Source organism: Epinephelus lanceolatus, chromosome 16 (genome assembly GCF_041903045.1).
Source record: "Epinephelus lanceolatus isolate andai-2023 chromosome 16, ASM4190304v1, whole genome shotgun sequence".
In the NCBI taxonomy this organism is placed as follows: domain Eukaryota; kingdom Metazoa; phylum Chordata; class Actinopteri; order Perciformes; family Serranidae; genus Epinephelus; species Epinephelus lanceolatus.
The window spans coordinates 37,725,273-37,869,451 of record NC_135749.1 but is presented as its reverse complement, the minus strand read 5'-3'; the positions used below and the strand labels follow the sequence as shown (position 1 = coordinate 37,869,451).

At 42.7% G+C, this 144,179-nt stretch overlaps 4 protein-coding genes and 1 long non-coding RNA gene across 7 annotated transcripts in view; 3 read left to right on the top strand and 2 right to left on the bottom strand.

Annotated features, from left to right (window-relative positions):
- gabpb2a (GA binding protein transcription factor subunit beta 2a) overlaps positions 1-9,238 on the top strand; it is a 17,412-nt gene extending 8,174 nt beyond the window's left edge. Inside the window, exons 5-8 of the mRNA XM_033637343.2 lie at positions 1,419-1,587; positions 4,484-4,660; positions 4,751-4,869; positions 5,076-9,238. Of these exons, the coding sequence (XP_033493234.1) occupies positions 1,419-1,587; positions 4,484-4,660; positions 4,751-4,869; positions 5,076-5,429 (819 nt within the window). The 3' untranslated portion in view covers positions 5,430-9,238. The remainder of the gene's footprint in view (positions 1-1,418; positions 1,588-4,483; positions 4,661-4,750; positions 4,870-5,075) is intronic.
- Positions 9,239-12,745: 3,507 nt separating this feature from the next.
- Positions 12,746-32,295, top strand: anp32e (acidic (leucine-rich) nuclear phosphoprotein 32 family, member E). 3 transcript variants are annotated; one of them, XM_033637354.2, is made up of 7 exons: positions 12,746-12,945; positions 17,338-17,487; positions 18,605-18,727; positions 24,146-24,308; positions 24,733-24,860; positions 30,865-30,910; positions 30,996-32,295. In XM_033637354.2, exons 1-7 carry the CDS (start codon positions 12,892-12,894, stop codon positions 31,079-31,081), a joined length of 750 nt encoding a protein of 249 aa, XP_033493245.1. In that variant the 5' UTR covers positions 12,746-12,891; the 3' UTR covers positions 31,082-32,295. The 3 variants fall into 3 exon arrangements, with proteins under 3 accessions (XP_033493245.1, XP_033493247.1, XP_078032198.1); XM_033637356.2 differs by having other exon boundaries at positions 12,747-12,945; positions 24,733-24,824; XM_078176072.1 differs by having other exon boundaries at positions 12,747-12,945; positions 24,733-24,842.
- A 46,680-nt stretch (positions 32,296-78,975) lies between these two features.
- On the bottom strand, positions 78,976-118,433 carry plekho1a (pleckstrin homology domain containing, family O member 1a). Its single transcript, XM_033637328.2, has 10 exons — positions 118,112-118,433; positions 110,210-110,356; positions 96,342-96,482; positions 92,747-92,851; positions 92,419-92,520; positions 91,966-92,286; positions 91,707-91,804; positions 89,523-89,685; positions 89,250-89,362; positions 78,976-81,466 (listed from the first exon to the last, which is right to left on the bottom strand). The coding sequence occupies exons 1-10, from the start codon at positions 118,136-118,138 to the stop codon at positions 80,641-80,643; spliced, it is 2,043 nt and encodes a 680-aa protein (XP_033493219.2). The 5' UTR covers positions 118,139-118,433; the 3' UTR covers positions 78,976-80,640.
- LOC144467446 (uncharacterized) lies at positions 86,510-87,862 on the top strand. The gene is made up of 4 exons (XR_013493645.1): positions 86,510-86,556; positions 86,632-86,691; positions 86,758-86,839; positions 86,917-87,862. It is a non-coding gene; the product is annotated as an uncharacterized LOC144467446 (long non-coding RNA).
- Positions 118,434-118,933: 500 nt separating the features above from the next.
- Positions 118,934-138,026, bottom strand: LOC117263738 (saxitoxin and tetrodotoxin-binding protein 1-like). Its single transcript, XM_033637358.2, has 6 exons — positions 137,768-138,026; positions 132,015-132,154; positions 131,823-131,908; positions 131,037-131,174; positions 120,696-120,815; positions 118,934-119,337 (listed from the first exon to the last, which is right to left on the bottom strand). The coding sequence occupies exons 1-6, from the start codon at positions 137,858-137,860 to the stop codon at positions 119,312-119,314; spliced, it is 603 nt and encodes a 200-aa protein (XP_033493249.2). The 5' UTR covers positions 137,861-138,026; the 3' UTR covers positions 118,934-119,311.
- Between the last annotated feature and the right edge of the window lie 6,153 nt (positions 138,027-144,179).

The window sequence follows — 144,179 nt, the reverse complement described above, 5'->3', positions numbered from 1 at the left end:
TTCATTAATATAGGCCTATATTTTATCTACAAGTGCACATCACACACTGAGCGAGCCGCCTGTTAATGACGCTGTCGGCAAAGCAGTCATGACTGTGCTAAGTGGCTAATGGGCATGTAGCTACTTCCATGTTTCAGATGATACGTCATGTTTGTAGTCGACAAATGAAGGTGAGTTTACATATCATCTTGGGTTCGTCCTTCACCTTCTCAAAATGATCCCACACTTTGGATTTCCTGCCTGACGTGTTATTAATCAGCCTGTGGAATAACAGCAGGTACCAGCCCTGTAAATTAGGGGCTGTACACATGCTGTGTCTTTAACCGTCTGGAAAACGCGAGGTCGGGTACTAGGTGGTACTCTTGTGCCTTTTCTGTGCCAGCGTTCAAGAGTGCAGCGGCAGGTTGCTTCTGAGGTTGCTAAGCAACCTTAACAAGCACCGTATAGCCTATTTTGCTGAAATCCTGAGTGCAGAGCTGATCTTCTTCCAGGTGCTGTTTATAAGTGTGTAGGCCTGTTGTCCATGGGACAGATGTAAAGCTCTGAATAGCCCTGCATGAAAATTAACTTTTCCATATTTAGGGCCAGGGCCTCTTCCTGTGTCTGTCCCTTCAAAAACATAGGTTTTAATTTATTTTGACAAGGTGCAGCTCCTAACAGAGTTTCACGTTAATCTATTTATTTATTTATTTATTTATTTATTTTTTCTGCAACTAAGTGACAAATGAAATCTTGCCGACTAATGACCTTTCTGGTTCGACTAACGTTTGGTCAACTAGTAGGGGGCAGCCCTACTACTTACATTAAAACACCGACTGGGCAGCCCTAAGGTCTTCATCAGGGTGCAAAAGGATGGATAAAAGTCGAGCAAACACTTTATAAACTTGGTAGGGGGTGTCCACCAGTCCTGATTGATAAGTTAATGCAGGTGGATGACAGCAATGGAACACAATGAGAGGCCATTTTGAAGATGAACCAGTCTCTGTTTTTGCCATGTTTTTTGAATAAAGGCTTTTTAACTTAATTGAGTGCATTTTTTCCTGCTCCACACGAGTGCCCGAAGTTCATCTTTTCTCCCCATGTGTTGACCCTTTTTTGAGTTTCATATGATAAAGACAGACCTCAAGCACACTGTTGTTTTGTTCTCCTAAGTTTTACACTATTTTTTATCTTGGTTCAAATATTGATTCTTGAAGGAAGAAAAAAATCAATATAAGAGCTGATTCTGAACTTTTGAACCATAGTGTAAATATATTATCAAAACTTCTGTTCAGATGATCACAAACAGTTAAAAAACTGTCTTAAATGTGTCTTGAAGTCTGATTCTGACTCACACCAAGAGGCTCAAAACATATCATTTAAAGAAGACATTTCCACCTCAGGTTTTCTTGACATTTGTACTCGGTGTGTGTTTGCAGGAGGGCATGCAGAACCAGGTGAACATGAACCAGGTGAACATGAACCAGGTGAGTATGAATGTAGAGACCAGCACTACTACCAACCAGCCGCAGTTCATCATCCAGGGAATACCTGCCATCCAGGGGGGAGTGGTAAACCTGGCCGAGTTGCTCAACAAGGCCAACGCAGGTACCAGCACTCACACAGAAACACACAAAAACACACTAACACTAAACTCTGATTGGGCCCAAAAAAATCTGTCAAAGCCCGACCCGAGCCCGAACCATGGCAGTAGTTTTGGGCCTGAGCCCGATTGAAAACCCAAATTTCAAAATCAGTCCCTCCAGGATTTCGCAGGCTTTTTCGGGATTGTTGCGGCCTAAAATGCCTGATTTCGTGCCAGCTTTTCTAAAAAAAAATTGAGATGAATGTTGCAATGTTGTAAGCATATTTTTTTGCGATGAAATTGCTAGAAATAGTGAAAATTATAATAGACATTTAATTTTTGATTTTGTTTTGCTTTGTCTTATATACATCATTAAAAACCAAAGGTAACTTGTTCCAAGCGGAATAAACCTGAACTCTGGTGTTTGTGAACATGCAAGCACACCTCTCTTACTTTGCATTTATAATAAACCAACGTTACTTCCAACCACATGTATTTAATCTAACGTACCATCATTCTTTCAGCGCTTGCAACAGATTTGGATGCAGCAGCCTCTGTCACTGTGATTTGTCTGGTCTGTGGTTTGCTAGTTTCAGCCATTCTCCGAAAATGTATTGCGGTAGAAAGTGTCTGTCAATTGATGTTTTTCATTTGTGCTCCACCACAATATTGCACAGGATGCAAAACACTTTACCTCTTCTTTTGTGAAGAACATCAGGGAATTGTTTTGCATGGTCTTTAGCAGTAATTTTTATGGTAAATTGAGACATTAGAATCGCACGTCTGCATCTTCATACCGTAAACAAGGAAGTGAATTCGGTGACGTATGTCCATTATGTTTATGCGGGGGACTGCTATGATATGTGGAACTCACAGGAGGCTGGTCAAAGTTGCGGTGATTGGACAAAATTGCACGGTTGGGCAGAATTCACTGGGGCTGGTTGAATTTGCATTAATTGTTGCGATTGCAACATTGCAAAGTCCTTTAGTGACTGTATAATATTTTATATATCAGGCCTATGAGATATGTATTTCTTAATATTAAAACATATATTACAAGCTAAGGGCTGACGTGTTTCCTTGCACCACTTGCCCTTCTCCTCTTCCTTCTGCTATTTCACTAGTCTGTCGTCTCATGCACGACAGGTTCAGCAGAGTGGGTTGTGCCCCTTGGTGCGTCTTGTGCACACAGCAGTCTATGGTGATGCGGCACGCAAGTGGTGATGACCGCTCTTCACTGCATGTCACCACATCTCTCCCACTGCTGGGGAAGCAGAAGCAACTACTGCCAACTAAGTGGCCTTAAAGCCTTTTGCTCTTCCCCAGTTCTCCATTGTATCACTCCATTGTTTCATCACTTTCCCAAGCTCAGTCGCAGTCCCAGTCTCTTTCTCTCTTTTTTCATCTTGATTCAGTCATAATAACTCCCGCTGTTTATGCACTACAACTTCTGGTTTCATTAAAAAAAAAACCCACCGGTAAATTGTTGAGAACCCAACCCGATTCAAGCCTGAGGGAGTAATGAGAAATTACAGCCAGGTGTAGGGCTTCCCTTTAATAGCTGACCAAACGTTAGTCGACAAGAAAGGTCATTAGTCAGCAAGATTTCATTGGAAGCTTACTTGCAGAAACAAAAACAAAAATAAAACAAACATGAAACTCTATTAGGAGCTGCGCCTTGTCAAAATAAATCCAAACCTATATAATGGGCCATGTAGGAATTTAATTTGAAAGGACAGACACAGGAAGAGGCCACGCTCAGCAGTCAGACAGGAGTCACGTTACAAACCAATCACAGCCGACAGATATCTTTCCCTTGTAAATATTCAGTCTGACAAATATGGAAAAGTTGATCATTTTAGTGCAGGGCTATGCACAGCTTTACATCTGTCCCACAGTCGATAAGCCTACACATTTATAAACAGTGCCTGGAAGAAGATCAGCTCTGCTCTCAGGATTTCAGGAAAATAGGCTATATGATGCCTGTTAAGGTTGCTTAGCAACCTCAGACGCAATCTGCCGCCATGCTCTTGAAAGCTGGCACAGAAAAGGTACAAGAGTAGGGCCCCGCACCCAACCTTGTGTTTTCCAGGCGGTAGGGATGGGAATTGATAAGAATTTAGCGATTCTCATTCCCTTATCGATATCACTTATCCTTATCAGTTCTCTTATCAATTCTCATTGGGTTAGGGAATAAATAGTACAGATGGGTTTGTTTGCATTAACTCTTTAATGTAAAGCATGCACTAACATTTTGCATTTGATTCGAACAAAATTAAAACTGGAATGAAAAAATAAGAATTCCTCTGTAGAAATGACCATGTTAACATAAAATACACCTGCATGTTGTTGCCTGTGTGTGTTGTTTGCCTACGAGATCCTTTTTTTTTTTTAAAGATATTTTTTGGGGCATTTTGCCTTTAATGGACAGGACAGGTAAGCATGAAGGGGGAGAGAGGGGGATGACATGCAGCAAAGGGCCACAGGCTGGATTCAAACCTGGCTGCTTAGGCAACAGCCTTGAACATGGGGCGCCTGCTCTACCCACTAAGCCACCGACACCCTAGGATACGAGATCTTTCTGGACTTAAAGTGTCTCCAGCTGTAATGTAGCAGTGTTGACAATGTTATTGATACTATTCTTTCTCACACCTTCAACTCAAACCATTGTGTTGCCCCGCCCAAAATATATCATTTAATAATTAAATTAATATTGTAAACATGCAGGTGACTAGTCGACTAATGGCCCTAAATGATTACTATTGGTCGACTAGGAAAATTCTTAGTTGGGGGGGGGGCCCTAGCCAGGTCGCGCACCACTGGGCTCGGGCAGGGAATCACAGCTCCATCTAACACTCACACAGAAACACAGGAACCTTTCATCCTGTGCTGTGATGGTATAACGTTTGTGTCTCTCAGGTGACTCAGAGGAAGCGATGGCCGCCAGCGCTCTGGACTCCAACATCCAGCACGCCACAGTTGTCAACGAGGGGGGTCAGAGGGTCATCACCATAGTGACAGACCAGCACGGCAACCTGCAGACCACAGGAGGGATGGCGCCGCCGTTCTTTGTCACCATGCAGCACGGACAGCAGAGTAAGACAACCTCCTGTCAGCTCAGCGCTCCCTGATCAGAACAATATATTGGTAATCAATATGTTTGTTTGTTTGTTTGTTTGTGTACAGTGCTGGCGGTGCCGGCCAACACCGTGACAGAAGAGGTGGTGACGGAGGACCCTCAGCCTCCACCATCCAGGAAGAGGAAGCTGGAGGTGACCAACAACCACAACGACACAGGAGAGACAGTGAGTGGAGAACACTTAGTATTGCAGTAGTACAAGTAGTAACAGTTGTAGTACATGTAGTAACAGAAATAGAAGTTCTGTGAGTTGATCTATATTAACATGATCTTCTTGTTCTTCTTGTTCTTGTTCTTGTTGTTGTTGTTGTTGTTGTTCTTCTTCTTCTTCTTCTTCTTCTTCTTCTTCTTCTTCTTCTTCTTTTTCTACAGGAGTTGTTGCAGAGGCAACTGCAGGAGGCCAACAGGAAGGCACAGGAGTACCGGCAGCAGCTGCTGCGTAAGGAGCAGGAGGCCGAGGAGTACCGCATCAAGCTGGAGGCCATGTCCCAAAGTCAGGCCAACAGCACCAATGCCAACACTGCCACTGCCAATGCCGCTGCCAACGCAGCCAGCCCTGAGGAGGTGGTTGGAGGGGAGGAGGACGAGGAGGAGGCTGCGGCCGGCATGGTGGAAGAGGAGGGGGAGATGGTGGTGCTGCAGGAGGGAGGCATCATCATGGAGGGGGAGGAGGGTCAGGTGACACTGGTGGAGACAGGGGGAGAGACGACGGAGGTCAGCTCCTAACAGAGAGGAGGAGGTGAGGTTGAGAAGCGGGGGTAACACCGTCAGAAAGACATATCATAACTGGAGGTGTTGGTTTCACAGCCGGATGATTTCAAGTGTGCACCAATTTGAATCCCCAAAAGACAATGGAGAGGAGACACAAAATGGCTTTTCAAAAACATTAGGAGCAGGAAACGATTGAAAACTGACTAAACAAAGAAGACAGACGAGTTTGATCCTGCACCATTTTGAATCCTTCAATGATTCAATATCACCACTTCAGAGAGGAAAACAAAATGGCGATACAGAGGATAAAGACAGATTGATAAAAATCTAAACAAGCATGATGGAGGAGTTTAGCCATGCCCTATTTTGAATCCTGGAAAAATTTGATGATGACACTTCAGAGAGGGAAATGAAATAGCTTCCCCAAAAGGACAAAACAGTGGGAAGAGACAGGTGAAAACAGACTAAACAAACATGACTGAGGAGTTATGACTGAGTTCCTATTTACACTCTAACTGAATGCCTTCTTAATTGGGATGCAAAATAGCTGCTGCAGAAAGGAATGAGACTGGATGAATTGATAAAAGAGATGGAGATCAACTGAGGGGGAAGAAAGCGACAGTGTACTAACTTCTTTTGTTTTAGCTGCAGTCAGTGATCCCAAATCAAATTAACAACATGAGGGAAAGACGGTCCTCCTTAAACACAGCCATGTCTGTTTCCTGAACATTGCTTTAACGCTGACTCTGAGAGTTTTAGTTTTTCAATTTAACATTTTTGTCCTTTTTTGTTAACACAGTTGGTTGTCCCGTTATAGCCCATTTTTGTCCCTGTATTTCTGTCATGATCAGTTTTTATCAGCAGATTGTTCATCTGATGCTTTCATAACTTCAAATTTTGATAAATTGGGACCACATTAAACCTTTATGAAACTAGCTACTCACACCTCACTGCAGCTTGCACCATTTTGCTTCCCTGAAAGAGTACAGACAAAACAAGGCCACAACTGTGAAGGTGAAGAAAAGGCACCTTTTTCAGGATTCTTTGGACACTAAAATAACTCTGAACTGCTTCCTACTTTTTTCATATTGTGTTACTGTTGTTCTTTATAATCAGTTTTGTTTTGGGATGTGACGTCATCACGTTTAAGAACTCACTTCACTAAAAAAACAAGAATTAGAATTTGCCTCCATACAAATGTATCCCAAAGTGAGCGGGGAAGCCCAGAGGTTTCAGTGGATCTCTTTTTGAAGCAAAGGGAACCTTTTTGTGATAAAATGCTAATGTTCTCAGCTTTTCTGCTTCTGGTCGCTCCTCAATGAGCTTGTTAATGTTTCAGTACAGAAAAAGTCGTCTTTTTTCCTGGATTGACTTTGAGTGTCATAGATCCAAGAGCTGAACCAGATCCATCACAGAAATGTTTGATTTTCTCAGATTATTATCAAAACCAGCTGTTTCCTGTTATCAGGTGGTTGTAAGCTTGTTGCTGCAGCTCATGATTGTTTTCATTATCAGTTATTTTACAGATTCTCAAAAAGTTTCCTATCAGTTTCTTCAAATGTCCAAAACTGTCAATTGTCAAACTGTCATAGAAGAGTTTAAAAAAACAAGAGATTCACATTTAAGAACCTGTAACTCATTTAATTTTTTGCATTTTTGATTAAAAGAATTATTGCCATTTAACAACTTTTTCCTGTGAACAATCATCAGCTGTGGAACTCTATAAATTCATGTGAACGTATTGATTTTCAGGACGTCCTTCTGGTCTCATGGTCCTTTTAAAGGTTATTCTGCATATTTTTATCCCTTTAAATACATATTTACATTCCTGTTGAACATCAGGTTTTAGGCTTGACTTCCTTCCCTCCAGGCTGTTGTCAGTTTTTGTTTATTTTTGTAAATTTTGCAGTGATTTAGTCATCTTTATTTTTTGGTCAGAGTTAATGGTGTAGTGATGCAATTGAAAACTAGTGTGCAAACTGTCTGTGTTGGTGAGTTCAGTGATGCTCCGATAACTGAAATACGGAAGTTGACTGCTGAACAGCCACTTTTTAAAGCTCCACTGTGTTAGGGGGATGTATTGGCCAAAATGGAGTATGAAGTATGTTTCCTTTAGTGTATAATCACATGAAAATAAGAACTGTTGTGTTTTTGCTACCTTAGAATGAGCCATTTATATCGGCATAGGGAGCAGGTCCTCGCGGAGATCACATGTTGCACCACCATGTTTCTACAGTAGCCTAGAACAGACAATCTGATCACTGGCTCTAGGGACATTTGCATTTTTGCGTACATAGTAAGAAGCCAAACTGCAATAAGCAGCACCAGAGGTACACTGATTTGTAACATGAAACTGCTTTATTCAGTGTTTCTACCATTTTAAATCAACTGGTCTGTTTGAGAAGAGACCCCCAGAGATAATTAAGCTCCTGGTAGAAACCTCCTGAACAATGAAAACTGAAGAAATTCTAACCAGGAGAAGTTTCAGCTAGTTGCAAGATCCCACCAAATCCCCCTAAATCTTACACACTTCACCTTTAAATCCCTCCAAAAATGACCAAACTGGCACCTCAGAGGTGCAGTGTGTAGGATTTAGTGGCATCCAGTGGTGATGCCATTAAATCTATGTGTGCAGGAGAATTATGGTGGCCCATGTGAAATCGTGCCCTAAATAGAGCCAGTGTTTGGTATGTTTGTTCTGAGTTACTGTAGAACAACATAGTGGACTAAATGGAAAAGGACCCGCTCCCTATGTAGATACAAAGGGCTCATTCTAAGGTGATGCTAACACTACGATTTTTTAGTTTCAGGTGATTATAAATGAATTAAAACATGGCTATGTATATTATATTCAGTTTCTGCAAATAGATGCCCCTAAATTCAACACACTGGACCTTAAAGTTCGGTCATGTCCACGCTCCAAGTCCTGTCATGTATACAGAAGACTGTATCAGCCACCTGTGTGTCAGTGCTTGTGGTAATTTGATAAAAAAAAACAAACCTTAAAATGTGTTAATGTGCAGCACATAAGCCAGTGTAATCTGACATAATTTAGGAGTTATTAGTAGAAGTGAGGCCACTCTACAAGGATAGAATTAACTCATAATGGAGGACTCCTCTTAGTTGTTGTTGTTGTACTTGATTGGTGCAAATAAGCATTTGTCATATCAACAAAACAAATGTGGATGCAGGTGAATATTTGTAGGCAGTAAATGCCCCATGCCTTTTGTCTGTGTGTGTAGACAAGGTGGTGTTTCTAGATGATGATAACAAGCTTTTCAAATTCAGTACTTTCTTTTGCTATATAATGTAACTTTAACAGAAAAAAAGTTGTTCATCTAAACATTAGCCATGAGGAATCATCTGTCTGCAGCTGGCTGAGGAAAGAAATCCAGATAAAATCTGTTGGATGTTTTCTAAAATATAAAATCAGTCTGTAGTTGGAGATGAAACTTCTTAAGTCGTCAGTGTTGTCTTTAAAAAGCTTCTCCCGGCTCTGGTTTTATTGTGTTTCCTGTCCTAGTTCAGTCCCACAGTATAAAATCAGTTATTGATTACCACCTATCAGCCGATAGGCTCACCTGTATGGGCTCAGCAGCCCGTCATGTTCCTTCCTGTCACTGATTGGTGATTGATTTGAGTTGAGTATGATAGTTATTTTTATAAGCTCAGCAAAGCCAACCTTTTTCTATGTACATATAAAGTTGTATTTTTTTAACTGTACCCGAATGCTTCACCGTGATGACGACAATGATGATGATGATGATATTGATGATGGCTGTCTGCTTTGGTAATCTGAAATATAAACACTTGTTTTTTTTTAACTTCTCAGTTGTATTTTTGATGCTTTCACACAGCGACACCTGAAGTTTGCATGAGGCGTTTAGGTGCTGAGCTGGCTGCTACAATCACACCTGAAACTATTTCATTTGAAAGCTTAAAATGGACTAAAATTGCACTGTTCTGCTGATGAAAATTGAGCTATGTCTACTTCAGTGTAACAGTGTGGCTCACTGATGTGTTTTTAAATTTTTAACATCAACAACTATTATATTCAGTATGATTCAGTGTATGATATACAGATATCATAGACATAGATGGCTTTATAGAGCAGCTACGAAGTCTTTTTCTTCAGGCCACCTTTGCATTTTTACACAGAACCAAACAACAGCGGCATCATGCTGCTCCAGTGTGTGATTTTAGACAGCATGCCAGCATCATCAAAGCAATAGAAGCGTGACGGACCTGACATGTAACACAACAGCATCAGCCTCATGTGTGACATATAACATACACATCTGCAGCCTTTTATAAACAATATCAAGGTGTGAGTTACTTATTTGGCTTGTCCGCTTGAAAACTTTTTATTTGTATTATTTTATTTTTCAGAAAATGTTTTTTGCCATTAAAAGTAACATAACAAAAGTGAAGACATTGCCAATAGAATACATTTAACAAAAATATTTTCAAGAAGTAAAAAAAATCTGCAAGCAGCTGGCTTATTTAAGTGTCAACAAGTGTTTTGTTCAAAGACAAACTTGTTCGAATTTCCATTTTCTTAAACTTAACTTTGACCTTGTAGGCAAAAATAAATAAAATAAATAAAGATTGGTTCCATAGTCAAGAATAAACTTTAATCATTCATTTATTTTTTTTACTTACAAACACAGCAAATTAATGTTTGCTTCTGACAGATTCTGATTAATGCATTTACCTTGAATCAGACATAAACCAAGAAAAAATCTCCATGTTTCCATAATGTCACTTAAAGAAATGTGACTACAGAGATTATAATCACAGTTTATAATCTGATAAATTAGGATATTTACCTTTAAAAATTGTATCTCCAGAGCCTTCGGTTAGAGCCTTCTTTGTTAGTGGATGGAGCTCGTGTCGTCGTCACTAAGAAACTTCTATCCTCTATATTCAGTATTAAGATAAAACTACTAATCCCACATCAGGGAAATCTCATGTTACAGCAGCTCAAGGGTCAGGAGGAAAATACAAAAAGCAAAAGCAACTGATTGCCCGAAAGGATGTAAATGTCACAAAAACAAAAATGAGATAAAATAATATAAAATCTATCTGCACTTTTCACCACACACTGAACATCCATGATTGATATTTGCACAGGATAACTGTAATACACATGGTGTGTAGTAAATTTACTGTAAATATACACATATATAGCCTTCAAATATTATTGCACAGTAAGTGGTAAAATATTGCACAGTGGGAAATTGCACAGGCTTGTATCATACTGCATATATATATATATATATATAGAGAGAGAGAGAGAGAGAGAGAATATGGATAGGTACATATATACACTGCTCAAAAAAAAAGGAGGGAAACACTTAACGGTCAAAGTCTAACACCAAGTCAGTTAAACTTCAGGGATATCAATCTGTCCATTTAGGAAGCACACGTGATTGTGAATCAGTTTCAGCTGCTTTGGTTCAAATCAAAGTAACAACAGGTGCAATAGAGACGCAAAAGCAAGACAACCCCCAAAAAGGGAATGGTTTTACATGTAGGGGCCACAGACAGTTGCTCTCTGCTTCTTCTTCCTGACTGATTCTTCTCTAGTTTGGTGTTCTGCTTGTGTCCTTGCCACTACTTATAGCATGAGGCGGTACCTGTACACCAATCAGGTTGCACAGGTAGTCCAGCTCATCCAGGATGGCAAATCCATGGGTGCAGTCTTGGGAAGGTTTGCTGTGTCTCCCAGCACAGTCTCAAGAAGAGCATGGAGGAGATACCAGGAGACCGGCTGTTACATGAGGAGAGCTGGACAGGGCCATAGAAGGGCATCAACCCAGCAGCAGGACCGGTATCTGCTCATTTGTATGAGGGGGAACAGGAGGAGCACTGTCAGAGCCCTATAAAATGACCTCCAGCAGATACTGGTGTGCATGTTTCTGACCAAATTGTCAGAAACAGACTCCATGAGAGTGGCATGAGAGCCTGATGTCCTCTACTGGAACCTGTGCTCACAGCCCAGCACCGTGCAGCTTGATTGACATTCGCCAGAGAACACCAGAATCAGCAGGTCCGCCACTGGCACCCTGTTGTCTTCACAGATGAGAGCAGGTTCACACTGAGCACATGTGACAGACACGAAAGAGACTGGAGACGCTGTGGTTAACGTTACGCTGCCTGTGACATCATCCAGCATGACCTTTTTGGTGGTGGGTCAGTGGTGGTCTGGGGAGGCATATACTAGGAGGGCCGCACAGACCTCCATGTCATAGCCAACGGTACCCTGACTGCTGAAGCAGCCAGAGCTACAGGCTACAGTGAGGCTTAAAACAGAGTTCATATGATGTTTTTCGAAACAACTTTTTATGTCGGGGCTTCAGGACACTTGGATCACTACGGATGAGCAGTATGGAGATACTTTGTGGATTCAATTTTGTGTTCTTGGATGTTAGTCTGGGGCGCCGTCAGCCATTAGGTGTGCTAGCCGCTCCCCCCGCCGATATCCGTAAGGGATGTGAGGACTCTAAAACTTCACCAGGGCCTCCGTCAGCATGAGGGTGAGTAGATAATGGCTGAATTTTCATTTTTGGGTGCACTATCCCTTTAAAGTACCAAATGTAAAAGTACTAATTTTGCAGAATAATATATAGGCTATTATATTATTGATTATGATGCAGAATATTTAATTTCAGAATAATATATATTGTATTATAACTATTGATGCATTAAGGTGTTCTCCACTTTAATGTTACAGCTGGTAAAGATGGAACTCATTTAATGACTTTATGTACTGCTGGGTAGATTGTGAATTCCCCTTGGGGATTTAAAAAAGTGTTGATATAAAAGCATAATTTATTTTAAAAAATAAAATGTAAAAATCAAAGTAAAAAACTAATTAAAAATTAATTTATTGATTATATTTTGTATTAGCAGTCTGTAAAGTTACTAAAATCCAATAAATAAATAAATTTAGTCCCATAAAAAGTACAATATTTCGCTCTGACATGTAGTGGAGTGAAAGTATGAAGCAGCTAAAAATATCTATATTCCAATATAGTACCTCACAATTGTACTTAAGTGCTTTTTGCGTCTGTAATAGCTGAGTATCTCACGCTGTTACTGACGGTAAAGTCGTGAGATTTTGTCATTTAAATGAATAAATAAGGATTAATTTGTGGTATTTAACTACAGCTCCCATGAGGCGTTCACAGGCGGCCACTGGTTTTTGGGATATTCCCGCCCAGCTCGTGGATTATCGCTGATCAATGCTGATTGACGTGCCCACCGTTCAATCAGAGGCGGCAGAGAGGCGCGCGGCCAACCCTGAGTGGTGGGGGGCGGGGCCGCAAAGGGAGGGGGCAGGGCGCGAGGTATCATGGAGGATCAGTAGGCAAACTGTGGCCATCAGAGGAAAGCAGCTACCGCTCTGATCCCAGGGAGTTTCTCAACTGTCCATAGCCCGTTATCCTAATCAGCGCACACCGGATACTTCAACATGGACATGAAGAAGAGGATCAACCTGGAGCTGCGGAACCGGAGCCCGGCGGAGGTGAGCCGCTTTTATTTTAATAACATTTTAATTGTTGCCTGAAATAGCCCGGGAGGTGATGTGCGACCAGAGCCTGGTTGCTCCCCCCTCGCTATATCACATGGAGGTTACCGAAAACACTACGACCGAAGAAAGTTTCGGATCATTCGATCCGTTAAACGTGTTATCGATCCGGTTATAGTTTGATCGACTACCGGCTGAGAGCCCTGATGGATGTGGAAGCATCTCAGCGGCTCCGTCCGCCCGCCCCCTCCTCCTCTCCGGTGAAATCCCGACTCTCAGGGTGGCTCCACGGACAAGAATTACACCGTCAAACTGCTTCAGCTTCGGTTTTTACCGGTAAACGTTTAGCAGCCCAAACACTTCTCCGTTAAACTGTGTATCGTCTAAAACACCTTCACGCACTAATGTCGTGGAAGTTTCACCTTTTTAATCAGTCACCGGCCGCCCAGAGGACTCAAACGGATAAAACGACACGACTATAAATAAACCTTAACATGCCGGTGGTTGTTTGTTATCAGCACGGTTATTTACCGGGGTGATTTCGGAGCTCGCGGCGGGATTTCGTCCCGGAAAAACAACAACGACATCGGTGCTGGTGCTTTGTCGTTCTCTGAAGAGCGGACATTTTAAGTCGCCAGCGGCTTAAACTTCGACGGAAACCCCCAATCTCCCGCCGTTATTAGGAACTTATCTCCGTTAAATTGAACTCAAACGTACATTTTACGTCTATTTTGAGGTTTTGGTCGACATTTCCCGTGCGACCGTGGTCGGTGGCGGACGCGGGGCGCACTGAGGTCGGTCACAGAGACATTTTGAGTGGGAGAGCTCGTGCTCGGCAGTAACGCGTTACCGACTTACCGTTACAGAAAGCGGATTAGCGGCTGTTTCGACAGGGAATTGTGTTTATACAAATCGACGAATGTTTACATAACACGGCAGTTTAAAGGAAGCGAGAAAAGGCGTGGTACACTACGATCTGTTACCGTACCGCGTTGACTGTATAACGGGCAGTGTCGGTGTTTGGAGAACAGCGTCGTAACCAATCAAAATGGCGTTACTCAACGAGGCTTTTAAGTACAAGAGATTACTGCCCTGATGGATTACTGATGTCGATTCTGTTAAACTAAACATAACCGACCATTGATGGTTAGTGTGATGTCATATCTATTAAATACAAATTTATTATAAAACACTTTTATTCGGATTGTCCCGTTTTATAAAGCAGTCAGTGCTCTGTGTGTGTATGTGTGTGAATAAGTTACATAACCGGACTGCCAACCGATCAGCTTCAGTTAAATAACACACACACACACACACACACACACTTGTGCTCGTGGTTCAGAGTTAATTCACTTCAGACTGAGAAATACAAACTCAACTTGCTGGTGTCATGTTTTATGAATTGGGGGGATGCCTGCAGATGGTGTATGTGTTGTGGAGGCTCAGCAGACAACCCCCACCACGCGCACACGATAAATGTAGATTATAGTAGGTTAACCCCCCTCCACACACACAGTGCACAGTGTAATGGTGGTGTCTTCATTGATGTCTATTGGCCTGCAGGCTGAAGCTCTGCTCTGTTCCACTGAAACACTTAAGAGTCTCTGCTCGTTACATAAGCAGAAGAACCAGAGAGGAAAGGCAGCCGCCAGTCTGAACAAAGTCCTCCATGAGCTGGGAGCTCATACTGACACACTCTTAGTACCTGTACCCTCAAGATTTTAATTATTCTGCGAAGCAAAAGCAATATCACAATATTTATCCTACATCAGGGGTGTCAAACTCATTTTAGTTCATGGGCCACATACAGCCTAGTTTGATCTCCAGTAGGCTGGACCAGGAAAACCATTGCACAAAACCTGTAAATAATGACACCTCCAATTATTTCCTTTTTCTTTTAGTGTAAAGAGGTACAAGTATATTCTGAAAACTGTCAATCATTTACAAAACAGGTGATGAGCAGCCTTAGAGAAAAAATGCAATATCAATATGGTTTTCTGCAATCAGTCAATCTACTTCTTGCTGTCATTACATGTGCATTTTTTACATACATGTCCACTCCTGTGTAGTAATGCTGACATCACCACAACAAACTAAGGTGGCAGCTATTAAGGAAGCAGGTTAAGTTATCCCTGCTTTACAAACCGTTTACATTTCAAAGGTTTTGGTAGAGACTTTGTAGTATGGGTTCCAATAATATTGTTTTGAGATAGAAGTCTGATACAGAGTCTTTCTGATACAGATTCCTATGTAGCCTACTGAAGCTGCTTATTGAAAACATTCCGCACAGTGTTATTTCAGAGAGTAGGAGCACCCCTGAAGCAGCATTTTACATGAAGTAGGCCACTTGGTGTTTAACTTGCTCCTAAAACTTGGCACCTCTTAGCCTATACAAATGCATCAATATTAGGTGCATTAAGTCATCCACTGAGCCACATTGGAGCCTTTGGTGGGCCAGTTTTGAGCGTACGTTTGACACCACTGTTCTAAAGTGTTTTTTAGATGTCTGAGTCATTGATTCTCCAATGTAGGCTAGTTGGTGGGGTTTTTTCTCGCAGGTCATTTCTTTATTGAGCTGTAGCATGGTTCTGGCTCCTGATTATTTGTCTGATATGTTGGTCAAATACGGTCTCTCAAGATCCCTAAGATCCTCTACCTCTGGTCTATTAAATGTCCCCCAGAGTAGAACTAAAAAGTACGGTGATGCTGCGTTCTGTGTCATTTGCCGTCGTCTCTGGAACAGCTTTCCAGAGGATGCCAGACTCAGATTGAGGAGACAGCTTTTCTTTTTAGACTTGCATTTACATAACTTTTATTTAATTAATTGGTATCAAACCTAAATTATATTTTTTATGTTTGTATGTATGTGTCTGTGTGAGTGTGTTGTGTATTTGAATCTTATTTACTCTGTCTTATCTTGTCTTTTATGTGTATTTTCCCATTGTTATTTTAATAATAACCACAATGATAATAATAATTATTATTATTGTTATTATGAAATGCACATTTTAATTTGAAATTACCAATGAAAACTAAAAAAAAAAAAAAAAGATAATAATAACAATAATTCACTTTGCTTTGCTTACGGACAGCCAGTCAGCTGCGTAAACGTGGAAATATAGTGCCCACTGCCCACCCTTAAGTCCGCACTGGTCAGCTAGTCTTGGTGGTTCTTTAAAGAAGAAGAAATATTTTATTAACCCCTGAGGGGAAATTCATCCCTTTTCTTCACTCTGTTGTCATATACACACTGGCCCGAAATACACACACCTGAACAAACAGGACCTGTACATACATTAAATGAAGAAATGTCAGAGTGAGGGGGCTGCCCATGGACAGACGCCTGAGACGTTGGGGGTTTAGTGCCTTGTTCAAGGGCTCCATATTTGGTCCACACAGTGACTTGAATTGACGAACCTCTGGTTCCCAAGCCAAGGGTTACGAGTTACTGCCACCAGGGTGGGAGCTAGCTAGTGGTGCCGCTCATTCTCGATTACTGATGGTAACGCCATCCTGGTGGCAGGACAGCTTTGCTGTGGATACATGGTGGCCAACCCGCAGTCTCCAGATAGTGGTATTTGAGAGTTTGAAAAGTCTGATAGTGATACATCAGTTGATTGTAATTTTTAATCCCTCAAACAATCTTTGATGTTTTACTTTAAGAATTGTGATTAAGATGCATACTGATGTATCTGCAATAATAGCAAACAATATATGGAGCAGAGGCAGGATGGTGATTGTGTTCCATCTGTCAATCAAAGGCAGTGTCCCAAAACATCCTAATATTTAAGGCTTAACATCACTTCAATGAGACCTCTGTACAAACAAGTGCCCAGGGTGCAGAGTTCAGTCCACAATTCCCTTAATAATGTATTATTACCTCTAGCTCCTGATTGGCTGAGGAGCACTCCTTCATTAGAACAGACCAGTAGTATCATACTGAGCACAGGAGCCTTCCCTGGGTAGTTTGATTTCTGATCTCAGAGCCAGTTGTGTGGACTCTGTGTAGAACCGAGTAATAAGTTCTTGAGTTGTTTCCTTTGGTGTGACTCCTTGAAGATAGAGTGAGACACCTATCTCTCATATTACATCGTTCATGTTATGAGTTCCGTCTGTAGAATAAGTTCAGCGATCTGCTGCTGAGAGCTGAACTTGGTGTGTAAAAAAATACCATTCACTTCAATGAAGGCTGCAGCTAACACTTATTCCAGTTAGCGATTTATTCACTGTTACACTCTTGATGAATCAGTAATGTTTTGTCTATAAAATTGTAATAAATCTACTTTATAAACGCTCAACTGACACTTTATTGTGTCTTGAGTTTGGTATGGTGCAGTCCTATATACTGCAGTAATAAAGACCATGTCTGTGTGTATGTCTGTGTGTCAGATAGCAGAGCTGGTGGTTGATAACAGTCGCTCTGCAGATGGGGAGGTTGAAGGTCTGACGGACGCGTTCACAGAGCTCGAGTTCCTCAGTATGGTCAATGTGGGTCTAAGCTCGCTGGCTAAACTGCCCTCACTGCCCAAACTACGCAAGGTAACACACACACACACAGAGACATGACACACATGTTGACATCATTCAGTGTTACTGACACTTCCTGAGCCTGGTGTCCATCCAGAATAAACATCCACAAATCTACTAAAATATCACAGACAAAAGAAGGTGCATGGGTTCCCTGAGATGTTTTGAAGTTTTCTTCAGTGTCACAGTGATCCAGTAATAGTAATTAGGTTGAAATCCTGAGAGCAGAGCTTATCTTCTTCCAGGTGCTGTTTATAAGTGTGTAGGCCTATCGACTGTGGGACAGATGTAAAGCTCTGGGTAGCCCTGCACTAAAAGCATCAACTTTTCTGTATTTATCAGACTGAATATTTACAGAAGAAGGGAAAGATATCTGTCCACTGTGATTGGTTTGTAACGTGACTCCTGTCTGACTGCTGAGCGTGGTCTCTTCCTGTGTCTGTCCTTTCAAATTAAATTCCCACATGGTCCAGTCATATATGATTTGATTTATTTTGACACGGCGCAGCTTTCATGTTGTTTTTTTTCCCCGCAACTAAGCAACCAATGAAGTCTTGCCAGCTAATGACCTTTCTGGTCAACCAACATTTGGTCGACTATTCGGGGGCAGCTTTACTAAAATACAAGGAAAGTATTTTATAATAATAATAATAGTAGCAATGGCTTGATATTTTATAGCATTTTCAAGGGACTGAAGTATGCTTTACTTACATGTAGGCAGAACAGTAACACACAAACAAAACATAGTGGTAGCAGTGTTTGCCAGAGATAACGGGATTAACTGAGTCCATGACAGGAGGAGCAAAACGTTCACAGCAACACACTGTGGCTGTGATTATTACACATAATGATGTATATAATGATCTGGATGCCTCATATAGTAACAGTCTGGCATCTGGCACACCTGTAATCTGCTAAAATCTGGAAAATGGAAGTGCTTCTATCTGCTGGCAGCTAATCATACATTTACGATCCCAGATCTTAGAATGGAAACAGTCCCAACAGCTGCAGGAAAAACCTCACCTCCTCAGATATCTGTAAGTGTGTAGATTAGGTAGGTTAGCTGTTTTTCCTGTGGTGATAAACCTTGTGTGTGTGTGTGTGTGTGTGTGTGTGTGTGTGTGGTCAGTTGGAGCTGAGTGACAACAATCTGTCTGGTTCTCTGGAGACTCTGTCGGAGAAATGTCCCAACCTGACCTACCTCAACCTGAGCGGGAACAAGATCAAAGAACTGAGCAATGTGGAGGCACTGGTCAGAGAACACATGCACACACATGCACACACCCATATGCATGCATATGCCTTCGTTTTCTGTCTGTACATTATTTTATGTAGCAAAAAAAGATTTTTAATGAGTTTTTCCTTTTTCTTTCAGAGTTTTATTTATTTTTTTATAGTTTTAAAAACAAACTCTTTTCTTGTTAACTTTTTACTTTTGAAAAGTGCTATACATACAGAAATAAAGGATATTAATGAATAATACAGTTAAGATCAAAACTACAGAGCCCTTAATGTCTGAAAGGGGATATTTTTATCATGCCTCCGCACTGGCGATAGGCGGGGCTGTAGGCATTATGTTTTCAGGTAGTCTGTACGTCTGTCCCATGTCCCATTCTTTTGAACACAATATCTCAAGAACACCTTGAGGGAATTTCTTCAGATATGGCACAAACGTTCACTTGGATTGAAGAATAAACTGATTATAATATTGTGGTCAGATGTCAAGGTCAAATATGTTTTTGGTCATAACTCAAGTATTCATATGCTAATTGTGACTAAACTTCACACTACTGTCTAATATGATAGCATGATGAAGTGATAACATTTTAAATCCAAAAGGTCAAAGGTCTGCTTCACTGTGACATCATAATCTTCTGCTTAAGACACTTTCTGTCCATTACTCAACGTCATATCTCAGGAACAGAAGGGGACACATTTGGTCAGATACTGAATTGGTGACACTAATCCTTGTGCTGATTGTATAGATCTTCTGTGTGTGAAGTATTCATGTTGTCATAGACATGTATGTAAACTGAGAGAGAAACGGAAAAACTTGACTGGTTCACAGAGACATATAACCGCAGGGCAGTAATTCTAGTTTATGTATCATGATGTAACATCAGCCGTCTTGGACCAAACAGGGGCTTGAAACAGATCTTTGATCTATTTGGAGACCTTTATAACAAAGAAAATAATAAAAACGTACAGTTAGACACAACATAATGTGTGTTTTTTAATCTGGTGGAAGGATTTTTAAGTTAAAGTTGAAACAACAAAGATATGATTGGTTACGATGATGGCTTATTAACTCCTTGATCATAATAGAATATCGTAACTATCACCACTGCTCATTTTAGAAAGGACACCACAAGAAAACATGTTCTTTGAGTGTGCTCGAGGACCGTCTTTATCATATTATACTCAAGAAAAAACAGGTGCTCTTGAAGAAAAGGGTCAGCACATCGGAAGAAAAAAGGAACTTCAGGCACTCGTGCGTTGAGCAGGAACAGATGCATTTGAATTAAGTTAAAAAGTCTTTATTTCAAATACATGGCTGCTTACATTAAAACACCGACCGATTTTGCCTCATTGGTCTTCGTCAGGGTGCAAAAGCGTGGACAGCAGTCATGCAAACATTTTATAAGCTTGGTAGGGGGTGTCACCCAGTCTTGATTAACAAGAGAGCACAGGTGGTTGACAGCAATGGATTATAATGAGAAGCCATTTTGAAAGTGACACGCATTCATAAGTGTAAAAAATCAACCCTGAGGAGTGATTAGCATAGTGGATAGTGCCAGCGCCTCATGTACGAAGGCAGGTGCACTGGATTCATTTCAGAAGTGGGGGGGCCAAAAAGTGCTGTGCGTCTGGGGCTTGTCACCGTGTGGGTGTGGCTACCTGTGTAATGTCCAGTTAATAATAGGGACTAGTTAAAAGTGCGTAGTGATCAGGGATTGAAGTACAGCCTGAGTTGAGTGTGAGCTTGCGCAACAGCAGCAACAGTGTGTTTTAGTGAAAGCAGCAGTATCTTGCAGCAAGTTACACGCTTGTCCTCTCTCATTAAAAAGATGGTGAAGAAAGACAAAGAGTCAGTCATTTAATCACAAACTTTATCTTGGGAGGAAAAAATCAAAGTTTATTTCATAACAGTGTTTGCGTGAAATCTGAACACTTTGAACCTTGTAGGGATAGGGCTGTACCCAAATATTCGGATATTTGTTTCTATGGGTAAGTATTCATTATGAAAATGTGGTATTTGATATTCTTTTTTTTTTTTTTTTTTAACATATTTTTATATTGCTATTTTTTCGTTATCTTTTGAATTTAATATGAATTATGGAACCGTTTTTGTCAACGTTTGTTTCCCCCATTTTGTAGGGGGTTTCTGGAGTGCTGACACAAGTGTGTTTTGAAAACGACCACGGACTGTCACCTGCTCAATGCAGTGACAGTAATAGCCTAATGATTATAATAATAATAATAATGATGTCAAACTATCATTTACAGACCGATTGAACAGACGATCACTGCTGCCCGACCCGCAGGTCCATTTGCGGGTCCCACGGGTTACGGGTCGACCCGCACATCACTACTCAGCTCAGTCTGTCAGGCTGTACACAACACTAAGGCTATAGACATTATATTCTATTCAGGCCGGCAGAACCAGCAGCGCATCGGCTCTACAGTGCACGGCACTGCTGATTAACCATTTTATTGCAGCACAGAGTGTCTGCCAGCAACCAATTAGCCTACTTGCAGAGGCTTCCTACAACTTGTTTCAACGGTTCCGATTTAATCAGAAGACAAATTGAACAGGATGACTAGCCAATGTGAAAATTAAAAGAAAGCATAGAATAATGTACTGAAGGAGACTGTTGTGCCATCACATTTTTTTGTGGTTTGAGAGCAAAGATCCGGTCGCCGCTGTGCAAAACTCCACAATACAATTCTCAAACCGCCTCAAGAACTGCCTGCTCTCGCTCTGCAGCTACGCGGAGTCCCTCCTGATCAAAACGCCGCTCCACCTCTGAGCACAGCAGGTCCAGGGCCTCTGTAGTCTATGTTGTCAGGCTGGCTGGTTATCACATCAAAAGCATAGATCTATGCATTCATGATATGAAAGAGATAAATGTAAGTCAGACAAACTGAGTTTAAATTCAGTTCACTTTATTTTTTGTTTGTATACTATGGAGCCGCTATTTTTTATAACTGGGGAGTTCTTACAATACGGTGCCAGGGATAGTGGGGATTACTGCTAGGTGCTGTTGGATAGAGCCAGACGGCTGAGAGTCTACCCGGAGCCTGCCAGGGATGCTCGAGGCTTTACTGGGCTGGTGAGGCAGTAACAGGCAGGAAGGAGTCCGTGCGCACAATTGAGTGCCTGCTGGAGGCTGTATCTTTCTCTCTATGGCCCCTCTCTGTATTTTACCTAAGGTATGAGTGGAAGTGAAGAGTGAAAGTCTTTTTTACCGTAAGTAATGTAATATAGGGACCTGCAGGCAGGTAAAAGTGCTTCGCAGGTTCGACTCTGACTTGCAACCCTTTGCTGCATGTCATTCCCCCGCTCTCTCTCTATCCCCATTTCACGCTGTCCTGTCCACTAAAGGCAAAAAAGCCCAAAAAAATAAACTTAAAAAAACAACAACAATCCTGTACTAAAATGAAAAATACTACTAACCAAATATAAGAATATGAGAAATATGCATGTAAAAAAGGAAAATTAAAGGGAAGGAAAGATTACTTAATTCATATCCCCAAACCCTAACTAAGGTGTAATGTTTTTGTCCTATGATGTTCAGTGATCTAAAAAAACAACACAAAAAACAAACAAAAAATATATGTACAGTACAGGCCAAAAGTTTGGACACACCTTCTCATTCAATGCGTTTTCTTTATTTTCATGACTATTTACATTGTAGATTCTCACTGAAGGCATCAAAACTATGAATGAACACATGTGGAGTTATGTACTTAACAAAAAAAGGTGAAATAACTGAAAACATGTTTTATATTCTAGTTTCTTCAAAATAGCCACCCTTTGCTCTGATTACTGCTTTGCACACTCTTGGCATTCTCTCCATGAGCTTCAAGAGGTAGTCACCTGAAATGGTTTCCACTTCACAGGTGTGCCTTATCAGGGTTAATTAGTGGAATTTCTTGCTTTATCAATGGGGTTGGGACCATCAGTTGTGTTGTGCAGAAGTCAGGTTAATACACAGCCGACAGCCCTATTGGACAACTGTTAAAATTCATATTATGGCAAGAACCAATCAGCTAACTAAAGAAAAACGAGTGGCCATCATTACTTTAAGAAATGAAGGTCAGTCAGTCCGGAAAATTGCAAAAACTTTAAATGTGTCCCCAAGTGGAGTCGCAAAAACCATCAAGCGCTACAACGAAACTGGCACACATGAGGACCGACCCAGGAAAGGAAGACCAAGAGTCACCTCTGCTTCTGAGGATAAGTTCATCCGAGTCACCAGCCTCAGAAATCGCAAGTTAACAGCAGCTCAGATCAGAGGCCAGATGAATGCCACACAGAGTTCTAGCAGCAGACCCATCTCTAGAACAACTGTTAAGAGGAGACTGCGCGAATCAGGCCTTCATGGTCAAATAGCTGCTAGGAAACCACTGCTAAGGAGAGGCAACAAGCAGAAGAGATTTGTTTGGGCCAAGAAACACAAGGAATGGACATCAGACCAGTGGAAATCTGTGCTTTGGTCTGATGAGTCCAAATTTGAGATCTTTGGTTCCAACCACCGTGTCTTTGTGAGACGCAGAAAAGGTGAACGGATGGATTCTACATGCCTGGTTCCCACTGTGAAGCATGGAGGAGGAGGTGTGATGGTGTGGGGGTGTTTTGCTGGTGACACTGTTGGGGATTTATTCAAAATTGAAGGCACACTGAACCAGCATGGCTACCACAGCATCCTGCAGCGACATGCCATCCCATCCGGTTTGCGTTTAGTTGGACGATCATTTATTTTTCAACAGGACAATGACCCCAAACACACCTCCAGGCTGTGTAAGGGCTATTTGACCAAGAAGGAGAGTGATGGAGTGCTGCGGCAGATGACCTGGCCTCCACAGTCACCGGACCTGAACCCAATCGAGATGGTTTGGGGTGAGCTGGACCGCAGAGTGAAGGCAAAGGGGCCAACAAGTGCTAAACACCTCTGGGAACTCCTTCAAGACTGTTGGAAAACCATTTCAGGTGACTACCTCTTGAAGCTCATGGAGAGAATGCCAAGAGTGTGCAAAGCAGTAATCAGAGCAAAGGGTGGCTATTTTGAAGAAACTAGAATATAAAACATGTTTTCAGTTATTTCACCTTTTTTTGTTAAGTACATAACTCCACATGTGTTCAATCATAGTTTTGATGCCTTCAGTGAGAATCTACAATGTAAATAGTCATGAAAATAAAGAAAACGCATTGAATGAGAAGGTGTGTCCAAACTTTTGGCCTGTACTGTATGTTTTATTGTTTATATGAAATTTATGACAATTATGAGTCATCAGTCTAAATGTGTTTTAAATCCACCCTCAATCTTTTATTTCACTGACACTAAAAGCAGACCTTAATATGTTCAGCTTCACATTAACATCAGTCTCTCCTGTCTGTGTGCTGTTTTTAGCTGCTAACATGCTAACACCATGTTTCCCACTGCAGCAAAACCTGAAGAGCCTTCAGAGTCTGGACCTGTTCAACTGTGAGATAACATCTCTGGAGGACTACAGGGAGAGTGTGTTTGAGCTGCTGCCTCAGGTCACCTACCTGGACGGTTTCGACCAGGAGGACAATGAGGCGCCTGACTCCGAGGCTGAAGACGAAGGTGGGACACCCTGTGTGTGTGTGTGTGTGTGTGTGTGTGTGTGTGTGTGTGTGTTCAGTGGTGAGACCAGTATAACTGGTAGGGGTGGGGGAAAATATTGATACAGTATAGTATCGTGATTTTGTCTGGCAATATTGAGGGGTTTTTTTAAGCATATAAATTATTAATATTGCAAATTCAAAGCCTACTGGAATAATAAAATCAGTAGATACAATTTGGTGCTATAAAAATGCTGGAAGTGAGATGAACAGAATGAAAACATATCACGATACTCAGCGTATCACACAATAAGTAAAATTGCAGTAATACTGTATTGTGTCTTAAGTATTGAGATAATGTTGTATCACTGGACCTTTGGTGATGCCTACCACTAATAACCAGTACTCTCCTGTTCTCTGTCTGAATGTGGTCTCTGTATTTACAGATGAGGACGGCGAGGACGGGGCAGGGCCCACTGGAGAGTACGACGAGGAAGACGATGAAGAGGAGGACGAGGACGGCTCAGAGGGAGGAGAGGTGGGACTGAGCTTTCAGGTGAACCGGGCCGATCAGGTGGGCAACTCAGGCTTCAGCCTACAGGTCGATCCATAGCTGGCTCAGACACAGGTCTGTTCCCATGATGCACCTGTCCAGACCAGGCAGAGAACACCAAAACAATCGCAGTCGCACTTTACTTCCTGTTTCACTGATTGTGCTTCAGGTTTAATAATACAGAAATGAGCTCAGAGTGAACGACACTTAAAAACAAAGTGTCCTGAGAGGCAGCTTTGAGCTGATGATGTGGTTCTGCCGCTGAATGTTTGTTGCTAAAATTTAAAAGAAAATTTGAAGCTCTGACAGACGTGGCCGTGGACGTGGAAGAGTCTGGTAAATAATTCCACTAACACAAACGAAATGAGCAGATGACAATGCTGCGGGCAAAACAACTGTGTAATGCACGTGCAAGCGTGAACCACTTGTTTTCATTTGGATGATGTGCTGCAAAGATCATAGAGCGCTATGTGTAGGGCTCAGGGTTGCCAGGTCCGCTTATTAGCCACGACTTTGGGCTTGTTTCTGAAGTGGAGTTGCTTATTTGGGCTTGCTCTCTAAATGTCGCCTTTCTCTAAATTAGATGGATACATCTAATAAGTTATTTAAATGCATGATAGTATGTCGGACTGCAGAATGTTTCCACAGCTCCGCTCCCTCCGCCCCTCTCCTTCTCCGCATACACACAGGTGACAGTCAGTCAGTGAGACTTTTCACATTTAAATTGCGCGATTAATGGAGGTTCTTTAATTATTTCACTAACAAGTGGGCGAAATATGGAAAGAATACACACAAGATTTGTAGAAAGAGAGAGGATTAAAAGATTCGACTTCAAGAGGGGGACGATTCAAAGGCAGTGTGCAGATCCAGATTCTGTGTGAAATATGAACTCATCATTCAGATCTTGTTCAGCATACCAGCACTGTTACAGTGAAAGTAAAATCATTCAGATCTTGTTCAGCATACCAGCACTGTTACAGTGAAAGTAAAATGGCTCATTATATGCAGCTTCTTTACTTTCAGTTTTCATTCATTCATTTATTCTTTCCACGTTTTTGGTCGGCTAGTTGGTTTGGTAGAGTTCAAAGGTAGTAAATATAATGTATTTGTAAAGTAATTTTTAAACGGTTGCTTATGAAATGCTGATAAGTCCATGCATATACTACATCCTATATATAGACAGATTAACTAATACAGTGGCCTCTGACTATTTTTAAGGTTGTCATTTTCATGCCAAACAACGCAAACATTCCATAAACATTCCGCGTTTTATATCAATTCCAGAGTGAGCAAGGACCTTGTAGCTGTTATAAACAAAGAAATTGTGGAAAGAGGTAGGTTGAACTGCACTCTGTTTTGGTAGTTTTGCTGAAACATTCAACTTTGTTCTTTTTTTATCATACAGTCCAGATGTAAAAACTATTATCCAGCACTTAAGGGCACTTGCCCCAGGATATTCAGATGTCTTAGTTTGAAACTCACATGTTATTTGTAGTAGGCCAGTCTACCCGCTTTGTTCAATGTAAAGAGCATGAAGAAATGTATAAAGATTTGGACCTCTAGCAAGATCATGATGGCTTAATGGATTTGTTCTGTTTTGGAATACACAATATTCTTCCAAATTAGTGTTTGTGTATTTCAATATTCAGAATTTCGCTTTGACAAGCTCTCTCTTTTTTGACCATATACCTGTTTGCATCCCTGGATATACAACTAATGAAACAGCCAATACTTTTTGAGGGAAACATGAATTAATATTTCTATTAAAATAATGTTGCTAATAGGGGTGTAAATCACCAGTTTCATCACAATATGATATTATTTCCATTCGTTGGACAATGACAAGATATTAGCCGATATTGTGAAGTCTGCAACATTACAATTTTGATTCGATGTGATTCAGGGGCCTGCAACTGATATGAGACTTTATTATATGCCCATTTAACACAGTCTGTTACAGAAGAAGCTGCCACCCTTTTCTTTTTCACTTTTGGCCATAAAAGATAAAAACAACACATAAATAAGTGCAGTGAAGTTTACTTTAAACTGACTCCACTAAGTATCAAATTCAGCTCAGTAATAACTGTCACAATTCACAGACAAAACAACTGTTTTTTTTTGCTAGTGACCCATGATTAGCTTTAGCATGTTTACATTGCATAAATTTGTGACTGTTTTTCCTCTTCTCATAGCTTAACAAATTACATGTACTGTTATTATTTTTCTCACTTACTGTTGGTTTAAGTCTCTGTATCTCCTGACAGAACAGCTTGGTTGAGTTTCAGCCCGCATGCACGTTTAGCTCAGCATTGTTGAAACAACAGCTAATGTTGCTTTAGTGAGAAGTTAGTGGAGTGAGATGTCCGGCCATGCGGGTAACGTTACGTCGTGTTTTATCTCCTAATGACATTGTTCACATACAGCATGTGCTCTGTCTGTTGACCTGTAATTTCTCCGATATCCAAATTATTTCCACACTGCTGATTTATTCTTGAGTTAAATAACGTTATCCTCATCCTCTTTCTCTTGGCTGCTTGTTGTCTGCCTGCTGCTGTTTGATGGTGACACAGACTTTCAAAATAAAAGTGTAACCTAAAGATGATGACGTGGGTCGATGTTTTTACTTTGCATCGATGATACTGGATTATTGATCATTGAATCGATATATCACTCCAGATCGTTACACCCCAGTTGCTAATTAACACACCTGGCAAGTCACAAAAATGTTGAAACTAAATTAATCGTCAAAATGTTCACTGACAATGTATTTCAGTTGTTTTACGCCAAAATATACAAACTTGCAATACACTATCCAGTCGTAGTGATCGCAACACCTTCTTATTAACAGTAACAGTTACACTCAACCAAAGTGCTTCGGAGCTACTAACATATTGATGGATGCTGAAGTACGCGTACATTTTCTTCTGCCAACAGTTTACACACAAATTCGTTCTGCTCACGTTTCATGAATCAGACCCACTGAGTGTACACAATAAATTTTGTGACATTTGAACTATTTCAGAGACACTGATTATATCAGCATTAATTGTTGCATTTGCACTAAATCTGTCTCGATAGAACTGGATGTCATTCCAGGGTTTGGAATTTGATTTAAAATGTTAGTGAGATCCTACGTCGGACTGAAGCTGCAAACACAAGAAATATGAAATATTAAAAATATAAGACATCTGTTTGACTCTGTTCATCGCACTGAATCCAAAAACAAAAGACTCAATTCTAAGTTCCATAATTTATAAAACTGCACGACTGAATGGGCTCGACTTTCTTCTATGATTTAAACCGTTTGAACATAGGACATTAAGACATGAAACACAAGGTGAAGTTTGATGAGATAAATTTGAAATTAAGTTTGGTTCTCTGCCTGATCTGAACTGAGCTGCTCTGATGGATCGACCTCAGCTGTGACTTCAGGTGTGACCGTGTTCTTGACCAGGTTAAGCACCAAAATGGCCGCCTCTGAGGACAAATGTTGGTAAACATGAAGGACACTGTTGTCTCCTAAAAAAACTTTTTTGGGGGGGGGGGGCATTATGTTTCTCTAAACACAACAATCACACCTGAATATAAGAAAAATATTTTTTTCCTAAATTATATAATAAAATTTGATTTTGTATTTTTAGAATTATTTTGAAGACAAATGTGATTTCCAGACAATACAAGAAATTTGTCTTGTATAGTTCATCTTTATAAAAATGATATTTGGTTCTGTTTATATTATGTATATGTTTTGAGGTTTTTTTGCAAAAGGGAAAACATTTTAATCACAAATTCTTGAATGATTTTATAATTTCTAATGTTTTATTTACAGCCAAAAAATGACGATAACAAACAGCATAAATCTGTGTGATTTTCTAAATTGACATTGTACACTTATATCAGTATATTTAAGAACCACAGCCTAACAGAGTCGGTCTGATGGAGGTCAGCCTGGTCACATGACATAGACGTGATGAACAGATTTAGAGCTTTGTTAGTTTCATCCAATCAGAAACAAGCTGCTTCTGTTTTAGACCCTTTTCGGGCTGATGTCATGATGGCGTCACTTTATTAGCTGGAGGTAAACCTGCCTCTCCACCACAGTGCTGTAGGCTACATAGAAAAATAAAAAAAAAATAAATAAAATGTGGTCTTGTTGTGTTATTGGGAGCCAGAATAGAAGGAGTCATGGTTCAAAACCAGCCGCCACTGGCCGTCAACAAAAACAAAGACAACTATGGTGTGTGATAACACAAAAGGACTGGATGGAGGTCATCATCAAAAATGGTAACGTGTGCAGCGCACACTTCATATCAGGTTAGGGAGAAAGTATTTCTTGTTGCAGGGATAATAACCATATGTGTATTAAGGGCAGGGGTCGCGTTAACCGGATATTCTCAGTCATTGACCGGTTTTTTATAACAATGACTGGAAAATCTGAAGGCCGTCGGTCATTTGACCTGTTGCAATTACCACCCCTGCCCACTTGGCGACGGAGTGCACAGTCAGTGGTTTAAGTGTCTGCCGTTTTCACACTGCAGAGAAAAAGTCATTCATCTGCTTCATGTAGCGTTGTTTACATAACGGCTTGGACACACCAGGTGCGTTAGTGCCGCAGAGGTCCTGCAAGTATACTCGCAGGCGCTTGACTGTCCACACAGGCAACGCATTTCTCCTGCGCTCTCCGCGCCAGTTAAACATCGACTCCACTCGTCTGTTCCCGTCAGTACTCGTTTTTTCACTTCAACAGGTCATTTTAAACATGGGTAAGGCCATATTTTCATCGTTTTTTATAACGTAATAAGTTAATGACAATTTGTCATTGCATGTCCATGTATTGAGTGTGTTGGATTAACACTGAATGAATTGGGCATATTGTTCTGACCATTTTATTTATGTAGTCTGAAGGCTCGGTGACACAAAATTAAAATTGTAATAAAGTGATTAGGGTATTGAAAAATGTGTTCGATTATGCACTGTTGTGTTATTTTAAATTATAAACATGGTATTCCCTCACGTTCCTCAGTGCATGCTGTTGGTATTTTATTTTGAAAATTGGCTGGATTCTCTTGTCTATTCTGTGTCTGTGACTTCCTGTTTGGTAATATTACAATCCGCTCTATCCAGCTTGACAGAAGCGCTCGCGGCTCGCGTGTAGACCAGACGCCGAACTGAAGCACAGCGGTGTGTTGATGTCTGTTCATCTTTTCGTTCATGCCCTTATTAATGTACACTTTATAACTTGCTTGTTGGATTTATTAAAAACAAACGAATGAAAACGAAACGTCTTTGAATATCTTTATCATTTAAAAACGAAAATTAAAATGACTGGTAAAAATAGATTATGACCGGATTTTTACAACCTTGTCGGTCAAAATGACCTTCTCCTTTGTAAGATTGGAATAGTAATCAACCACAAGCTTCCTGTGACATTATCTATCAACGAGTGAGAGCATATGGGTCGGCCAGTCTGGTCCCATCGGTCAGTGTTATTTATTCAAGTCATACTTACGGTCCCAGAGAGTAAGTGACCTGACATGGTGCGTTGGTAAATTCAATCTGATGCTCTACACTAAAATGAGAGCCCTGTTGGACCAAGAAAACAGATTTCTACATGAATTAACACACGGTTAAGTTAACCACACATTCACTCTGCTCGGAGCTCTGCTGCTCTGTCTCCGCTAACGCAGTGCGCTCTGCCACTCCAAGAGTGCGGTGCTCTGGATAACCGAACGGTACATTCAGAGAACACTCTGAATTTATGAATGGTCAGTTTGTGCCAGAGTGTGCTCCAACACTCAGAATGAGTATTTCTGAATGTACCACTCACTCTTCCTCCATTGTCTAAAACAAGTCAACAGAACTTGCTAGCTAGCGTTAGCTAATGTCTGTGGAGAATTGTTTTGCCTCCAGCTAAGTCCCGCCCACCCAAAAACATCTTACTATGTACTCACAGTAAAAGGGTCTGTGTCTTTTATTGTGGAAGTTGTGACTCACTGAAGCTTCTTCTGTCACTGCATCCTGTCAGGACGAGGAAGACGATGAGGATGACTATGCAGAGGAGGAGGAGGAAGGTGAGTAAAGCATTAGTATGCACTTAAATAAGTCAGAATCCCGTCGCTCTCTTCTGATAGGTCAGTTTTCTCTCTCACTGTACAGAGGACCAGGCGGGCGTTCAGGGACAGAAGAGGAAGAGAGACGCGGACGACGAAGGCGAGGATGATGACGACGATGAAGACGACTAGTCCTCCAGCTGATGTGTCGTCTGTGTGTCGTCCCGTCCTGTTTCTGTCCGTCTCAGTCCACCTCTGGACGTGTCCTTCGCCACACAAAAAACAACAAACAAACAAACAACAACCGGCAACAGAGACAGCGGCAACAGGAACTGTGTGATCTGCGATAGTTTGTTTCAGTTTGTAATAGAATCTCACTTCTTTATTTTTAGATAATATATAAGAAGATTTTATCAGAACTTCACCTGTTGATACCCGATTGAAGAGTCCACGTGTTTCCCTTTAAACCTGGTTCAGCGTCACAGTCTGTCCCCTGTCCACATCCTGAACTCTGACTCATCTAAACGCCTCACTGGATGACTGAAGTCTGGCAGCAAACCTACCGGCCAAAAACAAATCTACAAGTCCCGCCCTGCTGCGAACAGACTTCCTGTTAGCAGAGATGTTTGAGAAAAGGTGTGACTACAGAATGATGTCACTTCCTCTCCTCTGTCAGGCTAGATTTGGGTGTTGCGTCTCGGTGGTCGGCTTGGCTATAGCTCCTGCTTGTATCAAGAAGCCGTCGGGTGTGTTTTCTACTTCAGGGACCGGATGCTCACTCTGGGAAAAACAAAACTTGTGTCCAACATCAGGTGGTGGAATAAAGAGCCTCCTGACGAAGCTTCCTGCTGTAGTCCAGTTCAGACTGCAAGACCTCTGAGATGTTGCTGGTCTAATACACAATCACATCACACAGCTGGTTTTAAAGCCTACATGCTCCAGTTTCTGATTAATCAGGGAAAAGCACGGCTGCTGCAAACGTGTTACCATAGTTACTAAATGATCTCGGGTAAATACAGGCTAAACATCACTGATACAGATCAGGAGATCCAGACTGAACCAGACTGAGACGTAGTTTCTCTTACTCCTTTTCTGCCAACATGGAACGGGTTCCATTCGGGTTCCTGCACCTAATTTTGAACCATTCAGAGCATTTTGACCAAAAATAAATTCACTCAGAAACTGAAAAGTTGGTTCTCAACTGACACACACAAAAAAAATTAGCAGGTTGTTGTTTACCTGAGGTACCAACCATGATGTCATCAGTGGGTGTGTCATATTCTAGAGGTTGGAAGGAGAGGATGGAGAAGGCAACAATATCATGGAAAAAACGACATGCAGTAGTCTCAGTAATAGTTGGCTTGTTTTTGGATAAAATAAGCATAAATTGTAATAACAGAACAAAAGTTTGCAGGTAATCAATGTGATCCGTCATCTTGCCAATACTGTTTAATTCTCTTTTGCAATTCACAGCAACTTTCATTGGTGACGCATCTTTGATTACAATGGTTCAGATCAAAACTGGTTCCAAGAATCCTAACGTAACCGGTACCAGAACGACAGGGAATTTGTCGGAAAAGCCGTATCTGTCTGGTTGTTTAAGAGTTTGATTGGCAGCTTTCACACAAGGCTGAAAGAACTGAACCGGATAGGTTCCTGAAATCACGTGAAAACCTGTCATCAAAATGTAACACCCATGCCGCCCATGATCTCGTCCCACTGGCTATCCTGTTTATACAGACTGTTTCTGTGCTGTTACTACCTCCACTGCCAGCTTTGAGGTGAGACAACTCTTGTTCCCCCATTCCACGATTGTACTTTTTACACAGCCGGGTGAGGCGGGATAGCGGCGTGAAATTCCTGCATCATAGAGGCGGTGTAAAAGGTGCTTACAACACTTGTAGGTGTATATGCCGTGCCATCCGGGCCCTATTTCAGAAAGTAGAATTAGTGATAACTCTGAGAATGTTAAGCCTGAGATGAGGGAAACTCTGAGTTTTCTGTTTCACAAAGCCAGTTCAGCAAAACCCTGAGTCAGTTATGGCAACATACTCCGTGAAGCAAACCTGCTGGCTCGCAGGTTTGCTTCATCTAAGCCTGAGGCTGATCACCCACTGAGTGTGTAGCAGGAAGTAGAAACACGGCGTGTCCCTGTGAATAAAGTTGTGGACGTTGAGGCAGTTTATTCAGAGGCTGTTGCGTAAGGAGATGGTCATTAGACCCCGTTTGGATGTCTCTCTGTGAAGTGTCTGTATGAAAGACACAATTTCACCTCACAGTCTATCATTTATCTAACAATCTGTTCCACCCAGATATATCAAATTACACATCGCGGATTTGCATTATCATCGGAGCAAATTTTATGCATTGCCCTTCATCATGGGGCATCAGTGGCTCCGTGGATGTAGCGGGGCACCATGATCCCACGCCCAGCCCCTGATGCAGCAGCTCCGGATTCAAGTCCAGCCTGCAGATTTTTGCTGTGTGTCGTTCCGTCTCTCTCCCCTAAACGTTATGCTGTTTTGCCATTACAGGCAAAAAAAAAAAATCATTAAAAAAAAGGTGGAATTCTACAGAACTGCAGGTTTGTCAGTGTTAATAAGAAATTCATCCACGTGGACACATTATGCAATGATTCATGAACACTATTCATATATTCAAAGATTCTGCCGTGTAATTGGCTCATTTATGGGACTCACATCCCATCATAGCTCCATCTGAAAATAAAGGAGATTACATGAAGACGTCATTTCTCAGCAATTCAGTTAACCTCAGCCTAATATTGATATCTTTGTGCTTGATTTTGAGTTGCTGCCCAGTGTGTTTGGGCCCCATCATCACTGAGAATCATGTTATCTGTACTCCATTAATGATGTCTGTTGGTGTTCACTGTGAATGCGCTTCCCTCAGGCTGAACATACTCAGAGTTGATTAAGGTAATTCTGCTCAACTGTTCTGGAACCGAAAACTCAAAGTTTGCCAGCTCAGGCTCAGTCAACTCGGAGATTGGGATCAGGCTCAGAGTTTGTTGAGCCTGCTTTCTGAAATAGGGCCCAGCTCAGGAAAAATTGAATCCCTGGTACCTACAGTACTGGAGAAAAACAAACACAACAGGTTTGGCTTTGACTTGGTACCGAAGACAGCCCTGATTTGATCTAGTTTAGGAGTTGTCTTGTAAACTGGTTCTGAGATCAGTTGTGTAGTTTGGGTTTATCACCATGACACTAATCTGGGATTGAAAACTCAGAGCTCTTGAAGGTCTTGTACTCTGCTCTGGACTTAATTTGATTTGTACAAGCTGGACCTGCTGTCCTGAAACGTCTCCCACCAAAGTCTTGATTCATCGCGAATGTCTCAACGAGGAGTTTTATCTGCAGGTGAAACATAAACCTCTGAACACAGAAATGATTCTGCACAAACAGGAAGTGAAGAGCCAGCTTGTTTCATATCATCTGTCTGTCTTCTTGGGCTTCAAACTGGACAGCCAGACCACATCCGATCTGATCTTTGAAAATCATCCTTCAGGTTTTTGCAGAGGACCAGAACCCGGTTCTTCCTGCAGCCATATCTGATTCTGGACTCTAACAGGAGAGGAGAGCGCCCCTTCAGGATATCAGTGTGTCTAACACCCAATCAGGGACATCACATGTTTCAGGATCTTCATCGACCATCGTGTTTTAACCCTTTAGTCCCTGAACTCAATAGCGATCACATTGACTCTGCTGTCTCTGCCCCGTTAGAAACATGCAGACCTGCTGTAGCTCAGGTCCACATAGGAGATGATGTTCCCAGTGTGTATTTGATTCATTGTAGGGATTTTCCAGGGAAGATTAGGGGGTGGGTGGGAGGAAATATTTGTTCTGATGTGTTTGGTTTTTTTTGTTTTGTTTCGTCTCTGAACAGCAGCTACTGTTGTTTTTTAGTTTGGCTTGTCCTCAAACTGCCCGTCCTCTCGTGATGTTCAGACCACCGCAATGTCTCACTTTAGGCCCCGCCTCCTGAAAATAGCCCCGAACCTCACTGCAGCTCCTCCTCAGAGGAAACGCTTAATTTTCACATAGACCAAAACCTGCGGTGCGTTCAGGTACTTCTTGAGTCAGAAAACTTACCTGCAGGTGGAAATTAAATTTTCCGGAATTCAAAGCAGCTAAAGTAAAACTGAGAAAGAAGACACTTAACTCTTAATAAAGTCGTCTGAGTGGCGCCAATCAGACCTTTATACAATCATGTTACACCCTATTGGTCATGTGACCCACTTAAACCCAACTTAAATTGTAACTGAACAAACTGTCAGAGATCACCTGAACGCACCGTTGAAGTGGATTATGGGATACTGAGGGCTCATTGACCCATTACGATGGAGGTGGAGCCTGAAACGGACACACCTGTTGCGTCTGATTCAGGTGTCACTGCTCTGCGTTGAATTCTGAAGCCATGCAGGCAGCAACTTTTTACGCTCTACTTTCTCTGTGTCTGTTTCAAACAGGACCAAACCTGAGCTGACAGGAAGTAATTGGTAATCACATAAATTGTTTATTGAAAATATGATTATCATACAGAAAAAAAGTAGTGTCCTTAAAAGTATATTTCTGCATTTCATTCGTTTATCTCCTGATGAGTGAGTTTTTCTTGTCCTGATGATGCAGAACTTTGAACTAAACTGCTTTTGAGTTTTAGCTTTTTTCTCGTTTACACTCTTAAAAACCGACGCACCACTTTTCAGAGCTTTCATGTGTCCAGTACTTAGGTGGAGAGTTTGTCCTGTGCAACTCTGTGAGGAGAACAATCATGGGAATTAAAGACAGGAGGTTTTTGCCCTGCTTTTACGTTGTTGAACGACTGAAGAAGTCTACAGACTCACTTGTGTGATGGTTTAAATACAGTGAAGTGAGGATGTTACACGTTATACATTAAATCACCTTTAACAGCAGAATTTAGCTGACACGTCCATGTTTGTTTTGTGTCCAGGCAGTTTCGTATCAGTCCGATATTTATCAGAGCTTTTGTAATTAAAACTTGGATGTCATCATGGATGCTTTTAGGTGTGTCGCAATATACCAGATAATCATGATATTTAAAAATGACTGTTAATGTTAATAATACAGACATGATAATATCATGTAAATTGACACTTCTAAAATCATTTTTGTTTATTTCAGTCTGACTATGACTTAGCCTCTGGGTCAACGGCAAGCCCCCAGGTGGGCTTTGCTTTGAAGCCGATCTCTGTAGTGGCCAAACAGTGCAATTACAACAGCCGGGTCCGTCACGTGATGCCACACGGGACTTTTCCCCGCAGACTTACATTGGTAAAGAGATGTCTGTAAATCAGTGGATACTTTTTTTTTTTTTTGTTAACGTGACAACCCTCAACCCTTCAAACTTCACACTTTTTGAGGCCTAAAACGTTTAATGAAGACATCACCACATTGCAGCGTCCTGCAGAAGACACAGGGCTGCTGTTAAGTGTTGTGTTGTTGTTTTTAAGAGTATAAAAGGTCAAAGGTCGCGTCTCAGACCTGCTGAGGTCAGTTTTAACTGGTTTTTAAGGCAATACTGTAAATAGACTCTCAGCTCAGTTTCAGGTTTGTTTTTATTTTTTAATGACTTAAAATAATTTTACAGATGTTTTGTTTTTCTGCAGCGAGGTGATAGTTGACCTCCAACTTTGACCTTTGACCCTGGCTCACTCCTCTGTCAGCTGATACTATCCTCTATCATCGTCCTGTCTGTGGGGAAAACTGTGTTTGACTTTTAGTGTGCTGTAACAAAAACATATTGAAGGGTTTTGAATAAAAAATTAAAAGGAAAACAAAGTTGTGTTTTGGAGAGAACTTTGATGATATGTGTTCATACCCAAATGTTTCTCTTTGGATTAAATGCTGCAGATTTTACATTGGCAGACAGGATTTAAACTGAACTGTTATTTTCCAGGAGTTACTGAGAGTCCACCCACAGAATTAAATCAAAATAAACTGCAAATTAAACCTGCAGTGCTTCCTAGAGACCTGAGGGAGGAGCTGTCAGTGGGCACCTGGAGAACCTGATAAGGTTTGGCCCCGAAAACTATCACCATGTGAGCCTGTGAGGCGAGGAGCAGGGCTTGAGTCCACAGTATCTGCAGCCTGATCACCTCAGCACGTGAGTCCATCCTGAAATCTGAGTCAGATCCAGCTGGAGTGTGATATTAAACAGGCCCAGCCAACACTTTTCTGTTGAAAAGGCATTTAAAAAAATTACTATAGTCACCTATGTTAAGTTCAGACCTGGTTCAGTTAAACTTCTGTCACTGGGTATTTTTAGACGTCAACTGAAAGTGTTCATTTAGACCATATTCTACCGGGACTTACAATAGTGAGGTTTTTCATCCTCCCAGTGAGCATCAACTGGGATTTTAATGTTGAATTCCAGTTGAAAACAGTGATTTTTGGTCTGAACGTCCAAGACCTCTTTTCAGCCAGCTAAAATATAGTTTCAGCATTGTGTCAAATTTACAAAGAAGCTTTCAGGACATTTTCAGTCTCTGTACAGTCATTCATTCATGTCAAATAACATGCGCTTACTTCTGTAATGTGCATACGCAAGTACTGAGATCGGCTTCAAAGCCCAGCGGTGTTGCTGGGGGCCTGCTGTTGACCCAGAGGCTAAATCATCGTCAGACTGATAGCCAAGCCATTTATTTTTTTGTCTTGTAAAAAGCATCCAGGGCTAGCATATCATATTTGCACTACACCAGAAGAGCTCACGTCACAATTACGACATTATTGCGATATCTATATAAAATTTGAAAAAAGACAAAGCTTTCAGTCATGTTGATCTTTAACTTTATCGTGCCTTTTGTTTTTTGGCAAATGAATGACTTTAAGTGTCAGGAGGTGAAAAGAGTCTGTAACTGTACAAAAAGAGTAATTACCTAACTAAAACATGAAAAGTTAGTGTTACAGCAGACAAAATAAATGGCAAGTCTTCACACTCATGGGTGCAGATCCCGGGGGGGAATTTCTGAAAAACACAAATTGTCCCCCCAATTCTAAATAGCCTAAATGATTGAAATTGAACAAATGTATACAGTAGTCCCATATACTGGGAGAAAGGGAAGATGAGGAGAATTGGGAATCTGTGAGAGGCGAGAGATGAGAGCGTGAGTGGGCATAACATGCCTGAGACCCTGAAACAAGAAGTAGCATTAACTAACAGCGAAGCAGTGAAAAGGAGGGTGATGGCTGGCTCTGTGTACTATTGGCTGTTTAAGAGAAATAAACAGTAAAGGTAAGCATATGATTCTCTGTGTAGTGCTTTTTGAATGACTTGGTAATTGTGATGAGCCTCTATGAAATCGTGAAATATGCTGGCAATCTCAAGTGCTCTGTGGGCATGATTTGCACATGTGCAATTATCTGTCATCAGCTCTGCACCCATGTTCACACTACCTTCATACTCAGTAAGTACCTGTGCTGCTGTATTTCAATAAAGCAAATCAGAAATCAGCACCATTAGTTTTATTTTATGCCACTCAGGATGCAGCCTACAAACAGTGGAGGGTCAAAACATTTGGCTAACAGCAACAAACAATGAATGGTAATGGTACTGTGTAATAAATGCTTTACCCTTAGTCAAGTATTACATACTGCAATTATAGAAATTACAGTTATTTTCAAAGATATACAGTATCTCACATAAGTGAGTACACCCCTCCCATTTCTGCAAATATTTCATTATATCTTTTCATGGGACAATACTACTACTATACTATACTTGTATAGTAGTATAGATTTACCTTCCTCTGAAAATTACTCAAAACACAGCCATCAACATGTAAACAGCTGGCAACATAAGTGAGTACACCCCACAGTGAACATGTCCAAATTGTGCCTAAAGTGTCAATATTTTGTGTGCCAACCATTATTATCTAGCACTGCCTTAACCCTTTTGGGCATGGAATTCACCAGAGCTCACAGGTTGCTTCAGGAATCCTCTCCCACTCCTCCATGATGACATCATGGAGCAGATGGATGTGAAGACACCTTGCACTACCCCACCTACAGCTTGAGGATGGCCCACAGGTGCACAGGTGAGTTTAGGGCTGGATACATACTTGGCCAGTCCATCACCTTCACCTTCATCTTCCTCAGCAAGGCAGTTGTCATCTACTAGGTGTGTTTTGGGTCATTATCATGTTGGAAAACTGCATTGCAGCTCAGTTTCCGAAGAGGGGCGATCATGCTCTGCTCTGAATTCATGTTTCCCTAAATGAACCGAGCTCCCCAGAGCCGGCAGCACTCATGCAGCCCCAAACCATGATGCTGCCACCACTATACTTGACTGTAGGCATGGGACAGTTGTCTTGGTGCTCTTCACCAAGGTGCCACACATGCTGAAAGAGCACCAAGACAACTGTCCCTTGTCTCCAACATAATGACCCAAAACACACCTAGTAGATGACAACTGCCTTGCTGAGGAAGATGAAGGTAAAGGTGATGGACTGGCCAAATATGTATCCAGCCCTAAACTCACCTGTGCACCTGTGGGCCATCCTCAAGCTGTAGGTGGGGTAGTGCAAGGTGTCTTCACATCCATCTGCTCCATGATGTCATCATGGAGGAGTGGGAGAGGATTCCTGAAGCAACCTGTGAGCTCTGGTGAATTCCATGCCCAAAAGGGTTAAGGCAGTGCTAGATAATAATGGTTGGCACACAAAATATTGACACTTTAGGCACAATTTGGACATTTGTTCACTGTGGGGTGTACTCACTTATGTTGCCAGCTGTGTAGATGTTGATGGCTGTGTTTTGAGTAATTTTCAGAGGAAGGTAAATCTATACTACTATACAAGCTGTACACTGACTACTTTAAGTTATATCAAAGTGTCATTTCTATACTGTTGTCCCATAACAAGATATAATAAAATATTTCTAAAAATGGGAAGGGTGTACTCACTTATGTGAGATACTGTATATCAGACCCTTGATGTAGCCTACATTCACCCTTGTCTCAGTGAAAATAAATTTCTTTTAAATCCTTGTTTTACTTATAGGTTTCCACCTTATCAAACTTCTTCCTCCAACCAGAGGGAGCCTGCATCAATTATGTATTTTTTCTGTTTCACTGTAATTGTATTCAAAGAGTATTTTTCCTGTTATATTTAATCTTTTGCTCAATAAATACAAATGTATTGTAGTATGTGTCACATGGTCTTTATCTTTTAAGTGGAAGCTGTAAATATGTTAGTTTGACTCAGTATGTAACTTGTATGCTGCCTTACTTGTCATCCGAAAACCAGAACCACTTGTTCAGTTAAATATTACAGTGAGCATTTGAGTATTAAAACACGTTTAAAGCAGTAATGGTGAAAAGATGTATAGAGGAGATTCAAAAGTGAAAGTTTTTTTCACCATCTATTTGACTATCAATAGCCTATCATCATTTTGGAGCCCAACTAAGTAATCACAACGGAATTTGTAAGTTTAAAGTCAATATTGCAAATCCTGGTGAAATGTGGTGTAATTGTAACCATTCAATCAACGTGTACAAATAGTCAATGAAAAACACTTTTACTTTTGAACCTTCTCTGAATATCTTTTCAACATAACAGCTTTAAATGCCTTTTAAACCTCAAAATGGTTACAGTAATTAACTGAACAAGTGGTTCTCACTCCAGGATGACAACTATAGCAGCATATAAGTTATACTTAGTCACAGTAACACTTTTACAGTTTCCACTTACAAGACAAAGGAGACTATGTGACACATGCTACAATGCATTTGTATTTATTAAGCAACAATTACAATATAACAGGAAAAATTCTCTTTGAATACAATTACAATGAAATAGAAAAATACATAATTGATGCAGCGTCCCTCTGGATGTAGGAAGAAGTTTGATGTGGGGGAAACCTGTAAATATTACAAGTATTAAAAAGAAATATTTTCTCACTGAGTTAAGGGTGAATGGCCATTGCATTTGATATGTATTTTTGAGCATAACTATCATTTCTGTAATTACAGTATGAAATAGCCCGCATCATGAGCAGCATAAAATAAAACTAATGTTGCTAATTTCTGTTTTGCTTTATTGAAATACAGTAGCACAGGTACTTACAAAGTATGTAGGTAGCGTGAAGAGTCACAGTTATTTCATCAACAAGGGAAAGACCATGTGACCGCTTGGAAAGACAGCTGACAGGAGGGAAAAGACCCCAAAGGTGCTGGCATGGGCTAGCAACCCATGGTAGCAGTAGTGAGGCCTAGCAGCCTTGCTACAACCAAATTAGCTACAGCCAACATAAGGAAAATACCCCAAGAGTCAGCGAGAGCAGGGGTGGAAGATGACTCACAGGTGGATTACATGGTAACATTGGAACGGACACGACTGTGCATTGGATCTGTGACTCAGTGAAGGATGGGGGCACGGACCTATCCACCAGGGCTAGAACTAGCAGCACTCGGGGCAAAAGTAGCACAATCGAGAACAAGATGCTCCAGGTTTGTCCTTGCAGCTGGCAGAAAGTAACATCAATTAAAGGCCTCAGAACTCATCAGGGAAAGAAGTGTGTGGCAAAGAAAGGGCAAGAAGGAATATGCAAGGACAGCTATTTCAGGGACCCTTTTAAGTTTGTTAAAGCGATTGTTTAGCCAGGAAAAGGGAGGGCAGCTTAAAGCAGAAAGGCTAGAGGTTGAAGAATATTTGAGAAATACATATTCAGATTTAGAGAAGAATAGGATAGTAGGTTTTCCACCGGATATCCAGGAGGTGTCCTCATCCCCAAGGCAAAGGAGTCTGTGGACCTTAGCCAATTCCAGATGATTTCTCTCTTGAATGTAGAGGGGAAGATTTTCTTTAATGTAGTAGTGCAGAGCTAGCTACTTGGAAAGGAATAGCTTAATAGATACTATGGTGCAGAAGGCAGGAATACCAGGTTTTGCAGGCTGTTTAGAGCATACTAGTATTATCTGGCAACCGATTCAGGCAGCGAAGATTAAAAAAAGGGACCTGCATGTGATATATTTAGATCTTGCAAATGTGTTTAGTTCAGTACCACATAGCATCATTTGGAGTGCATTTGACTACTTAAAAGTGCCACAGGTAGTTTTTAACTTAGTAAAAGCATATTTTCAGGATATTAGATTGTGTCTTAGTACGACAGGTTTCCACAACAGGTTGGCAGAGGCTAGAAATAGGTATTATGGCAGGGTGTACAATTTCTCCATTAGCATTTACTATGGCGATGGAAGTAATCATCAGGGCTTCCAAGTGGGTAGCAGGTGGGGAGGGATGGCAGAACGGGGTGCATCTTCCACCAGTTAGGGCTTACATGGATGACATGACACTGGTGACCACAACAATGCCATGTACAAAGAGGCTACTAGAGAAGGTAAATAAGAACCTCAAGTGGGCCAGCATGAAGATCAAGCCAAGTAAGTCTAGAAGCATCTCAATACAGGGAAGTTAAGTGATAGGAAGTTTGTCATAGATGATGAGGAAATCGTAACAATTAGGGAAAAGTCAGTAAAGAGCTTAGGTAGGTGTTACAATGTGGAGTTGAATGATGAGGAACAGGTGGTGAAATTTAGAAAAGATGTGGCTGAAGGATTGGATAGAATAAATAAATCAGAACTTCCAGGAAAGCTGAAGTTGTGGTGTTTGCAGTTTGGGCTATATCCTAGGTTAATGTGGCCACTGTCAGTTTATGAAATTCCAATATCCGTTGTGGAGAGAATTGAAAGGTCGGTTAGCTCCTGTATTAGGAAGTGGTTGGGCGCTCCTAGGTGCCTGAGTAGTGTTGCATTGTATGGAAAAGGGATACTTCAGCTGCCAGTATCTAGTTTAACAGAGGAATTTAAATGTACCAAGGTCAGGACAGAGCTCTTGTTATCTGGGAGTAAGGACGTGGTAGTTAGGAGTGTGCTTCCAAATCCAACCAAGGGAAGGAAGTGGAAGCCGAGATCGGCAGTTCAGGAGGCAGAGGCAGCTCTTAGGCATGCAGAGATCGTAGGTAATGTTCAGTTTGGCCGGGGAGGCCTGGGGCTTGGCTCAGGCAAACCGGTATGGAATAAAGCAGGTCCCAAAGGTAAAAGAAAGCTAGTTCTGAAACAGTTACGTAGACAGGAGGAGATATTAAGGGGTGCAAAGGTAGTGGCCCAGGCTAACCAGGGACAGTGGTTGAATTGGGAAAGAAGGAAAGGGAAGGGAAATGAAGACAGGCAAACTCAGAAGGTTTTAAGAATAGGAGTTTAGCAATTCAGTTTGTCTGTGAGGGGGAGAAATACAGAAGTGATAAGTTAGTAAGGAGGCAAGGGTGTGGGCGCCTAGAAGGTGCTTGTGATTGGGAAATGCAAGTAGATTTAGGGGGAAAGCTTGTTGTTCCACAGGAAATAGTTTGTACCAATCAGAGGCCTGACATAGTGTTGTGGTCAGTGAGTCAACAGATAGTTAATTTCATTGAGCTGACAGTTCCTTGGAAAGCCTCAGTGGAAGAAGCCTATGAAAGAAAAAAGCTTAGGTATGCAGACTTAGGAGCAGAAGCTGAGCAGCGAGGGTGGAAAACTAGGATTTGTCCAGTGGAAGTGGGGTGTAGGGGATTCATAGCAAGATCAGCTGTCTTGCTTCTGGAGGAACTCAGAGTGTGGGGACAGAGTTTGAGGAAGACAGTGAAGGAAATGTCAGATGAAGCAGCTAGATATAGTCAGTGGATTTGGATGAAGCGGAATAATGTCAGTTGGGGGCCAGCAGTGGGAACTACTAAGCAGGGTACATAACTCCTTGAGATCAGGTGGAGAGATCCACCAATCAGTTGTCTCAGGAGAAAATCCAGGAAGAGGAAGATTATTTAAGTGTGGGAGTGGCCTATTTGAATCCCTTTTGTTTGAGACCATGCTGCAAGGTGAGTGCGTTTGCTGATTCTGTCAGTTAATCTTTTCTATCTCCTTTAACTAGTTTATATTGTAGTTATGATATGTAGCGTGTGAAATAGGGTATGGTGAATGTATCACATTCATTCAACGGAGCCTGGGTTTGTTGAAGGTGGCAGTGCTGTCATGGGCTGAGAAAGCCATGTGTAATGTAAGGTAAAGGGGGTTGTTGGGTTGGTGCGGGGAGCAGTGAGAGCTGGCATTAGGGGAGTCTCTGGGATGCCAGAGATCACTGTCTAGCCTCCTGGAGGTGTTGTGGGACCAACAAGATGAAACACTGGTGAAAGGAGGTTCCCACCTGATGACCCCAAAGACATTTTAGTTATCACAGCTCACTGGTCTCTATAGTTAAGCCTTGCCATAATAGCTTATCATAGGGCAGATCCTTTATTTAGAGCACAAATTTCTTGTGTTTATTTGAACTCAGCCCCTTTTCCTTAGTTCGAGAGACCCGGTGGGTTGCAAGAAGTCTGTACATTTGAACTAGTCGAAGCTGTAAAGGCAGTGACATTTTACTGATTTTACTAACATACCTTTACTAAAGGAACCTTGTCAATGCATAACCTGAACTGTAACAGAGTATTTTTACTGTGTGGAATTAGTACTTTTACTGCAGTTAAGGATCTGAGTGCATCATGGCTAAAACTGGAAGACTCAAAACAACAAACTGAAATGTGACACACACACACACACACACACACACACACACACACACACACACACACACACTGAGAGGACTTGGCTTCCATCTGCTGATAAACATCCATAAAACATGAGGGATCTCTAATGGGGGGGAGGAGGAGGAGGAGGAGGAGGACAGAGAGAGGAGGAGGAGAAGGAGGAGGAGGACGAGGACAGAGAGAGGAGGACAGAGAGAGGAGGAGGACAAGGACGAGGACAGAGAGAGAGAGGAGGACAGAGAGAGGAGGAGGAGGAGGAGGAGGAGGAGGAGGAGGACGGAGGAGGAGGAGGAGGAGGAGGAGGAGGAGGAGGACAGAGAGAGGAGGAGGAGGACAGAGAGAGGAGGAGGAGGAGGAAGAGGACGAGGACAGAAAGAGGAGAGTCGAGGGAGGAAGAAATGAAAGATGGAGTACAGGAGGAAAGATAAGAAGAAGGGTTAAAGCAACACAATGGAGGATTACGCTTTTTACCTCATGGGGTCCCCCTACAGACAAAAAAAACCCAAACGTTTGTCTGTTACAACTGTCACAAAAATCTGTGTGCGCATGCATTTGTTGACAAGCCAACGATACCGGTGAACTTCCTGAAGCTAGCCATGTAATGCGCAATCAACATGTCTTCAGAACAGGTAGCCTTATAGCATTTTGTACATACCTGAATAGGCCGATTGCTTTATTTATTTATTCATTTTCAAAACTCAGAGATGAGTTGCTCTCTGCATGTCAGGGCTGACCTCCTCCTCACAGCGCACACGTGCACACACACACACACACACACACACACACACACACACACAACAGAGTGAAGTCAGACAACAGCAGAGAGGCCACAATGCAGATGAAGGGAATATAACTTCAAGATTACTCTAGTTGACGACAACTATGCTTGTTACTGTAAGTAAGTATGATTAAACCTCTGCAGCCAAGCCAATACTTTATCAATACATGTGATCAGCATGTAATCCATATTTCAATCCGCTCTATCCGCAGTCTCTCATTCACCGCTATTATGATTTACGATCGCAGTCGACACAAGCACATTGCACTCGCGGTACTAACAGCAAACTGTTAAAGACAAACTAAAATGAAAGCTGTCTGTATGTAGGCTAACACTTTATCTTAAAATGTACCTGAGGCAGCCGACCTGCAGACAGTGAGTCTCCTAAGTAGAGAGCAGGGCTGTTTCAAGACACTCTAGGGTGACCAGGTCCCAATAAACCAAGTGTGGGACAAGGAGTAGGTTTGTGAGGGACAATGTGGGACACCCACCCCCAGCGCGAAGTTTAATCATCAGAGACTTGTCACGGTACCAAAATTGGGACCCACAGTATGATACCAGTGAAAGTATCACGGTTCTGAGTAGTATCACAATACCACAACAAAAATTAGGCAGATGTGCCTTTTGTCATTTATAAAAAGATAAATCACTTTTCTATAGGCCTAATTCATCAACGATATTTCAGTGGAATAAATTACTTATCGACTTATTCATACTTCAAAAACAGCATCAATAAGTGATTAACATAGGGGAGATCAAAATAAAATAAATAAATGAAATAAAAATCAACCAGCCATCCTCCACCCCTGACAAGTAAAGAACAGTCCCTAAAGTGCGGTGAGGTTTGTGGACCGTTACCTGCCACAAAGAGAGAAATGTGAACGGCTTGTTTCTCCTCTGACACATCACATACCTGTGTGCCGCCACGGCTCGGCTGTTCAGGTATTCCTGGGCAGTCGTGAAATCAACAAAGAGGAAATTATTGTACCTGGAGCCGGACTTCTCCGTCGCCGGTAAGCTGTTATCTTGCACCGTATTTGACAGGAATACAGCGTTTGTGAACCCTGTTCAACCCACAACCGGCAGGATTTGCCTTTAGTTTCTGCTGCTGGTTGAAATCTGTACTCGCACACGGTGCTCTGAATGATTTGTTTTGCTTGTGCAAAACTATTTGTAGTCGCAAATGCGAGTAAAATTCTCGCACTGTAGAGCTCTGTGGAAAACAAATCACTGTAGCATATATAAACAGATCTAACCTACAAGTAAAAAGAAATAAATAGTAACTTTCACTGCTTAAAGATACTCAATAGCTCAGCTAATACCTGAAATGTCACTGGATACAAACCACTGCAGCAGCATATTGAGTGCCAGGTGGCCAGCACGCACCGTTATTGGACGGCGCATGGACACTCACCCTCTTGCAATTGGACTTTGAACTTATCCCACAGTAGTGGTACCATGAGGTACCGTAGTACTACATTACTCCAACAATGCTAGTGCGGGTGGCAACCAATCATGCGGGACATGGTCTCAACTTGCGTGATGTGTGAAAAGAGACAGAAATGCTGTGCAGTCCCGCACAATGCGGGACGTCTGGTCACCCTACTTCCACTGCCACTCGCAAGCAGCAGCTAGTAGGGGGCCCCATTAGGGGGGATTCCAGTGTGTTGTCGTTGTTGCAGTGTCTATAGGGGTTCCATCATATGGTCATTGATATGGACCAATGTCAGCCGTCTCTGGGGGCCCCCTTCCAGCTCGGGGCCCTAGACAATTGCCTAGTTTGCCTGTCCGGTTGCGACGGCCCTGGTAGAGAGTAACAGTAGTAACAGCGCCAGGTCACCATCGGTCGGGCATCCCTCCTCCTCTTTCAGCTCTCGCCAGTGTGTGAAAGCTGGGCCAATATTAATCCTTGCTCGAGCTCTTGTTTTATCGCTCTCCTGTTTTCTTTTCTTTGTCTCCTGGGACAACACCTTCACCTTCTTCCTTTTCTTTGTCACTTCAGCCATGACAACCACGTCTAACTTTGTTCACCTCAGTCCAGCTACGCAACTCTAAAGAGAGGAAGGGGATATGACGTATGCCGTAAAGCAGCCATATTTTGTAGTCCTTTTTGTGTCCGGGTTCCTACCCGAACCCCGAACCCCGAAACTGCATAGTGCCAGTGCAAGCGAAACAGACGCTCTCAAGCAATGACGGAGGTGTCATCCAACCTATTGTGAGTTGATGTACCATCACAAGGATCTTGGATATATATATTTTGAGGGCTCTAAAACTCCATTGTGTTGCTTTAATTAAATGAGATTCAAAGCAAATGAAAAGAAAAGGAGGAAGGGGGAGGAAAATGATGGATGTTTGCAGGGGCGAAAATCCCATTTCATAGTTGGGGGGGACAATAAACAGTAAAATTTTAGAGAATAATTCCAGGGGGGGACAAGGAAAAAAAGTTGTAGCCTGTCTTTTATACAGCATCTTTTACCGCAATTTGACACTTTAATCTTCTCTCTATCTCTCCAACAGGCAGAGTGAATGTCTATACTTATGAGAAATGGCTTAACAACTAAACATTTCTTGCAATTAAACTGGTAAACTGGTTTATAAACAGTGTGCTGTGAGATCTGCCGCTGCGCACCTCACAACCGTGCGTAATAGTCGCGCGTAATTACCGCTCCTCGTCAGTTAAACTGCACGTCTTTCATGTTTGTCTCACTGACAGGTGGAGAGTCTACAGACAGGTACCCATTGGCTATGAGCCGCTCCGCCACTGACTGCTCTTGTCCTGTCCTCTCTGACTATCACTAAACTCTGAGCTCAATCATTAGCTTTTAGCTTAGCAGCACTCGTAATTGAGTTGGCTTTTGAACAATGCAGGAGAAATGTTGCAGACAGTTTATATTATCAGCCTGGGCCTGGGGCTTGTTGTAACAGTAAATGAGATGTGTTGTAACTTGTGTAAGTTAAACTGTGTCTGTGTGAGTGTACATCTTACCCCGCAATGCGCATGTGGGCAGTCGGGTCCAGCCACACACGCTGCTACTGCTGCAGTTGCTAGCCCCGCTTGTTGTTAAGAGTGTGGGATATACCACTACTAGGAATGGGAGGGGGGGACTAAATCTTTTAAGATTTAAATAGCACATTATTGCGCGATTATAATGAGAACCGCTTACATTGTGCTTTCAATAAATACTACTGCATTGTTCAAAAATTAATTGTGTCTCAAATTATTCTAGGGGGGGACAGCTTTACTGAAGGGGGAGTCATGTCCCCCCTGTCCCTCCGGGATTTCTGCCCCTGGATGTTAGAAGATCAAAAAGAGCAGTGGTACGGAGGTAAAAACAGCCTGAAACAGCCCTGATATTGCCATCGCCCTTTCCAGCAGATGCCATTTAAATAAACAGCCTTTTTTCACATCTAACTGTAACTGTAAATCAGATTTGGGGATTGTTGGAACAGCAGAAAGACAATCTAAGACGGCTTTTGTGAGTTGTATTTTGTTTCTGTCGACTTTAGATAAAGTGTGTTTTAGGATGATAAATTTGCAGTTAATTTAAATAGAGTCTGGTGGGTTTAGTGATGGTGATTTTGAGGCTGTTTCTGGTTGAACAAAAATAATCTAAGTCTGTAACAAAAAGGTCTATATATGTGTAGGGATCCTATATATATATATATATATGTGTGTGTGTGTATGTATGTACAGTACAGGCCAAAAGTTTGGACACACCTTCTCATTCAATGCGTTTTCTTTATTTTCATGACTATTTACATTGTAGATTCTCACTGAAGGCATCAAAACTATGAATGAACACATGTGGAGTTATGTACTTAACAAAAAAAGGTGAAATAACTGAAAACATGTTTTATATTCTAGTTTCTTCAAAATAGCCACCCTTTGCTCTGATTACTGCTTTGCACACTCTTGGCATTCTCTCAATGAGGTTCAAGAGGTAGTCACCTGAAATGGTTTTCCAACAGTCTTGAAGGAGTTCCCAGAGGTGTTTAGCACTTGTTGGCCCCTTTGCCTTCACTCTGCGGTCCAGCTCACCCCAAACCATCTGGATTGGGTTCAGGTCCAGTGACTGTGGAGGCCAGGTCATCTGCCGCAGCACTCCATCACTCTCCTTCTTGGTCAAATAGCCCTTACACAGCCTGGAGGTGTGTTTGGGGTCATTGTCCTGTTGAAAAATAAATGATCGTCCAACTAAACGCAAACCGGATGGGATGGCATGTCGCTGCAGGATGCTGTGGTAGCCATGCTGGTTCAGTGTGCCTTCAATTTTGAATAAATCCCCAACAGTGTCACCAGCAAAACACCCCCACACCATCACACCTCCTCCTCCATGCTTCACAGTGGGAAATAGGCATGTGGAATCCATCCGTTCACCTTTTCTGCGTCTCACAAAGACACAGCGGTTGGAACCAAAGATCTCAAATTTGGACTCATCAGACCAAAGCACAGATTTCCACTGGTCTAATGTCCATTCCTTGTGTTTCTTGGCCCAAACAAATCTCTTCTGCTTGTTGCCTCTCCTTAGCAGTGATTTCCTAGCAGCTATTTGACCATGAAGGCCTGATTCGCGCAGTCTCCTCTTAACAGTTGTTCTAGAGATGGGTCCGCTGCTAGAACTCTGTGTGGCATTCATCTGGTCTCTGATCTGAGCTGCTGTTAACTTGCCATTTCTGAGGCTGGTGACTTGGATGAACTTATCCTCAGAAGCAGAGGTGACTCTTGGTCTTCCTTTCCTGGGTCGGTCCTCATGTGTGCCAGTTTCGTTGTAGCGCTTGATGGTTTTTGCGACTCCACTTGGGGACACATTTAAAGTTTTTGCAATTTTCTGGACTGACTGACCTTCATTTCTTAAAGTAATGATGGCCACTCGTTTTTCTTTAGTTAGCTGATTGGTTCTTGCCATAATATGAATTTTAACAGTTGTCCAATAGGGCTGTCGGCTGTGTATTAACCTGACTTCTGCACAACACAACTGATGGTCCCAACCCCATTGATAAAGCAAGAAATTCCACTAATTAACCCTGATAAGGCACACCTGTGAAGTGGAAACCATTTCAGGTGACTACCTCTTGAAGTTCATCGAGAGAATGCCAAGAGTGTGCAAAGCAGTAATCAGAGCAAAGGGTGGCTATTTTGAAGAAACTAGAATATAAAACATGTTTTCAGTTATTTCACCTTTTTTTGTTAAGTACATAACTCCACATGTGTTCATTCATAGTTTTGATGCCTTCAGTGAGAATCTACAATGTAAATAGTCATGAAAATAAAGAAAACGCATTGAATGAGAAGGTGTGTCCAAACTTTTGGCCTGTACTGTATGTATGTATGTATGTATATGTATGTATGTATGTATGTATATGTATATATGTATATGTATATATATATATATATATATATATATATATATACAGTGGTGGAAAAAAGTTTTCGGACACCCTTAAAATTTTACACAATCTCAAATATTATCATGAAATATTTGTGGAAAAATCTTTTTTGTGTTTCAAAAGGTGTGGCTGCATTAGACAGATACAAACAAATACAAATTATATTTTTTTGTTTATTGTTTACAAGAAAAACTAACAAAACTAAATTCTTGACAGTTTCAATATGTCATTTCTCAACATTGTCGGTATCAAAGTCAACAAATAACAGAGAATGTGTTCAAAACTGAACAAAAAATAAATAAACCACGTGGCACGTAGTAGAGCTCTAATCCTGGCTGGCATGTTCCCCACGAGCCTTTCACACTGTTGAGGGGTAATCTTGTCCCATTCTTCTTGAATTACTGCTTTTAATTCTTCTAAATTCTTTGGTTTATGCTTTGAAACAGACCTTTTGATAATCCACCACAGATTTTCAATGGGGCTCATGTCCGGGGATTGAGCTGGCCACTCTAAGACCTGGATACTGTGCTCCTGCAGCCAAGTTCTACTGGCCTTGGATGTGTGGCAAGGGGCATTATCTTGTTGAAACATAGAGTTTTTACCTCGACGGAACAGTGCACGCACAGAAGGGAGCATGTGGGTTTTGAGAATGGTACAATACTTGGTAGAGTTCAATGTGCCATCACAGACAGTGAGATGACCAACACCAGCAGCACTCATGCATCCCCAAACCATGATACTGCCTCCACCATGCTTGACAGTAGGTACTGTACATGCTGGAGATAATGCTTCGCCTGGCCTTCTGCATACCCTCACATTAGTAGGAGGAAGATAAAGCTGGAAACTGGACTCATCTGACCACAAAATCTTCTTCCAATTCCTGGCTGTCCAGTTCTTGTGTGCCTGGGCCCAACGACACCGGGCTAACCTCTGTCTCTCATTGATCAGGGGCTTCTTGATAGCCTTGTAGGACCTTAAGCCATGATCTACACCAGTTTGGTTTGACCACTGCTGCTGAAGCTCCTGTGATGTCATTTGGCGGTTTTGCCTGCACATGCGGATCAGGATGCGGTCATTTCTTGCTGAAGAAACCCTTGGACGTCCAGATCTTGGTTTGTCTTCCAAGCTGTTGGTTCGTCTGTATTTCTGCAGAGTGTATGCAACTGCTGAAGGACTGCATCTGCACTTCTTGGCTATCTGGCGGCAGCTGTACCCTTCCTGGCTGAGAATCTTTATCTTCAGGCGTGTTTCCTGCGTTAGGTTCCTTGTTTTAGCCATTTTTGTGTCTGAAGAACTTTGAAATGTGCTGGCTTTATGTAGACACGAAGCTTGGCAACAAAAATTGTGTCTTTTAATAAAAAGAACGACCTTCATCACTGGTACCAAAATGACCCAATACTCAAAATTTCTTATGTATTTTTATGGAACCAATCAATTTTAAGTTTTTAATGGCTTTTTTAGGATTTATTTAGTATTTTGGCTGTGACTGTACTAAAAGAAATTGCACTTGAAGACCTAAGAGTGATTCTTAATGAAATATTTCACAAATGCATGGGTATGTACAGTACACTAACCTTATACTCACATTTTACTTTTCTTATACCCAAAGTATACTCCTCGTACTCAGTGTACTATTATGTTAACCACATACAGAGGTATATACAGTAATTTATGAAAGTATACTTTGTAGAATACTGTAAATATACATACTGTAATACTAGTCCACAAGTTTGATTATTTACCTTGAAGACACTCGAGTAAAACATAGAAAGACATCTCGGACCTTCTCATTATTCAAAACAATAAACTTTATTTTTCTGAACTAAACAACTGAACTTGGGACTTTTTTTTTCATCTGAACATATATACTTTCCCATATCTACAAACACACTTTTGAACAAAAACAACAACTCTAATTCTTTTTTGAGGAATAGTTCATGTTATATAGCTATACAAGTATACACCCACAAGCCAGCTGTAGTACAGTACAAGAACACTTCATTTTAAGTGCACGCATGGCTTCTAGCATATACTTTCTGTACTAAAACCAAAACAACCGGACCGAACCTTCTTGAAGAGGTGGTCTCCGACCGGTTACATATAAACTCTGGTGTGGTTCGTTTGTGGTGAGAATGTGTTCCAACCTCGATCCGAACCAGCTGCAGTCGCATTACACATTGTTTGAGTTAAGCAAGCATGAGCATGTTACAGTCCCAGAGGATTATTTATGTGCACCTCCTCCTGTACTGCTTTAATATGCACAATCGGCACGTCCAATGTGTCAAAACATTGTTTTCTAGTTTGAATTGAGCCGTGCCTCGATTCAAACTGTATGGTTTGCCTAAAATGAACAATGCAGGTAATATATTACACGATGACCAGCGCTAAAATCAACCCACATAGTTGTCCCTCCATTGTGACATTAGAAAGTGTCACATTTATCTTGCGAGTGTACTCTTCTTCAATGTTTTGTTTACTTCCTGGATTTTTCCCACATGGAAATTCTGACCAATCAAGTGCAGCTTTCTTGCGCAAGGCATTTGATCTGGTCCACTTGTAAATGCTGCTGTGAGAACACGAACCAACTCGAGGCAATTATGCAACTTTAGCATCAGGCTTCAGAAACCCCCTGGTGGGGGTCAGGACCCTCAAATTGGGAACCTGTGACATAAATTATATAAATAATCAATGCACAAGAAATCAATAAAACAAAACTAAATGGCATTTGCATTAACTTTTCCATTAGGGATTCTATTGAGAAAATCATTTGCGTCTTCTCTTCCTTTAAAGTATTCTTTCACATTAAATTGTTTCTGTTTTGATATTAATCCTTTATTTTTTATTTATGACGCACTATTGAGTTTACTGAGAGAAAAAAGTAAAGTAAAAAAAAAGTGCAGTTAAAACAAAAAAACCTAAATGAAAACCAAATAAAAACTAATTTAACACAAACATCTTTAAATAAACACAACTTAAAGACAGATGGGGTGTGTGTGTGTGTGTGTGTGTGTGTGTGTGTGTGTGTGTGTGTGTGTGTGTGTGTGTGTGTGTGTTTGAGCACGCACAGTTTTTCCTGTAGATGGTGCTGTTGTCTTTCTGCTGTGGATGTACTTCTCCTACTAACTGCATCTGGGTGCAACTTGCCAAACTCCATCATTTTATTCTATTTTTAGTATTACTCTACTAAAATAAATAAAAATAAAAATAAAAACAAACACACACACACACACACACACACACACATATATATATATATATATATATATATATATATATATAATCAATGAATAAATATATAAGGAGTATCCTGCTGCTTTTACCTTTTTACTACACTTTTGTATTGTCACAGATGAGTGGTTGGACTGAAGCGTCTGACTGATCCTCTGAATAGACTTAAATGAGGATATATAAATGTGTTGAGTCTATGCAGCAAAACTAAGGAGCAGGAACAGCACATACAAAGTAAAATATTATAACTGAATACGTAAACACATAGCAGATGCTACAATTGTGAGGTAAACTAAATATTTCCAGCTCTTAAACATACAGAAATTTAATGGAATCAAATTCTCTGTTATAATTAACTTCATGTATAAATGTAAGTTTTATTAATTCAATCTTTATCATCTTAATTCAACTTAAACAGTTTCATTATTTTTTATATAGAGTCTTTTGACTTTAAAATAATTAACACAACAATTTTTATTTTTAGGTGATTATACACTAAAAAACATGATTATTTTAATATATTTCTGCCAGCATATTCCCCTGAATCCTCCACACTGGAGCTGTAAAAAGAAAAAGAACTCAAGAAGAAACAAGGAGGAAATGGGAAGCCCTGTTTGACCTCTGACCCTCCCCCTCCGCCTGTTTCTCTTTCTCCTTCTCTTCTCCGATTTTTAACACAGATCAAACTAGTAAATTGTCCATTAATGGATGCAACAGCTGTGACCACACGCTTGTATGCTCAGCGTCCCCAGGGAGTTTCCTGTCTGGCAGAAGCAGTCCCATGAGATTCACTGAGGATCAGCTGATTAAAGGCCACTCAAAATTAGAAGTACCAATACTATATTGTAAAAATACTCTGTTACAGTAAAAGTCCTGCATTAAATCTAAGGAGTAGCAGGTGGCAACTTGTATGGTAGCCTTGGCCACAACTATGTGAATGTGTGTGAATGGGTGAGTGTGACATGTTGTGTAAAAAGCAGTTTGAGTTGTCGGATGATTAGAATGGCGGTATAAAAAGTGCAGGTCTATTTACCATTTAACAAGTGTATCTATATTTGTGTAGAATGTGGGTGGAATGGAGGCATTTATTTATCTATCTTTATTACTATTTATTACTTTTTTTTTTTTTTTTTTTTTTTTTTTTTGAGCCCGGTCCTTGAGTGCACCTGAGTTTCGTTTTGTTTGTACAATGACAATAAAGAAACCTGAAGTATCAAAACTGTGGCTGAATGATACTACTTTGTTTAACAAATCAAATATGAATAAAACTAAAGAAAGGTATAATCATCCATCCATCCATTTCCATCCGCTTATCCGGGGCCAGGTCGCGGGGGCAGCAGGCTGAGCAAAGCACCCCAGACATTCCTCTCCCCGGAAATGCTTTCCAGCTCCTCCTGGGGGACCCCAAAGCGTTCCCAGGCCAGATGAGATATGTAATCCTTCCAGTATGTTCTGGGTCTGCCCCGGGGCCTCGTACCAGTGGGACGTGCCCGGGACACCTTGAGCGGGAGGCGCCCAGGAGGCATCCCAGTCAGATGCCCGAACCACCTCAACTGACCCCTTTCGACGCGAAGGAGCAGCGGCTCTACTCCGAGTTCCCTCCGGATGTCCAAGCTCCTTACCCTATCTCTAAGGCTGAGTCCAGCCACCCCATGGAGGAAACTCATTTCCACCGCTTGTATCCGCGATCTCATTCTTTTGGTCACTACCCAGAGTTCATGACCATAGGTGAGGGTTGGGACGTAGATGGACCAGTAAATCAAAAGCTTCGCTTTCCGGCTCAGCTCCCTCTTCACCACGATGGATTGGCACAGCACCTGCATCACTGCAGAAGCCGCACCAACCCGCCGATCCATCTCACGCTCCATTCTACCCTCACTCGTGAACAAGACCCCAGAGGCCAACACCCACCGAGAATGTGTTAGACTTAACACCAAGTATGCGGACACAGCTCTCACTTTGGTCATACAGGGACCGGATTGCTCGTAGCTGTGAGCCTGGCACCCCGTACTCCCGTAGTAACCCCCACAAGACCCCCGAAGGACGCGGTCATAAGCCTTCTCCAGGTCCACAAAGCACATGTAGACTGGATGGGCAAACTCCCACAACCCCTCCAGCAGCCTCGCAAGGGTAAAGAGCTGGTCCACTGTTCCACGGCTAGGACGGAATCCGCATTGCTCCTCCTGAATCTGAGGTTCGACAATCGGTTGGAGCCTCCTTTCTAGCACCCTGGAGTAAACTTTACCCGGGAGGCTGATCTGTGTGATACCCTGATAGTTGGAGCACACCTTCCGGTCCCCTTTTTTGAAGATGGGGACCACCACCCCAGTCTGCCAGTCTACAGGCACCGTACCCAACCTCCACGCGACACTGAAAAGGCGTGTCAGCCAAGACAGCCCAACAGTGCCCAGAGCCTTCAGCATCTCAGGGTGAATCTCATCCACACCCTGCACCTTGCCACTGGGGAGCTTTTTAACTACCTCAGCAACTTCTGCCAGGGATATGGGCGAGAGTCCCCCCGAGTCTTCAGGCTCTGCCTCGTTCACAGTGGATGTGATGGCCGGGTTCAGAAGGTCCTCAAAGTGCTCCTTCCACTGCCAGGCGATATCCCCAGTTTGGGTCAGCAGTTCTCCCTCTCTGCTGAGCACAGCCTGAGACAAGCTCTGCTTTCCCTTCCTGAGTCAGTTAACGGTCTGCCAGAAATTCCTTGAGGCCAACCGAAAGTCCTTATCCATAGCCTCCCCGAACTCCTCACACACCCGTGTTTTTGCTTCAGCGACCACCACAGCTGCAGCCCTTCTGGCCAACCGGTACCTGTCAGACTCCATGTCCCCAACCTCCCCCAGGATGCACAAGAAATTCTCCCGGAGGTGGGGGCTGAAGACCCCATGGACAGGGTCCTCAGCCAGATGTTCCCAGTTTACCCTCACTACACGTTTGGGTTTACCATGTCTGCCCGGCAGCCTCCCCCGCCATCTGATCCAACTCACCACCAGGTGGTGATCAGCTGACAGCTCTGCTCCTCTCTTCACCCGAGTGTCCAAGACACACGACCACAGATCTGCTGATACGACCACAAGATCGATCATTGATCTTTGGCCGAGGATGTTCTGGTACCAAGTACACTTATGAACCTCCCTGTGCTCGAACATGGTGTTCATTATGGCCAGTCCATGACTGGCACAGAAGTCCAGTAACAAAGCACCACTCGGGGTTCAGATCAGGCAGACCATACCTCCCAATCACCCCCCTCCAGGTTTCTCCGTCATTGCCCCTGTGAGCGTTGAAGTCCCCCAGGAGAACTATGGAGTCCCCAGCTGGCACCCCTGGCAGGATGCCACCAAGAGACTCCAAGAAGGCCGGGTAATCCGCACTGCCATTCGGTGCATAAGCACAAACAACAGTCAGAGACCCTCTCTTTGTGACCCGCAGTCACATCGAGACGACCCACTTTTTCACCAGTTGGTAAGATGGCACCTGTGACTGGCACGGCCACTGTCTCGGCGTCTCATCTGTTCACGTTAATTTTTGTCCTGTCATTTTCACAAGCCCTGTCAACCTGCGCTTCCAGCCTGTGCTATGATCGGTCCATGCTGCTACAAATCGGGAACTCCATGGAGCAATTCAGTGCAAACTCGGGCCACAATTTCTTACCTTCTCCTTCTGTCTTTGCTGACCTGTCACTCGGAGGGCTGCTCCTACCTCCACTCCGGAGAAGACTGAGGAAACGCGGATCCAGGGCCGGCGTTCAGGTGTGGCTGAGGCGGAACAGGCGGCTCTTTCCCGGGCATGGCCCGGAAGGTCTCACGAGCTACCTGCGTCCCATCCCCTTGCAAGCGCTTGAGGAGGATAACGACCCTCAGCTTTTTCCCCGGTATACCAAGGTCCACCGCAGCCTCTGCCTGCAGTGTATCTTCGCTCCGCGGGTCAGCTGTCTGTCAGCTGTCAGATCTCAGTCAGCTGGCGGTGACGTTGTGGTGCCTTCACGGTCCAAGATGGCCTTGTTCAATGCACGCTCCATCGCAAACAAATCCTTCATCCTGAATTACCTGCTCATCCAGAAAAATCTTGACGTTTTGTTCCTGTCTGAAACTTGGCAGCGGCACGGGGAATTTATCCACCTAAAGAGCTGTGTACCTCAGATTACTCGTTTGTTGCTACGCCTCGCCTCACTGGACGTGGCGGGGGCCTTGCCGTTGTATTCTGTGACTGCTACAAAATTAGATTGGTGGACTCCGACTGTTTCCCCTCGTTTGAGCTTCAAGTGGCTAAGATAAATGAACATAACCCATTTTATTGTATTTTAATTTACTGCCCTCCTGGCCCAGCTGGTGGGTTTTTATCTGACTTCACTGAACTCTTTATCTTCTACTATCAAACTGGATAAGGCTCCAGTTATTGGTGATTTTAATATTCACCCAGATGATCTGTCATCTTACATTGCTACTGAACTTTTAAATATCACTGAATCTTTTAACTTTGTGCAACACGTTTCTGGTCCCACACACATTAAGGGACATACACTGGACCTTGTCTTCTCACATGGTTTGAATGTTGAAAATCTACATGTGGAGGATATTCTTCTCAGTGATCATAGCTGTGTTTCCTTTGACATGGCATATGTTGAGGAGCACCCGCCATGTATTTTTCAGGGAAAGAGACGTTTTATTAATCAGCCTGTTGCTGATAACTTTATTTCCTTGTTTGATGCCGAGCCTGTTTCAAACAGTGATGATAATGATGATGTGAATTCACTGGTTCAGTGTTTTAATTTTCGATGTAAGTCTGTTCTTGATAAAGTAGCTCCAATAGAATCAAGATCCACCTCTCTTAGGAAGCCCTGCCCTGGTCCACAGGCTGTACCTCAAGGATCTGAGACTAGCTTTAAATAATATGCTAATAACTGCAAGAGCTGCTTTTTTCCCCAACTTATTTCTCTTAATAAGAGAAATCCTAAGTTTCTGTTTGATACCATCAGCTCTATTACATCCCCTGATATTTTCTCAGCCCCCATCTATTCTAAGACTGATTGTAATGTTTTTGCCAGCTTTATGGTGAACAAGGTCAGTGACATCAGGGCTAATATTCCTCTAGCTGGTTCAAACCCTTGCACCATTCAGCCTTCCCGGTGTGAATGGTCCTTGTTTTCTTTGGTCTCACTGTCAGACATCAGTGCTCTCCTTGCCACCATGACACCATCCTCTAGCCCTCTGGATATACTCCCAACATCACTCTTTCTTAAAACTCTTAGCTCTATTGGCCCTTGTATTGTAGAGATTATAAATCAGTCTCTCCAAACCGGTGTTGTCCCAGCTTTCTTTAAACAGGCAGTAGTGGAACCTAAATTAGAGAAACCAAACTTGATCTTGTTGATTTGAAAAATTATAGGCCCATTTCAAAGCTCCCTTTTCTGGCTAAAATTCTGGAAAAGGTAGTAGCCGAACAACTAACTGCCTTTATTGATACAAATTCGATCTTTGATACCTTCCAATCAGGCTTCCGTAAAAAACACTCCACCGAGACTGCCTTAATTAGAGTTTCAAGTGATGTCCTGATGGCAGCAGACTCTGGTCAATACACGGTCCTGGTACTGTTAGATCTCACCACGGCATTTGACACGGTGGACCATAAAGTCTTACTAAATAGACTCAGAGACACTGTTTTGAATTGGTTCAGGTCCTATCTGACTGACAGGAGTTTTTTGGTCCATGTCAATCAGTTTTTATCAGACATGACAGGGCTAGCCTGCGGGGTCCCACAGGGATCAGTTCTTGGCCCTATTCTCTTTTTTGCTTTACATGACCCCTCTTGGCCAGATTATCAGAGAGTTCAACAATGTCTCTTATCATCTATATGCTGATGATGTTCAGCTATACTGCTCTTTCAAGCAAACCGAGCTGCACAAATTGGATAATTTAACTGCCTGCTTGACTGCCATCAAAAAATGGCTAAATAACAATCTTCTTCAACTGATCTCTGCCAAGACTGAAACACTGATTATTGCCCCAGACAGTGCCATTCCCCTTATAAAGCAGCATTTAGGTCTGTTAGGCCTCTCTGTCCAACCTAGCTTACGTAATCTAGGAGTTGTATTTGATAAGGACTCACTTGCGGATATCACTTGCGGAATATCGCAAAACTGAGGTCCATGATTTCAAGAACTGAAATGGAGATGATTATTCATGCCTTTGTTTCATCTCGCATTGATTATTGTAATGCACTTTTTATGTGTTTTAACAAAAAGGCTGTAAATCGCCTTCAGACTGTGCAAAATGCAGCAGCAAGGCTCTTAACTGGGTCTAAGAAAAGGGATCATATCACCCCGATTCTATATTCCTTACACTGGCTACCAGTTAATTTTAGGATTCATTTTAAGATCTTGGTACTTACTTTTAGAGCCCTCCATGATCAAGCCCCCTCGTACACCACTGAGCTACTGAGACCCTATTCTCCCTCACGTTCACTAAGGTCGTCTGATCAGAAAGTCCTGATGGTCCCCCGCACCCATTTGAAAACAGGAGATTGTTCTTTTCAGGCCAGTGCTCCACACCTTTGGAATGCATTACCTCTGACTCTGTGTAGCATAGAGTCCATTGAAGGTTTTAAGAGAGATCTAAAAACATATCTTTTTAGACAGGCTTTTTACTGATGTTGATGTTTTTGGGTGACTTAATTTGTTTTCTGTGCCGTTGTGTGTTTTCTGTGTTGTCTCTGTCTGTATTTTATTGCTTTTTATTCTTGCTGTAAAACACTTTGTGATTTTATCTGTGAAAAGTGCTATAGAAATAAAATTTACTTACTTACTTACTCTTGTTCTCCAGGGAGAACCCCAACACGGCGGTGCTCAGCCGGGGGCTTGTGAGTATTTATTTATTTATATCATTTTAAGCTGCTTCCAAATGCGTTTTCCCCTGTGAGATTGCACCTACAATGAAAATCAGATTTTATTCAAAACCACTCCACCACTTTTTCACCTGTATGCTACGATTGTGGTTAAATGTTAAATTAATGGACTAGTGCATTCAAACTTAGCATTGACTCAGGCAGCAATTTTCTCCCATGCCGCCTCTCTCTCCTTAGAAGCTTTAGCAGTTTTACATTTTTTTTTATGAAATATATGTTCATATTCGCTGTAGGCATTCATGAGCACCTCCAATTCCACAGGTGTAAAATAAGTTGATCACTTTTTCTCTCCGGTTGCCATGGTGGATCGAGGTATCGGGGCTCTATTGATGATGGCTTTCTTTTGTGGTTGTACACGCACTCAACTCAAGGTGTACCTACTCAGAGTTGATTGAACTAATTCAAATCAGCTGTTCTGGAACCAGATACTCAGAGTTTCCCATCTCAAGGTAAGTCATCTCAGAGTTCAGGATTAGACTCAGAGTTTGTTGAACCTCCTACCTGGAATACCTCTCTGGTGTGTCTTCATGTTTTGTTTTTTTGGGTTTGTTTTTTTGTTCATTTGCCCATTTGCCCATCACCTCTCTGCTCCTTTCATGTTTTTTGTTCTCTTTGTACTGGCATTCTGACTTAGCTCATCAGGCTGCAGTTCGCCTTGCATGTTTACATCAGTGGCACTTGTGAATTTTGCGCATCACGCACCTGACCCGTATCAGATGACATACTGAAATATGTTTTAATAATAAAAATACAATTATTTATCATGTAAATACCTATTACTTGTATTGTCAATGATTTAAGTCAGTAAGGGTTTTACTTGATCCAATTTAAAGGTCAACCATTGACCTTTTCACAGGCCCCGCCTTGGTCATGGACTGGGGTCATCTGTACCTCATCTCGTCTTGTCTCGTCGTCCTCCGCTTATCCGGGTCCGGGTCGCGGGGGCAGCAGCCTCAGCAAAGAAGCCCAGACACTCCTCTCCCCAGCCACCTCCGTCAGCTCTTCCGAGGGGACCCCGAGGCGCTCCCAGGCCAGCCGGGCGATGTAATCCCTCCAGCATGTCCTGGGTTGGCCCTGAGGTCTCCTCCCGGTTGGACATGCCCGGAATACCTCCCAAGGGAGGCGTCCGGGAGGCATCCTTACCAGATGCCCGAACCACCTCAACTGGCTCCTCTCGATGTGGAGGAGCAGCGGCTCTACTCCGAGTCCCTCCCGGATGTCCGAGCTCCTCACCCTATCTCTAGGGCTGAGCCCAGCCACCCTGCGGAGGAAACTCATTTCGGCCGCTTGTACTCGCAATCTCGTTCTTTCGGTCACTACCCAGAGCTCATGACCATAGGTGAGGGTTGGAACGTAGATCGACCGGTAAATCGAGAGCTTCGCTTTCTGGCTAAGCTCCCTTTTCACCACAATGGACCGGGTAAGCGTCCGCATCACTGCTGACGCCGCCCCAATCCGCCTGTCAATCTCCCGCTCCATCCTACCCTCACTCATGAACAAGATCCCGAGGTACTTAAACTCCTCCACCTGAGGCAGGACCTCCCCCCCGACCTGGAGTGGGCAATCCACCCTTTTCCAGCTGAGGACCATGGCCTCAGACTTGGAGGTGCTGATTCTCATCCCAGCCGCTTCACACTTGGCTGCGAACCGTCCCAGCGAGAGCTGGAGGTCACTGTTCGATGGAGCTAGGAGGACCACATCATCCGCAAATAGCAGGGACGAGATCCTCCTGTCACCAAACCTGACACCCTCCACCCCTCGGCTGCGCCTAGAAATTCTGTCCATGAAAGTTATGAACAGAACCAGTGACAGGGCAGCCCTGGCGGAGTCCAACCCTCACCGGGAACAGGTCCGACTTACTGCCAGCCACGCGAACCAGACTCATGCTCCTTCGGTACAGGGACTGGATGGCCCTTAGCAGAGGGCCACCAACCCCATACTCCTGGAGCACCCCCCACAGGATGCCCCTGGGGACACGGTCGTAAGCCTTCTCCAAATCCACAAAACACATGTGGACTGGTTGGGCGAACTCCCATGCCCCCTCCAGCACCCTGGCGAGGGTAAAGAGCTGGTCCACGGTTCCGCGTCCAGGACGAAAACCACATTGCTCCTCCTCAATCCGAGGTTCAACTATCGACTGGACCCTCTTTTCCAGCACCCTGGCGTAGACCTTACCAGGTAGGCTGAGGAGTGTGATCCCCCTATAGTTGGAACACACCCTCTGGTCCCCTTTCTTGAAGATGGGGACCACCACCCCGGTTTGCCACTCCAGAGGCACTGCCCCCGATGTCCACGCAATGTTGCAGAGGCGTGTCAGCCAGGACAGCCCTACAACATCCAGAGCCTTGAGATATCCAGGGCGAATCTCGTCCACCCCCAGGGCCCCGCCGCCTCGGAGTTCCTTCACTACCTCGGCGACTTCTGCCCCCGAAATTGGACGACCCGCCCCCAAGACCCCCGGCTCTGTTTCCTCACTGGAATACGTGCTGGTGGGATTGAGGAGCTCCTCAAAGTATTCCTGCCACCGCCTGACAATGTCCCCAGTTGATGTCAACAGCTCCCCGCCCCCACTGTAAACAGTGTGAGCAAGTTGCCGCCTTCCCCCCCTGAGGCGCCGGATGGTTTGCCAGAACCTCTTTGGAGCCGATCGATAGTCTTTCTCCATGGCCTCACCGAACTCCTCCCACGCCCGAGTTTTTGCCTCCGCGACTGCCGCTGCTGCGCTCCGCTTGGCCCGCCGGTGCCTGTCAGCTGCTTCTGGAGACCCACAGACCAACCATGCCCTGTAGGCCTCCTTCTTCAGCCTGACGGCTCCCCTCACCTCTGGTGTCCACCAGCGGGTTCGGGGGTTACCGCCGCGACTGGCCCCCGCGGCCTTGCAGCCACAGCTCGCAACAGCCGCCTCGACAATGGCAGAGCGGAACAAGGCCCATTTGGACTCAATGTCCCCCTCCGCCCTCGGGACGCGGTCGAAGCTCTCCCGGAGGTGGGAGTTGAAGATCATCTTGACAGGTTCTTCCGCCAGGCGTTCCCAGCAGACCCTCACTGCTCGTTTGGGCCTGCCAGGTCTGCGCGGCGTCCTCCCCTGCCACCTGATCCAACTCACCACCAGGTGGTGATCAGTTGACAGCTCTGCTCCTCTCTTCACCCGAGTGTCCAGAACATATGGTCGCAGGTCAAATGACACGACTACAAAGTCAATCATTGACCTGCGACCTAGGCTGTCCTGGTGCCACGTGCACCGATGGACATCCTTATGCTCGAACATGGTGTTAGTTATGGCCAAACTGCGACCCACACAGAAGTCCAATAACTGCACACCACTCGGGTTCAGATCGGGCAGGCCGTTCCTCCCAATCACGCCCCTCCAGGTCCTGCTGTCATTGCCCACGTGATCGTTGAAGTCCCCCAGCAGAACAATGGAGTCCCCGATCGGGGCACTGTCCAGCACCCGTCCCAGGGACTCCAAAAAGGGCGGGTACTCTGAACTGCTGTTCGGCGCATAAGCGCAGACAACAGTCAGGACCCGTTCCCCGACCCGAAGGCGCAGGGACGCAACCCTTTCATCCACTGGGGTAAACCCCAACGTACAGGCAGAGAATCTGGGGGCTATCAGAAAGCCCACCCCGGCCGTCCGCCTCTCACCCGGAGCAACTCCAGCAAAGGAGAGAGTCCAACCCCTCTCAAGGACTTGGGTTCCAGAGCCGGAACTAGGTGTCGAGGTGAGGCCGACTATATCTAGCCGGTAGCGCTCAACCTCTTCCACGAGCTCCGGCTCCTTCCCCGCCAGAGAGGTGACATTCCATGTCCCAAGAGCCAACTTCCGTGTCCCAAGAGCCAACTTCCGCAATTTTCTGTCATCTGTACCCTGTTTTGAAAATACACTTCCGTTTTCACAGGAAATATACCATTTACATATAGTCTCTTTCAAAATAAAGGCACTACAATGCAGTTTAGCCTTTTCCCCCCCTCCAACAACTAATGCACATGGTTAGGCTTAGTAAAGAGTGGGGTTTGGCTTTAGAATCTTACAGGATGTGAACACCGCTCTTCCGGATGAAAGTTGGTGTTTGTTGGACCCATCCACCACCCCTCCCAACAGCCTAACTCGGACTTTCACAACCTTAACTTTCGTCCTGGTCCCGCCGCTTTAAAGGACGGCTTTTATTGTCAGTGTCTGATCCTGCAATCACTGCCCAAACACCGGATTTCAATGACTTCGGAGTGTGACCGGGTTGCTGAATCATCTTATTTGTCAACAGGCTGATGGTTGTCAACAAGGAGAACATCGGCTGATACCGATGCTCGGCCACTAAATTAGGTAAACTCCAGAGGAAATGGCGTCACAATAACTCCGAACCCAAAGTGACAGCTGCATTTGTCCACACCTTGTTGTTGTTATTATTATTATTATTAATAATAATTATCATTTATTATATTATTTATTTACTATTTACTAAATATTATTGTTGTTATTATTAATTATTTATTATATTATATTATTTATTTATTTATTTATTTATTATTATTATTATTATTATTATTATTCAAACTGAGAAATTCTGTTTTACATCATGATTTGTTGTGACATCATTAGTTACAGTTTTTATTCTGTGTGTGTGTGTGTGTGTGTGTGTGTGTGTGTGTGAGCTACTGTTAAATATTTACGTTCTTGGAGCTGAAAGCTTTTGGTTGTTATGTTATTTTTATAAGACACATGAACACACGCACACTCAGACGAGCTGTCATTGGACAGAGACAGCAGGATGGGTCGATGACATCACTCTGACCTCAGCACTGCAGTTTGTTGTTGATGATGTCACTGTCCTCTGTGTGTGTGTTGATTATAAACAGGAAGTATTTTTAGTTCTGTTGCTATGAGAGCTTCTCCTCCTCTTCCTCCTCCTCCCCCTCCTCTTCTTTCTCATCCTCTACCTCCTCCTGCTTCTCCTCTTGCTTCTCTTCCTCTTTCTTCTGCTTTTCCTCCTGCTTCTCCTGCTTCTCCTCCTCTTCCTCCTGCTTTTCCTGCTTCTCCTCCTCCTCATCCTGCTTCTCCTGCTTCTCCTCCTCTTCCTCCTGCTTCTCCTCCTCTTCCTCCTGATTCTCCTCTTCTTCCTCCTGCATTTCCTACTTCTCTACTTCCTCTCGATTCTCCTCCTCTTCCTCCTACTTCTTCTCCTCTACTCCCTCCTGCCTCTCCTCCTCTTCCTCCCCTTCCTCCTGCTTCTCCTCCTCTACTTGCCCCTACTACTCATCCTCTTCCTCTTGTTTTTCCTCCTGCTTCTCCTCCTCTTCCTCCTGCTTCTCCTCCTTTACTTCCTCCTGATTCTCCTCCTCTTTGTCCTGCTTCTCCTCCTCTACTTCCTTCTGATTCTCCACCTGTTCCTCCTGCTTCTCCTCCTCTACTTCCTCCTTCTACACCTCCTCCTGCTTTTCCCCCTGCTTCTCTTCTTCTACTTCCTCCTGCTTCTCCTCCTGCTTCTTCTCCTCTACTTCCTCCTGCTTCTCCTCCTCTTCCTCCTGAATCTCCTCTTCTTCCTCCTGCTTCTCTTCCTCTTCCTTCATATGCTGAACTTATGCAACAGATCATGATAGGAACAGCTTTATCAGTGATTATGACCTCCCCCTCTAGCCCGTTTTTATTCCGAAGTCGTTGAATACCACCACTTTGTCAATGATGTCAGCATCAGACACCTGATGCCAAAAGCTTCCGTTCACAGCAGTATGTAATGCGGTGGGACGTAACCTTTGGCTTTGTGATGATATGCTGCTGTTGAGCCAGGTGGCACCTATCAGGGCAGTATGATACTTTCCTGGACTGGGTCAGGTTGAAATGCTGCTGGTAATGACGTAATATAAGGAGCAGGAAAGGGTGGGTAGGAGGTCGGTGGATGGGACTAACAAACCCTGGACTTTCACCCAGGAGCTGAGTTTTTTCTTCCTGAATGCCTGAATTGTAAGGTATTTTTTTCTAAACCTAACCATGTGCTTTTGTTGACATCCCGGTGTTGGTTTCATGTCCTGGAACATCAACAGCAGACGTAAAATACCTAGCACTTAATATGTGAATGTAAAAGGCCATTAACAAAGTGGTGATGTATATGTATGTATAAGATTTACTTTTTATGTAAAGTAGTCACTCTGGAATATGATAGAACATTCCAGTGGTAATGTTGGGGATGGCCAGTGACAGAGTTTTAAATGTGTGTGAATTTTGATGACTGTACAAGAGATTATGATAATTCAGTCAATAAATGGTAGATACAACACATCATCCCGCTGTTCACAGTTTTGACCAACCATAAAACATTGTTTCATCTACTGTTCCATGAAAATTAAAAAAATAATAATAATGACTGATTATTTCAAAGGGTTATCAGTGACAGATGATTTGGATAGTTTTATGTCTGGGAATAATAATTTGAGGTTAAACAGGTTAAGTGTAGTACTTAAGTAAATGTACTTAGTTACATTCCACTACTGTTTGTGAATCAATTTAATGATAAAGAGGAAGAGACAGAAGGAGAGGGAAATAAGACAGGGGACAAAGGAAAGGAGACATGAAGAGGAAAAGAAGGATAAATAAGAGAATGAGAGGAGAGGAGAGGAAGGAAGGAAATGAGGAAAGATGGAGGAGAGGTTGAGAGGAATAAATGAGGTCGAGGTTTTGAACAGACGCTGCAGGGCTCTGAGTCACAATGAACACACACACACACACACACACATACACACACACACCATCCCCCAATACACACACACACACACACCTCTATAATCCCTCCTTTTTTAAACGAGAACAAACTGTAACACTGACCTGGTACACACCGGACCACTGAATGTGCGTGTGTGTGTGTGTGTGTGTGTGTGTTAATAAAACATGTAATACACCCCCATCACACACACACACACACACATACAGAAACAGAAGCATCAGACATGAGAGCGAGCATGATGATGACACACACACTCAGAGATAGAGAATCAGTGTAAATAATTTATTGGACTCTGATGTGAACACGAATCAGGCTCCACTGGTCTTATCACAGTAAATAACCCAGTTAACACACACACACACACACACACACACACACACAAATACACACAGAAAAATGTAATTTGTTGTTTACTAGATGTCAGATTTGAATGTTTTCTTGCTGGACTTCTGCAGACAGGATAAACCAGATTAACGCTTCAGGCGCCACTGACCCGCCACTGTGTGTGTGTGTGTGTGTGTGTGTGTGTGTGTGTGTGTGTGTAACTTCATGAAGCACAAATTTATTTGGTAAAATGCATCATTTAAATATAAACTGAAACAAAGATTGCCTTAAATGGACATCGTCATATACTGGATGGACTGGGTACCTGTGAAACACGTGATGTTTCTCACATGAGATGCTCCGCTAGTGGACACCAAGCATGTCCAAACTCTGGCCTTGGGGCCACTCAATATATCGCCTTGCTTACAGTATTGCAATATATTGGATCGTAACCCCTTCGTAGTGATACGTATCATATCTCCAGGTTCTTGCCAACAGACCGTTTTACTGTTAGAAAACAGTATGACACTTTTTGGTGGGTGGCACTTAGCTGGAGGCAAAACAATTATCCACAGACATTAGCTGGCACTAGCTAGCAATTCCTGTTGGTTTGTTTTAGACAATAGAGGAAGATGATGTGAGTTGTGCATTCAAAAATACTCATTCTGAGTAACGGAGCACACTTTGGCACAAACTGGACCATTTGTAAATTTGGAGCAATGTTTGACCTTACTGTTCAGTTATCCAGAGCACCGCACTCTCAGAGTGGCAGAGCACACTGTGGGCACTCTGTCTTTGGAGACGGAGCAGCAGAGTGAATGTGTGATTAACTTAACCCTTGTTAATTCGTGTAGAAATATAACACTCTGTTTCTTCGATCAACAGGGCTCTCATATTAGTGTAGAGCATCAGACTAAATTTATGAAAACACCATGTCAGGTCACACACTCTCTGGGACTGCAAGTGTTACTTGAGTAAGTAAACAATGACCAATGGGACCAGATTATGCCAATCTTACAGAGGACGACACTTGAAGCTAACGTCAGCTAATGTGCTAAAAAGTTAGCATTACAGAGAAATCCAATATTCATCTTAATACCTCCCCAATTTCTGATGAGGTGGACATGATAACCTTTAATACACATGATGTTATTCATCCTTACAACAGGAAATACCATTTCCCTAACCTGATATGAAGTGTGTGCTGCACATGCGAGCATTTTTGATGATCGCCATCAACCAGTCCTTTCGTCTTCATCATTTCGTCATTACATTTAACTATAGTTGTCTTTGTCTTTGTTGACGGGCAGTGGCGGCTGGTTTAGAGCCATGACTCCTTCTATTCTGGCTCCCAATAACACAACACGACCACATTTAAAACTCCTATGCAGCCTATAGCACTGTGGTGGAGAGGCAGGTTTTGCCTCCAGCTAACAAACTGATGTCATTGGGATGTCTGTCCTAAAAGGGTCTATACGCAGCCCAACAGCAAAGATGTGTAAAGTCAACAGCAGGGGCTGTTGTTTTCAGGAGCGGTGGAAAGTTGAATTCTTTTTCACTGAAATATGAAACAGTTGAGTTTATCTCAGGATTTTTAAAAACCCATGCGATGAGAGAAACAACTGGCCCCCAGGTATTTCAACATTATCTAATCTGGCCCTGGTTCAAAAAAGTCTGGATGTCCCTGGAGTATGCAGTGTACTACATGTAAGTGTTACAGTGTAGTGTGTGTATATTGACAGGTTAGTCTTGTCTCAAATCAAAGACAGCTTTTATGCACTTATAGAAAATGGCGACAGATCTGACAGCTTTTCTTCTTTTGCTTGGCCAATTACAACCGGGCGGAGCATCATCACCAACATTTGATGAAACAACTGCTATATCAGCTTGTTTGCTCATGTGACTTCTTCTGGATTTATTTATTTGTTGTACTAAAAATGAACATGCTGGCTCCTGATGGGGCTAGGCTAACAGTTTCCCTCTGCTTACAGTCTTTGTCCTAAGCTATGGTAACCATCCTGGATCCACAGAGAACAGGAGGGTTTATAAATAATTATCAGACTGCTCCTTTAAGGTCGATTTAATGTTCAATGTCTGATGTGGCGACACGCAAACACAGCAGCAGATTCGTCATTAAGAAATGCTCACACATGCATAAACACACACACACTCACACACACACACACACACACACAGTGTTGATGTGTGTAGGTGTGTGTGTGTGTGTGTGTGTTGTAGAGGTGGAGTTGTGTAATGGAGCGATGCTGTTTGTGCTGCCCTACATCTGCTGCATTATAGCTCACTGACCCGTGTGTGTGTGTGTGTGTGTGTGTGTGTGTGTGTGTGTGTGTGTCCTCTCACCAACTGATGAAGCTCACTCTGGGTTGTCAGCCAATAACGCAGCTGGATGCCTGGATCATGTGATGAGAATCAGGACGTGTGATTCCAGCACTTGTGTCCAAATTTCCAGATTTTAAACTCATCCAGAGTCAGTAAAAGACTTTAATACGTTTAAATAAAAAAGTCTTAATCATATTTTGTAATATGATGTGTAGTATGCCACTGACAAGATACTAAAGGCAGCCTTTGTCTACAGATATATATAAAGGAACCTGTCCTGTCACCAGACCGAATGATGCTTTCTGTTCAGTGACAACTTCACAGATCTCTGCTATTCTAACCTAATACAGTATGATGGAGGTTTTTTTTTTTTTTTAGTAGTTCAGTTATGCTGCATTTCTACTTCATGATATGACTCGACTCACTCCCTCTTGGTTTTCCTTAGGGTCCCCGACTACAAATTTTCCTAGTCAACCAATAGTCATCACTTAGGGCCATTATTCGACTAGTCGCCCACATGTGTACGATATTAATTTTTCAATTATTACATGATATATTTTGGTCTGGGCAACACAATGGTTTGAGTTAAAGGTCTGAGAAAGAATAGTATCAGTAACACTGTTAACTGTGCTACATTACAGAGAAATACAAAACCATACTAATGAACCTTCATTAATATAGGCCTATATTTTATCTACAAGTGCACATCACACACTGAGCGAGCTGCCTGTTAATGATGCTGTCAGCAAAGCAGTAATGACTGTGCTAAGTGGCTAATGGGCATGTAGCTACTTCCATGTTTTGTTTGTGTCGACGAATGAAGATGAGTTTACATATCACCTTGGGTTCATCGTTCACCTTCTCAAAATGATCCCACACTTTGGATTTCCTGCCTGACATGTTATTAATCAGCCTGTGGAATAACTGCAGGTACCAGCCCTGGAAATTAGGGACCGTACACAAGCCACATCTTTAACCACCTGGAAAACATGACATCAGGCACTGGGCACTACTCCTGTGCCTTGTCTGTGCCAGTTTTCAAGAGTGGTAAGTTGTGTCTGAGGTTGCTAAGCAACCTTAACAAACACCGTATAGCTTATTTACCCGAAATCCTGAGAGCAGAGCTGATCTTTTTCCAGGTGCTGTCCAAGTGTGTAGGCCTGTCGACTGTGGGACAGATGTAAAGCTCTGGGTAGCCCTGCACTAAAATGATCAACTTTTCTGTATTTATCAGACTGAATATTTATGGAAGAAGGGAAAGATATCTGTCGACTGTGATTGGTTTGTAACGTGTCTCCTGTCTGACTGCTGAGCGTGGCCTCTTCCTGTGTCTGTCCTACAAATTAAATTCCCACATGTTCCAGTCATATAGGTTTGGATTAATTTTGACAAGGCGCAGCTTCTAAAGTTTCACGCGTATTTGTTTTTTTCTGCAACTAAGCGACCAATGAAATCTTGCTGACTAATGACCTTTCTGGTCAACCAACATTTGGTCGACTATTAGAGGGCAGCCTTCCTTCAGCAGAAGTTGAGGATGGTCAAGGTTTGATTGGTTAGACAGAATCAGGACATCCTTCACAAACCTGCTATTTTTAAATAGCCAAGCTATCGTCAACAGCAACCACAATTTTTTAAAATTCACTTGCCCCAGATTTTTTTATAAAAGTCCACCCGTGAAACTATGCTGTGCACTGCATACACTATTCATCGTTAATTTGTGCAGACTTTCTTCTGTTTGGTTGCAGATGAAAGGGTCAAGTGAGAGCTGTGTTGCAGTTAAAATTAGGTAAAAGCTACCGTGGCTAATGTACTCTGCACTTGATTTTTAGGCCTGTATCGACATGGAAAAACAACTCACACTAACACCAAAGTCATTGAAATACGGCGCTTGGCCAGTGACATGCAGCGTCAGACACTCATAATAAAAGCCGTCCTTAAATGTCGGCATGATCCAACAAACTCCGACTTTCATTCTGGAGAGCGGTGCTCGCATCCCCTAAGATTATAAAGCCAAACCCTGTTCTTTTTTCCCTAAACTTAACCACATGCTTTTGTTGTTGGAGGAAAAAAAACATCAGTTTGTGATGTTGTACCAATGTAGTGCATTTATTTTGAAAGAGACTGTATGCAAGCTGTACATTTCCTGTGAAAACAGTAGTATATTTTGAAAGAAGACAATGCATGTAACAGGCTGACGTTAACACAGTGGTCCAGAACATCAACATGCATGGTATTAGTCCGCTTTTGCGTCTGGCCATCTGACGGGCTTGAGATGCACTGCTGTTGAGGACATTTGGTTCAGCAGTGGGAACCTCTTGCGACCACATGCCTTTGCTGACGTTGACCCCAGCAGGATTTGATCCTGGACCTTCCACATGGAAGACAAGCGCTCTAACCACTACACTAGGGAGGCCCTACCTTTCATCCTTCACATTGTATGTGGATGTGTAAAGTCCATGACCAAACATCAATATGTGATGAGGTCTGAATGAAAATGTGTTGGGAAAAACAGCTTTTGGATACACCTCACCATTATTGTCAATCCATTCTCACCTTTTACTCATCAAATACAAATGATTGGTCAGCGGCCCATGGCTTCAGAAACTGACACACCAAGGTACCCTTAGTGACGGTATGAGAAGAAGTGGACAGCATAATTTTTTAGAATTTTCTGGCACTCCTAGAAGCTGCCGTAGTACTAAGATTAAGACAACCTGCATCAGGTGGGTGGGAGAGCGGAGGGTGAGTTGGATGGGTCAATCAAACTCCACCCTGGAGTCAGCTGTTTGTGTCCTGCCTCAAACCAAAAGTCATCTGAGTTATTTTAATAATGGTGTAGCATAGTATGCTAGTGACATGTTACATGAGGTTTGTGATGTATGTCACGTGACATTACGTTACGTTGGTTACAAAAGCCCTGTTTCCACCAAGCAGTACAGTACAGTTCAGTTCAGTACGCTTTTTTGCCGTTTCCACTGTGAAAAGTTGTGGATGGTATCAATAGAACTGCTCCATACCGTCCCCATTTTTGGTCCCTCCTCTGTTGGGGTACCTAGCACATAGATCCGGTACTAAAAGGTGGAGCTGGTTGATTTACTGGTCCATCTACATCCCAACCCTCACCTATGCTCTGGGGAGTGACCAAAAGAATGAGATCGCGCATACAAGTGGCGAAAATGATTTTCTCCATGGGGTGTCTGGGCTCAGCCTCAGAGATGGGGTAAAGAGCTCAGACACCTGGAGGGAGCTTGGAGTAGAGCCTCTGACCCTTTGCACTGAAATGGGTCAGTTAAGGTGGTTTGGGCATCTGTTCAGGATCCTCCTGGGTGCCTCCTGCTAGAGGTGTTTCAGGCACGTCTCACTGGTAGGAGGCCCCGGGGCAGACCCAGAAAAAGAATCAAGAATCAAATTTATTGTCATTATACAAGTTGATATCTTAGTTGATGACGTGAATCCATCAACACACCTTAAATTTTAAAATGACAACTTTGACCGTTACTTTAGTCTTATATGAAAGACACTTTCAGTAATAAGTGGATCTTCAAGACTTTATTAATTTCGACTGGTTTATGTGAACTGCATCCATTCTAATCCTCACTTGGAGGGAAAAAAAGCATCACAGAGCGTCTTTTCTGTGGGCTCTGGCAACACTAAACCCCTGCGCTTGCCTGAGAGGGACTAAATGCACAAACCTGCTATTTTTAAATATCCCATGGAGAGAGACTCTTACTGCAGCCTGTTCTATTTTATTCTGAAAATGTCGGCGTGCAGCCTCGTTCTGTGGACAATAAACAAGGTGCAGACTTTCATCTATGTCACCGGTGATGAGGAAATACAGCGAGTGCTGGATGGAGCAATGAGTGACAACCCTGCCCACATTTAAGAGTACTGTTTGCGGCGGAAATGCTAAACAGACCGAGGGTCTAGGTACCATGTCTGAAGGGTTACTGTTGGTTCCAAAGGTACTATATTGAAAGTGTTTGGTGGAAACGAGGCTAAACATACTTACTGTAAGTATTTATTTATGTTGTCTAAACCCAAGAAAGTAAACCTGAGTTGGAACTTTATTTTGAAAAGAGACCGTCTGCATTTGATAAGCAGACACTGTACATTTCCTGCAAAACTGTAACTTGTACGTGTTATAGTCATTCATTTTCTGTGACCGCTTATCCTGTTGGGGGTGCTGATGACACTGAGTGACAGGCGGGGTACACCCTGGACAGGTCACCAGACTATCACAGGGCTGACACATAGAGACAGACAACCATTCACAGTCACATTCACACCTACGGCCAATTTAGAGTCACCAATTAACCTGCATGTCTTTGGAATGTGGGAGGAAGACGGAGCACCCGGAGAAAACCCACGCTGACACGAGAAGAACATGCAAACTCCACATAGAAGGGCTCCCTCTCTCCGGGATTTGAACTTGAAACCCTCTTGCTGTGAGGCGACAATGCTAACCACTGCAAGTTTGCACTCATGTTTGTGAGACATAAATTTATTTGTTCATCTCCATCTTTTGGTGTATATAAAGACAAAAACACATCTCTGTAATAACTCATCTGGTCACATTTTTTGTTTCCATGACGTATTTTTATTCAAACAAGACAAAATTCAGCCAGTAAGGTGAGATGAGTCCACCTGTTCCCAGGTCTTTTTCTTTCTTTTCTTTTTTTTTTTTAAATCAGCTTCAAACGAGACAGAAGAAATGGATTTGGGAATCAAAACCTCAATCTGAAAGAGCAGGTGAAATAATCTTACTCCACTGGCACGTTTCTTTAGCTTATTTTATTTTGCATGTGAAGACGCGGTCTAGATGCTAAAAACAGAAAATGGCTCCATTTACCCACAATGCAGTGCCATATACAGTAATTCAAACAGCATTCAAAAAACACCAACATATAAATCTTTAGTTAAATAAAATGAGCAAGAAAGAAAACAGAACATTTGAAATAACTTGTTTTTTAAATTTTAACAAAGTGGATTCTGGAATTCATCGTTAACATGTATAAACTTTAAAATAAATGAAATTAGGGCAGCATATCTCACAAAAATCAAGACAATCTTTCAGTTTGTGATATAAAAGCACCAACTTTGGTATATGTACATATATATATATATATATATATATATATATATATACATATAATTTAAGCTATGTAAAAGAAGTCTGGATATCAGGGCATCGCACATTGGCATTCTGATGACTATGGCAGCAAAATCCACTATGGCCGCCACCAGGACATCGTTTCAGCTATGAGTTTTCTAATGAAACATATTTTTTATTTTAGCTTGTCTGTTGATTATATCTGTGTATAAACATGGAGACATAATAGAAATAGCTCATCCCTACAATTAGTCTGGGTGAAAATGTGTGTGTAAATTAAATTTTTTGGGACAGCAACCGTATTGGTAATATGCAAATTAGAGATCGTAAATAAAATATAATAGGATTATTAAAAAAAATCATAAATCTGAGTTTTCCAATGTGTTTCTAATACTAAAAATATTAAATAGACAGCAAGTTTGCCAAAGATTTAAAAAAAAAAAAAAAAATCCCTTATTTTAGGTACTTGCCATCTTGGAAATATGCAAATAAAAATAAACATTCCAATGTGTTTGTCATTATGAAAAACCGTACAATAGACAACAAGTTTGCATTTGTAGCTCATCTTGTTCAAAAGTTATACACACACACAGTTTATACACAAAAAATCCAATATGGCCACCACTGAGCTACCAGTGCAAGTTTGGTGTTTATTTTATGTTTTTGTTTTGTTTTTGTTTTTTACCATAAAAAACACATTGGAATGATTGTTTTTATGATTTGATGCATCTGGACCCCTAATTTGCATATTTCCAAGATGGCGGCTCCTTAGTCTTTTGGCAAACTTGGTGTCTATTCATAATTCTAAGCATTAGGAACACGTTGGAATATTCAGATTTATTATTTATTTTAAAATCCTATTATATTTTATTTATGATCTCTAATTTGCATATTACCAATATGGTCGCTATCCCAAAAAATTGAATTTACACACACATTTTCAAGTTTCATTACAAAACTTATGGCTGAAATGGTTTTCTGTTGGCAGCCATATTGGATTTTGACGCCATGGTCATCAGAATGCCAGTCTGCAATGCCCCAATATCCATGTCTTCTGCATATTCTAAGATATATATATGTAACAAATTTGGTGCTTTTATCACAAACTGAACGACTGATCAGCTGTGTTGCTGCACTATAAATACATCTGTTCAACATCATTTCATCAACATCACTTACAGTACAATGAATCCTCAATAAGTAAGCGCTCACAGTGTCAGTGCCTCCTTGTACAAATTGTGTTCATCTGAATATTCATGAAAAATGTGCAAAAACACTTAAACTGGAGAAAAGTTAAAACGTTGTGACCAGCAGAAACTCAGAGATAAAAATTAATGTGAGCATTTAAGATAACAGTTCCAACAACCAACACAAAAAGTGACTTTTAAATAGAAAATATCAGTTTAATGATATTTTTCCAATGCTACTTGATCAGTACGAAAACAGTTTAAACACTGGCAGCTCTTTTTGTCATCCATATTTCTAAAAAGTGTATGTTTTATTAGAGAAATACATGTATCGTTGTGCAGGACTGTACCTACCAATCACTTCTAATTTTGTTTAAAATATTAGTTATTTGCGAGTCTATAAAATGTTAGCTTAAACCATCAAATATTTAGTTTTTTTTGTTTCATACACTGAAGTACTTCATTTGATGCCAATTAATCAGTTTCTATAATTGTACTGATGGTTTTAGCACAGTTTGTATATTATAAATATTTATGACAGTACGTATTTGTGTATTGATTTACCTTCAGTCTTACTGTGTGTTAACTAAAGTTACATCAATAAATTAGCAGATATTAGTTTACAGCAGATACAGTGATACTGGTGTAAATATGGGTCGATAGTTAAAGGAGAGAAAAGTCAGTATAGAAATTCTGAAATGTGTTTGAGGTAATTTAGAGCTTGTCCACCAGAAAGCGGTGAAAACTTGATTTTTACAGTGTCGCAAACACTGCTGGCCATGATTCTTCGAAAACAAACCAATGTGATTCTTATTTGTCCATAACATGTAAATTTTGTCATTAGCTCATGGGTGCGACATCAAATCATTTGTTTATTTGTGCAGCACATACGTTGTATGTATGTAAGTTTTGTCATGTATGTCAGTGGCATTCATATTTCACTGGTTAAATTAGCATCACGTAAATTTAATCATTTAAGTCAATAACACGTAAGTTTTGTCATGTATGTCAGCGACATGTAAATTTAGTCATTTATACCACATTTATGAAAATTTTGTCATTTGAGTTCCTCGCACGTACATTTGTTAATTCATTCCATAACATGTTCATTTCGTGCTGTATATTAGCAACACGTAAATTTTGTCATTTAAGTCTGTGACACATAAATTCTATCATTTAAGTCTGTAAAACGTAAATTTCGTTATTTAAATCAGTAGCATGTAATCTTTGTCATATATGTCTGCAACATGTAAATTCCATCATTTAAGTCTTTAACATGTTAATATCATCACTTAACCCTGTAACATGGCAATATCATGGTGTATGTTAGCGACACATAAATTTAGTACTTTAAGACTGAAACACATATGTTTTGTCATATGTCTACAACATGTACATTTTGTCAGATCAGTCCATAACATGTAAATTTCATCATTTTGTTAGGGACACATACATTTTGTAATTTCAAACTGTAAAACAGGAATTTTGTCAATTATATCTGTTGCATGTAAATATCATCATTATGTCTGTAACATGTAAATTTCGTCAATTCAGTCCATAATGTAATTTTCATCATTTATATTGAGAACACATAAATTTGGTAATTTAAGCCTGTAACACGTAAATTTCATTGTTATGTATGCAACATGTTAATTTGTAACACATAAATTTTCTCATTTAAATCAGTAACATAGACTTCATGGTGTATGTTAGTGACACATAAATTTAGTCATATAAGACTAACACGTAAATATGTCCACAACGTGCAAGTTTAATCAATTCAGTCAGTAAAGTGACTTTTGTCAATTAAGTCTATAACATAACATCATAATTTATAATGAGGACACGTAAATTTGGTCATTTAAATCTGTGCCACATGAATTTTGTCATTATGTCTACAACATGTAAATTGCGTCATTTAAGTCTGTAACATGTAAATTTCATTATTTGTTCATGTCAGATTTATATTAAGGACTCCCGCACACTGTCTGACTTGCAATGTTTAATTTATTTGCGACGATTCCGTACTAGAGCTTCATCAGGAAAACAGTTTTTTGTTCATGAGAAGCCATCTTAAATAGGGAGTGGTTGTTTCTCCACAACCAATCCCGTTCCCACATGCAAACACAGACGGACAAAATCATCATTGGGTTATTCAAACACAGAACAAACAGAGACAGCAAAAAACAAAGCTCTCTGTGTGATATCAGTCTAAAGTAACCCCCACGTCTAAAGGGGAATACAAAATATAGTGAATCAATTACAAATAAATATTTTTTTCTAGATATTTCTACAGGAAATATAACAGATTCCCTTTGTAAGTAGGCTGATAGGGGTATGTTTTTTTGCTGTCTCTGTTTGTTGTGTGTTTGAATAACCCATTGATGATTTTGTCCCTCTGTGTTTGCATGTGGGAATGGGATTGGTTGTGGAGAAATGACCACTCCCTATTTAAGATGGCTTCTCATGAACAAAAAACTGTTTGCCTGAAGGTCTAGTACCGAAACGTCGCAGTTGATGTAACAATTTTATTTTATCTTTTATTTATCTATCATTATCTTTAATTTTTTTTCCTCTCTTTAATCTTATTCTATTTAATGTCCTTTGATTTTGTCTTGTGCTGCTCTGATACTTGAATTTCCCTCCTGGGGTATCAATAAAGTATATCTTATCTTATCTTATCTTAAATAAATTATACATTGCAAGTTAGACAGTGTGCAGAGTCCTTTTGCAACTTTTGAACTTTTTGGTCTTCTCTCTCCAACGCACCTGTCTTGTTTAATAGATGTGCAGAGTGTTTCCTTTGTTCTAGATTTATTTAGAAGAAACTGTGAAGAAAAAAATCAATTTCATTTGATTTTTTAGGTCGTCCTTTAAAAACAGTTAGGGTACTATTTGTGCTAATTAAATTGATGCAGCACTAAAGCACAAATATCAGCTGATAAAATAAGCTGGGTGCTGCTGAATTACCTGTACCTGTTAGTTTTTAAAATCCTCATGGTTTCAGATTTGTACTAACCTTGTATGTATTCTTCATTTAATCTTATATTAATATCACCACACAGCAAATCAGGAGCCAAGTAGTATTTCGGCAAAGAAAAAAGGTACATATTGCACAGAGAGTGGGAGGAGCAGGAGTTTACATCAGTTTGCCCCCAAGCAGGTTAATGAAGCCATGCTTTTTGTTCTGTTACATTAACGAGTACAGTGTCAGAGAAGACATATTCTTTGTTTCTCACTGACATTATTGCTTATTCTCTCTTCATGGTGTAGAAAATTAAACTCCCTGATTTTTTCTTGAAGCTTGTCAAAGGTCTGTGAGATTAAAAATATCAACAGTGAACCGTGAGCAAGAGGGATGTTTTGGGAAGGATAAAGTGGGCTACAACTAAATCAGAGATTGACAATTTAGATTATTTTAACAGAAATATCACACAAGAAGACATAATATATATTAGTAAATAAATCAAGTAACAGATATTTAAATTCTTAGTAATCAGTGTCAATATTGGAAGTCCATATTTGGTGAATCCCCCCAAACACCACTGTGCCCTTAGGAAACATAATGCTCTTCGGTGCCTTCATGTTTTTGTCATATTGAAAAAGTTTCCCATTGTATAAATGTTGACATCTTTGCTTGGAAAAAAAATGTCTCTTTAAATGACAAACTGTCTTTTTTCATCTTCACAAAACCCTGAATATCTCTTCCAAAAGACTCTTGGGGAAGAACTTGTCTTTGAATTTGACAGAGAGGCTTTTCACTTCACTTTCAGCGATAAAAGACAAAGAAGAAAAACGTGCAGCACCATTAGAGAAGGTGAAGGGGAGTGCCTCTCCATTAAAATTGTATTTGCTCAAATTAAATGTGACACATCTGTCACACAAAGAGACTTTATGGGATAAAAAGGGAAGCAGAAGTGAGAGGGCGTCTGACTGATGACAGTCTGTGCACTGTGGAGGATTAAAGTCATTAAACCTCCTGGGAAGAACTGTATCGCTGGTTTCAAAATTATCCACATTTGCTTAAGTGTTCACGTGCATCCCGCCATCCCCAGATTAAAAGATGAAAAACATTTGAGGAACAGAATTAAAAATCCCCAAATTCTGCAAATCCATCTGCATGCTGAAAAACGCTGCTACTCCCACTGAGAAAATTCAATCCAATGAATATTTGTAAAAACAAAATCCTCATCAAGGTGTCTCGGACTCGTCATCCCCCTCAGGTGATGTTGGTGAGGTAGGCGTGTCATCCTCATCTGCTGCTACAGTCGCTGTGGGCAAACCAGCCGCTGCTGCTGTTGTCATCTTCTCATAGGTCCTCCTGCGCTGCCGCCGCAGTGTCTGGCTCTGCAGCTCCTTCACCTCCTGCAGGACCTCCTGCGCCTCCTTCCACGATGACACAGCCTCCTCCAGGAGGCGCTCTGCCTCCTCACGCCTTCTCTCAACCTCCAGGTCCTCTGACAGCAGGGAGGGAAGCAAGGAGGGCAGAGGTGGAGACAAGCGGTGTTTGTCTGGGGTTTTGGGCTGCGGGGACTCGAACGATCCAGAAAGACTCGGGGAGTTCTTCTGACTTTGACAGGGTGACCCCTTGCTGTTCCCCAAATGAGGGGAGTCTGTTTCACTCCCCTGTGGTGAAGCAGATCCTTTAACCTGAGAGGAACCAGATCCTCCGACACTTGGAGGTGATTCATGTGATTGCTGTACAGGAGAGTTGTGCTCCTTGTTGGGACAAGAAGAGGTGGACGATCCCTTGAGTTTTGGTGAATGGACTGTGTCGGAGCTCTTTGTCCGAGGAGAGTTGGTGGCATTCAGACAGGGTGAATCTTTCAGTCGGGGAGAGTCGTTTGTTTTAGCGGCAGGTGAATGGGATCCTCTGGAGCGAGGCGATTCGGTTCCTTTGGAGCGATTCCTCTTGGCTTTGGATCGAGGAGACTCTCTTCCTCTCAGACGAGGAGATTCTTTGCCCCGCAGTCGAGGAGAGTCGCTGCTCCTGCTTCGCGGAGATCCAGATGACCTGCTACAGGGGACAACAAAAATCAGTTAAACGTTGATTCTACTTGATATGACAGTACAAATTTTAAGTTTTAACTGCACAAGCTGCAGTGTTCAAACCAACAGGACTTGGCTTTACATTTGGCAATTAAAACTTGGCTGCAGGCATTTAAAACCTCTGTATGCTTCAATATATCCAACCATCTCGATATTCAGGGGGCTCGACCACATATTTGGTACTTTCCTAAACATTCCAAAAACCATGCCCACTTCTTGCAATGACTTGTAAATTGTGAGTATGACCAACACATTCTCACTCCGAACTTGTCACATATCGACGTTTGGTCATGGACTTTCCACGTCCACATACACCCAGGGTGTGTTGGTTGTTGATGTCCTTGGACACCGTGTTAAGTTCTGCCTGTTACATGCATTGTCTTCTTTTCAAATACACTTCAGTTTTCACAGGACGTTTACCATTTACATCCAGTCTCTTTTAAAATAACTGCACTATGTGAGTACAACAACATGAAATGACATCTTTTTAATTCCAACAACTAACGCACGTGGTTGGGTTAGGCACCAAAAACACATGGTTAGGTTTAGGCAACAAAAGCATGTGGTTGGGTTCAGGATATAAAAACACATCAGATTTAGGCAACAAAAACATGTCAGGTTTAGGCAACAATAACACATGATTAGGTTTAGGCAACAAAAACACATGTGGTTAGGCTTAGGTAACAAAAGCACGTGTGTGGGTTTAGGATATAAGAAAAGGGGTTGGCTTTAGAATCTTATGGGACACGAACACCGCTCTCTCGGGTGAAAGTCTGTGTTTGTTGGACCCATCCACCACCCTTCCTGCCTGCCCCAGTCAAACTTTCGCTGCCTTAACTTTCGTCCTTGTCCCGTTGTGTTTCCCCCTGACGTTGCTGGGTGCTGTTAAACTATAATGGCAACCGGCTGCGTATCATGCTGACGTTAAAGGACGCCTTTTCCGTTGGTTTCTGATGCAGCAAGTCAATGCCCAAGCATCAGATTTCAAAACTTTGGAGTGAGACCGGGCTTGTATGGGGAACACTGGTTCGACAGCCCATTGGTTCGACATCCCATTGTTCCGACCATATTAAACTCATTGTTCCGAAGTCCGTTCCGAAATCATCATGATGCCCTGTGGTTAAGGTCTGGTTAGGTTTAGGCACAAAAACCACTTGGTTAGGGTCAGGAAAAGATCATGGTGTGGGTTAAAATGAAAAAGAAAGTGACAAACACATAAGCTGTGAGCCTGCTCCGCCTCAAGCCGGTCACGGCGTACCATATTCCCGCCGCGAGCCGTTCAGCACCGCGGACAGTCGGACTAATGGGATGTCGAACCAATGGGCTATCAAACCAATGACATGGACCCGCTTGTATGACAGTAGCTGGGGCTTAAAAGATTTAGTCCCCCCCTCCCATTCCTAATAGTGGTATATCCCACACTCTTTCCAACGGGTGGGGCTAGCAGCCGCAGCAGTAGCAGCGTGTGTGGCTGGAACCGCTGCCCACATCACGTATCGCGGGGTAAGATGTATACTCACACAGACACAGTTTAACTTACACAAGTTACAACAAATCCCATTTACTGTTACTACAAGCCCCAGGCCCAGGCTGATAATATAAACTGTCTGCAACATTTCTCCTGCATTGCTCAAAAGCCAGAGTTTAGTGATAGTCAGAGAGTACAGGAGAGAAAGAAGAGGGAGAGGACAGGACAAGAGCAGTCAGTGGCGCAGCGGCTCGTAGTTAATATCCGTAGGCTCTCCACCTGTCAGTGAGACAAACATGAAAGACGTGCAGTTTAACCGACGAGGAGCGGTCATTACGCGCGACTATTACGCACGGTTGTGAGGTGCGCAGCGGCAGATCTCACAGCACACTGTTTTTAAAGCAGTTTACCAGTTTAATTGCAGGAATTTTTAGTTGTTAAGCCATTTCTCATAAGTATAGACATTCACTGTATATCCACTTTTCTACATGTGGCTGCTGCTGGCTTGAGTCTTAGGCTGACCAAAAGTCCTCTTTTGCCCAGACATGTCCACTTTTCACGTCCTGTCCAGGGCATCCGGGGGGTGTTTATAAATTGATGATAATGTCCGGTTTTCCTAACATAAATATATAACAAAATAAGATAAAATAGGAAAACTTGTCTCCCTCTTTTATTTTATTTTCAACGTTTAATCAAGGCGGGCGGCGGAAGGTCCGAGGCTTCCAGTGAGGGGAGAGGTAGAAACAAACAGCCAATGTGTGTGTGTTCTGTTCAGGTGTTGTCACGTAAATAACAGTCCCAGTCCCCAAGCAATAAACTTATAAATTTATTTTTACACTATATTTTCACTGAAAGCTGACCGAATCCGACCTGAGCCCGAATACAGTTTATACATTTTTGACCGAACCCGGCCCACCCCGTCGGGTAGGCCTATCGTCGGGACCCATCAGGCTCGGATCGGGTAGCCACACTGTAGTGTGTGTATGTGTCCCCTATCTATAGGGGCCTATCTGAATTTCTGTCTTTGAGAGATATTATTTTGTAATATAACTGAATTTTTTATCCATACATATAAATTTTAAATATATTAAAATGACAAGGCATCTTTGAGTAAACTGCGAGTAGGCTATCTCATGGCCGGGCCGAGTGTCCTCTTTTTTGGAAATCAAAATATGGTCACCCTAGTCTTGACTCTCTCGTTATCAATAACTTGCAATGCTGAGATAAATGTTTAAAGTCCAAAAATAGTAATTTATTACGAACAGCCACCTTCCACCTAATACCATTGTTTGTATTGCTGGGTGAATAAAGAAGAACTTGTATACAGGTAGGGTAAGGACTAATACAGTATAATGCAATAATTATAATTATCATTACTTTTGATAACATTTTTTAAAACATTTGATTTGAACATGCTGACAGCTCAACACTGCAAGACAGATTTCAAAGGAGAATAAGAGAGAGAGAGAGAGAGAGAGAGAGAGAGATCAAGTGGGCGTGTAAATAGCATAATCTGATATCTTTCATCTGGAAAAAGGTTAATTTAATTTGATTTCAATCATTTTGTTTTAAATCTGGACATGTGCAGGTGGACTCAGCCAGTGCTAAGAAAGGTCTTATGCCTGCCTGTTGGAGAGAAAGAGAGAAGATTAAAGCATCAAATTGCGGTAAAAGATGCTGTATAAAAGACAGGCTACAACTTTTTCCCTTGTCCCCCCCTGGAATTATTCTCTAAAATTTTACTGTTTATTGTCCCCCCCCAACTATGAAATGGGATTTTCGCCCCTGCCTGACACACCAAGCCGACGGTCGGCTGTCGTCTAAAGTCGGGCTGTCGGTGAGCGTCTGTCGCCCTAGTTTTTGCGGTGTGTCCCGCACCATCAGCGCTTAGGTGTCGGCGTCGGCAGCTTTTCGACCGATTGAGCATGTTGATTTGGTCGTGGAGCTTGAGGACATCACTCTGATTAGCTGTTCAGGTTTTATTTCCTCACCCCTGTAGCGCGTGAATCTGCCTGTAGTGAAACTGGGGCTAACCTGTGCTTCCTCCTCACAGTGTGTTCACACCGGGCGCGAGGCAAATTTTTCGCACGATAAGATTACATACAAAGTCAATGTAAAGATGCGAATAGACGCAAATTTGTGCCGGCGGCGTGAATGACGCGAATGGCGCGACGCGAATGGAGCAAACGCGAAATTCGCGTCATTCGCCTCTTCGCGCAAGTTCAAAATATTGAACTCGAGCGAAATATTCGCTTGATGCTGTGTCGGGGCAGCCTATCAGCATTGAGATTTTCCTGTCGTCACCGACGTCACTGACGTGCTGCTGCCGTTGTAGTAAACAACATTCATTCAGGCGACATGTGACTTGCCGGATACAGTGAACATTTATTGATTTTCACACGCCAAAAACTGCCACTGTCTCACTGTAGTAAACAACATCCATTCAGGCAACATGTGACTTGCCGGATACAGTGAATATTTATTGATTTTCACACGCAAAAAACTCACCGGAGACAGATGGATATTTATTTTGGTGCTAATATTAAATGCAGGCTCCACTTCACCAACGGCGACTGGGATGCTCGCCGTCACTGCAGGTGTCTGGGTTATGAAGAACGCAGGTAGCCTTCACACACTTCTTTGCCACATCTGGATGGACCTCAATGGTCAACAACTGCCCCGCGTTGTTCCGAAAATGGAGGACAAGCTAATAATAGCTGTTTGTGGCCACCCTGAGCTTTATAACATTACGTCCCCAAATTATAAGCTTCGGACCAAGAAAGACCTGGCGTGGAGGAAAGTGAGTGAGGAGGTCGGTCTGCCTGGTAAGTTTTGAAAATTGATTCCAACTATCGGCTGTACATTTCTATCAACAAAATTAGCACTAGCATTAGTCCCAGTTAGCACAACTGATGTAGCTTGCTTTCTGGCCGGCATACTTGTCTGATTTACTAGCGGTGTGAACACACTGTTACTCGCATGAATGACTCGCGTGAATGTCGCGAGTAAAAACAAAAATTCCAGCGGTCAAACTCGCGCGAGTAGAGCGAGGCGAATATTTTACTTGCGCCAGGTGTGAACACACTGTCAGGCTCCACTTCACTCAGCTGCCTGACAGATCTGCTGCTTCTTCCCACTTTAACCTGAATAATGTAGCGTTCACATCGGGCGCGAGTGAAGCAAATTACTTGCTCGTAACGCAAGTAACGTGCCGCGCGTATCGACTGAGTTTAGACGCCTGACCATTTTGTTAATTCGCGTTATTGCGTCATTCGCACGAGTAGCAGGGAAGCCGGCTGTGCTAACTGGAGCTAAGCTAGTGCTAACGTTCACAGTACAACCATTCTTCAAACTAATTAAGGACACATATTTATAGAACTTACCAAGTAGACCAGTCTCCTCTGCGACTTTCACCCAAGCCTGTGTAGCAGCATAGAGGTGCTTATTGTCATTGTTTACAATGTGCGCAGCTGGGGGCCGCTAATGAGGTGGGCCGGTATAAAAGCGGCAGTCCTCCCACTGGTTCTTCCTTTGCGCTCCTATCGTCGCCTCTGCGTCACTTTCGGGTCGGAGGTCGTCTGGTCCGACAGGTATGGCTGCACGCTGCTTCACCTCACTGGTCGTTTGTTTGCCCACGTGCTTAAGGCATTGGTGTTGTGTTGTAGGGCGACTGCCTGTGTGCTGCTCTGGCCCCCTTGTATGCGCTGCTGCGTTTGTTGGCTGTGGTAAGTGTCCTCTCTCTTTGTAGTATAGTTGATGCTATTAGGTGGCTAATGCTAGTGTGGTCGCAGGTAAACGCTGGTGGCTACATGGAGCCCTCTCTCCCCCTCCCTCCTCTCGTGTGAGTGTTTGTGTGCCCGCGCTGCGGAAAAGGTATGTTATGTGTATTGTAGCACGCACCGCATCATGTTCAGCGATTTAGCCATGCTAATAGCATTTTTCTTGGTTAGGCGCTAACGGTAGCCAGCTTATCGGGCCGCTGCTGCTTTGTCGCCGCTGCTGCTTTGTCTCCGCTGCTGCTTTGTCTCCTGTTGTGTCTCCTGCTTGCCTCCATCACGTCTGCCGTTTGTCTCTGCTGCTGCTTGTCCTCACGGCACGGTGGCACGCTGCGGCACTGTAAGCCGCTCCGCAGCTCTGCTTCCGCCATAGGCACTGTTGCTCTGTTTCACGTCCGGAGCAGGACGGTTGCTCGTCCGCCCGTCGCGGGCCGAGACATTATTTTTAACCGGGGTTTGGTCCCCCGCATTTTGAGTGAATGAGTGTGTGAGAGTGTGGGTTATATTCTATTAGCTTGTTTATTTTTATATTGTTTGGGTTGAACCTGATTTTGTTTGTTTGTATAATTTATTTGTTAATTAGGTTAATTTGAGAGATTTTGTATATGTAATTGGATAATTGTTTGGGGTTTGTTTTCTTTATTTAGCCTTAATTTCTTTTTTGCTTTGTCTATATTTGAGTATTTCAATTGGGCAGTTATTAGTTGTTACATTTTGTTAAGTTTAGATTTGTGATCTGCCCATTAATTACAATTTTTGTTAAATTTTGATTTATTGATTTTGTTTGTTTCATTGCAACCCCACTAATTTGTTTTATCATTCTCCTTTTCAGTTGCTGGAGGCCGGAGGTGGCGGTGCTGGTGTTTGGTGGTGGTATCCATCCTTCCGTCTTGTCCGCTGTGTTCCTGGGAGTGGGTTGCTTCACTGAGTGTGTCTGCCACGTGTGCCTGGTGATTTAAGTTGGTTTCTCTTTTTTTGGTGGATCCTTCCCCTTCACTAGTCCTTGTCCACTCACTAGGCCTCAGCCCTGATTAGGTTCTTTCCCCCTCCCTGTGTGAACATTTTTTTTAAAAGAAAAATGATTGTTTAATAAAAAGTCTATTTTTTTTAAAACTTGGAACCATGTCTCATGCCCCTTTGAGTAAACGAACCTGTGTGTCTTGTATTGAAGAAGTAATTCCCTGGGTGAAATTCCCAGGGTGGCGTTGTCGAGCCCTTTTCTTGGTAACAGTATTGGCTTTATATCCTTTCACCTCCACCTCGCCACACCTGCTCCTTTTTGTTGCGGTCTCTGTAGAGTAGATACGTAGTATCATATAGCTCCGGGTAGCCGCACTAAGTTTCTCCTCCATCTCGGCATCAACAACTGGACGTCAGGGCGTCAAGACGTCACTGATGACCATGGCTGAGATAACCACCATCACTGCTTTGTACCTGCTCTGAAGTCCCAGATGCGTCGGAGGGCCAAACGCCGTCGTTTTTGGGTTCACCCTATCCTGCATTAGCGCATCCAGCTCGGCGAGTTTCACCAACTCCTCCAGGAACTCCGTCTGGCTGATAGCCGCTTTCAGCGGTACTTCAGGCTGACTGGGGCCCAGTTTGAGGACCTGTTGGCGAGGGTTGGCGCCAGGATCTGCCGGCAGGACACCAACTACAGGCGCTCCATTTCAGCTGCGGAGCGTCTGTCCATCTGTCTCCGGTGAGTAGTAGTGTGTCAACAACGTCCAGCATGACCGGAGGGAAGCACAGCCAGTTAGCCTCCGCTAGCCTCCCAGCTAGCCCCGGCTCTCCGTTTGGATCCAACAGGAGCACCGAGCCCTGGTTTGTTATTCAGGTTAAAGTGGGAAGAAGCAGCGGGTTTGTCAGGCAGCTGAGTGAAGTGGAGCCTGCGGAGGAAACACCGGTGCTCGGCTGCAGATAGGAAACCCCTCGGCTGACAGGATGTACCACTCTGTCACTCCGCTCTCTCTCACGCAGGCACAGAATGTACGTGCTACTTGGCCATCGGATGTAGTCCGTGTAGTGTGTTCAAATGCAACTGACACAGGGCAACGTGAGGCGACGTAGACGACGCAACAGTTGGCTTTCGTCGCCGCTAGTTCTTTGTTGATGGTTTGGTGTGTCTGCACCTTAAGGAATATCTTGCAGGCAGTTTAAGTTTAGATAAGAACCAGAGCTTTTACAGTTACCATTAAGGCCTGGTTGGACCAAAAACCTGGTGGTCAACAGGGTTCTGGATGAAGCTAGGTCCAGGTAGTTAAGATGAAACCTCTATGATTCATACAAGACTGTTGCTGAGCTGTCCTCCACAAGGAAGGTAAGGGTTTAAGTCAAGTAGTAGTCCATTTTCGTCGGAGTACTCAGAGGACTGATCACAGTGATTACAGTGATTTGGAAGTGTAAGTAAAACCTGATCAAGTGTATTTGCAGTGCATTTTGTGTCACAGATAGAAAGACTCCAAAGACTCAAAATATTATTACATATTAGTAAAAATAATAAAACCAACCTGGAGTGAGGAGAGTCTGAGCCCCTGAGGTGGTGGAGGCGAGGGGAGTCGATGCCCTTCAGGTAGGGTGAACTGCCTCCTCGTTCTCTTTCTGCTTTGGCCTTCTGCAGCTCCTGTCAATCATGACAGACAACGTTAGCCTTAACTGAAGTACATTTATTAATTTCTGCATTTAAGTATTTGCTTCTGGTGACCAAACTGTCCCATCATACAGCCAGTCAATCAAAAACCAACCAGCCAAGCTCAATGAACTCATGGAAGAAGCGGTTGTACCTGCAGTCTCATCTCCTCCAGCAGCTCCTGAGCTCTCTGCATCCTCTGGGCGATGAGACTCTGCAGCTGACCGACTGGCTGCACTGAAGCCCCACCCCCAGCCTCCTCTTCGGTTGGACAACGCTGAAGAGCTGAGCGCAACTCGGAGCGAATCATCGCTGGTCTGAAGAAGGTAAGGAGAAAGAGGGTAGAGACAACATAGACAAAAGAAAAAGTTAGAGATAAATAAAAAGACTTTTAATTTTGAAATGTTATAAACAGTTAAACACCAGAAGTAAACTTAGCAAGACCATAACCTGAGTCCCAAATACTTTCCCTTTATGCTGATAGTTTCAAAATTATCCATTAATTTTTTTTCTTTCTTCCAAGCAGCCATTGTTCTCACTTCATTTCTGTGAAAATCGTCTTGCCAGTATTTAAAATTTGCTATGCGTAGACAATCCAACTTACCCTACTCACAAACAAATCACAAACCAAGTGGACTTGTGGACAAGTGCAGTCAGCAGCAATGCTGACCCTTAGCGAGACTGTCATGGTAATTTTCGTCTGTCTGCATTCCAACCTTTTGGTAGTTACAAAAATCATGATTGAATGCAGGGTATCTAAGCTACCTTAGGGTGCTTTCACACCTGCCCTGATTGATTCAGTTCAAACTCAAGTTCGTTTGCCCCCTGGGGTTTGTTTGGGCAGGTGTGAACACAGCAATCGCACTCAGGTGCACACCAGTTACAAACAAACTGGTGCGGTACATTTGAGGTTAGAGTGTGTTCCTACCATGATCTGAACCAACTGCAGTCACATTATGCATTGTTTGGGTTAACAATCATGAACATTCCCGGAGGATTATCAATGTGTGCCTGCTCCTGTACTGCCTTAATATGCACATCTGGGGCATTAAACATTGTTTTCTAGTTGGAGCCATGCCTCGTTTTCAATCACAATCAGAGATCTCCCCCTTCTGATAGTCTGGGGACACTCCTTTCTAAAGTGTGTGTAACACACCGGAGAAAACGGCCGGCAACAAAGCAATGCCTCTTGCATTTTTGAAAAGGACACACCCTCCCGGAAATGTGCGCTCCCCCTTTTCTCGTCTGCGAGGAAACAAACACACAGAGGGCTTGAAAATGGATGCCGAGAGATTTAACTCAGTTTTATCAAACGTGTGCTCAGTCCACAAGATTGTGGAAACGAAGGACTTACAACGACTTTGCAGTCGGACTACGTTTACGAGCACTAGAGTTCAGCGAGCCACCAAAGGACTGCCCTGCAGATTTACTATTGGTTCTGCAACGTAGGGTTTTTTTTTAAACTCTGAAATTGTATCCACCCATCTAAACACAAAATCAGGGAGAAAGACATCAGTCTTTAGTTAAGCATAGCGTCTAAAGACTGACTTGTGAGTCTCAAAATGAACAATGCAAGCAATATAGTAAACGATGACCAGCGCTAAAATCAACCCGCGTAGTTGTCTCTCTATTGTGACATTAGAAAGTATCGCATTTATCTTGCAAGTGTACTCTTCTCCACGTTTTGTTTATTTCCTGGATTCTTCCTGAATGGAAATTCTGACCAATCAAGAGCAGCTTTCTCATGCAAGGCATTTCATCTGGTCGGCTTGTAAATGCTGCCGTGAGAACACAAACTAACTCTAAGCAATTATGCAACTTTGTAACAAAATTAGTCCCTGATTTGGACCAAAGCAAGACAATTCTAGGTCTGAAAACACCCTAAGAGATAGGGTTAAGAGTTGGGACGTTAAGAAGGAGATCGGAGAAGGAGCCAAATGGCCAAAGGAGCCAGTTGGGGTTGTGCAAGCATCTGTTCAGGTTGCCTCCTGGGCGACTTCCTTGAGACATTTTCCAGGCACGTCCAACTGGGTGTAACCATATTTCCCGTGTGATCTAGGATTGTCTTGAAAACACCCAGAAAAATAGGAAGACACCACTAGGGAAACTGACAAGTATGCTACCTTTCTAGGCCTGCTGCCACCATGACCCAGACATGAATAATACATAGAAACTGTATGAAGGGATAGATAATCCATTACATCTTTATATTGCTATGTTAAAGTGAATCCCTGAATGCACCAGTGGTGAGGTATTCAGAATTTGCTCATGTGGATGTGGTTTGCCGGGATAGAAGCTGTGTTGTGATGGTTGGTTTTACAATCAGGTCTTTGTGTACCTGGAGGAGAGAACTTCATCCATAGAGGCACAGCGACTCCGGCCCTGCATGCTGAACCTCTTCCCTGGCTGTGGCGTTCGCGACTGAGCCTGAAGGACCTGAAAGGTAACACAAGTCTGCTGTTTATATCTGTGGTTCGATGGTAAATAAGAGATGTTCCGGGTTTGACAAAGAAAATTATTTCATATATATTCATAAAATGAGTATTGGTTTGTGTAGCAGAAGCTATGATCTACAGGGATAATAATAGTTTCCCAACCTGCACCTGCTGGGGTTTGTGGATCTTGGAGACCTCCAAGTGGGAATGTTTGCCCCAGGACAGCTCACTCCCCCTGGGCAGACTGCTGGTCTTCACCTTGGGTTCCTTGGAGGTCACCCGTAGCTTTGACACGTCAGTGCCAGCTCGCTGACGAACCCCCAAATATCCAACTGCTGCCACCTGTCCACACGAACCACCCCTCTGCAGGTCGATTTGTAAGTTCTCCCAGGAATCCCGGGAGTTGCCTTCATAGCCCGGGGAGAAGCCATCCTCCTCAGCAACCAGGTCAAGGGTCAGCATGCCATGGGAGGAGGTGGATGCCTGGGGTGAGTGATCATACATTTTAGATTTTAAAGGTAACGTTAATAGTGTCATGCATTAAAAAGGTTTGATTAAGGAAAATGGAGAGATTTCAAATTACAATATGAAAAAGATATCAAGAGATCCCAGTACCACGGCCATGAGGTGCCCTCTGGTCGGCAACCGGCGGCCATGAGGGATCTTTGCCCGGTCTCTGGTGCGATGAACCAGGGCACTGTCCTCCCCGATAGTCACCTGGACAAAGACATTGAAACTGAATTTAGTTCCCTCTGAAATATTAAAATGATTTTTAAAACCCCAGAACAATTCATCAGTAGTGCCAACCATGCCTCCCCTGCATCAAGGTGAAACCTATATATTGTTGAAAAGCTTTTACCTTACCTTTATAAGGTATTTAACGATTTTATCAGTTTCATCAAGTTTAACAATGACTAAATGTCAAGAGACAAGATGCCCATACCTCGTCTAAAATGCGGTTCTTGGCTTTGATGATTGCCACATTGAGGGCGTTGACCCATGATTCCTTTTCCTCAGGACTCACCGCTAGAAATACAAGGTTGGGAACCTGCAAAACAAAAAACTTCAATATCTTTGGTGCATGATACAGATAGAGTATGTTTACAAGCCCAGACCTTAACCAGCCAGACATGTTGGAGCCAATTTAAGCAAAGTTATTTGATAAGATAGAATAGAACAGAACAGAACAGAACAGAATATACTTCATAGTTATTGTCCTGCAGTGTAAAACAATAAGAGTAGGTTTCCCTGAGTATACAGTAAAACACAAAAAAAAAACACAATACAGAACACAAAAACACACTAAAACACAGGGACGTGAATTTGATGATGGTGATGATGTTGCTAAACAATGTTTGAATGTAGTGTACAAAGTTATTTATGTAGCTGTAGCTAAAGTCTAAAATAGCTAGTGGAATAAAACTGCTTTGGTGTAGCTAGTGTTTTTTAGTAGAATTAAACTTCTTTGATGTAGCTAATGTGGCATTAATTAAATGTAGCTATGTTAAGAGTCTAAAATATCTTAAAGCAATGGTGTGGTTAGTGTAGATAAGAGGCTGTAGGAGTAGAGGCTCTACTCCAAGCTCCCTCCGAATGTCCGAGCTCCTTACCCTATCTCTAAGGCTGAGCCCAGCCATCCCACAGAGGAAACTCATTTCGGCTGCTTGTATCCATGATCTCATTCTTTTGGTCACTACCCAGAGCTCATGACCATAGCTGAGGGTTGGGACGTAGATTGACCAGTAAACCAAAAGCTTTGCTTTCCGGCTCAGCTCCCTCTTCATCACGACGGACCAGCGCAGCGCCCGCATCACTGCAGACCAAACTGCTTATCCTCCTCACGCTCCATTCTACCCTCGCATGTTAACAAGACCCTAAGATACTTGAACTCCTTTGCATGAGACAGGAACTTTCTCCCAACCCAGAGGGGGCAATCCACCGGTGTCAGGCCAACCATGGCCTCAGGTTTGGAGGTGCTGACTCTCATCCTGACTGCTTCACACTCGGCTGCAAACCGCCCCAAGTGCATGTTGGAGGTCATCATGTAATGAAGCCAACAGAACCACATCATCTGCAAAAAGCAGAGGTGAGATTCTGAGGTCCCCAGCCAGACCCCTCCCCCTCCCCCCGGCTGCACCTCGAGATCCTGAGTATCACAAACAGGATTGGTGACAAGGGACAACCCTGGCGGAGAGCAACACCCACTGAGAACATGTTTGACTTAACGCCTAGTATGCAGACACTATAATTTGTAAATAGAAATGTATTTCAGTGTCTCACATGACGATGTTCTTCACTATTACTATTTTTAATAATCATATTAATTTTACTTAATGTTGTTATTTAAGTTTTGCTAATGATATTAGCTGTTTTGCAACTCCAAAGCCCAGTTATTATCTTCACTATATGTATGTACTTTTAATACATTTAATGTGTAATCAAGCTATTATTCACTGTATATTTAACTAAAGGTATTTGGAGCTACTATTGTTATGTTGTATGTTCTCCTGTGTACTTAATGTTCATCTTCTGTTATTAAAACTAATATTCTTCTAGACTGTAGTTAATCTATTGTGTAGATTATCTTCTAATTTAGGTTTATGGCAGATTGAATGTTTGTTAGTATTCTAAAGAGTTGTCTTAATACTACATAACCACTGCATGCAGTTCTTTGTTGTTAATTATCATTGAAGCTCATGTTTGATATGTTTATTTTAATATACCAACTGATGTTCAGGTAAGAGGAATGTAATTCAGTTACTGTAACTCCTGACAGATCTGAGGATGAGGAGATGCTGCATGGTTGTCTTTGTATTCTGAGAAATAGAAATCCGTAAATTACAAATTGAGTTAATCTATGATATGTCAGCCTGTGTGTCTGTAATAATCTGCAGCAAAGAGAGGCAGACTGACATGTGAAAGTGTTTGGACTCTGCAGGGATTATTCAGCTGTAACTCGTCCTCTGACCGACTAATGGGATTCTGTGGATTAAACCTTTTCAGAGGAGAAAAAAAAACAGCACAGCTCCACCAATCACTGCAGTCAAGGCTGGGCGGGTGGGTGATGTAAAGGCTGATCCTGTCCAATCCTGAGACAGATGTAGGTGGAAATCCACCAATGACGTGGTAATGTGAGTCAGGCGGGTTAGAGTAATCTCTGTGCACAGAGGGCTAACATGAGAGGATGAAGATGAAGACAGAAACACTAAAGAAACACTTCTTCATTGAAATATCTCAACAAATGTTTGATGGATTGGGATGAAATGTGATTTGTACTCCCCTGAGGATGACCTGTAAAAACTCTGGGGATCCTCTGACTTTTCATGTAGCGCCATCATCAGGTTATGACCAAATACCCGCATGGAGACGTGCGGCAGGTGCACTCAAACACCAGAGCAATGCCGTTCCGGAGCGCAGGCGTTCCCAAGTGCGCATTTGTCAGGGCGCGACGACTGTACTTTGAGATAAACTGAGTTCAACTTTTAGGATGCAGCAGCGCGCACTGCATGTTGTGATGAGAAACAACAAATCACAGGCAACAGATATCTTTCCCTTCCTCCGTAAATATCCGTCTGAGGTAAATATGGAGGAGAAGTTGATCATTTTAGTGCAGAGTTGTTAGAGCTTTACATCTGTCCCACTGACGATAGGCCTACACACTTCTAAACAGCGCCTGGAAGAAGATCAGCTCTGCACTCAGGATTTCAGGTAAACGGGCTATGGTACCGTGCTTGTGGAGGTTGCTTAGCAACTAATGTTCACTTGAGGCAGGCTTCAAGAGTGAGTCAATCCCTACAGACCCCTGTGTTAAAATGTCAAACTTTACAGCCTGTATAAACATCTTTACAGCCTGGTACAAAAAATTGTTTTAGTCTCTGTGGCTAATTTCCCTGTTCACGACAACTGTACAGGGGATGTATTTTTGTATATCTCACCTGTTTAAATGTTATTAAGGCTCAAAGTTATGTGCAATTAAGGGCGTGGCCACTTTGAGTGGCAGGTGGGTTCCATCTGTTGACAAGCCACTTTCAAGGTGAATACGTTGGCTAAGGTAACCATGGCATAACCCCAGACTCACAAAGTATAGGCATAGACTTAGCTGTCGCTATTTCATGAAGGTTAGCCTAACCGTATTGTCTTGGTCATCTAAAAAAGTCTTTAGCATTTGGTTGTACTAAAAGACCCTCTACGAAGTTGAATGTTAATTCTTTTCAGGAGGTACATTTTTTTTTAAAGGTTTTAAGCCTGTTTCTTGCTCACGAAAATTTGCATTAGCTGTAAATGCACCATGCTAACCAAGCTAGGAGCTAGCATTACCTCCAACCTCTCGTCCAAATATGGTCACTTCTGGCTCCAAAAATCCAAGATGACAACCAGACAAGGCTTCAAAACAGGAGTCCACAAACAAATGCATGACACCACTGTGGGTATGTTCATTATTTAAAGTCTATGGGGCTGACATGGGTTTTATAGGGGGTGCAAGGGGATTTTTTTTATAACTCTAATAAAGAGTTTTCAGTGTGGATGAAGTGACTCACAGTGTTTCCTGGCTGTCTGCAGCGCAGCAAAGTGAAGCGACTGTGATTTTTCTTGCTGCGACTCTTTGCTTTCCTCAGCTCCTCCGAACGCTCGTAATCAGCCAGGTCGAACACTTCCTGTGCCTTCCGCTCGTCTTTCACCTGCAAACAGACAAAACCCAATTGTATATCTGTGGCTGAATTACATTCCAACCTTCAAGATATAAATGAATCTATTAGAAGGAAACAAGAAGCAATGAAACACAGAGTGTATCCATTAAAATATAAATGATGTGTAATGAGAATGAGGTTGTAGGCCTTTTCCTACTATAGAGATCCTTGAGAAGATTCAGGAGGTACTTAAATAGGCTAGGTGATTTTGAAAAGGTTCTAGGTTCCATATAGATTCTTCAGAAGGATTCAGAGGTCCTGGAGTAGGTTTCATGAGTTCTTAAGGAGATAATGGGGTCCTGAAGGAACAGTGTTCATATGGTTTCTGTAGTCTTTGTTAAGGTTCCAGTTGTCCCTCCATCCATTTTCATCTGCTTATCGTGGGCCGAGGTGACTGGGTAAAGTATTCCAGACCTCCCTCTCCCCAGCAACTCTTTTCAGCTCTTCCTGGGGGATCTCGAGACAAAGTCTGAGGAAGACCATGGGCTTGAAATATCACTCTGCATTAAAATCCTTCTAAAGAGGAGCTGCTCGGTGTGTGGACTTAATCATTTTCTATTGTGCCAGATGTTTTTTGTTTTTTTTGGGGGTCCAGCACCCACTCCATTCAGACATCTGAGCTCCTCACCATATTTCTAAGGCTGAGCTCAGACACCCCATAGAAGAAACTCATTTTAGCTGCTGATTTCCACAATCTCATTCTTTCAGTCACTACTAAAAGCTCACCACAACAGTCTGGGGCAGCGCCTGCATCACTGCAGACTCTGCACCAAGCCGCCAATCCATCTGATGCTCCATTCTACCCTCACTTGTGAACAAGACCTTGAGATACCTGAACTCCTTCACTTTGGGCAGTAACTCTCTCCCCACCCGGAAGAGGAAATCCACAGTTTTCCAGCAGAGAACCATGGCTTCAGATTTAGAGGTGCTGACTCTCATCCTGACTGCTTCACACTTGGCTGCAAACCAGCCCAGTGTATTGTGGGATTTATACTTTTGCGTCGAGTTGACGCCATACCTATGACAAAGGCTCTGCATTGACATACAGTACAGGCCAAAAGTTTGGACACACCTTCTCATTCAATGCGTTTTCTTTATTTTCATGACTATTTACATTGTAGATTCTCACTGAAGGCATCAAAACTATGAATGAACACATGTGGAGTTATGTACTTAACAAAAAAAGGTGAAATAACTGAAAACATGTTTTATATTCTAGTTTCTTCAAAATAGCCACCCTTTGCTCTGATTACTGCTTTGCACACTCTTGGCATTCTCTCCATGAGCTTCAAGAGGTAGTCACCTGAAATGGTTTTCCAACAGTCTTGAAGGAGTTCCCAGAGGTGTTTAGCACTTGTTGGCCCCTTTGCCTTCACTCTGCGGTCCAGCTCACCCCAAACCATCTCGATTGGGTTCAGGTCCGGTGACTGTGGATGCCAGGTCATCTGCCGCAGCACTCCATCACTCTCCTTCTTGGTCAAATAGCCCTTACACAGCCTGGAGGTGTGTTTGGGGTCATTGTCCTGTTGAAAAATAAATGATCATCCAACTAAACGCAAACCGGATGGGATGGCATGTCGCTGCAGGATGCTGTGGTAGCCATGCTGGTTCAGTGTGCCTTCAATTTTGAATAAATCCCCAACAGTGTCACCAGCAAAACACCCCCACACCATCACACCTCCTCCTCCATGCTTCACAGTGGGAACCAGGCATGTGGAATCCATCCGTTCACCTTTTCTGCGTCTCACAAAGACACGGCGGTTGGAGCCAAAGATCTCAAATTTGGACTCATCAGACCAAAGCACAGATTTCCACTGGTCTAATGTCCATTCCTTGTGTTTCTTGGCCCAAACAAATCTCTTCTGCTTGTTGCCTCTCCTTAGCAGTGGTTTCCTAGCAGCTATTTGACCATGAAGGCCTGATTGGCGCAGTCTCCTCTTAACAGTTGTTCTAGAGACGGGTCTGCTGCTAGAACTCTGTGTGGCATTCATCTGGTCTCTGATCTGAGCTGCTGTTAACTTGCGATTTCTGAGGCTGGTGACTCGGATGAACTTATCCTCAGAAGCAGAGGTGACTCTTGGTCGTCCTTTCCTGGGTCGGTCCTCATGTGTGCCAGTTTCCTTGTAGCGCTTGATGGTTTTTGCGACTCCACTTGGGGACACATTTAAAGTTTTTGCAATTTTCTGGACTGACTGACCTTCATTTCTTAAAGTAATGATGGCCACTCGTTTTTCTTTAGTTAGCTGATTGGTTCTTGCCATAATATGAATTTTAACAGTTGTCCAATAGGGCTGTCGGCTGTGTATTAACCTGACTTCTGCACAACACAACTGATGGTCCCAACCCCATTGATAAAGCAAGAAATTCCACTAATTAACCCTGATAAGGCACACCTGTGAAGTGGAAACCATTTCAGGTGACTACCTCTTGAAGCTCATGGAGAGAATGCCAAGAGTGTGCAAAGCAGTAATGAGAGCAAAGGGTGGCTATTTTGAAGAAACTAGAATATAAAACATGTTTTCAGTTATTTCACCTTTTTTTGTTAAGTACATAACTCCACATGTGTTCATTCATAGTTTTGATGCCTTCAGTGAGAATCTACAATGTAAATAGTCATGAAAATAAAGAAAACGCATTGAATGAGAAGGTGTGTCCAAACTTTTGGCCTGTACTGTAGAGCCTACCCTACACCATAACCTGATGTGCACCTCCCCAGAAATGTAACTACACGTTGCATCAACACAGACCTTCTGTCCATTTTTGTAAGCTGAAACCATTTCCCACAGTGGAAACAAAACTGTTATTTACTTTAATTTTACAGATAAGAAACAATAAATTGTGAAGACAGTAAAGCCTCCACAAAATAGCATTTTAAATCTTGTGTGTGATTTAATCTAATTTATACGATGTAAAATGCCATACAGTAGGCTTGTGCTAATAACGTTAGAATGTTGTATTTATACGGAAAACGTGTTTAGTATCAGACAGTTGTTTTGTCGGTGAAGCTTGTGAGTTGTAATGGAGCCAAATTCTGTAAGGTTATCTTTGTTAAATGTTGCTGTTGTTCCTGGCTTCGTATGAACAGAGGAAAAGTCTGCTAGCTGCTAGGCTAATTTATACAATGTGAAATGCAATAGGCTTGTGCTAAGAACATTAGCATGTTGTATTTTTAGGGAAAATGTGTCCAGCAAAAGACAAGTGCTTTGTGTGTGAATCCTGCAAGTTATAATGAACCTGATTTGTGTACTTGTGTTTGAAACTGTATTAATCAACTAAACTTTGCAGCACTTCACAGAAACCCCACCGCCGACCAGTGTTTTGGAGGTGTAACTACAGAGTGACACAGACACACCAATGCACAAGTATTAATGCTCACAACAGCATAGGCCACGTGGGTAGGTTATGGCATAGGGTCTGCCGCGCAAGTATAAATCCTGCTTATGCTGGAGGTCACGGCATGATGAAAACAACAGAACCACATCATCTGCAAAGAGCAGAGGTGCAATTCTGAGGTTACCAAACCACATTGCCTTGAGATCCTGTCCATGAATATCAGAAACAAAACTGCTGACAGGGACAAGCCTGGTGGAGGCCAACACCCACTATAAACCTGTGTTACCTTGTGCTGAATATGTGGACACAGCTCTCACTTTGGTTATACAGGGACCTGATGGCTTGTAGCAATGACCCCCGTATTTCCACAGTGCCCCAAACAAGATTCCCAAGAAGACACAATTGTAAGTCTTTTTCAAGTCCACAAAACACATGCAGACATGGACAAACTCCCACTACCCCTCCAGCAGCCCTGCAAGGGTAAAGAGCTGGTCTGCTGTTCCACGACCAGGACAGCATCTGGATTGCTCTTCCTGAATCCAAGGTTTGACAGTCAGTTGGAGCCGGAGCCTTTTTTCCAGCACCCTGGAATAGACAGTTCTAGGGAGGTTCCAGATATCCTTGAACAATTTCCATTGGTCATTAAGTAGGCTCTAAAGGTCCTTGAAAAGAATTACTGGTGGTCTTTGAGAGATGTTTCCAGAACTTCTTGAAGGTTTCAGAGGTCATCGAGTGAGTTAACAGCTGAGCATCAGTGCTGTCGCTATGGTTACATGCAGTTTGAGAGACCTCGAGCCTGGATTGTGAACAGAAGTGAGATTGTTCACCCCTGACAGCCAATCAGAGGGTAGGATTCACACGCAGAGAGAGAAGCTGTCAGTCACCAACACTCTGACAGATTTGGTGTAACAGAAATAATCCGAGTGTCACGTCTTCACTCAACAAACACTCTCCGAGCTCATAGCTGCTGTCTGTTGTGATATAATCAGGTTAAAGATGCACCCAGACACAAACATGCAGTGACACAGAAATAACTGTAACACCTGGGTACACATTAAAAACACCTGTACCTCAGCAGAAAGCAAAATACATTCATTCAGTACAGTTTTGAGGAAGTTGTAGTAATATCTTTGTACCTCTACTACACCTCAGAAAATACTGTACTATTATATTGCACTTTATTTATTCTGATGACTTTATTTACTTTGCAGATTGAGATTATTAATGCGAAATATAATCAATCAAAGAATGCATGACTTTTACTTTTCACACTGGTATTAATACTTTAACTTGAGTGAGGACTCTGAGGACTTGAGGACCTGGTTTTTAACTTCAGTTAAAACTCTTCAGTTATGTTTGTTTATTAATCTGCAGTTTATTTGGATAAAAATACAGTTTGGCCTTTAATCACATGATTTTCTCAGCTGTGTTCTGATTTAAGATTTTCCACTTTCGAAGTGTATGGTTCATTAACTCTGATGTTTCAGCTCAAATAAACAACAGATGGAAGTGAGTCAAACATTTTCTCTGTGATTGTCCTTTAGGTGTAAAAATAACAGCAGAGTCTGGAAGGATTCGGAGCTGGTCTGACATCAGCTCATTACATTTACAGTAAGTTCCCTTTCAGAAATCAGGAGGCAGGAGCTGGTTTTTAAAAGTATTCAGTACATCGGTTCTCTGTAGACAGACAGAACATGAAGGAAGAAGTCGGCTGCAGTTTAAATGAAAATGGAGTCAGTGAAGTAAAAAAGGTTGACTCGCTGCATTTGGTTTCCATGTTTCATTCATCAGAGATGTTTTAACTTCGTACAACTTTAATTCACAAAGTTCATCTGAGGAGGAACAGAGATCCTGCTGAGAGTGGTGTCACTGCAGCATTTATACTGCTCTGTTACCACACCAGCTGCTGCCACAGCTAAAGCTACTTAAATGTCTGTTTTATTGCTGCTTACTGTAACAACAACTATTGATACTTCTATTGTTTACATACTAGTTAAACAATCAGTGCTTCCACAAGTGATAATGTCAATACTGCTACTGCTATGCTACAGAGACAGTATCTCTGTGGTGCTGGCTCGATAACTCCTTTAAGGACTGTTAGGGTTGTCAATTGTTATGGTTCTGGAATGTTAGGGTTTTCTGATGTTAGAGTTCTAGACTGTTAGGGTTCTCAATTGTTGATGTTCTAGAATGTTAGGGTTCTAAAATGCTAGAGTTCTAAAATTTTAGAGTTCCCAATTGTTATGGCTTTACAATGTTAGGGTTCTCTGATGTTAGTGTTCTAGAATGTTAGTGTTCCAGAATGTTAGAGTTTTCAATTTCTGTGGTTTTAGAATGTAAGAGTTCTCAATTTGTATGGTTCTAGAATGGCAGGGTTCTTGAGTATTAGGTTTGTCAATTTTATGGTTCTAAAATGTTAGGGTTGTTAATTGTTATGGTTCTAGAATGGTAGGGTTCTACAATGTCAGGGTTCTCAATTGTTATAGTTCTAGAATATTACTGTTCTCAGTTGTTAATGTTCTAAAATGTTACAGTTCTCAAATGTTAGAGTTCTAGAATGAGGTTCTAAGTTTTTATGTTTCTAGAATTTTAGGGTTCTCTGATGGTAGTGATTAGAAATGTTATTGTTAAGGTTCTAAAATGTTAAAGATCTGAAATGTTAGGGTTCTAGAATGTTATGTCCCCTTATTGTTAGGGTTCTAGAAAGTTAGGGTTATTGATTGGTATGATTCTAGAATGTTAGAGTTCTCTATTTCTATGGTTTTATAATGTTAGAGTTCTCAATTTGTATGCTTCTAGAATGTTAGCATTCCCAAATGTTAGATTTTTCAATCGTTATGGTTCTAGAATATTAATGTTCTCCATTTTTAATGTTCTAAAATGTTAAGGTTCACAGTTCTTAATGTTTTAGAATGTTAGGGTTCTGAAATGGTAGGGTGCTCAATTGTTAGGGTTCAAGAATGTTAGGGTTCTGTAGAATGTTTAGTTATGGGCTCTAGAATCATTATGCCTATAACAGCCCTAGATGGCTACCTTGCTGAACTGCTGTGGCTGACATGCAGGCAGTGTTCACACAGACAGTGTGATACTACCGCAAATGTAAATACTGCTACTACTGCACTACAGCTAGTACTGTGACTTCTCTAACTGGGTCTACCTCTGATTACTGTTGCTTCAAACCATCACAGAGACTTTTAAACATCACCAACATGAACATGAAGTTCTGCTATTTGGTGCCTTAAAACTTCCACTTGTGCTTCCATTAATTTTACTGCCAAAGCTGATGATATTACAATGCTTTACTGCTTGAATGACTTGTTACTAATACGACCACTAAGTATACCATTAACACCACTGCTACATAATAATAAAAAATGGACAAAATATGTCCAGTGTTACATTTATTAGTAATATGATATAGCAGGTGTTATTAATATGATGTAATGACAGTAACAATGTCTCGGTGAACAAAACTAAAGCTAAAAAGAATTCAGCCATCACTTTTGTTATTGACACCTGTGATTATCCTGCAGTCACATGTTACGTAAAATATCTGCAGGGAACAAAAACACACACTGTCCCTTTAGATCTTAACCTTTGAACAACAAAAGGTCAAACACACACACACACACACACACACACACACACACACCCCATGATTTAAAGTCAGATCAATTCCAATTAACAGCTCTGAAACACATCCATCACTGTGTGTGTGTGTGTGTTTAAATCACAAGTGTGTGTTCACATCAATGAGATCTTATGGGGTGTGTGTGTGTGTGTGTGTGTGTGTGTGTAGTGGACTCTCTGAGTGGAAACTGGTGCCGTTTGTCGATATCAGTGCCAGCGTGATCAATATGATGTGCTTCAGCGCTGGTACCAGAAACACACAAACATACACAAACATAAACATGTACTCGACTGTTTGTTATCAGCTGTTATGTTGATGTTTTTCTATTTCTTTTCATTAGTAATAATTATTTTTTTTAAAAAAACCTATCATTCAGACACCAATTTATTGTTTACATTTCAAAAGAAGAAGAAAGAAATGCTCTAAATATTAAGTTAGCCCTCTGCACTAAACTCAGTGGTCAGATTGATGGGATTTAAACTGTTCACAGTTTGTTTAGCTGATATTCAAACAGTGCTAACCCTAGACTTACCATGTCTGTATCCTACTGACTAGCTCATCACCGCAGTTCTGCAATGCACTCACATGACAGTTACCACGGATATCAGTATGGCGTCGTCTTGTAAACTTAGGGTGCTTTCAGACCTAGAGGTGTCTTGCTTTGGTCTGAATCAGAGACTTATTTTGTTACGAAGCATAATTGCCTAGAGTTGGTTCATGTTCTCACATCAGCATTTACAAATGGACCAGATAAAATGCCTTGTGAGAGAAAGCTGCTCTTGAATCTCCATGCGGGAAAACAAAACATTGAAGAGGAGTACACTTGCAAGATAAATGCAACACTTTCTAATGTCACAATGGAGGGACAACTGTGCGACTTGATTTTAGCGCTGGTCATCGTGTACTATATTGCTGTTCGTCTAATGCTGTGTTCCCACCGAACGCGAATTCGCAAATTCGCACGTCAAGATTACATACAAAGTCAATGCAAAGACGCGATTAGACGCGAAATCGCGCCAGGCGGCGCGATGGACAAGTCTAGCGCGGCGCGATAGACGCGAAATTCGCGTCCAACGCCTCATCACTCAAGTTGAAAATATTGAACTTTTGAGGCGAATTCGCGTGACACTGTGCCGCGAAAGCCAATCAGCGTTGAGATTCTCCTGACGTCACTGGCGTGTGTCAACAACGTCCAGTTGTTGACACAGCAATAAACTGCTATTCACCAGAGACAGATGGACAGGCGCTCCACAGCTGAAATGGAGCAGCCTGTAGTTGGTGTCCTGCCGGGAGATCCTGGCACCAACCCTTGCCGAGGAGACTGGTCTACTTGGTAATTTCTGTAAACGTGTCTTTAATTAGTTTGCAGAATGGTTGTACTATGAATGTTAGCACTAGCTTAGCTCCAGTTAGCACAGCCGGCTTCCCCGCTACTCGTGCGAATGATGCAATAACGCAAATTAACAAAATGGTCAGGCATCCAAACTCAGCGTTATGGGCGGCGCGTTACGAGCGATTAAATCGCGTTCATCACGTTTGGTGGGAACACAGCATAAGGCAAACCACACAGTTTGAAAATGAGGCACGGCTCCAATGCATCAACTGTTTTGATGCATTGGATGTGCTGAATGTGCAGTGCAGGCAGAGGCCCACATTGATAATCCTACAGGACTGTAACATGCTAATGTTTAATCCATGTGTAATGCGACTGCAGTTGGTTCGGATTGAGCTTGAAACACGTTCTTACCACAAATGAACTGCACCAGAGGTCGTTTGTAACCGGACCGAGACCACCTCTTCAAGAGGGTCTCAATCCAGTTGTTTATATGCGCACCCAAGTGCCAATGCTGTGTTCACAACCGGCCAAATGACCTGTGCTTAGGGGGCAAACAAACTTGAGTTCGACTGAATCAAACCAAAAAGGGCAGGGGTGAAAGCACCCTTAGCAAGCACCTGCTGGTTCCTGCACGTTAACACCAGGTTTCACACCACTGTGCAATGATTTATTTAATTGAGGGGAAGGTGACAGAGGGGAGGTGGTTTCAAAATCAGTGGTAGGGGTGTGAGGTGGTTGCCGCCGACGTGAATGCACACAGATTTTGCTCTGCAGCATAGAGTTCGTCGTGTGAGTATCGACAGTGAGTATCGCAAAAGCAGAAAGACTAATAATGAACTCTTGCCCTTGTTTAGCACTGTTTTTTTAGCTAGCACCATTAGCTACCAGCCGCTGGCTCAGCTGACCTCCATGTTGAGAACTGCAGGCAGACAATTCATACGCTCTGAATTTAGAATACATCCCCTTTAACCTTAAACCAAACCTTAGAAATTTACTGACATTGTGGGGACTTTTATTTTGTCCCCATAAGGTAGGTCAGTCAACACAATGTGACACTAGACTTTACTCAAATTACACCCAGGTTCTTGTTCTTATGTTTGATTTACAGGTGAACTCTGCAGACAAAAAACAGCTGCAACGACTGATTGTCTGAACGGTCATTTAAAAACTCGGCCACGTCCATGTTGAGAACTCATACACACTTAATTACACATAAAGCCTCTTTAACCTTAAACCAAGCCTTAGCCCTAAGTTTGACTTATGTAGAGTGTGGGGACTTTTGGTTTGTCCCTATAAGGTGGGTGAGCCAACGAATGTGACCATGGACTTTTTTTTTATCTTCTGTTTGATTTACAGGTGAACTCTGCAGATAACAAATGTTTGATCAAACAGCTGCAACGACTGATCATCTGAATGGTAATCTGAAAACTTTCAGTGAACTATTGCCATTGTTTAGTGCTGTTTTTTGAGCTACCACCATTAGCTACCAGCCGTCGGCTCAGCCAGCCTCCATGTTGAGAACTGCGTGCAAGTAACTCATACACTCTGAATTTAGAATAGATCCCCTTTAACCTTAAACCAAACCTTACAACTTAACTGATTTACATTGGGGGGACTTTAATTTTGTCCCCATATGGTGGGCAAGCCAACACAATGTGACCTGTAATCAGAGAGATTTTCTTTCTACTTAAACACACATTCTTGTGTTTGATTCACAGGCAAACTCTGTGGACGCCAAACGCTTGAACAAATTGATGCAATATTTGATCATCTGAACCATAATTTGAAAAACTAATAATGAGCTGTTTTAATGTTCCTGCATGAAGGGATGCACATACACAAACACAGAAGCCTCCCTCAGGCTGCTGCTTTATTAAAGTGTTCTGGGTCAACATTTGAAATACAGAAACAAAACGACTGATCTGAGGACACACACACACACACACACACACACACACACACACACACACACACACACACACATACACACACTCGTGGGTTAACATGAGTCATTATTCTGCTGCTCCGTGTAGCTGGCCTCCGGAGAAAGATGGGAAAAGAGAAACAATAAAGAAATCAAAGAAGAACTTATCGTGTTTCTGAAACTCAGTGAAGTGAAAACAGAACAAATGGCCTGATATAAAAACCTTTACGTGACATATATAAATACAGACAGATAAATGTGACAAATAATCCAGAATCACAGCATTTCACAAAGAAAGCACCAAAAATGAATCAAAATTATTTTTCTTGTTTCAGCTCCCTTAAGTCAAGTGCTTCATGTAAATGTGAGGGCAGTTTAACATAAACTAAATGTCTGAATGAATCAGCAGGCAGATGAAGCAGTGATGTCATCATCATCATCATCATCATCATGTCTGTGTATCTGCAGATCTCTTTCAGTTTAAACACAGAAATAAAAAGTGAAGCAGTATTTGTACAAAGATCTGACTCAGCAGAGTGAGAGTGTGTACAGTTACATAACAGACTATTATATAATGTGAAGTACTGCAGAGTCAGTGTGCATGTGAACACTCAGCACTTCAACATCTAACCACACCTGCTGCACCTGCTGCACACCTGACCTCTGTGCTGCTTTCAGGGACTCTGCAGCAATCTGACATCTGACAATCTGTAACTTTTCACAGCAATGTTGTCTTTGATGTTTTTATCAGCAGAGAAATAAATACCAACGAAGAAGAAGACCTTAAATGTTAGTCTGTGTTGAGAAATTCCCTCCTCATGAGGAAGGAAAGAAAAAATGACAAAAGAAATTAGGATGCAGGAAGGATGATGCAGGAAAGACGAAAGATAGAGGAAGGAAGGAAAGAAGGACCAGTGGAGGAAAGAATAAAGAAAGGAAGGATGAAGAAAAGAGGGATGAAGGAAGGAAGTATGGGAATAAGGGAAGGAAGAAATAATGATATGAGAAGGAAAGAAAGATGAATGGAAGAAGGAAAGAAAGGAAAAGTAAGGAGGAAGAATGGAAGAGAGAAAGAAATAACGAAAGGACTGAAGGAAGGAAAGGATGGGAGAAAGAAGGAGGACAAAAGGAAGGATGAAGGAAAGAATGATAGAGGAAGGAAGTATATGAGAAGGAGGGAAGAAAGAAGGATATGGGAAGAATGAAGGAAGGTTGAGGAAGGAAAAAAGGAAGAAGTTAAGAAAGATGAAAGAAGGTATAAAGAAAGGAAAGAAATGAGGATAAAAGAAACAAAGACGAAAGGAAGGATAGATGAAGTAAAGAAGAAAGGATATAAGAAGAGAGCAAGTGAGGAAGGAAGGATGAAGGACAGATAGAAAGAAGGAAGAATAAAGCAGAGGAGGAGGGGAGGAGGAAAGGAAGGAAGGATGGACAAAGGCAGATATGGGAAAACAGGAGGAAAGAAACAAAAGATGAGGGAACGAAGAAAGTTTAGAAGAAGAGAGCAAAGAAGGAAGAAAGGATGAAGGAGCACATATAATGGCTGCTTTTCATTATGCTAATATGTTTCCTTTCTCCCCTCACTCATGTCTCTGTCTCATGTCTTAGCTCCGCCCAGTGAGGATGTGAGGAAGAGACCTGAGGCAGGGCCGTCACAACCGGACAGGCAAACTAGGCAATTGCCTAGGGCCCTGAGCTGGAAGGGGGCCCCCAGAGACACCTGACATTGGTCTATATCAATGACAATATGATGGAACCCCTATAGACACTACAACAACGACAACACTTTGGAATCTCCCCTAATGGGGCCCCCTACTAGCTGCTGCTTGCGAGTGGCAGTGGAAGTAGGGTGACCAGACGTCCCGCATTGTGCGGGACTGCACAGCATTTCTGTCTCTTTTCACGCGTCACGCAAATTGAGACCATGTCCCGCATGATTGGATGCCACCTGCGCTAGCATTGTTGGAGTACTGTAGTACTACGGTACCTCACGGTACCACTACTGTGGGATAAGTTCAAAGTCCAATCGCATCGTGTGTGTGTGTGTGTGTGTGTGTGTGTGCGCGCGTGTGTGCGTAGCTGCAGGCTCAGCTGCATCAGATGATGATCTTCGATTCAGCGGCACGTGTTGACTGCTCAGGCAGCAGCCTTTCTGTGTGCGTGTGTGTAAGGTCATAGAGTTATAACAACTCTCTCTGTTTCTAAATGTCTCTCCACCACTCGTATCTTTCTCAGAATGTTTTTACAAAGACATGAGCGTCATATCACAGGTCACATGATCACTGACTCAGCATCATCAGAGCTGAAAATAAAAACACGTCAGATTGTTTAGTTCAGTTCCTCCCCTGAGCCACTAAAATCTCAGGGTCTCTACTGAAGCCACTTTGAAGACGTCTGTCCAGAAAGGACAGCAGCTGAGTCTCTTTTTCTTCTTTCACCCAAAGACAAACAAACTGAGGACAGGACAATGTCCTCTAGCTTCAGATGTTCATATCAGTTTTTAAAACAGGGAGATCTTCAGAGAGTTCATTTAAAAAAAAAACAACACAAACAAGCTAGAGTGGAGAAGAGAAGAGATGGTCAAGAAGACCATCTCTGAACCAACAGCATGTCGAACCTTGAAACAAATGGGCTGTCAGCTAACAACAGAAAACTGAGGCTACAATTCACACAGGCTCACCAAGACTGGACAACAGAAGATTGGAAAAATGTTGTCTGGTTTGATGGGTCTGGATTTCTGCAGCGACATTCAGATGGTAGAGTCAGAATTTGGTGTAAACAACATGAAAGCATGGATCCATCCTACCTTGTATCAAGGGTACAGGCTGGTGGTGGTGTAATGGTGTGGGGGATATTTTCTTGGCACACTTTGGGCCCCTTAGTACCAACTGAGCATCATTTAAACACCACAGCCTACCTGAGTATGGGATATAGGATAATGGGCCATGTCACAAAGCAAAAATCATCTCAAACTCATTTCTTGAACATGACAATGAGTTCACTGTACTCCAATGGCCTCCACAGTCACCAGATCTCAATCCAATAGAGCACCTTTGGGATGTGGTGGAACAGGAGATTCTCATCATGGATGTGCAGCCGACAAATCTGCAGCAACTGCGTGATGCTATCATGTCAATATGGACCAAAATCTCTGAGGAATGTTTCCAGCACCTTGTTGAGTCTATGACACTATCCTCCTCTGACACCAAACAGCAGTCTACACTCTGAGCTCGCCGCTCTCTAATGGACCCGTCAGCCGTCACAAATCTAACCACATGCCTCTCTGTCCTGTCCAACATGCTGATATCAGCAGCCCGGTCCATACACTGACGATGGTTTACACTCTGGCGCTTTCAGTCGTTTTACGTTGGATTATTTTCTCCTCTGAGACTCTCTGATGTTTCAGTTTCATGCAACAAACAGGAAGCTCCTCAGCACATAGAAACACAGTGTATATGTACACAAATATGTAACGTTTGAATACTCGTCCTCACCTCCTTGTCAGAAATGTAGAGCTGGTCTCCTCTAAGGATCACATACCGGTTCCTCCACAGCTCCCTGAAGATCCCTCGACCGCAGAACTTCCTGATCCAGCCCACTTTCTCCGGCTGCTGGACAGCCTGCTGACCCAAGTCCTGAACCTGAAAAACAACAACAGGGTCAGATAAAGACTAGAAACCAGTAGAGCCCTGACTCCAGTCCTGAACCTGAATCCCAACAACAGGGTCAGAGAGAGACTAGAAACCAGTAGAGTCCTGACTCGAGTCCTGAACCTAAAACACAACAGGGTCAGACAGAGACTAGAAACCAGTGAAGCCCTGACCCTAGTCCTGAACCTGAAACACAACAACAGTGTCAGAGAGAGACTAGAAACCAGTAGAGCTCTGATCCAAGTCCTGAACCTGAAACCCAACAACAGGGTCAGAGAGAGACTAGTAACCAGTAGAGTCCTGACTTGAGTCCTGAACCTGAACAACAGGGACAGAGAAAGACAGGAAACCAGTAGAGTCATGACTCCAGACCTGAACCTGAAACACAACAACAGGGTCAGAGAGAGACTAGTAACCAGTAGAGTCTTGACCTGAGTCCTGAACATGAAAACCAACAACAGGGTCAGACAGAGACTAGAAACCAGGAGAGTCCTGACTCGAGTCCTGAACCTAAAACACAACAGGGTCAGACAGAGACTAGAAACCAGTGAAGCCCTGACCCTAGTCCTGAACCTGAAACACAACAACAGGGTCAGAGAGAGACTAGTAACCAGTAGAGTCCTGACTTGAGTCCTGAACCTGAACAACAGGGACAAAGAAAGACAGGAAACCAGTAGAGTCATGACTCCAGACCTGAACCTGAAACACAACAACAGGGTCAGAGAGAGACTAGTAACCAGTAGAGTCTTGACCTGAGTCCTGAACATGAAAACCAACAACAGGGTCAGACAGAGACTAGAAACCAGTGGAGCCCTGACTCCAGTACTGAACCTGAAACCCAACAACAGGGTCAGAGAGAGACTACAAACCAGTAGAGCTCTGATTCAAGTCCTGAACCTGAAACCCAACAACAGGGTCAGAGAGAGACTACAAACCAGTAGAGCTCTGATCCAAGTCCTGAACCTGAAACCCAACAACAGGGTCAGAGAGAGACTAGTAACCAGTAGAGTCCTGACTCAAGTCCTGAACCTGAAACACAACAACAGAGTCAGAGAGAGACTAGAAACCAGTAGAGCTCTGATCCAAGTCAGGGCGACTTGAGCCCTGAACCTGAAACACAACAACAGAGTCATACAGAGACTAGAAACCAGTAGAGTCCTGACTTGAGTTCTGATCCTGAAACACAGTGTTGTTGTGTTTCAGGATCAGAACTCAAGTCAGGACTCTACTGGTTTCTAGTCTCTTTCTGAAACTGAACAGTTTCATAAAGAGACTAGAAACCAGTAGAGCTCTGACCCGAGTCCTGAACCTAAAATAACAACAACAGGGTCAGAGAGAGAGAGAGAGAGACTAGAAACCAGTAGAGCCCTAACCCAATTCCTGAATCAAACCCAACTACAGGGTCAGAGAGGGACTAGAAACCAGTAGAGCCCTGACTTGAGTCCTTAACCTGAAACACAACAACAGGGTCAGACAGAGACTAGAAGCCATGAGGAAAACAACAGAACGTTCAGGGTTCAGGTCTTCTTCAATAAAGGTACAGAATTTCAAATTCAGACCAACATCAACTAATAAAGGAAGGAAGGAAGGAAGGAAGGAAGGAAGAGGATGAAGGAAGAGGAAAAAAGGAAAATTATACAGACATAAAAGCAAATGAGGAAGAGATAAAGAAAGAGGGAAAATTAAGGATGATGTGAACCAAGGATGGAAAAAGAGGAAGAAAGAGAAGGGAAGGAAGAAAGGACAGAAGATAAAAAAATAAGAAGAAAGATGTAAGGATGGAGGAAGGAACTAAAAAGAAAGGAAATAGCAAAAAATAGAATGAAAATGGAAAAAAATGCTGAAGAGAAGGAAGGCAAGGAAGGAGATGAAGAAAGGAAAGAAAAGAAAAAGGGGGAGGAGGAGGAAAGGACAAAAGAAAGCCAGCAAAAACGAGAGATAAGATTGTGTCATGGATAACAGAAAATGTCACAAAGGACATTAAAACATCAAAATATTCTGAGCAGCAAGGAGAAAAACAAGATAAACATGACGAAGAAGAGAAAACCACGACTAGACTGAGATGACAATGGATGAAATGACAAGAAGAGAGGAAGAGGAGAGGAGACGGGTTAATCAGGACGAGGAAGAGGAGGATGAGTTGAGAGGACGTTACAGAGAGCAGAAGAAGACCATGAAGCAGGACAGAGAGGTGAGGTAGAGGAGTAATCTGTTCTCTGTCTGACCTACTTTCATTTTATAACAGAAGGCGGAGAAGAAACACATGACAGACGAGGAAGTAGAAGAAGACCAGCTGGTGGGTTTATCATCGCTGTGATGAACTGACTGGATCTGTTCTTACAGAAGATCTGATCAAGTGATCAATCAATCAGTTATTGGTCAGAAAATTAATCCTCTCAGTGTTTTAACATCTTAAATAGGAGTTTTAGCCTGACTGTGGTGCAGTGATGCAGGTAAACAGCACGTAACTGCCTGTTTAAATTTTACCTGCCTGCAAACACACACAGGTACATAAAACAAAGCTACAGCCAATCATGTTACAGTCTGTCATGTGATCTGTGACAAAAGGAGACTCTTGTCTTTAGTCTTTAAGGCCCAGACACGTAAAACTGACATCAAAGAACCAGCAGTGATGAAGGCTGACTGTTGAGTCGCTTCATGTCACCTGTGTCTCGGCTAAGAAGTGTCTCTTCACACAGTCGATCACACAGGTAATTAGTCGGCAAGATTTCATTGGTTTCTTAGTTGCAAAAAAAAACCAAAAAAAAAAACAACGTGAAACTCTATTAGGAGCTGCGCCTTGTCAAAATAAATCCAAACCTATATAATGGGCCATGTAGGAATTTAATTTGAAAGGACAGACACAGAAAGAGGCCACGCTCAGCAGTCAGACAGGAGTCACGTTACAAACCAATCACAGCCGACAGATATCTTTCCCTTCTTCTGTAAATATTCAGTCTGATAAATACAGAAAAGTTGATCATGTTAGTGCAGGGCTACCCAGAGCTTTACATCTGTCCCACAGTCGACAGGCCTACACACTTATAAACAGCACCTGGAAGAAGATCAGCTCTGCTCTCAGGATTTCAGGTAAATAGGCTATACAATGCTTGTTATGGTTGCTTGGCAATCTCAGACAAAACCTGCAGCTGTGCTCTTGACAGCGGGCACAGAAAAGGCACAAGAGTAGCACCCAGTACCCGACCTCACGTTTTCCAGGTGGTTAAAGACACAGCATGTGTACAGCCCCTAATTTCCAGGGCTGGTACCTGCGGTTATTACACAGGCTAGTTAATAACATGTTGGGCAGGAAATCCAAAGTGTGGGATCATTTTGAGAAGGTGAAGGACAAACCCAAGGTGATATGTAAACTCATCTTCATTCGTCAACTAAAACATGATGTATCATCTGAAACATGGAAGTAGCTACATGCCCATTAGCCACTTAGCACAATCATTACTGCTTTGCTGACAGTGTCATTAACAGGCGGCTCGCTCAGTGTGTGACGTGCACTTGTAGATAAAATATAGGCCTATATTAATGAAGGTTCATTAGGACGGTTTTGTATTTCTCTGTAATATAGCGGAGTGTTAACAATATGACTGATACAATCCATTCTTATACCTTCAACTCAAACCATTGTGTTGCCCCACAAAATATAATTTGATAATTAAATTAATATCATAACACAGCTAATCAGCTAGTCAGCTAATGGTCCTAAATAACAACTATTGGTCAACTAGGAAAATTCTTAGTCAGGGGCAGCACTATTAACAACACAACCTGGTGTTGAAAGCACAAAAGATATTTACCGAGTGCCAGCGAACACTAAGACAAACAGTTACGAACCGTTTCTGCTCAGTGGCTACCAATAAAAAAATTCTACTAAACATAATCAAGCAACAACCTCCAGGCCTGCAACATGAAGCCAATGACATAGTGCCAAAAACTGCAATTCCTCTAATGTCCACTTGAGGCTGGCTCCAAGGGCGAGTCAATCCCCACAGACATCCATGTTAGAACTTTACACGTACAGATATGTAATTAACATAAACTTACGTACTGTAAAACTTCAATTAAAAGCCTTGTCCCAATTAAACGCACAGTCCCTTTTACTTGCCTGGCATGGCAACACATTTTGACAAATAAAGGCCTGTCTAAATTAGAGGCCTGGTCTGGTTGCCATGCAGTCCATTTTTCTCATAGACGTTCTTCGGATACATAAAACCGGGTTGTTGGCTACCTCAAATTATGTGTTCATTCCTCGATTACCCTGTAAGTTATTTATATTCCTTTAGTCCGTAAGGGTCCTCAGACCAAAAGAATCAAAAGGTTTTTTTCATAAAAATTAATCCAAGTTGTGAGGATTGTTTTAACAGGATAAAGTGGTGTTGTGATGGTATGCTGGCTGCCGAAACTCTCTCTCTCTGATGTGCTGTCTGTTGTGGTTGGATCAAATGAATGATTTATAATTGATATATTATCTGAAGCCTAATTTTTAAACAAGTAATATTTATACCGGTTTAAATAAACAATTTGATTGTATTTCCTGTAAAAAGGCAAAAGGTTAAAGGTGTAAAAGGAATTAAAGGCCCGTCCCAAATATAGGCCTGCTGATTTAAGCAGATTATACCCCAGGCTACTAACTGAAGTTTTACGGAGGTTAGGTTTAGGCAATAAAAGTTACGGTAGTCAAGTTTAAGAAAAGAAACATGGTGAGGACATGCCTTAAAATGACTCAAAGTTCACACAGCTCCAAACCTGTGACTTCAGGGGGAAGTCCCGGTCAAAAGTCTATTTTTTGTGAACCACCAACCTGCCTCCTTATAAGCACTCAGGACTTCTTCACGTGATCCCAGCCTTTCAAAATACATTGGATATGTACAAATTTGGGTGCTGAGACATTGCTGTAAACATTGATTGATTTAGTTTCAGCACCGCGGTAGCGGCCAGCTCCTGTTAAGAGCTTCTTAAAGAGTGATCTCAAGTAAAATCTTAAATGGATGCAGAAAGTGAAAAGAAAGCAATAGCCTAATTTAAAAAGTTGCATCTATTGAAAATGCATTTAATCTCTGATTCAATTTGAAAGCTATTTCTCAAGACAAGTTCTATAATTAGGCTACCTTGTCCGCTTTCATTCTGTTTATATCTTAACAGGAGCTGGCCACTACCACGGTGCTGAAGCTAAATCAATCGATGTCAGGCACATCGATCACCCACCATTTCATCAGCGCATAAGTCACACACAGCCTACTTATTTTTCGTCTTATTATTATTTTTCTTCCACCAGATTTCGGTGCGTAACTTGTGCCACAGCTCTGAGCACACATAGGGTCTTCATAAAACATAGATTCAAGATTCAATATGCACAGTAAGGACACGCGTTTCCCTGCAATTCGTTCTTTTCTGTCACCAATTAACGCCAAACAATATAAATCTGAAGTATGAAATAGATCAAAATATATACGGTGTGCACTGTTGTCCTCGCTTAGTGTAATACTCCGTCGTAATTTACAATATATACACATTATAATAAAGATATGGGATATAATCAAGATGGCACCACCCGAGTGGCAGCTGGTTATAGTAGCTCCGACTAGTGATGTTACAGCTGATACTGCAGTCCCGAGGCCTGTGTCGAGCAAAGGGGGCGTGTCCAAATGAAGCTTGTGTCGAAGCCCGTATCGTTTTTCAGGATATCACGTGACCAAAGACAAACGAGGCCCCATTTCTCTGGAATCACGTGACTGCCTCATTGTGTGATTCGAGTCGGGAAATACATAAAGTGTTTTGCATGATCCGAGGTGATTCTGAAGATCGTTAAGTGCAGAGGATTGAGTGACCCAGTCACACAAGCACTCTAACCTTGTGTGGACACACACACACAGACACACACACATATATATATGTATACATATATGTGTGTGTGTGTGTGTGTGTGTGTGTATGCACTTTATTGATATACCACGTTCAGGATAGATTCATTTCATCTGGCTTTACAATACCTCATAGGGGGATTCTGACGTAATCATCATCATTAAGCATCATTATGTGTATGCCAGATCCACTGACATGTAGCCCACATGTAATATCACAGTAGGACTGCTGTACATCAAATGACTAGCAGATGTCAGTACTCCTAAATGAGCTGTTAAACAGGGCTTCGTGTGATCGGCCTTTTGGCGAAGCAATCCGTCTGAAAGATTCGACACATTCACGGATCCTGATCTCGTAATTGCGAGATCTTTTCTCATAATTACGAGATTCCTGATCTCATAATTACGAGATCTTTTCTCGTAATTACGAGATTTTTTCTTGTAATTACGAGATCCTAATTTTTTTTTATCCAGTGAATGCAATGCGCTTCCGTACCTGGTGACAACGTCAGCTCATAAATCACATAATTTTTAGAAACATTAATGTGATACATTAATGTGATACATATGAAACGTACAAATGTAAAGTATCTGTGGTTTGAAACGTACAACACCAACATTTTCTTCTGTCTGCTGGGCTGCAGATTTTTCTGGTGACCCTTCAGAGGGGCCAGACCCCGAGGTTGAGAACCAATAGATCAAAGTATGTTACTGTATATAGTGTAGCAGCTACAACAGCAACATGCTGCTCTCATGTTGGTCAGTACTTTTACTTTTGATACTTAGTTGTAATTAAGTATTCTTCAAATGTCGTATCAGGACTTTTTCTGAAGTAAAGGTTCAGAGCACTTTACTGTGACTGAGCAGATTAGCTCAGATGTCATGGGACAGACACTTTCACATGAATGAGACTCAGTTTTAATCTGAAGATCAAATGTTTTACTTTCAAAGTTTTAACCTGGTTGTTGGTTCGAACAGGAGTATAAAATCTTTAGTTTTATGTTTTATTAGCTGGGATTAAATCAGAACCAAAACTCAACATATTCAGGCTGAAGCAGCTAAACAAAGTCAGCTCAAATTGGGTTTTTGTAAGAATCTAGCTCTCAGTGTGGCTCGAACTGAGCGATGTTGCTGTTTAGTCATATTAAATTGATATACACTGCAAAATGAGAGCTTTTACTTTTCATACTTTCAGTAGGCCTATATGTTGATGCTAATACATTAAAAATCATGGTTTTAAATACTTTAAATATTACCCCAGAATATCTACATTTATTCAGATATTTCTTCTGTAATCATAAACAGATCTGTGACATCAGCGCTGATTATTATATCTTTAGATTATACTCTGTATTTAAAGAGAAAATGAGTTTTGTTGTTGTTATATATTTATATAACAAAAAAATATTTTGTTCATATAAACAGTTTGTAAACAGAGTCAGACTGATGATTGTGTTTTCCTAAAACAGATTATTATGTGAAATGATTAAAGCTGCACAGAATGCTCCATTAATAAGGAATATTAGGCTATACAGACATCTGTTATTACAAGAATATTAAATTTATCCTGCAGTTTCTCCTTCTCTCTAAAGACATATAAAATGTAAATGATGTAATGTGAATATTATTGTGTCAGTTTGATGCTATCTGGGTGTATGTGATGATATCACAGAGCTGCTGACTGACACAGTGAACATGGTGTTAATGTTTGATCATCACCACAGCGCTGCTCCCTGAATAACAATCACTCTGTTAAAATATTATTATGGGATGTTATGAATGGATCGATGATGAATGATACCAACACATTCGATATTAAAAGATTATGATATAAATATGCTGAAGAGATGAATCAGTGACTGACTCCTACCCGTCTGCTCTGGTTGCTTTTCTTCATCCTCCCTCCTCTCCTGTCCGCCGCGCACTCACCGGAGAATCACACCGACGGGGAGGAGGTTCGGTCCGGCCCGGCCCGGTGGGAGGTTCGGCCCGGTCCCGGTAGCTCGGTGCCCGGTAGATCCTGGTGTCGGTGTCGGTCTGTCCGTTAGTTAGTCCGGTTCCTCTTCAGCTCCGCGTTTGTTGTCTGAACCGAGGTAGCATCCTCCCCGCGCGCGCGCGCGCGTGTGTGTGTGTTTGTGTGTGTGTCTGGAGGCAGATGCTCTCTCTCTCTCTCTCGCTTTCTCTTTCTCTCTCTCAACATACGTGCACGCGCTCTGGCACGCGGACGTTCACAGTAGCCTATGTTCCGGTAAAAGGAACCCGACAGCGCCATCTAGCGACATACAAACTCACACACCTTAAACAAAGACCCAGTGATTCAAAGAATACACACACCTTACACACACACACACACACACACACACACACACACACACACACACACACATTATAATGAACACTGTACAACATGTTTCAATTCAGCTTGTTTATACTGTCGATAATATCGCCTTAAGTATTTAATACTAGGCTAAATACATTAATGACTCAGATACTTTGTCACATCAATAAGAAATTAAACTAGGCTTACAAGGAGGCTGATGATAAACCAACACTCAAAATGTAAACTGTTTTTTTTTTCTTACTCATCATATTTTGAGTTTATACGTCAATATTTTGATTTAGAAAATCAGCTCCATTATCTGTCTGCTATTAGGCTATAATTTGTATTATATGGAGGAACAAATAGGACTGAAAAATAAATAAATACATTTGTATGTCAAAAGATATATAATACCAAGCCAATATTATTAAAAGATATTATCAAACTTTTCAGTAGTATTTTTTATTTTTGTGATTTCTCACCTTTCATTTTCTCTTCTGTGCAGAATTTAGCTTCCATAAAAATACATGTAGACAATTCAAAATTTACTGTTTGTATTTTAATGAAACATTTTGTGAGCTGATTAATAAACATGTTTGTCTCTCAAAACCAGAATGAGAAATTCAGAGCTTAGTGTTTTCTGACAACGATAAGAATACACTCCTGATATTAGCTGTTTGTATATATTCTGCCATCATTAACATCTCAGTTTCAGTCTTTCATCGTTTGTCTGTCTCAGGCTTCTTTATCTTATTCCGTCTTTTCCAGACAAAACCCTGCAGAGACAAGGATGAAGATGTGAGGATGATGAGTCTGTCAGTCAGACTCAGTTCAGTGTTAAGTCAACAGATTGTCCTATTGGTCAACTTCAGTCACTCAGTGAAGACAACACAATTTAGCCTCAATGCTAATACTTCAGCTTACACTTATGCTTCCACTCGATCATGCTAAGGCGGAATTTATACTTATGCATCGAATCAACGCTGTACCTACGATGTAGGCTCTGTGTCGACATAAAGCCTATGCCGCACCCCGCACTGTAGCCTGACGTGGACCTCCCCAGAAAAGTAACTACACGTTGCAGCACCGCAGATCTTCTGTCCATTTTTTGTTTTTCCCACAGTGGAAACAAAGCTTTTATTTACTTTAATTTCACAGATAAGAAACAATAAATTGTGAAGACAGTAAAGCCTCCACAAAGTAGCATTTTAAATCTTATGTGTGATTTTCATGACTTCATATGAGTGGGGGAAATCTCCACTCATTGGTAATTTATACGATGTAAAATGCCATAGGCTTGTGCTAATAACGTTAGCAACTTCAGCCTGTTACATGCATTGTCTTCTTTAGAAATACACTTCCGTTTTCACAATAATTTTACCATGTACATACAGTCTCTTTCAAAATAAATGCACTATGTCGGTAAAACAAGGCAAATTGACATTTTTTTCCCTTTAACAACTAATCCACATGGTTAGGTTTAGAAAAAAAGAACAGGGTTTGGTTTTATAATCTCAACGGACGTGAACACTACTCTCTTGGGTGACAGTCACTGTTTGTTGGACCCATCCACCACTCCTCCCATCCGCCCTACTTGGACTTTCAATGCCTTAAATTTCATTTGTGTCCCATTGCAATTTCCCCTGATGCTGCCATCATGGCACCACAAGTCACTGCCCAAGTGCCGGACTTTGATGTACAGACAATTTCAAGTTGATTTGGGATTTATAAGAGGAAACAGTGTACTGGCAGGTGTACTCACGGTTTTGTAAATCAGAATTTTTGGGGGCGTACATACATTTCCTCAGTGTGGATTCTCCACAGAGCTTTATAAATGAGGCCCTTTCTTTATGCAAAGGTAGATTAACATAAAGGTTGGCTAGGTTTGGGAGTCTCATCTTTTTAAAAAGCAACTTCTTAATTTCTTAATTCTTGTACATCCTGGTGGTGGAGCACTAAATCACTTCAGAACAGTGAATGCTAAACTGTTAGCATGCTGCAATAGAACCAGCGTTCCACCTGAGACAAGTGAGTCTGTCTGATTCAATAAGATGTTTTCATATCCGAGCAACTCAGTTGACCAACAGGATCATTTGTCAGAAAGATGGTTTGTAGTTTTATTTTTCTCTCTGACCTGCCTTCCCGTCGTAGGTGAACTGTGATGACATGTTGAATTTCAGACACTCTGCCACCTTCCTGTGGATACTCTGAGCGTCTTTCAGCTCCTTGGCGTCCAGGTGTTTCCCTTCCCTCCCTGAAAGAATGAACGGGAAGTCATCATCAGTGATGAGGTGGTGATATTTGCAACATGAGGAGACACTGCAGAGACAAATACCATAAAAACTATTGAAGGAAACAGTAAAGTTTTAGAGTCACGCATGTCTTAAGATACAGAGTGTCTCTGTAGAGCTGATGTTCCATGTCCCCACAGCCAGTCTGCAACACCAGGGGTCAGCATGCCAAGGTGCCTGCCCCTGCCTGCCGCCCAGCACAAAATGATAGTGGTGCCAGAGGCCACTTACTGTATTCTTGTGGTCTGTTGGCAGATCCCAGGCGACACTCGTGAGGAGAAGGAAAGAAAAGTAGGAAAATAAAGGGGTAGATTTTTGCCGACGCGTTTCAGCCTCTTGGCCTTCGTCAGGGCAGAGTCTGTATGCACAGGCGTGCAGTCAACTTATAATGTTGGGTGCTTCCAGTTGAAAAATAAATAAAATAACATAAAAAGCAAACTTCAAAATAAAGTTTTTCCGGTGATGGTTGTGAAGGTAAAAACATGGGGGAAAAACCTATGTATGTATGTATATGTTTATGTATGAAAAATGGTCTGCCAATCTCTTCATTTAAGCCTGGAAATTCCATGGCATCAAATTTGAAAATCCAAAAAGTTTCTCTGAAGTAATATAGAAAATATTCCACAGGGCCAGATCTTAGGCCTCAGACTTATTTGTGACCAAGATCAGGACTTCACAGCACAGTCTCACAGCATGGCAGAGAGATTCACTGAACGAAAATACAAATCCAACATTATCACAGATGCACACCGGAAAGCCACTCTATACTGCATGACACCAAACCAGCTAAAGTAAACACCAACCAAACTTTTTTCACTACTACATACAGCACCCTGGCACTTCAGATCAATAACATTATCAAATCTAACTGGAACATCATCACTTGTGATAGCACACTCAGGCAACTGTTCCACCCCCCACCCCCCTGGAATTTCCAGGCTTATTTATTATGGATGGATGGATGGATGGTAAAACACTTCAAACTTCATTTTTGAAAAATCAAACCTATTCAGGACTCTGACGTAGGTGATGATGACAAGATATAGGCATATCATGAAGAACTTTGTATCACGCTTGCATAATTGCAACATGAAACCGGAACTAACCAGATCAAATGGATGCAGTGTTACAACAATGCAACCCCTCTGAGGCTAACTTTACCAATAGATGTTAACATGTGATTCTTCAAAACGTTTTTTTAAATAAAATATTTAGATGGGGGTTTTTTTTCAGCAATTTTGTCAGCCATCAAATCAATGTTTGGCTGTAGGTGAGCATCCGTGGCCCTTCTTGCTGTGGTGTGTCTGGCACCGTTGACCCTCATCAGCACTAGTCGGCTTGTTTTCAGCGGTTTCAGCATGATGAAATCGGCGTCAGAGACAGAGGAGCCCATTTGTAAATGAAATCACTCTGATTGGCAGTTCAGCTCAGTGCACAAGAGGAGAAACGGAGGTGAGGAAAGTAAACAAAGAGCTGAAGTCGAGGGAGTGAGATCAAAACAAACATGTTACATAAGGTTAAATTATTTTTCTTTATCCACAGCTCTTTGGCAGAAAAGTTTCATGATGGTTTGTGTTATTGTTCACTGGTGCACAGTAAATATGTTCTGTTCCTTCATAATTGGATTAGGTTGTTAATATGCTAACTGACTAACTTACATCAAGACGGTCTTCTGGTTTCCCTTTTTGAATGATGAACACAGACGATTGTCATCTGCTGGTATGGAGAGTTATTTTCTCTCATGCAGGTGCCAAAAGTATGTGCTGGTTGGCCACCAGTTTAAGTTGTTTTGGCCGAGACACAGCAGGGGGCCTTAATTAGCTAATTCTCTGAAGTCTGTTTGGTTTGTCTGAGCCGCAATACTAAAAACTAACACCTAAACACAGAGTCCCACGTTGAAAAAGAAATATGAGCTTACGTTGAACAGTTGAACAACTGACTTATGAAACTTTCATCCATCATTAAAGTTTTCAGAACAGGTTTTTATTCGCATATTTTTCACACCACTTTACGTGGCCAGCATGCACCAGGCTATAAAAGCCCCACCTTTTGAAGTGTCAAAAATCGGTGCCTGGAAGTGGGCCTGTAGGCTCCCGACCTTGAACCTCTTGTCTCTTGTCAGTTGTTCTCAGATGTCGATTTGGTACCTTAGGCTCAGCTGGCAAATACTTAAAGAAACACTGGAAACAGGCAAAGTCCGATGCAATCAAGTTTAATGTGTCAACAGGCTTTAACACATACAACTTAGCGAGTCAGACTCCGGAGTGTGACTGAAAACCTGCTCTCAGAACCCTGGCTTATATGCTGGTGGAGATTCAAATGAGTCTCCACCTCTTTTTGCTAATCTTTCCCTCTTAAGACCAATTCTATTGGTGGAAAACCTTTCTTTGTGTCCAATTCTGATTGGGCCCATTTTTAATGGTGTAATGCAGCCTGGAATTTCCCAAGTTTTCTTCCCTTAGGTCTGGTCTCGCTTTTACTCTATTTTTAAAAAACATGTGAATTTTTTGGGGACTTTCTATACAGTCCTCAGTGCTCCCAGTCTTATGCAAGGTGAACCTTTAGAGTGCAATCTGTGAATGTGTGTATGTATTACAGCATTTGAGTATGTGTTTCATCGTTGAACAAGACACAGTGTGTTCTTTCAGTAGGTGCATACAACATGATTACATAGTCTGGTGCTATGGTGCTATGAGTACTTTGACACATACAGCAATGTTTTATCATATTTAAATGTAGACTTAAGAGCTTTATAATGCCTTGTACATAAAAAACATGATCATATAAGTTTCTTAATCAATTTATACATCTTAGCCTTGCTGCTTGATTTGTTGGCACAAACTTTTACACTACACTTTCACATGCACCCACTGATTAACATCGACTGAAACGGGTACTGAGTCGCCTTGAGCCTGGGGAGATAATCTCCTCACTCAGAGAACCAAGGTCACAATGTAACCGAACATTCTCTATCGTATCGCAATTATCTCCGCACCCAGTAGTTATATCATAACTATGGGAACTGTTTGAGACACACCGTGAGGGGCCCCAGGAGACAGAGCAAATGCACAAGCCCTCCCCTGGTAATCAAATGAGACGTCCCCGCCACCAGGTGCATTAACAACAGAACATACCCAATAGGAGTGTATTTACGAAAAAACACCAATGAACTATAAACAAATGTACAACATCCTGCGCATTCATTGTGCCACTGTACCAATGCCCAGGCACCAGACGCAACCATAAGCAGGAGCAACCCCGCCAGACGCAGGGGTTGGTTGCAGTTCCCCCAATCTTTTGGCTGATGTCACTGCCAAAAGAAAAACCACTTTAAGAGACAGCCACTTAATGCTGACTGACTCCAGAGGCTCAAAAGGTTCCTGCTGCAAAGCAGCCAACACCTGACCCAGGTCCCACAGTGGAATGGTCGGCCTCCTGGTGCGCAGGAGGCTTGCACTGCGCACCAGGAGGCCAGCCTTCGGGAACTGAGAGATGAGGCTGCAGTCACCATCTGCAAGCCTATAATCCCCTGTACAAGCAGCCTTGATAGCTGCCACCATGTCTCTAAGGGTTGATGGTGATTTTTCGGCCTCAAGCAGCCCCTGCAGGTACCGGAGCACCTCTGGGGCTGCACATGTCAGTGCATCGATCCGGTTAGTCCCCTGGACTTGGGCCTCCCCTGGAGAGAAGTTCCGCCCCCTGGTTCACCATCCTGGCATGTGCATGACCCTGATGGACAGGAACCATCACTATGCCTAGGTCATTGTGCTATTCCTTTGTGCTATTCTGCAGAGGTTTGGGGAGCCCAGGCCCCCTTGTCTGTTGACATATGCTGCTGCCACTGTGCTGTCGGTTCTTACTAGCACGTGACGGCCTTGCAGACTCGGGAGAAAATGCTGGAGGGCCAGGTGAATGGCTTTCAGTTCTAGAGCATTGATATGCTGGCCCTTCCAGTGGGTGCTCCAGACCCCACTGGTGCCCCTGTCCTTGTGGAGTGCACCCCACCCCTCCAGGGATGCATCCATGACGAACACTGCCGCCTGCAACTGTCTCTGCAGACAGAGCCCCAGGCTGAAGAGATGCCTCTGGACTGGCCGCATGTGTAGAAGAGCTTGTACCGGGGCTGCCATAAGACCCAAGTGGCAGAGACACAGCCACCATGTGGCCCTGGCACCCAGCTGAAAATGAGAGAGGCAGGTCCTGATTGAAACCTGCCTCTCCTGTGTCTCAGACTCGACTCCTGTTCAGAACAAGAAAATAGCGAGAATAATACCCTGCCCTCGGATCTTCTTCCTGTACTTTCCGGATAGCTGACTTTGTCATGAGAGCAGGGGCGATTCTAGGATCAGAGATTTAGGGGTGCTGAGCACCCAGAGAGCTGCCCGGCCACGCAAGATAAATTTCACTGTTTTGTACATTTTAACGCAATTTCATTCCCACATTTGTGAAAGAAAAACACTTTTTGGGAAAGTCTGTGACTAAACCATCAAATTTGATAAAGGTTATTTAAATGCTGAGCCACAGCAAAAGAGGAATGGATTGGAATCATAAAAGAAACATATCGTAATCCTAATTTCTGGGGGAAGACAACTCATTTTGATACAGCAGCTCCTCAACATACACATAAACAGTATGTATGTTTCTCGAGTAAACCAGCCCCCTATAGTGAGTACCAAAAATACCAAAAATGAACCTTGGGCTTATTTTTTGGACTTTTATTTGAAATGAAATGCACAACATGTAACATTAACACATTAACAGTAATTAACTTTTTCAATGTTTGTCTCTGGCTTTTTCCTTCTTGTCACAACAGGAGTTATAATGTTAATGGGCATCCAGTCAGTTAGCTAGTCAGTAGCACCTTGGCTTTAATATTAACACATGCACATGACACAACAGCTAGCTTCTCTCATTCCAATTCAAAGACAGGACAGTGGTACTGACCACCTGTAACGTTTCCTAGCTAGAAAAAACGTCAGCTAACTCCTGCCTAACAACATAAACAGTGACTGAGTGGTAGGAGTGAAGAAATGTGCCACATATCCTGGTTTAAGCCAGGTACTTACACCACTACTGCATATCACCCACTCTGGAGGGCAGCGCATTGGGGGGGGGGGCTGTATTTTTGTTGTTAAAATATTACGTTACAACCAAGTACTGTATGGTTTTGACACTTGAGAGTAAAGATCTCCGAACGCAAGACCTCCCTGTGCTGGTGGTCTGCAATAATGGAAAACACAGCCACCCTTGTCAGAGGAGGAGTACTCCAGAACCGAAAACGATCCCCCTGGGTCATTGTTAAAACAACCCAGAGGTCTGCCTCCAGAGCCTCCCATGCTGCCTGAGGGCAAGGGAAGGCTGGGGGTGATGTTGCGTCAGGACTGAGGTGGGGGCTTGGCTGATCCCTGGCCACTGCTGCGTCCTCTGACCCATTTAGTCTTGCCACGCTGTGCTGCATCCAGCCAGCCCCACAGATCTGGCCCACAGCCTATCCTTCCCCGATTGTCAACTGCAGCCATACAACGACAGAGCCTTGACTAGCATGTCCCTGCGGTCGGTGTTGTAAACCAACTCCTGACCACCTCCTTGAAATCAGAAAGGAGAGGCTCAAGGAACCGTTTGGGTCGCCCCCCTGTTTCGTCATCGAAACGAGAAGGGGCGGGACCCTGATCAGCTGGCAGGTCAAACCCCAGAGCCAAAGCAGCCCAGCCAATAATTTCCTGAAGGAGAGGTGACTGCTGGTCATTTTTCTTTACAGGCACCTGCTGCTCCTCTGAGACCAACTCATCATTCTATAAGGGCCCAAGGCCAAAAATGTCTATCTCCTTGACCCAGGGGAGGAGGGGCCCCTATCCAACCCAGCTATCCGCTCACCCCCTACTGAAACTGTAATAATGGAGGCGGGGGAGCACCCTGATGGGCCCCCGTCCCCCACTACCAGACCTGCCAACCTAGAACGCTAAGCTGGCTTTTTTTTTTTTTTTTAACACTACAACCCAAACAAAAAGGGCCCTGCTGGCTTGCCAGTCTCACTCTCACTCCTTTTTTTTTTTTTTTGGAGACGTCACTGTAGCAAGACCAGAATGTGCAGTCTTTAGCTATAGCAATGGTGTTGCTAACTGTCTTTAATTAGTTTCCCTGAGCCAACAGATGTGAGTGTGGCCACAGTATGGATTATTTTCTTTGACATCGGACAGTGGGAAACTTCTACTGGAGGGAGATGTTTTTGTTGTAGTGAGGGAATGGGAAGCCTCTGTAGGTGCAAACCGGAAAACCAGCTCGACCTCGCGGTGTCTAACACTTAAGCCGCTCACAGCCCCTGGACTCTATAGGGTTCGAGCAGGCAACTAAATCCTTGAGGAAAGATGTGAGCTTCCCCCCAACTTCGTCGGGTTTGAGCCAGCAACTACCTCCTAGAGGCACGCTGCTCCCTGACTGAGTCAGCCTCGAGCGAGCTGCTATATCTCCACCGTGCGCAAACAGACAGGTGCAATACATGGATATGGCACCCCTCTCAACTGTTTCACTCCTTATTGTCAAGAAGAAGAAATGGCGTTTAGCTATCCTAGAGAGGGACCTGAGACGGCCAGCTCTCCAACCTAAACGAAGGTAGGTGGACAAAATGCTAAACTCCTCTCTCCTTTCTTTCTACTCTCACATCAACTCCGACAGGTGGAAATCAATGACTCAGTGAGTGCATGTGCAAGGTGGGGCTTTTATAGCCTGGCACATGCCGGCCACATAAAGTGGTGTGTCTTAAAGATGATAAATTTTCCACGTTGATTACCCCAGATGGGGATAATTCCCATAGTTATGATATAACTATTGGGTGGGGAGATAATCTCAGTGTGATAGAGAACACATAGTTAAAAACCAAGCAAAAATAACTGCACGCAGTCGCAGCAGTACAAAGTACAGAGGACAGACTTTAAACCAGGGATATTCCTCGTCATGATGATGATGAGGACGTAATAGAGAATGAGACCACATATGGACAGAAAGAAAGACATTGTGGAGATACTGTAGAGAGGGAGTACAACTCAGCCCCTTCAGATAGCCACTATGTCAAATGCAAGACATGGAGAGAGTGGTGACAGACAGCGAGGGAACTTCAGTTGAGAGAAGCAAGGGAACAAATGTGTATTCACGTTTTGTCTCATACAGTGCCCTCCAAAAGTATTTGAACAGTGAGTCCAATTCGTTTACTTTTGTTGTAGACTGAAAACATTTGGGTTTGACATCAAAAGATGAATATGAGACAAGAGATCAACATTTCAGCTTTTATTTCCAGGTATTTACATCTGGATCTGATACACAACTTAGAAGATAGCATTATTTGTAATGGAACACAAAATTTTTAGGTGAGCAAAAGTATTGGAACATATAAACTTAAAATAGATTAAAGTGAATGAGACTTAATATTTAGTTGCAAATCCTTTGCTTTCAATAACTGCATCAAGCCTGTGACCCACTGACATCACCAAACTTGTGCATTCTTCTTTTGTGATGCTTTTCCAGGCTTTCACCGCAGCCTCTTTCAGTTGTTGTTTGTTTTGGGGGGTTACTCCCTTCAGTCTCCTCTTCAGCAGGTAAAATGCATGCTCTATTGGGTTTAAGTCTGGAGACTGACTTGGCCAGTCTAAAACCTTCCACTTCTTGCCCCTGATGAACTCCTTTGTTGTTTTGGCAGTGTGTTTTGGGTCATTATCTTGCTGCATGATGAAGGATCTCCCAATCAGTTTGGTTGCATCTTTCTTTAAATTAGCAGACAAAATGTTTCTGTAGACTTCTGAGTTCATTTTGCTGCTGCCATCATGTGTTACATCATCAATGAAGATGAAAGAGTCCGTCCCAGAAGAAGCAATGCAAGCCCAAGCCATGACATTACCTCCGCCATGTTTCACAGATGAGCTTGTATGTTTGGGATCATGAGCAGATCCTTTCTTTCTCCAAACTTTCGCCTTTCCATCACTTTGGAAAAAGTTAATCTTTGTCTCATCAGTCCATAAAACTTTTTCCCAGAATTTCTGAGGCTCATCTCTGTACCTTTTGGCAAATTCCAGCCTGGCCTTCCTATTCTTCTTGCTAATGAGTGGTTTGCATCATCTGGTGTAGCCTCTGTACTTTTGTTCATGAAGTCTTCTGCGAACAGTAGATTGTGATACCTTCACTCCTGCCCTCTGGAGGTTGTTGCTGATGTCACTAACAGTTGTTTTAGGGTCTTTCTTTACAGCTCTCACAATGTTTCTGTCATCAACTGCTGATGTCTTCCTTGGTCTACCTGTTCGACGTCTGTTGCTTAGTACACCAGTGGTTTCTTTCTTCTTCAGGACATTCCAAATGGTTGTACTGGCTATGGCCAATGTTTGTGCAATGGCTCTGATTGATTGTCCATCTTCTCTCAGATTCACAATTGCTTCTTTTTCACCCATAGACAGCTCTCTGGTTTTCATGTTGGTTCCACCTCTAAATGCAGTCTGCACAGGCAAAACCTATCGTACCCAATCTGAAACTGAGCTCAGACATTCAGTGCTATTTATTGTTTGAATAATCAATATAATTGGGAGACACCTGGGCAACAAAACACACCTGTCAGTCACATGTTCCAATACTTTTGCTCTCATGAAAAATGGGTGGGTTCAAACAAAAGGTGCTATCTTCTAAGTTGTGTATCAGATCCAGATGTAAATACCTGGAAATAAAAGCTGAAATGTTGATCTCTTGTTGTTGTCCCATATTCATCTTTTGATGTCAAACCCAAATATTTTCAGTCTACAACAAAAATAAAGGAATTGGCCTCACTGTTCCAATACTTTTGGAGGGCACTGTATCTTCACAACGAATAGAACAATAAATGCATCAGACTCAGTGTGTAAGGTTTCTCTGTGTAACTTTTTCTGTTTTTTGGGCGGATGGGTTTAAAAATTGCAAACGAAATAAACTGACCCAGTATGCAAAGGCCTTAAGACTGGAATTATGGTCCTGCAAAGATTCACATAAATATCTCTGTGGATCTGTGTAGAGAAGCATGTTATGTGTCCCAGAGGAGCTGACATATGTTAACATTTCCATTTTTTTCCCTTTTTTCTTTATCTGGGGCTGGGTCTCAGGGGCAGCAGGCTAAGCAAAGCACCACAGTCATCCCTCTCTCCAGCGACACTCTCCAGTTCCTCCTTGGGTGGAGTTCTAGAGTTCATAGAGTTCTTCATGATATGCCTATATCTTGTCATCATCACCTACGTCAGAGTCCTGAATAGGTTTGATTTTTCAAAAATGAAGTTTGTGTTTTACCATCCATCCATCCATCCATCCATTTCCCACCACTTATCCGAAGCTGGGTAGTGGCGGCAGCAGGCCAAGCAAAGCATTCTAGACCCCTTTCCCCAGCAACGCTTTCCAGCGCCTCCTGGAGGACCCTGAGGTGCTCCCAGGCCAGATGAGAAATGTAATCCCTCCACCGTGTTCTCGGTCTGCCCTGGGGCCTCCTACCAGTTGGACATGCTCGGAACACCTCTAGTGGGAGACGCCTATAGGAGGCATCCTGATCAGATGCCCGCACCACCTCAACTGAGGTTTTCTTGAAGGAGCAGCGGCTTTACTCCGAGCTCCCTCTGGATGACTGAGCTCCTTACCCTAACCCTGAGGCAGAGCTCAGCCACCCCACAGAGGAAACTCATTTCGGCTGTTTGTATCCGCAATCTTATTCTTTTGGTCATTACCCAGAGCTTGTGACCATAGCTGAGGGCTGGCACATAGATGGACCAGTAAATCAAAAGCTTTGCCTTCCGGCTCAGCTCCCTCTTCACCATGACAGCCCGGTGCAGCATCCACATCACTACAGAAACCGCACCAAACCACTGATCCATCTCACGCTTCATTCTACCCTCACTCATGAACAAGACCCAGAGATACTTGAACTCCCTCGATTGAGGCAGTAACATACATTAACATGTTTTTACTTACGTATTACGTATTAAAGAAACAACCAACAGGTAATCAAACTGACTTACTTCCTGCCCTGACAAACACATACTGTCAAAGACATTCCTTTCTGACCTGATGATAGCTCATTAATGCTTGAGACCTAAGGCCACTGTCATCAGTCCTGTCGTACTGGTCCTTGTAATGTCTCCTTATCACCTGTCCTATGGTGATTTAGGGTGCTGCTGATCTATGTGTCTTACTGTAAATGAGCAGCATCTTCCCTGGTGTTCCCTCAAAGACTCCGCTGTAGATGATGAGCACACAGTCAGGACAGCCCTGGTAGATATCAACTCGGCCCTGGTCATCGTACGGAGACACCTGACCATTGAAATCTTGGGCTGCAGAGAAAAATGAAGTAAGAGATTCAGAAAACCATGAGACAAGAGAAACTCAGCACCAGGGAGAGCTAAAGTCTGTAGCTTTTGTCCTCGAGAGCAGAGATGAGTCTCGCCCTCACGTTTCTTTCTCAAGGTCATTTGCTGGAATTTTTTTCTGTGTTGATGAAGCTATGCTAGCAATCTAGTCCTGCTTCCAGTCCTTGTGCCAAACTAAGCTCAACATATCCTGGACCAAATCTATACAGTAGCCCTGTTTGGACTCAACATCCTGAAAGTGACTTCAGGAACAGAGCAGGGAGTTCTGGGGCAATTTCAGCCACTTCCGAGGTGCATTAAGAAGAGATAAAGTGTGAATAATTCAAATGTCCAACACTTGTGCAACACTTGTAGTATAAAGTACAAGAAGAACCGAAATGCGTTGGTCCAACAATTAAGTTGTTCTTGAAACTAGAGGTGTAGCTGGACTTTGACACTATTCAAAGCTGACTGGAGCTGATCAGAACGGGAGTCTACTTGTAAGATTCAGGGACATCCCAACTTTACAACCATTTGATGAAGGACAAAGTTTGAAGGCAAGACGCTGTGCTGATGATGTTTAGGTTTGTCTAATGACATCTACTTCCAATGGTTGGCCTCTGTGGAACTCACTGGCACTTTTCAGGTGGAGGGTGTGGTTGGACGTCTCGGGGTCAGGAAGCGACATGTTGCCACGGAAGATCAAACACTTTCCAAAACTGAAAAAACACACAAGATCCTTAATCTATAATTCGCATGGCAGGTCCTGCTGAAAAAAGGATAATGATCTTTCTCTATACTGTATCACCCTAAATGGTCCCTTACGCTTTGTTTCTCTCGATGAACCTGATGGTTTCGTTAGCGTCTCTCAACTCCAGCAGGGAGCTTGTGGCGTTCGTCAGGAGCTCCACCCCTGTTGGGTAATCTGAGAATGCCTCAACCAGAACCCAACGCACCTCCAATACCTGCAGGGACAAGCAGTTAGGTCAGAAACATCCATGCAAGCATGTGAACACAGACATTTGGATTTATCTTGTCACCTCTTTATTCAGACACACCTCCCATCACTGTGTGTTTTCTTGTTTTCTTCCTTCTGTGCAGTAAACACATGTATGCATTCTGCCACAGACACCATGTTTGTTCACTACTGTAGTTATGGATACACTCTGATTAGCTCTATATTCCCCCCTTTACGACTGATGTTTGTTACCTCCGCCAGTGCGTAAGAGCACACGTTAAGTATATTAACTATGGTTGCATGTTTGTGCCAGCTGAGTCCAAGCCCTGGGGAAGTGCGCCAGGCTTTGGAGCCAAACAGTCATACTGCAATTTCCTTAGTAATGGAGGAGCTCACTGGACCCACTGAAACCACAGACGATTTGCTGGCTGTATGAGGCTCTTTAAGAAGATCGTTACAACGATATCACAGAAGCTTATCATGATCCTGGTTTTTGTGTATATTCTGTTATCCTATGGCCTTTGTTTTGGAGATTTTTTTCTTGTTTCATGTTATTTATTCATGTTTAATCTGTTTCCTGTTTTATTTTGTAGATTCTCTCTTCATGCGTTGTGTCTGGTTTTACTTCCTGTCTTTGTGTGTTTTCCTGCCTGTTTTCTGTCACACCTGTCTCCTTAGTCCTTCCCTGTTCCCAGAGTCTTCCCTTCACACCTGTTCTGTATTGGTTTTGTTTGCTCCACCCTAGTGTTTCCCTCCACACCCTTGTTGTCAGCCAATCCCCATTTCCCTTCTTTTGCTTGTATCCACCTACTCCAGCTGTGTCTCATTCTTGTGACTGGTTTTCTGTGTGTATATTTATCTGGGTGTTTCCCTTTGTTCCTCGTCAGTTTGTCCTGTGTTCATTCTTGTGTTCAACCCTGTGCTCTTGGTGTCAATCCCTGCTCCAATTCCTGCCTGGTGTTCTGTTTGGATGTTTTATCTGACTGAATTCATCTCCCAGTTGGTTTTCAGTTTATTTTTTGTTCTACTTTCATTTGGACTTCCAGTTACCTGCTTTATCTGGATGTTTTTTTATCAGCTGCATTAAAGCTTGCTTTTTGTTAAAACTTCTACCTGTCTGTTACTCTGCATTTGGGTCCTCCCTGAACTGATTCATGACAAAGCTCATGTGAAGTGGAACAGATTGGTACATTAGTGAAGTTAATGTCACTGGTGCATGCTGCTGCCAGAGTTAAAAGGCTGTGTAATAAAACAGATCACCATCAGGCATGTGAGCCCTGAGATGAAGTCTGGGCTTGTTCACAAGCTGTCTATTTCATTGTAGATCTTTAAAACAACTCACTGATAGAACAAAGCAGGCATGCCTTAATTCATGATCCACATCTCCATCAAAACTCACCATTCTCAGAGTGTAAGCTGTTGGAGGTTGATGTGTTTCCCATAGCAAAGCGGATTTGGAAAATGCCAACAGGAAAGGAAATGGGAATGCCGGCTGAAATCAGCAGCCCAATGGCAGGCTTATAGCCACAGTCTACATCTGGTACATCAGACTATCTACTGAGAGGCTTAATTTTTTAGTCTGGTGACTGAATGGCAACTATATGTTCATCTAGTGATGACGGGTTAAGACTGTGGTTCAGAGCCTTTTCAGCAATGATGAGTTTGATGGTCTTGTCTTCTAGATATTTTTTTTATTTTGGGATATGTTACTGTCATCATTTTTAATCTCTTTTTTTCAGCCCATTCTCATTCCAAACTCATTAAATACCGCTGCTTTGTCTGTGATTTTGGCACCAAAACCCACCTTTTGTCGTTGTATGATACAGCACCTAGGAGCATCAGTGTGTAATGCAGCTGGAGGTGATCTTTTGCAGTGCTACACAGAGGGGCAGTGTCAGTTCATAACGCGACTGGACGGCACCTGTCGTGGCATTATGATACGCCACAGGATGGCGTCAGGCTGAATTGCTGCCAGTAACAACATAACATTAAGAGCTTGAAAGTCTCTACAGGGTAGGCAGGATGGGTGGCGCTTGGGTCCTACAAACCCCGGACTTTCACTTGGTAGGTTGGGATTCACTTGCTGTATGAATGTTATTTTCTAAACCTAACCACATGCTTTTGTTGGCGTTCCAGCATTGGTCACATCATCCAAGAACATCAACATCACACACAGGAGGATACCTAGTGCGTAATATGTAATAGTTCGAAAAAAACATTCAAGGCATTGCCAGCAAGTTGTATTGCTGTTCCTACGAGGTCAACAAAATGTAGTATAACGTTTACCTTGTCGTTACATTTTATGCCTGTTCTTTTAAAGGTCCTTCTAGGACAATGGTTCCCAGGAGCATTGCTAGGAGTTGAAAACATCCGGGGCTTTAGCCCGGAAGTGGGAACAATTTTTTACCTGGATGTCCAGGGTTTTCTCCCCCAGGAAAATTTTGAATAATTCCCTGTTACACACGTGATTTTAACGTATTTTGACAAAGAATTTTGACAAATAAGTCTTCTATTATTGGGTTGCCCAAATTGTTGGTTAAAAACCCTAAAGTCCCCAATTGGGGGACTTTGAGAATAACTTTGCAAACACAGTGTGAAAAAATGCGCTAATCACGAAGAATATAGTGATGTTGCACATCAAATTAAACAGTAGAACCTGGGCTACAAGGCTGTAAAAACTCTTTTTACATGCCCCAAACACATGTCAAACAACAACTAAATGAATAACAACAAATCAAACTCCATACAGCACCGATGTGCCAACCCACTTGCCATATTTCTGGCTCGAACTCAACACCACGTTATGCAAAACACACACCATTCATCTCAAATGAAAGCAGAGAGTGCCGTTTCTACACATATCCACCAAAGCATGCTGCACCAAAGCATCAGAGAGATAGAGGCCAAAGAACAACAACAACAACAGAAATCGTTTCGCTGAACGATAGTTGTAAAAGTTCTCTTACCTTTTTTTGTTTTGCCGTGAAAAGTTTATTCTACCGGTAAAACACAGTACATCCTGATAAACGGACATGTTGTGTTCAAATGAATCCGGATGAACATGACAGGCTTTAGGACCCGGGGGAAGCATTACAATGACCACATACAGCAGCTGAGTTCTGCTGACTCTGACTGGCTTACAGTGCTGTCAATCTCGTGTTGGTGGGTATAGCGTCATTCTATTGGCTCTAACAAATCAAACAAGGTGTCAATCACTCAAATCGGCCAATCCGTTGCGGAGATAGAGCCTCCAAAGCACAGAAGAGAAAATCTGCTTCACATTTAGATGGTGTGTGTGTGCATCTGGACTTTGCTTGAACATAAAGAAATGTGAATTGCTTGCTCTTAAATATTGTGACATCCCTTCTATTTGTAATATACCTGTAAAAGACTCTATTACATATTTAGGAATTGTTATCACTAAAGATGGAGAAGCCAGATGCAATTTAAATTTTGACTTAATTATTGACAAAACACAGAAAAAATTGAACCAATGGCTGCAGAGGGATTTGTCATTGAGAGGTAGAATTCTACTAGCCAAAGCTGAAGTAATATCCCATCTCACGTATGCTGCTTTATTTGATGTTAACAAAAAGGTCTCAAAATATATTGACAAGATGTTATTTAACTTTTTATGGAGGAACAAAAATCAATATATAAAAAAATCAGTAATTATGAACTCATACGATAAGGGTGGCCTTAACTTTTTAGATTTTTACACTTTAAACAATACATTCAAAATAAATTGGCTAAAACTATTATAAGAACCCATCTTCAATTTGGAACTTCATGCTAAATTTTATTTTTTCTAAATTAGGAGGCCTAAATCTCTTCTTATTTTGTAATTATAATACCGAAAAGGACCCCTCAAAACTATCCAGCTTTCATAAACAGATGCTTCTTTATTGGTCATTGATTTATAAACATATTTTTTCCCCACATAGGTACTACATATGGAACAATAAAGACATCTTATATAGAAACAAAATCTTATTTTACCCATATTGGTTTACTCACAACATACTTTTGGTTCATCAGTTGTTTAATTCAAATGGATCATTAATGACATATCAAGAATTTTTGTTAAAATATAGTATCGTAATCCCTATTAGTGAATTTAATATTGTTATAAGTGCAATACCTGCTGGAGTAATTATGTTATTTAAAAGTACAGCAGGACAGAATCCAACAGTATTATCCATTGATCCAACCAAACTTGAAATTGGTCAAATTTGTTTCTCTTCAACAGCAATAGTACAGTAATCGTCGTATACGTTCATTATTTCAGAAAGAAGTTGTATCAGTTCCATATGTGGTAGGTTACTGGAACAACTTTGTCAATAATCTTGACTGGAAAAAGATTTGGAACTTACCTGCTAGATATATGATAAATAATAAAGTAAAAGAAGTATTTTTTAAAATAATTCACAGATTTTACCCATCTAAAGTTTCTTACAACGATTCAAAAAATATATAGGTGTCAATTGCTCTTTCTGTGAAGGAGACTCTGAAGATGTTTTTCATTTATTTTGGTCTTGCCCTTTTCTCTACCAAATTATGGGAAGATATTTGCAACTTGATTTCTACTTGTATAGAACCACATTTTTCTTTTTGCTTTGAACGTATATTGTTTGGCTTCATTGATGGTCCATCTGCGAAAAAAAAAACAATTTTATATCATTAACATTATTATACTATTAGCCAAATGCATATCCATAAATGTCGACACACCAACCAAAAACCACTCCTTTCCATCTTTGTAAATGAGGTCAAACAATATATTAAAACTATCAGACATTCTACTAACATGAAAGCCATTAAGACTTTTGATTTATGTGCTCTTTTTAATGTATTCATGTAATATGATATTCTGGAATGTTGCCACATAATGTGTGTAACCCCCTGACGGTTGTCATTGTACTTTTATGTTTGTTAATAAAGATTTAAAAAAAAAAGAAGACACTAAGGGTCCAGATTTCTCCTTAGGCCCTGATCACACAGCAAGCGTTTTGCAGGTTGCAGTCAGTATGTAGTTTCTAAAGTCAGAGTGCAGAAATGCGAGGTGTGTCGGAATGCAAAAACTGTGAGCAAAAAGCTTCAATCTTATTAAAAACAATTACAAAAACCCGCCTCCAGCTGCTAAAACGCTTTCTGTGTGATCAGGGCCTTAGTCATCAGTTCAAGGTCCCACCGCTTATTACATTCAGCGTTATACTTTGTTTGGCCATGTCGTTGAGCTAGTTTTCTGTCTCTTGTCAAGTAGCCGTCAGCTAGTCACTCACTCTGCAGCAGGAAACAACACATCATAATACAAGCTCTGATCATAATACAAGCTCTGTGCAGGAAAGTTACTGTACTAAAAAGTACAGTGCGTTTTTTTGTTGTTGTTGTTTTACAAACTTGACACATTTGTGAGTTACTTGCAGTCTATTCAGAATGGGCCCACGACCCACTTTTGGACTGTGACCCACCAGTTGGGGACCACTGCGCTAGGATCAGGCATGGAAACTAGTAGTAATTACTGTGATACATTGTGTTGGATAATTGCTGTGCAGGTCTCTGTATTTGTATCAAATGAACAATAATGTAATAAATAATGTGTGTTTTGTGTGTTTCCCACCTTGTGCAGCTCCTGGCGCTTCACCTTCTCCGGCAGACTGCTGGCGCTCAGCACCATCATGACCAGCAGAAACGCTCTGGGCAGAACAGACATCCTGGATCAACAGTACCTGCTGGGTTTGTTGAGAAGTTGAGGAAACAGTTGTGAGGTGAGATCAGAGACTGTTGTCTCTTTTAAAGGCCTCTGAAGTCTGAAGGATGACAACAAAGTGTTTCTGTGTACTTTTAAGAGAAGTGGCAGCCGTCCAGACTAGCACAGGCTGAACCCTGAACCTATCAGGACACAGGCGGATCGACTCACTGCTGTTCACTGCTACTGCTTTCACGAAGGAATACTACACTTTTGCTAAATCAATCTAGTACCACTAGTTTTGGTACTACTGCAGCTTTTACAAGACCAAGAACTAAAAGTACAGCTTGACTTTGACCTCCACTATTGCAAATATTCCTACTAGTGCTGCTACAGCTAGGCCTACTACAACCACAGTGATATTTCTGCTATTGCTACTCTGAACCAGATCATTTTTATTTGAGATTTTACTTCAGCAACTGGTTATTTGATTATTTCAGTTATCATTAATATTGATAATTCTACTGGTGATTATTCCCGTAGCAGCTTCTTGTTGCAGGACATCAGTCTGCAGGTGTGTTGAGGACACAAAGTGAATAACAAACTAAACTGTCTAAACTGTCCCTTAATTTGCAAGATAACGGTACAGGCTGCTTAAATCAATAAAGTTTTTTTTTTTTAAAAAAAAGTCTTTAACATGATATCGGAGCAGAGGCATAATTTAGAGCTTAACTGTCCCCTGTTGAATATTGATATTAAAATAAGTTGAAGTTCCCTAAGCCCGCATTTATAATTACTTAGGGACTGTTTTTACTTATCAGAGGAGGGGGTGGCTTTCAGGTGACCCTCAAAAAAGCTACAAATATTTTTTTCCTTGAGCCTCCCTGTGTGACTGGCAGAAAATCCATGATCCTCCCACCACCATAAATTATCATTAGTAAGTTTATTATTAGTTTAGTCATATTTTTAAAACTTACCCTTTGATGTTTTAAAGTTAAAAGTTGAGGACGAAACTCATCACTTCACTCTTGTCATGCAAACAGTTTATTTTTGGCCAAATTTTAAATGAGACGTAGCTTAAAGTTATTTTGATGAAATATCACTACTTCAAGCTTGGATTTGGTTGGTTTTTTTTAAGCCCAGTTCAGAGAAAAGATTCACAACGACACAAGTTGAAATGTGCAACTACTTGTGCCGTTCTGCAATGTTCTAAAAACCTGTCGGTTCTTACCGATGCAACTAGATGAGACGGTGTATGATCTCTATGCAACAACTCACTGTACTTCCGTTCTGATTTGCAGCTTTTCAGGTTTATTCTGTGGCTAAATATAATTTGAAGCTTCTTAAAATAACAATGCGGACAGTGATAGTGAGACACTGGCTACAGCTGCATTTGTAGTAGTGATGAAACAAAACCAGCATCAGATGGACTGTATTCATAATCAATACACCACAGTAGTATAAACAACCAGCACCCATTAAACAGTCAGTGAGAATGTGTGTATGTGAGGGGGCATAAGCACATACAGTGAGCAGCAGCAGTGACCCACCGTCTGACACCGGCACACCATGAGGACAGAAACAGAGGGCTCAGCAGGGATGGAGCACCTGCTACAGCATGCAAACACGCTGTCTGTGGTCATTTTGATTTGACCAGCGGACTTCACTACAGGCTGATTTGACCAGATGAGTTATAGGTGACACCATCAGCCAGCTTGAGTCGACTTCAGACTGGTCAACTTTTTTATGCAATGCTCTAAAACGATTTTGTCTCGTAGCAAATCATTGGTCTGAACTGGGCTTTAGGGCTGTCAAAATAACGTGTTAATTTTGATAAATTGATCGCAAAAAAATGAAGGCAATAAAAAAATTAATGCTGATTAAAGGCGTTCCGTGGTGCCCTTCGACCTGGTGCGTCATTGAAGGCCTTGTCAAATATCACATCAACACAAAGCATTTAGCAAAGAACCCGGAGGTTCAAGCTAGCACAGCCTCTGATGCTAGCGAGACCAGCGAAAGCACGTGAACACACATGAAGGCGGTGCCGATGTCTCACGGTCTCGCGCAAGCGAACACAGCGCAGTGTACAGAGAGGCAGTTAGAACTACAGGCTACAGTGAGGCTAAAAACAGAGTTCAGATGACGTTTTTCCAAACAACTTTTTATGTCGGGGCTTCTGGACACTTGGATCACTACGGACGAGCAGTATGGAGATATTTTGTGGTTTCAATTATGTGTTTTTGGACGTTTTAATCTGGGTTGCCGTCAGCCATTAGGTGTGCAGTTGTGCTGCAAAACCCCGTTTTGATTTATTAATTGAGTTTTTTGGGGGTTTTTTTACATTCGTTATGTCACGTGTAACAGATCAGTAACAGCTCTTCTATATCATAGCATGCTACGCCCTGTGACACACACACACACACACACACACAGAGGTTCTGTGTTAGCACATTTACAAGTCTTTTTTGCAACTGCAAACACAGAATTTAACAAATATAATATACATTAATGGCAAAAGGCTTCAAATTAATGTTGAATAAACGAATCAAATTAAACAATGCATAATGGAAAAAAAGCTATGTAGCTACAAATATGGGCTATATCTGGTTAAAACTTTTATTATATTGCTCTCGCTGAGGTTGTGCTTTTAACATTATAAAGATGAATTTAATTTTAGCTGACTCTGACCATATTATACAGGCAGCCTCTCACCTCACAGCAGCAGCCCCGACCTGGACACACACACACACACGACGTGAACATGGCAAGTACAAGCATTAAGCTCCTGTTTAAACATTTAAATCAGACCTATTCAATTAGCAGCCCAGAAGCAACCTCTGAGACCAGGTGTTAAACGACCCGAGGCAAATTTAATCAAGACCGTGATACTAGTAAGCTCCGATGTTGTCAGCTCTTATCGTTACTTTTTAAAGTTTTGGTTTCATGTATCAGCATTCTGCAGCCTTTCTCCTGCTCTCTGCATGTCAGGGCTGATCTCTTACTCACAGCGGGGGCATGCACACGCACACGCACGCACACACGCACACACACACACACACACACACACACACACACACACACAACAGCGTGAAGTCAGACATCACCAGAGAGGCTGCGGTGCTTGTCTCATCTCATCTTTTCGTCCTCCGCTTATCCGGGTCCGGGTCGCAGGGGCAGCAACCTCAGCAAAGAAGCCCAGACAGTCCTCTCCCCAGCCACCTCCGTCAGCTCTTCCGAGGGGACCCCGAGGTGTTCCCAGGCCAGCTGGGTGATGTAATCCCTCCAGCGTGTCCTGGGGTGGCCCCGAGGTCTCCTCCCGGTTGGACATGCCCGAAACACCTCCCAAGGGAGGCGTCCGGGAGGCATCCTTACCAGATGCCCGAACCACCTCAGCTGGCTCCTCTCAATGTGGAGGAGCAGCGGCTCTACTCCGAGTCCCTCCCGGATGTCCGAGCTCCTCACCCTATCTCTAAGGCTGAGCCCAGGCACCCTGCGGAGGAAACTCATTTCGGCCGCTTGTACTCGCGATCTTGTTCTTTCAGTCACTACCCAGAGCTCGTGACCATAGGTGAGGGTTGGAACGTAGATCGACCGGTAAATCGAGAGCTTTGCTTTCTGGCTAAGCTCCCTCTTCACCACAACAGACTGGTTAAGCGTCCACATCACTGCTGATGCCGCCCCAATCCGCCTGTCAATCTCCCGCTCCATCCTACCCCCACTCGTGAACAAGATCCTGAGATACTTAAACTCCTCCACCTGAGGCAGGACCTCCCCCCCGACCTGGAGTGGACAATCCACCCTTTTCCGGCTGAGGACCATGGCCTCATTCTCATCCTAGCCGCTTCACACTCGGCTGCGAACCGTCCCAGCGAGAGCTGGAGGTCACTGTTCGATGGAGCTAGGAAGACCACGTCATCTGCAAATAGCAGGGACGAGATCCTCCCGTCACCGAACCTGACACCCTCCACCGCTCGGCTGCGCCTAGAAATTCTGTCCATGAAAGTTATGAACAGAACCGGTGACAAAGGGCAGCCCTGGCGGAGTCCAACCCTCACCGGGAACAGGTCCGACTTACTGCCAGCCACGCGAACCAGAATCGTGCTCCTTCGGTACAGGGACTGGATGGCCCTTAGCAGAGGGCCACCAACCCCATACTCCCGGAGCACCCCCCACAGGATGCCCCTGGGGACACGGTCATAAGCCTTCTCCAAATCCACAAAACACATGTGGACTAGTTGGGCAAACTCCCATGCCCCCTCCAGCACCCTGGCGAGAGTAAAGAGCTGGTCCACGGTTCCGCGTCCGGGACAAAAACCACATTGCTTCTCCTCAATCTGAGGTTCAACTATCGACTGGACCCTCTTCTCCAGCACCCTGGCGTAGACCTTACCGGGTAGGCTGAGGAGTGTGATCCCCCTATAGTTGGAACACACCCTCTGGTCCCCTTTCTTGAAGATGGGGACCACCACCCCTGTCTGCCATTCCAGAGGCACTGCCCCCGATGTCCATGCAATGTTGCAGAGGCGTGTCAGCCAGGACAGCCCTAAAACATCCAGAGCCTTGAGATATCCAGGGCAAATCTTGTCTACCCCCGGGGCTCCGCCGCCACGTAGTTCCTTCACTACCTTGGCGACTTCTGCCCCCGGAATTGGACGACCCTCCCCCGAGACCCCCTACCCCTGTTTCCTCACTGGAATACGTGTTGGTGGGATTGAGGAGCTCCTCAAACTATTCCTTCCACCGCCCAACAATGTCCCCAGTTGACGTCAGCAGCTCCCCGCCCCCACTGTAAACAGTGTGAGCAAGTTGCTGCCTTCCCCCCCTGAGGCGCCGGATGGTTTGCCAGAACCTCTTTGGAGCCGATCGATGGTCTTCCTCCATGGCCTCACTGAACTCCTCCCACCCCCGAGTTTTTGCCTCCGCAACTGCCGCTGCTGTGCTCCGCTTCGCCCGCCGGTACCCGTCAGCTGCTTCTGGAGACCCACAGACCAACCATGCCCTGTAGGCCTCCTTCTTCAGCCTGACGGCTGGTCCCCGCGGCCTTGCGGCCACAGCTTGCAGCAGCCACCTCGACAATGGCAGAGCGGAACAAGGCCCATTCGGACTCAATGTCTCCCTCCGCCCTTGGGACGCGGTCGAAGCTATCCCAGAGGTGGGAGTTGAAGATCATCTTGACTGGTTCTTCCGCCAGGTGTTCCCAGCAGACCCTCACTGCACCCTGGCCCTCCGCCTCTCACCCGGAGCAACTCCAGCAAAGGAGAGAGTCCAACCCCTCTGAAGGACTTGGGTTCCAGAGCCGGAACTATGTGTCGAGGTGAGGCCGACTATATCTAGTTGGTAGCGCTCAACCTCTTCCACAAGCTCCGGCTCCTTCGCTGCCAGAGAGGTGACATTCCATGTCCCAAGAGCCAACTTCCGTAGCCGAGGATCGGACCGCCAAGGCCCCCGCCTTGGTCTGCTGCCCGATCCACATTGCACCGAACCCTTCTGGATCCCTCTGCAGGTGGTGGGCCTGCAGGGGGACAAGCCCATGTAGCCGGTTCGGGCTGGGCCCGGCCAGACCCCATGGGCGCAGGCCCGGCCACCAGGCGCTCGCCCACAGGCCCCAGCCCCAGGCCTGGCTCCAGGGCGGGGCCCTGGTAACCCTCTGGGCCGGGTACGCCAACTTTTGCTGTTTTCCATCATGAAGGGTCTTTTGAATCGTTCTTCGTCTGACCCTTCGCCCAGAACCAATCTGCCATGGGAAACCCTACTAGGGGCGAAATGCCCCCGACAACACAGCTCCTAGGGTCATTAGGGCACTCAAACTCCTCCACCATGATAAGGTGACGGTTCTCGGAGGAGGGCCGCGGTGCTGATGAGTATAACTTAGGCCTACTCTTGTTGACAACAACTAGGCTTGTTACTGTGAGTAGACCTAAGTGCAATAAAACCTCTGTCAATAAAAAGCCAATACTTTATCAATACATGTGATCAGCATGTAGAAAGCCATATTTTAATCCACTCTGTCCGACAAACTAAAATGAAAGATGCTGCTAGAGAGATAGTGTGTGTTGATAGATATTGTTAATGTCAATTATGCTTCTGTGCATTGATAGCTCTTTTTTATTCTGTTTCTGCATTATGTTGAGGAGGGCCATGCATATCTATCTATCTATCTATCTATCTATCTATCTTTCTATCTATCTGTCAGTCTATCTATCTGTCTGTCTGTCTGTCTGTCTGTCGGTCTATCTATATGCTAAAAAAAAAAGTGGATCGGTTGCTGGCTGCTGAAAATGTCGCCCATCCACATTATCTGGTTTTAAAATCCGGCCCAGTTGTAACTGTAATTGAATACCCC

Bases quoted from the DNA above. Each gene is read 5' to 3' on its own strand.
- anp32e (XM_033637354.2), top strand. From the start codon at position 12,892: ATGGACATGAAGAAGAGGATCAACCTGGAGCTGCGGAACCGGAGCCCG. The intron at 12,946-17,337 runs GTGAGCCGCTTT...TCTGTGTGTCAG, and splicing joins GGAACCGGAGCCCGGCGGAG to ATAGCAGAGCTGGTGGTTGA. The intron at 17,488-18,604 runs GTAACACACACA...GTGTGTGGTCAG, and splicing joins CACTGCCCAAACTACGCAAG to TTGGAGCTGAGTGACAACAA.
- plekho1a (XM_033637328.2), bottom strand. From the start codon at position 118,138: ATGAAGAAAAGCAACCAGAGCAGACGG. The intron at 110,357-118,111 runs GTAGGAGTCAGT...GTTGTTTTTCAG, and splicing joins AAAGCAACCAGAGCAGACGG to GTTCAGGACTTGGGTCAGCA. The intron at 92,852-96,341 runs GTGAGTCACTTC...TTTGTTTTGCAG, and splicing joins GCAGACAGCCAGGAAACACT to GTTCCCAACCTTGTATTTCT.
- LOC117263738 (XM_033637358.2), bottom strand. From the start codon at position 137,860: ATGTCTGTTCTGCCCAGAGCGTTTCTGCTGGTCATGATGGTGCTGAGC. The intron at 131,175-131,822 runs GTGAGTTCCACA...TTTTCTCTGCAG, and splicing joins CCTCCACCTGAAAAGTGCCA to CCCAAGATTTCAATGGTCAG. The intron at 119,338-120,695 runs GTCAGAGAGAAA...TTGTCTCTGCAG, and splicing joins CACCTACGACGGGAAGGCAG to GGTTTTGTCTGGAAAAGACG.